This window comes from Dermacentor albipictus, chromosome 7 (genome assembly GCF_038994185.2).
Source record: "Dermacentor albipictus isolate Rhodes 1998 colony chromosome 7, USDA_Dalb.pri_finalv2, whole genome shotgun sequence".
Taxonomy (NCBI): Eukaryota; Metazoa; Arthropoda; class Arachnida; order Ixodida; family Ixodidae; genus Dermacentor; species Dermacentor albipictus.
The window spans coordinates 73,462,934-73,595,403 of record NC_091827.1 but is presented as its reverse complement, the minus strand read 5'-3'; the positions used below and the strand labels follow the sequence as shown (position 1 = coordinate 73,595,403).

The 132,470-nt window shown below is 44.2% G+C and overlaps 2 protein-coding genes and 2 long non-coding RNA genes across 7 annotated transcripts in view; 1 reads left to right on the top strand and 3 right to left on the bottom strand.

Moving 5' to 3' along the window:
* The first annotated feature begins 12,259 nt into the window (after positions 1-12,259).
* On the top strand, positions 12,260-20,270 carry LOC135916090 (uncharacterized). Its single transcript, XR_010568847.2, has 3 exons — positions 12,260-12,339; positions 14,424-14,497; positions 19,691-20,270. It is a non-coding gene; the product is annotated as an uncharacterized lncRNA (long non-coding RNA).
* On the bottom strand, positions 15,783-97,301 carry LOC135916089 (uncharacterized). Of its 2 annotated transcripts, XM_065449320.1 has the most exons (10): positions 97,157-97,301; positions 96,771-96,898; positions 92,951-93,080; positions 77,715-77,818; positions 64,277-64,484; positions 57,907-57,958; positions 48,443-48,543; positions 46,855-46,940; positions 32,738-32,960; positions 15,783-16,070 (listed from the first exon to the last, which is right to left on the bottom strand). In XM_065449320.1, exons 3-10 carry the CDS (start codon positions 93,041-93,043, stop codon positions 16,056-16,058), a joined length of 882 nt encoding a protein of 293 aa, XP_065305392.1. In that variant the 5' UTR covers positions 93,044-93,080; positions 96,771-96,898; positions 97,157-97,301; the 3' UTR covers positions 15,783-16,055. The 2 variants fall into 2 exon arrangements, with proteins under 2 accessions (XP_065305392.1, XP_065305393.1); XM_065449321.1 differs by lacking the exons at positions 64,277-64,484; positions 77,715-77,818.
* On the bottom strand, positions 83,767-90,731 carry LOC135916088 (uncharacterized). The gene is made up of 4 exons (XR_010568846.2): positions 90,483-90,731; positions 88,080-88,165; positions 87,249-87,468; positions 83,767-83,857 (listed from the first exon to the last, which is right to left on the bottom strand). It is a non-coding gene; the product is annotated as an uncharacterized lncRNA (long non-coding RNA).
* An 8,434-nt stretch (positions 97,302-105,735) lies between the features above and the next one.
* Positions 105,736-132,470, bottom strand: part of LOC135916087 (uncharacterized) — a 113,924-nt gene continuing 87,189 nt past the window's right edge. For 2 of the 3 annotated variants that reach the window (XM_065449316.2, XM_065449318.1), the window contains exons 8-9: positions 108,797-109,019; positions 105,736-105,795 (exon numbers count right to left, since the gene is read on the bottom strand). In XM_065449316.2, the coding sequence (XP_065305388.1) occupies positions 105,781-105,795; positions 108,797-109,019 (238 nt within the window). In that variant the 3' untranslated portion in view covers positions 105,736-105,780. Of the gene's footprint in view, positions 105,796-108,796; positions 109,020-119,762; positions 119,869-132,470 lie in introns of those variants that run through there. The other variant, XM_065449317.2, reaches the window with a different exon arrangement.

The following is a 132,470-nucleotide window of genomic DNA, read 5'->3' as shown; positions in this document are numbered from 1 at the left end:
GGTCTGCAATGTGTACTCACAATACTTTATGTTTCATTAAGGTATAACTGACGTAGCAAATATCGTACGTGCATCCACGCACTCCTTACAGACACAGGCCACTACTGCTAATTTTAAAGGTTGGAGACATCTTCTGGGGCCAAAGAGAACCATTTGGCCTCGTAAAGACAAGCGTATTTTTCGTTTAGTATGCACTGTACAAAAATTTCCGTCATAATACAGAGGATTTCCGTCATTACACGGAAGAATTGCAGGTAAAAAAACGGAAAGTATGTGTTGTTTCAAAAACACGCCAAGAGCCACCGTTAATATGTGGAAAGTGCTCTTCGTTTTAGGCTTTACGGCAATTTTGCTGTAACAACACAGCGGCTATACACCGTTTTGCACGAAACAGACAGAATTTCGTACTTTTCATAGCCGAACATACGTATTATTGCGAGGAAATATAAGCTGTCTGAATGAACGCTCGTACTCAAAAAGTTTCAACTAACAATATTTTATTGAACGCGCAAACTGTACGCAATATGAAGATACGTACAAAACGTGAGAGCTAGCCTTTTACCAAAAGCTGCAATAATAGATCGTGTAAATACATATATGCATCCTCTATTCCGGTCGCAGTTTGCCGCGCATAAGGGCCTTGTAACGCGAATCATATGCGCAAATACATGCATGTTTTTGCAATGTTCTCAAATTAAGCCTCTTGTAGTTAATATTACAATTCAGGACGACGCAACGAGCTATGGGAAGAAGAATGATGGGTGTAACGTTGAGGGATAAGAAAAGAGCAGATTGGGTGAGGGAAGAAAAGTGACTTATTGACATCTGAGTTGAAATCAAGAAAAAGAAATGGGCATGGGCAGGACTTGTCATGAGGAGGGAAGATAACCGACGGTCATAAAGGGTTACTGACTGGATTACAAGGGAACGGAAGCGTAGCAGGGAGCGGCAGAAAGTTAGGTGGGCGGATGAGATTAAGAAATTTGCAGGGACAACATGGCCCCAACTAGTACATCACAGGGGTAGTTGGTGATGTATGGTAGAGGCCTTTGCCCTGCAGGGGACGTAACCAGGCTTATCTGATGATGTGAGTTAATAATACAGCATATATGTTTATGTGAACTAAGTGCCATGGGCATACATGCCTATGTAAACAAACCTGCGGCACTCATCTGCTGGGGCACTGGGAATGACATCGACGCCAAAAAATGTACGCTCTATAAATCAGTACCGAAACGCACGGAGTGGTATAATGACCTTAACTGCATTGAGATGTAGCAACAAATGGTCTCGGAGGGAACTGGTGGCGTATAGATCCAAGGACAACAGTCGGATGAAATTTTAGAATGCCATAAGCAACTAACCCAAGTGTGGAAAGGCTTCGCTGAACTGCAATGTATTTGGTTTAAATCATTCCCATAATATTCCCAAAACTACTAGTCTCTGGGCATTCATCCAGACACATCGATCACGCATTATCTTTACTGCACATGTGTTAATTCTTGCGGTAAGTTGTTCTCGCAAACATCTGTCGCTGCATCTTGAAACTGCGGGAAACTGCAGGGCGTCACCGAGCTACGAAATGTTATTGCTGGCAGGCTCTTGTAGTCAATCCGCTTGGCTTTATATTGAAGCGGTGTTTGTCCTTTAGGCACGGTCTGAAATTCCCTATGCTTCTATTCCATGCTTCCGCAGCCGCAGCCTCCTCTAATTTTGGTTCTCAGAACAACACGAGCAGTATGGAACGACGACTAGCAGTCGCTTCTGAAGCGCAACAAGTCACGAGGCCTGTCTCGTGCTGCAGCCCACTTGCCGCTCACGCGCCGATCGATTGTACCGCATACCTTCACGCCCTGGCATGATGTTGCTGCTACAGACGGATGGCGGATGGCGTGTGCGTGCGCGCAGAACCATGCACCTTGGGCAAGCTTGTTGGGCCTAAGTGTTTATATGGTATCTCGAGGACACATTTGCACAAATAGTGTCGATGAAGACGATGCCGGGGGTGTTGATGGTGCCGCGGGCGGGGTTGCGGCCCCGCCTGACAAACCTTATTGGCAATTGATTCATCTGAGCAGCTCTATCGCAGCCAAAAATGTCACTCTGTGCTGATCAGTCTTGTCTCACGCAGAAATGTCAGAAACCTTTGCAGCACTTCCAAACACACTGCCTGCAGTCTCTGCGCGATGAGTGTACTGTTGTACGCCTTTGCGAGGAAAAGCACTTCTGAAGCTTTCCGAAAGCCTCATCCGTTAAGGTTAGAAGCACTTTACGTACCAAAATAAATGCTTCGTTTCTCAGATTTCATTGCACACAGTGCAAGATGCATAATATCTGATGTTACAAGCATCCGACATCGCCCCAAGAGGTCAGCAAAGCTAAACTTTACTCACCCAGGCTTGCTCACATGCTTCACTTTTTTTAGAACTCACGTGTACTTTGGTTTCGGAAACTCCAATTCAAAAGCCTAGCTCAATCTCACTCGCCGGAAATCAGAGCCAACCTGTATCATTTGAACGTAGGCTAATCAGCAGCGGAACCGGCTCGATGAGTGGCGACTCGCATATAGACTCAGTGGAAGCCTTTAGAACGCTGACTCATATTCACATTGCCATGGTGCCACGCACTGGGGATCTCCCACACCCAATAACTGAAAATCGCGATCTCACACTCGCTCGAACAATATTCCCAGGGTTAAAACTCACCCAGGTTCGTAATCGCAGCAAAGCGGGCAGGAACAGCGAAGGAAGCGCACCGTCTTCCGTCATGCGCGCGGGACCCAACGTTGCGATGGTACAGCAACAGGGGAGGGACGGGCGGCAGCAGTATGCTTCAGCTTCAACTGCGTATGCGGTGGCGGCGCGCTGTCGCGCGGACGTGTCTGGAGAGCGATAGGCGCTGGCGGCTGAGTCCAGTTGCGTCGGCGGCTCGTAGTTTTCTGCATGATGCGTGTTCGCTGCGGTCATTTTTTGTCGAAGCGATAGACAGCGTAAAGGTCACTTTGCTCGCTCCTGCTGCCACGTTTCCTCAGGCCAGCGTTCTCACAGTGAGTGTCCGCTGTCGTCGAGTGTGGCGTCTTCATGTTCGTTGTCCACACTGACACCGTGCTTGTTAATTTAGTCAGCCAGTGAATGTTTACAGGAGGTATTCAGAGACCTGGATTGGGAAGAATTGGGGATAAAAGTTAATGGAGAATACCTTAGTAACTTGCGATTCGCTGATGATATTGTCTTGCTTAGTAACTCAGGGGACCAATTGCAATGCATGCTCAATGACCTGGAGAGGCAAAGCAGGAGAGTGGGTCTAAAAATTAATCTGCAGAAAACTAAAGTAATGTTTAACAGTCTCGGAAGAGAACAACAATTTACAATTGGTAGCGAGGCACTGGAAGTGGTAAGGTAATGCATCTACTTAGGGCAGGTAGTGACGGCGGATCCGGATCATGAGACGGAAATAATCAGAAGAATAAGAATGGGCTGGGGTGCGTTTGGCAGGCATTCTCAGATCATGAACAGCAGGTTGCCATTATCCCTCAAGAGAAAAGTCTATAATAGCTGTGTCTTACCAGTACTCACCTACGGGGCAGAAACCTGGAGTCTTACGAAAAGGGTTCTACTCAAATTGAGGACGACGCATTCAGCTATGGAAAGAAGAATGATAGGTGTAACGTTAAGGGATAAGAAAAGAGCAGATTGGGTGAGGGAACAAACGCGAGTTTATGACTTCTTAGTTGAAATCAAGAAAAAGAAATGGGCATGGGCAGGACATGTAATGAGGAGGGAAGATAACCGGTGGTCATTAAGGGTTACGGACTGGATTGCAAGGGAAGGGAAGCGTAGCAGGGGGCGGCAGAAAGTTAGGTGGGCGGATGAGATTAAGAAGTTTGCAGGGACGGCCTGGCCACAATTAGTACATGAGCGGGGTTGTTGGAGAAATATGGGAGAGGCCTTTGCCCTGCAGTGGGCGTAACCAGGCCGATGATGGTGATGATGATGATGATGAATGTTTACAAGTTGACACGCATGATAAAAGTACTATCCTTGCTTCGCATGGCTGTCTGCTTATTTTCTGTCGGAATCGATGCTTCGCCTTTCGAGCAAAACTGAAATATTTTATGTGCCAACAAATTTTAAATCACCACAAAGGTAAGGAATCCTGGCATGATATGTTATGTTGGCTATTGATTTCATCGGCAGAAAATTTGTTTGTGTGTAGCACACACGGGATCACGACATGTGCTCAACGCAAGGTTTTCCCTAGTGAACAGATTCGAACTCACGGTCGAAGCTCTACCACGAATCGTAGGCGTGTCTGCTCATGATCGTATATCCAAAAAGTGCACATGTTTCTACACAACAGTACTTATCTGTGGTGTAGGATTTTGGAGCGAGCTCGCTGTGACAAGAAGACATGCGTCCGCGGCTCGAGGGGAGTCGTACTCTAAAATCAACCTATGTCCCGGTGCTGGGATAAACAGGCTGCAGATTTTCGCTATTTAAGTATAGTTTTTTTTCGCTTTTTTGCGATTAGATATGTACGACATATATAAGGTTGGGGCATTGGGGAGTTGGCTTAATTGATTAATTGGGATAATTTTCTGGAATATTTATTCTTTGATGCCTTCTGGAGGTCCTCTTGTACAGTCAGCAAAATTATATAGGTGTTTCGCTGAGTCATGGTTAGGTTACCTTGGAGGAGCCATAACGCTTGTACAATTTCGTACCCTTAAATTGCGCAATCAATAAAGAAAATGCACGTGTTATCATTGGTACATTGTTTAGGGAATCTGTACATACTTAAAGTTGTTAGAAGGCGAGTAAGGTTGCTTTGTTTCGTTTAGAGAGGGCTTCTCCCTGTGTGCTGAAATGCAGAAAAACAAACAAAGAGGATTTCATTTCGTGCGCCACATTGTTGTGCACCGTCTCCGCTGCATTTCATGAACGCATGGGAACTTCCTTTCAAGAAAGTACTCGATCACACTACTTATAGCCAACGCATGCACATTGTTCTCTCAATTAAAGCGGTGCCACAGAAGTGCGAAATGTGCATCTTATAAAAGCCCTACCCTCCTTGGGGCCAAGATTTGCTCATAGCTGGATCTGTCAAATGATGATGCAAATTGATTGAACTATGCCGTATCTCAATAACACTCTAGTAGACCGAAACGGATTGAGACTCTGTGCGAGATTTTATTTTATTGTAGCAGTATAGCCATGCCTCAAAAAGGCTGTCGCATGCACAAACTTGCCAGGTTTACGCAAATTTACAGATTTTCTACTTGCGAACGTGGCCTCATGCGCATTTGTTTCCAAGCAGCCGAGGCAGCAGTTTAGTTGGTCCATGCTTATTCCGATCTCATGCCTTCATGAAATATAACCTCGTAAATTCTAACATATTGCCCAATCAGCAGTTCGGTGTGTTTCACCTGTCATACACGTACTACCTTGATCCTGACGAATTGAATATGCATTTTTTTTTGCCTAAGCGCCCTGAAAGAACACAAAGAAATCACTGGTGGAGATAGTAGATGCGTTCATAGTGTCAAAGCATTTCTTCATCCCACTGTTTCACCTTTGTTGCAGCCTAACATATCGCTGCTGTCGCTTCGGGAAATGAAAATCACTCACTTATTCACTGACTCAACAATGTTAACGCCGAGAAACATCAGCGGCAGCGATGCTGCTGTTGAAGAACTTCAACTGTTTTTATGGCACATATTGCGCTCAAATTTTAACGCTGCACTGGTACGCCCCATGAAGTCTGCAAAGGAGAAATCGAAAATTTGGAATAGATAGCTGTGAAGTACAATAACAATTTGCACTGTGATTGTGCATACGGTGCACCAAATTAGCCTAAATTCTTTCTTGCCACTCGGGCTATAGGCGTGCTTGCTACAGCGGTTGTAGCGCAGTGCGGAAGTCGTCTGGTTTAACTACAAAACCGTAGGTGCCGCTGGGGTCCCATTCTCTCAGCTAACCAGCATAAGTATGCCATTACTCTGGTAATACTTTCTGTGTCTGGGCAACACATCCTTTTCACGATTGCCTAAATCTGGTAGGTAGGTCCAATTTTCTTTTATTTTTTTGTTACACAGTCAATGTAATGTAGAAAATCGCTGCCACTTGCTTCGTTCAATATGAGAGAGGCTTTCCTCATCACTGCCTTCCTGTTAACGTGCACCATCTGTAACACTAAGATGCTTAAATTTTATTAGCAGTACAAGGCAATCTTCAGAGCTCCGACGTTTGTCTCATTAAGGGACCGTGGGAATAGATGGAAAATATGGAGTGAATTTTAAATAGTAGATTTCCGTTTGTCACCCTGTGCAGCCAATGTGCCATTATAAAGGTTAGTGTGAAGGCAGCAGTGGCTTTGAAAGATCTGTATGTTTTCGCGACAAATGTGTGTGTGAAGAAACAGAGAATCATGAAATAAAATATCCGAATGACAAGTTTTGTACCAATCATTGACATCCTATTCTGTGCGAGTAATGAAGTCACCAGCGAAGAAGTATAAGTTCCCTCTATTGAATCTTTTGAGCTTCGAGTTTAGGCAGCATGTGGTAAATCAAAAGAATGCCAGTCGATGGTGAAAGTGCAACATGTTACTGTTATCGCTGTGTTTAGCAGCAAAAATATGGGGACTATGAAATTAACACCTACAATGCCATGAATTTCGTTCCAGATTTTGAATTCTCTACTTAAAATTAGCGCAAGGCGGTGTCTCTATAAACACGTAATATGTGAAGTTCTGGTTGGTCTCAGTATCGGAAACAAAACATATCCCACATTTGAACAAATAAAAAGTAAACCAGGGACATTTTGTAGACTGCAGATTTTATTGGCACGTAGTGTTCAAGTTTTATGTCGGCTGCTTCTATGACGGCTGGTCAATAAACACTAGCATTACGTAATAAATGTCTTGTAATCCCTGCAGTAACGTGCAATATAACATTATAAAGGTAATCAGCGTTTCACCACACCATGAAAGAGTTGAATGTGGTACGGGGCTTGAGGAATTTTGCCCGCAATGTAGCGGCTAAAATGTGTTAATACATAAGATGGTTTAAAATTATCACTTAGTTAGCGTCATTAAGCCGCGCAGATTGCTATAGAAATTGAAAGAGGCAAGCGTGTTTTTTTTCGCTTAACCTAGATTTGTCGATTCGGAGAATTGCCAATCTTTTCAGAATGAGATGAGGTGTCAATTACTCATCCTTTCACAACCTGAAAGGATGAGTTTCACAGTGAAAGGATGAGTTACACATCCTTTCACTGGATGAGTTAGCTAGGAACCTGTCGTTACTTTCCCGATGCTAGTTTATCTTGCGTTGATAGTCGTTCTATAAAACTAAATAAAAAAGTGCTGAGCACAGAAAGAAGCACCACGCTGAAAAACATTTATCACAGCCTCAGATCGGACGTAGGCATTCAACGTGCAAGAATAGAGTTTCATCGCCAGGAGTAACTTGCAGCTGCTAAAGCTTCGCACATTTAGTAATAAATATTTTGGTGGTACAACGCCTCCTTAGTCTCCTCTTTACGGCATGGCATTTTTTCATGGTTATCTTTTTAGGATACTCGCTACCTTTTTATTTTCAATGGAGGCCCAAGAAGAGATGAAGGTGCAATGGTTCAAATAGCAAAAAATGGCAACATAATGCTAAGAATACTTCAAATTGTACCTCTTCTTAGGGGGATGAATGACATTTTTCAACCTAATGAATACTGAACGCCTAATAAGAATAATAATTATATTTCTATAAGTGTGCGAAAAAACATGTCACTGGAACTCCTCACGCTGAGATTTTTCTGCAGAACACTTATGATTTCTAGATTCTCAATGTCGAAGTTTTGAAATGCCAACCTGACGGTCTCACCAGCTGGCATTGGCATTTCAAAGCACATAAGTTGGTCAGCAGTTGAGATTATTGAGAAAAATTCCCCAGCTGTTACCAGAAAATTCACCTTTACAGCGGGGTAATGGTAGTCGAAGAACTGAAATTTGAAAAGGGACGTCAACTTCAAACCGATGGCAATGCTGCCATGACAGTAAAGGAACAATAGTACATGCGTAAAATTCTGCAATGAGTGCTTTCCCACACATGTGAGTTGCCCCATACAAAATGGCTTGCCTGACGTTCATAGCACTTAAGAAAGACGCAGCTATCAACAATGATTGAAATGCGAAAAAAATATTGAGCAAATTATGATGACTGGCACTCCTCACGCAGTTTGTGCCCTAGCTCGATGTTTCCAGTTCTGCGTGACGTCTTGTGTCTTGTGCAGGACTGACAAAAGGTGCAGGGAAGTGTACATGCCAACTATATCGTGTGCACTTTTACCACCACCCACCCCTAAAAAATGAGGAAACAAGGACTAATTTGAGGGCGTCTACCAACCCGGAAAAGCGCGAAAACCAAGATTTCTCAGGGATTTGGAGCAGCCTGGAAAAACACACGGAAACCTCAGGGAGTTTGTGGCTCTTTCAGGGAAAAGAAGCTGTAATTTAGTTGAAAGGGTTGAAAGTCGCGGTAATGCTGGCTCGAGTAACAGACCGGAATCATAATGAATAGTGTTTGACGTCCTGTGGTCGGCTGTAGGAGTTGTCGGTGTACCGTCACCACGGCACAATTGTCATCTCTTCTCGGCGCTGACTACAGTCTCACACGATTGGTCAATATCGGGCACAGTATGGAACACACTGGACTAAATGGAAATCGAGCCGGTACACGGCGGCAGGTGATGCATGTAAGTACAGACGGCGCTGCATTACGAACACGAATTGTTGTGACGCCATCAATGTAAATTAGTTTCCTTCATGTTATTTCAATTATTCTTTCGTTCTCAGATAATCGTCATCACTGATTCGCTGTGACTGGGTTCTTCTGTGGTCGTTAGCATGCCGCCATCTTCGCACCTGCATTGTCATACCGTCCATGATCTATCATTGTTTTGCCTTTGTCGGCGTTGCATCGTCGATGCCGAGTTACGGTCATAATGTCTGTGTCATTCGATAGATGTCATATAGTCCTAGTGACTCCACTGTCATCGTCCTATTGCCATCATGTCTTTATCGAGGCACCGTCTTTGCCATTCAGTATTCGTTGTGAAATTTTCTTCGTGCTCTCTTCTTTGTGCCACCGTGGTCATAGAGTCGCCATCTTGCAAACTTCGTGATGCCCTTATGCGGCCGTCACGTACTCGTTCTCAAACCACTGTGATAATTTGAGCATCTGCATGCCATTGACGATATGTGATAGCCGTTATTGCCCACGCCACATCATGCTCATCATGCGCCCTAACCGTACCATCCCGAAACGCCAGAAACGGCATCACCTCTTCCTACCATCGTAGTGGTACAATCATCTCCCCTCCTTCGACGCAATTGCATGGTCGGCATGCAACCATCGAAATGCGATTTTTGTCTTTGCATTCTTGCATTACAGCACCTACATACCATCGTAGGTTTTCGAGCCTCCTTTATCCGAGCGTCGTCAAGCATTTCTCGTCATGTCTCTGTCGTAATGGCGCCGTCGTCATCATTCTATCACCACGATGTACGTCATTATAAGGTGACCACACAGCCGTCATGGTCACTCCATTGTCGTCATTTCTTCGTCGTGTGGCTCCTATGGGAAAATTGTTGCTAATCAGGAACACCTAGCTTAAGAAACACAAATGAAAGGTTCCTCTACCTAATCCCCGCAGCGAGTGTGATCCAACATTTTTGTTCAGCGCCTTTAAGTAAGCCATCTGCAGGCGAAGCCAGCAAGATTGTCCCAGAGCATGGACCATTAGATCTCCTGGAAGCTGCTTACTCCCCCGAATATAGTGGATTAAGCCCAGGGGACGAACTTGTCGCCAGCTGTAATAGTACGGTACTTTCAGAGGGACCCAATCTCTGCGTACTATCATCTGTTGTGCGTTTGTTCAGGTATCGTAAGCAGCACCCCCGTTTACGTAAGCGAATCTGCTAATAAAGAAGTGTGCTATGTACGATATAAGACCAATGGCATTCGGTGGCAAATCCTCTTCACACACCAAAGTAATGTTAGCTTGCTGACTACAAGGGCAATTTGACAAAATCAGTACACATCATATATATCCGTAAATTAAAAACCTGTATTCGTATGCGAGAACTGTTATTTTGTCCTGAAATATTCTTCGCTGTTATTTTCTGCATGTTTTATTATCCCAAATAACTTCTTGCCTAATTTACTGGTAGCGCTACAATACGCAATTCGCGGCGTTCACTGCACAGTTCAAGGAAGAAATATTTCAATTGAGCAACATTACGTATTCAAATACTACTGCCTACTGTCTAAAGATAAGCGAACTTACAGAAGGAATTCAAAAGACCGCCACCGACCACAGACCTAATGTTCATCTATATTGACATTTACCACAAAACACGGAATCAAATCTTCACTTACGTGACCTTCGCGTGTACCTACAGGAAGCAGGGTGTTCCGCACCATTTATTCCCCACTGCGGCCACAAAGATGAAACATTGTTGGATGCTAAGCTACCGTGTAAAGTCGCTGGCAAATTTGGCATCAAAACCGAATTATTTAGCACAACACTGACATTTTGCACCAAAAACACGGAAAGACATCTTCATTTACCTGACATTGTCGTGTACCTACAGGAAGCAGGATGTTTCGCACCATTTATTCCCCACTGCGGCCGCAAAGATCAAACATTGTTGGATGCTAAGCTACCGTGTCAAGTCGCCGGCATATTCGGGATCGAAACCTAATTATTTGCTGCCTGCGCAAAGGAAAATCGCCAGATTGTGTGGGGACATATTGGTCAGTAGTAGCTCGTAGATGCACCAAGTTACAACATCCGTCACGGAAGAGCGTTCTGCAATACATTATGCTAACCATGATGTGCTGTGGACTCCTGTCCGCTGTCGTGCCGTCTGCGAAACAATATGTTGACTGAGCAATGTGGACAATATGCCATATTTAGCAGTGAAACACGCGTAGCCGTCTACTGGCTTGCTTAGGACTGATAATTGAACGCTGTCCCATCGACGTCGGCGTTGGAACGTATACCTCATGCAGTGATACACAACATATATCCAGAATTAGGAAAAGCTTACCAAGAGGTGCGCCCTGGCTAGTGCCCAGTTTCACTGTTTTCACAATTGTCGTATTTCACTTATGTTTCGCTAGATACTATCCTGAAAGCACGATACTTCCTACAAGAGGGTATTCCGCTGCTGGCTCGATTTTTATTAGTTGTAGGTGTGTTAGAATGTGCAAAACTGTCGAATACTAAACTGAGCATTGCTCCATTCGATTCGGTCCTGGAAAAAAATGCTCAATATCTGTAGTTGCGTTAATATTTCCATTAGTTCTCAAGTAATTCACAATGCCAGCTACGCAAGATGAAAATTAATACTTAACCGACACCTAAAAATTGCCCCCATGTCGCGGCTGATGTAAACAATGGGGAACTGCGTTGTACGCGCTTTGTCGGTATAGAAACCGATCTTTGTTTAGCTAAACCAAAACAATACGCGTCCAAATGAAGCTCAGATACGACAATTGACATGAGGTATTGTTGGGTAATATTTACTGATGTTGAAAGTGTGTTGTCTGGAGAATAAATTTTCATACAGTTGACTGACCCAATATTTCATAACATTGTGGCAACATGCGCAGCAAGAGTGAAATAGCGCTGTCTTCCCGGAATACATAATCGCAAACGTGTTTCGCGCGCACTTCACGATGACGGTGTTAGATGGCGCACCATGCTCGGAGGGAAGTGCTAGAGAGGTAACCGTGCTGCGTACAGGCCTCATGCATAACAAGTCAGCAGCAATTCCAGTGTTACTCCCCTGTTTCAATGCTAAACGTGTTATAGTCAACATTGGTCATGAGGTGGGTTCTTCATGAAATAATTTATCCACACTAATTTCGCGTTCTGTCTACAACTGTAAACATTCAAATATCTTGAATTTGCTTAGCCATAGTTGCCCATTCTTTGTAGATTGACTTGTTTCCTTTTTTAAGGCGTAAGCCTTTAGTGCCTTAAGAGTGGCTTAGCACTGTCCGCGTTGGACACAATAAAGCCGTGATCAATCACAGCTGGTGGCAGCTGTCACAGCACTTGATGGATGACCCTAGGTGAGCAATGGGTAATTAATCAAAGTTGGCAGGTGGCCTCAGGTGAACAATGGGTGATCCTTCAAAGTTGACAGGGGGTTCTCAGTGAACAATGGGTGATCTACGAAAGTTTACAGGTGGCTCTAGATTCAAAATTCGTGAGCGAGGCAGTAGTTGTATAGCGGATAAAAGGAAAACCAAGAAATATGAAAAATAACCGAGTGAGTTGACTCTCTCCGAAGAGCGCAAAGGGTTCGCATCCCACCGACCATGCATGAAAAAAAAAAGCTGAAGTAGAAGGTATAAAATAAATAAAAATAATAAATAAAACAGAAAAATATAGCCGAGTCAGTTGGATGTCTCCGAAGAGCGCGTGCCCTGCATCCCATACTCGCGGCCACGGCGGATTCCGTTCGCAGAACAGTTCAGACAACAGCAACATAGGCAGTCATAGATAATTTTCGCCAATCGCAGTTTAGCTCAGCAAAGTGCCCATATATTTTTTTTAAGATATCAGCATCACCATTTGCTGTTCTAGCATGCAGTCGTTAAGGTGTTGCTATAGGCACACTATTCAATCCTAAAATCACTTGGCTTAGACGTTACGGTTTGCGTATATATTTTAAAGCGAATATGTATTGTCGAAAATTTGCCACTTTGACGTCGTATGTACGCCAGCCCAGACAATGAGCACTTCAACGACAGCCAAAATAGATTGTCTACAGGTTGGCCAATTACAGAGTACCCCGCCTCATCGTGATCAGGTGGACATGAGCGAAACCTCGAAGACATACTTTAGCACGAATACACACATTTTGTGCGCGATAGCTGTGCTTCAGCCTGACTTATCGTACGACTTAGGTAAAGGATTTTGTCTATCAAGTGCCTCGTGGTGCAGCTTCAGTATTTCACAAGCGCACCACGTATATTGAATAAACCGCGGAGTCAAGGTACTCAGCAACAACAACAACAACAAAAAGAAAAACTAAAACAAAACAGCATTGACAGCTATAAAATAATACTCAGAATGGTCCTAATTAAACGATGCTAATGAATTACGAATTCATTCTTATTTGAGTCATTATTTATTATTCGTTCTTTTTACGCATGGTCTTTGGGAGGCTTCAAAATCAGCAATCGGTTGAAAAAGATTTGGCTTTCCTCAGAGCGTATGAAGCAAGAACTGCATTAACGAGTAACCACACAAGTATTTTAGGGTTTTTGTTTTTTCAGATTCAGTTACCTGCTGCCAGTGCGTTCCTGAACACCCAGCAGCGCTGCTGTCCACATAATGATAATTCGTTTGAACTCTATTCTTTGTCGTCAGACGTCCTTCCTTGCTCGGTGTTCAATAGTCACCGCACTACCTTCGGAAACAAAAGGCCGAGTCATGTGACAGCTGTCAAACTGTATTGTGCTTAACATTTTCTTGAATTCACTTTCATTCTTTGAGCATGTTTAAAATTAGTAGAAACACTGTGTGCTTTATTTTATACTGTAGAGAATATATTAGGAAGATAATGTCATGTCGAGGCCAATTATTATGACAGGCTACCATGGTAGGCGGACACTAAAAGAAAGAAAATTTTATACACTCATTTTGATAAATAAACAGAATAGAATAAATAATTATCATACTAACATTTCAGAAACCTTTATTGCAAAACTTAAGGCGAGGAGTAAGGTCATGTCTCCTGAGCAGAAATCTAACAATTAGGAAAGCTTTCATAATATGTGACCAAAACATAGCTTTCCAATCATCCAGATGATAGAGTTATTAGGTTTCCAAAAGCGTACCTCTAACAGTTCCAGACGATCATAAAACTAGAAGGGCGAAACATCTTTTTTTAAATTTATTTTTTGGACAGACTTAGAAACTGGTTTTACAATTTGGGCTGTGCATAGATATTGCATGTACTCTTACAAATAAAATATACCCCCTAGGGATTGTAATTAAAACACGATTTGTATATTTAGTAATTAGGGAATTATTTATGAAACCTTTCGTGCTTCTGATGGCACCTAACAGTGCAGCCCACGCGTAAACAATTGCAGCTGTATGATAAGAGAGGTTCGATAAAGATTATTTTTTCGTCGAAAGGCCCCTGGTGCATTGGTTCACCAAACGCACTCTTCTATGCTGCCCAAAAATATTTCAGAAATAAGTTTTAAATGGATTTCTCTTCTGTGCACTCCGAATTGTATGACGATGGGGAAGCATGAGCTCAATTCAAAAAGTGTGCGTTCTTTCAATGAGAAGTTGAAGTACTTTTCACCAAAGTTTCCATGCCTTCTCTTCCCTTAGGGATAACTTCTAGTACACGTTCCCAGTCACCTGTACTTCCAAATTACAGAAACATGGTAGAAGCCTCAAAAACGGTGCGTGACCCTTCATATTTACCTTGGTAATGATGCAATGTGTTTTTTCCCGCTTATTTTGTGTAATGTTGTACGTTTATTTCATATGTTGACTACTAGGAAGCGTCCAAAAAATTTTGTAAGATGGCATCTTCTACGTTCTGTTGGCATAACGTCAACACTTGAGCTTTATTAGATCGAAATGTTCGGTTATTGTAAAATCTCCTATTAGCTTTGCTGCGAAGGCTATTCATGTGAATAAAAGTTTTCATGTATACATGGAGAAAATATACAGGTACAGCTCCAGAACCCGCATTTCAGTTACTCTAGGAGCAATTATTCCTTCGAGAACGGCGTCTACGTTGGCACTGCAAATTACTTACAGCGAGAAAATATTGCTGCAGTTAAAGCGCATAAGAAAAACGTGTGTGCAGAGTTTGGTAGTTTTTATACTTGTTCAGGTCAATCATCAATTAGGTGTCATTTTAACGCTTGCTTAGCGAATATGAAACACCTCTTGCACTCTCTACATCTTCTGCTTGATTGCTTTATCCAAGCGATTTTGGCAGATATGATGGGTTTACATTATGAGAAACCATTTTGTGCCAGATTTTCTTACATTTCAAGGCAGGTTAATCAAGTAGATACATCTATTTACTGAATGAAACCAATAATATGTACAATCCATTCCGGGACAATCTTCAGCTGAATAGCTAAGGCAGTAAAAGTATTCTGCCTGCGATTCCGAATATTCAGGGAACCGAAGCACTAGGATCAATATTTATAGGCTAGTTCTGAAGAAAGAATAATGCTGCTCTCACGGAATTTGCAAATATTTATCGGCAAATAGGAATTGTCCTTTCCTTTTTATATTTACACGTAGACGTGCTTACCTTTTGCGGCTCTGCGCTTTTCATCGTCTAAGGCATGTTATCACTCAGCGCGGGACATGCCCGCATGTATCGGAAGCTTATTGACAGTTATTGTTAGTTCTGTTGTCCCCGAAGTTTGTGTATGCTTATTGCATGTACGATGCGAATTGTGTAGCGCTTTCGGGAAGCCACGCGGACACCAGCGATTACTCGGGAACCTTCGATGAGTCGTGTATAAAACCGACGCGCTTGACTAGCAGATCGAATTTTCGACGATCGCCACTTGGGTTCGCCGCCATCACCATTCTTCGAGTGTAGGCTTTTTTCTTGAGGGCAAAAGTTCACCCAATAAAAAATTGGTATGGCCACTTACAGTTTGGTTGCTGTGTTCGACACAATCACTACCACGTGACAATATTTTTTCACAAGGAAAGTAAGTTGGAAGAAAAAAAAATGCTCACTTTATTTGACTCTTATTGGATTTGTGGTTGGATGCAATGAATCATCAGATGGAGTTTTCAAATGATTTAGGATTCGTCCTCGCGCTTTTCACAATCATGCTGCATACCATTATCACTCATTGAGGTAAACAAGTACTTCGGATGGTGGAGTGGGTGACGGGGCTTTATAAATAAGAACCTGAAGGAAACAAGCCTGAATAATATTTGAGCAGTATCCGTTTACTCCTGCGACGGCATCAGTTAGGTCTACTTGCCAGATTCCTGAAAGAGTACAAAAAGATGTAAAATATTAGATAAAATTTAGCGTCCAATTAACGTGTAATTATTAGAAATAAACAGAATGATATTAGGCATATTCACTTGTCAGAATAAAATCCTTTGCTGTGTAGCCTACGTACTTATGTACGTCGCAACTTTGTAAGGTTTGTGAATAATTATGAAATAAACAATAAACACCACAAAACAGGGTAATGGAGATAAACCTGTTGAAAATATACACTTCGCTTAACTTCCACAGAGCACACTGTAGTGCACTGTGGCACTGCGATGTGCCACAGAGCAAGCACGTAAGTAACCGATGTACATAAGTACAGAAGTAATCTATTAATTTTGAAGCTTGATCTTGTAACGTGTGTAAGGAAGCATAAAACAAAAAAAACAGTAAGTACCTCAAAGAAGGGTCCAGGAGTGAGGGAGAGACGCTGAAAATATACAATTAGCCCAACTGCCACATATCACATCGTACTTAGATTATTGGTTTCGAGTTACCAAATGTATGCATGGCTGGTTGGACTGGTTTCAGAATAATCTAGTCCATATCAATGCGTCCAAGACTCAACTAATCTGTTTCCACAACCCTGTCACGCAAGTCACCCTATTGTCCCCATTATATTTGCACACATCACATTGCACTCCCTGTTCGTGTGCCCCTGTGCAATACGCTTGTTCAATTAAATACTTTGGTGGCTTTTTTGACAGTGATTTATCCTGGAAGTGTCCTTTCGCATATATTTGTCAGAAACTTGGCGCAGTTTCTAGTGTTTTGTATAATATAAAATTTTACATGCCATTGTCTGTCCGAAAGCTTGTAGTACATGCCTTATGCTACATTGTAATCCGGTATGGGATATCTACATATGGTCATGGCGCTCAACATTTGGTAAACCGGGTCAACTCCATCCTTCGTGGCATTCTGAAGCATGTTGCTTATGATGTCTCCCCCAAATCTTATGTGTTAAAAACTTTGTCTTTACCTGATATCAATTCTTCGCTGATAGAAACTGTTATCCTAAAGCATTTTTAGATAAGCAAGTATTAAATTCCTTATGTACCTGTTCGTTTCCTGAGACCAAAGAATCCTTACGTTACATACCGCTGTAAGACGAGATATGGTCGAAGACTCCGTAACTATTAGGTCCCAGCAATGTTTAATTTACTTCCTCAAAGCATACAAGATGTGAAAAAGAAGTATGGTCTTTGAAAGGCTCTTAGACAGATTAATGCGTGATGGGAAGCCTATCAAGTGTGCGGGGGGGGGGGGTTTCTCACTGTTGTGTAATAACGTGTTACTGATGGCTCTGTCGCTGTCTGCCGGGCACTGACGTTCAAGCCCAGTGCGGCTTTGGCAGGCCCAATTCTTCCACTGTATGATTATCAAGTAATCAATAAATTATTATTATTATTATTATTATTATTATCTAGAAGCTGCGCACTCACGTTTCATAGGAAAAATAAATTATTTTATGTAATTATAGTTAGCTAGGTTGTACTAAAGGGCGAAAAATAATTTTTAAAGACGCAAAAGAAAAGAAGAACTGACGGGACGACCGCACCCTTGCAACTGCTCCGCGTGAAAACCCGAATGTGTTTTAGACAATTTCATACGCAAATTCGATACATATTGCTCGCTTTGTTTCGTTAACCCCTGATCAATCCGCGGGTTGATTAGTGGATTTGGCGCAGCACAGGGCCGCGGGAGCAAATCTTGGCCGCGCCAGCAGTAGTTCGTTTGGGGCCGAATACGAAATCGCCGAAGTACTCTGCGTACTGTGCAAGTTAAAAGGAAGCTTTAGCTCCGGTGCTCCTATTTATACACACGTAAATGGAGAATTTGTCTTTCTCGGCAACTACAGCAGCAAATTTGACGAGGTTTGTTGCATTTAAAGGAGAAACATAAAATCTAGTGACTGTTGGTTTCGCTTCTTGATGTAAATCCTCAATGTTTTATTAAAAATGGCAAAAATTGAAAATTTTTCTAAAACGAAACTCTCAAGTTTACAGCTCTGTACCTAAGTAACCAAAATCATAATACAATTATATGAATTGCATCTAATAGTACACATAAAGCGGACACAATTGATTTGTCACACATCAATATAAAAACATTTAGTAATATGGAAATACAGTTTTTTGCTCAACCCTTGTAACCAAAGTAACAAGTTCACGTAAGATGCAAGATGACATATATAATTTGTCCGCCTTGAATAGTGTAATGGATGCTGTTGACAGAACCGCGATATCTGTTCTTGATGCAGAGCTATGAAATTGTAAACTTCGTGCTTCTAATTTTTTTCAAAAGGTGGAATATTTGAAAATCTTTTTAAAGAAAATTCGAGCTCTAAATCGGAATGCCGCCTTCAACCATCACTAGAATGTGACATTCTCTCAAATAAAGCAAATTTCATTAATATCGGTCCGGGGGTCATCTTAGAAAAAACGTTTTCGCGTTTTATATGTATTCGAATAGTCCGCGTCGGAATTGGGCCCGAGCTAAAGCTTCCTCTTAAGGAAAACCAGGTGGTCGAAATCGAGATTCAAAATGACATTGTGAGTTTCATTGTGAACCCCCGAATATATATTGTTAGTTGGCCTGTGAACTACCGTGATAGAGAGTAGCACTTCATAAAGAGTGCTAATATTCTTAAAAGCTACATTTACATTACCTCCTTTGTGATAAGTATGATTGCAGGAGTATGAATGCTGCTTTTATTGCTAATTTTGAAAAAAAGTTCATTGCGGTATTTGTGGTTCCTACGTGCGTTAAAACTACTACATTCGATGATGATTTAAATCACCCTCGGAAAGAACAGGGTATATAGGCATGTGCCTGCTCTTTTTATGCTAATTATTATATTAAATATTCTGCATCGCAATCTTACACCTAGGATTCTAATCAGTCAATGCTATTCACACAAACCACCACAAGGAAGTATGCATAAATTAGTTTTCGTGGCACACGCCGCAAAGCACGAGATCGCGAGATCAAATCACGGCTGCGGCGGCCACATTTCCACGGAAGCGAAAAGCAAAAATGCCCATCTGCCGTGCATTGAGGGCCCATTAAAAATCCCGTGGCGCTTGCCTCCTAGTGAAATCGTGGTTCCAGCACGTAAGACCCCAGAGTTCTATTCAGTTGAGCTTTCATTACTTAAAACGCAATCGCTAACAATCTATTACTCAGTTACACAGCATACACTGTTTGTCACTATATTTTGACCTTAATGCGAGGGATTCCTGCAGGCTTACTACAGTATTGTTGTTTGATGAGTCAGAGTTTCTTAAATGATATCATTGACCAGTTGATCGCATGTTGCATTATTCTATTTGCATCTTGTATTTACGGAAACAAACCTGGAGGAGTGGAGCCTGCTTTGCGGGTACTGAAGTGGGTGAGATGCTTGAATGTTCAATTCTGTTAGGCCACTTGTTCTTGAAAGAGAATTTTCTCTAAAGCTTTCAATCCATTAAATGAGCACGTACTGCCACATGCGGTATGAGCACGCGTAGAGAAAGACGAAGCTCTCCCATACTGCAGAATAGAAGATGGCCATGTTTAATGGATTTTCAAGTTGCCTAAAAAATGCCCTGCCCTGTTTTTCCAGGTCCCACCCTTTCTGCATCTATACGCTGAATTAGGTCCTGGGTAATTCTTTGGGACACCGGTTAACACGCCGAACATCCAGCCTAGGACGATGTCCATGCGTCAAAATACCCGTTCACCGAGCCACCAACCGCCTAGTAATGCTGAACCCAGAATTCAACTGTCTACCAGCTGTCTACGTCTACGCAACCTACGTGGCGGTCCCGTGTCGCTTTCCTTCGTGCGTTGTTTTATTTTGTGCCTCCGTTGTAATCATGAATAACCACCCAGTTGAAAAACACAACAGGAAATTTTACCAGTCTGTTGTATTTTGGGACGTTGTTTCTGTAGTTCTGTTGTCTGTAGTTCTGTTGCCTGTAGTTCTGTTGCCTGTAGTTCTGTTGCCTGTAGTTCTGTTGCCTGTAGTTCTGTTGTCTGTAGTGTGACGTCCTGTAGTAGAAAGTTCTGTAGTTCTTGATGAATATTTAATTAAAAATTGACAGAGACGTCCGTAAGATTATGTAAATTTGTTAGCAAAAAAAAACATAAAAGTAAAAAAAAATTTAAAAAAAAACGTCCTTGCCTAGGATTCGAACATGCGACCTCTCGATTCCTAGCCCGGCATCTAATCACTGCGCCACCCCTGATTTTTTTTTTCTTTATTGCCTGATTTTCGGTACATAACTATTTACAAGAGGAAAAAACAATCACCGTAACAAAAAAAAAGTACAACATACATCTGGTGTTGTGCACATATCCAACCAGTATCGTACTGGCTGAGTATAATCAAAATTCACGCAAATTAACCAACGGCTCTACTCTTGGGAGCCACTCCGGTGGTTCCCCTGCCGCTTTATGGATGGCGACAAACCAGTGCATGTTTTCTCTGAAATACATACGTGCAGGCTGCGCATCTTTATCGACATGGTATCCTGCCATTCTCGCGCGCCAAATACAATGGAGGCCCAAGAGCATAATTAAATCAAAAGGCACCCCATTCTCATTGTCTATGCTTAAGTAGCGGATGCCATACGGGTCCAATGGAAATTCTTTCTTTAGTGTCCTCTGCAAAACATCCCAGAAGAACACGCCTTCCCAACAGTTTAAGAAAACATGATCTATTGTCTCTGGCTGCTTGCAGATTAAACAGTGCGTTCCCCACGGTAAATATACCCCTTTTCTCTCCAAAAACTTCTTAACTGGTAACGTTCCCGTGTGTAATTTGAAAAAGAAGGTTTTGGTTCCAGGCGGGACCTGCATTTTCTTTACTCGCTTTAAAACATCGCTGCTTGGGCCTCCACCGTACAAGGACCTGTACAATGGTACCGGGAAAAGAACGTCGCACAAAGCACAATACAGTTTCTTTTTGTTCACACCGGACAGGTAATCATTCGAGAAGCGCACTGAAAGAAATCGGACACTCGATACAACTTCTTTGTAGAACCCTCTAATCCCACCCGAAAACTCTTCGGTTGAAACCACATACTCTGGCAGCCGTCTACTCAGCCTCATTTGACATACCGTGCGCAAGAAAGGGTCGGTTGCGTCCCTAAAGAACAAAAACCGGTTTACCAACTGCCGTAGAAAGAGATGGCCCAATCCCAGCCCCCCGTCTTTTACCCGGCGGAACAAGTTGGTCCGGCTGCAGCGCTCCCATTCCGACGCCCAGACAAAGACTGCGAAAATCCTGTGTAGCTTCTGAACATTTGACCGTGAACAGTGCAATACTTGCATTACGTACCAAAGCTTGCTGATAAAGAAAAGGTTACAAACAGTGGCTCTGGCAAAAATAGAGAGGTTAGTGCCTTTCCATTTCTCAGCTCTCTCCCGTGTGTCTTTGACCTGCCCTTTCCAGTACTGCTCACTATCGCGATAGGCATCTAGCGGGACGCCCAAGTACTTGCCTGGGGTCGTCACCCAATGCACGTTGGCAAAATGATCTGGCTTCGTTGGCCACGATCCATGCCAGAGCCCGAGGCACTTCGACCAGTTAACTCCACTACCAGTGACGTAGCTAAATTTACGGACACATTTGACAGCCTCAATTATGCTCCGCTGATCCTCCGCAAAAACAGCGACATCATCTGCATAAGCCAACAGCTTCACTTCAACTGCTTGGAGCCTAAATCCTGTAATTCTATTGTTTTCAATCAATCTCATGCACAGGGTTTCAATATAGATACAAAACAACAGAGGGCTGAGGGGGCAGCCCTGACGCACAGAACGTCGCAGGTTGATGGGAGCCCCCAAACTCTTATTCACGATCAATCTGGTCGTGCAGTTACGGTACGCCAGGGCGACCCCCTCGCAGATTACAGTTCCGAGATTGGCATGGTCTAAGACGGCAAACAAGATTTCATGAGCCACGCAATCAAAGGCCTTCTCGAGGTCAATCTGTAAAATGGCAGTCCGACCATTACTATCATCACAGCACTCAAGGACACTGCGAGCTTTGTGAATATTGGTAACAATAGTCCGACCTTTAATCCCACATGTCTGGTGAGGCCCGACAATGTCCTGTATCACTGACTGCAATCTACGAGCCAATATCTTCATAAAGATTTTATACTCGATATTGGTGAGTGCTATGGGACGGTACGACGTAACTGATCTTAATTTCGCTGCATCATCAGTTTTAGGAATGAGTACGGTGTGGGACGACCCATAGGACGGAGGCAATGTTTTCAATTTGTAAGCCTCATTAAAGATTACATTCAAGACAGGGCTAATTTCGTGCTTGAATTCTTTATAAAACCCAGCGCTGAAGCCTTCTGGTCCAGGCGATTTTCCCAGGTTTAAGTTGTCTATGGCCTGTTCAACTTCGCTTTCTGTTATCGCTAGTTCCAATCTCTGTTTTCTTTCGTCGTCCAGTCTGGGTATAGCACGCAAAAACTCATTCCCAAATGTGGTAGCGTCTACATTGTGGTACGAGAATAGCGCCTGGTAATGCTCATGAAAAGCAGCTTTGATGTCGTCTAGGTCTGTTGATAAAGTCCCGCCCCATTCTATTCCGTAGATGTGATTCCTTTCAGCGCGTGCTTTTTCTAAGCCTAGCGCTCGTTTCGACGGCGCTTCGCCAGCAGCTGTGTCTTCAGCCCTTGCCCTCACCAGTGCTCCCCGATAGCGTTGCTCTTCAAGTTGCTCTAGCTGTTGTTTCACTCCTCTGATGTCTTCTATCCACTTGCCCGGTGCCTGAGATTCCTGCCTCAGCAGTTTATGAAGAAGTGCCTTTAACTCAATCTCTTTTTGTTTCTCCGCGTAACGAATACAGGTAGCCCTCTCTATTGCCTTTATTTTTAGGGTTTCCTTACTCAGCTCCCACTGTTGCCATACGTGAAGGTTTTTACTGGGGTCTATTTTCCTTATTTCTTCCCTTACTGCTCGGTTAAACGGTTCATCTTGAAGAAGCTTATTATTTAATTTCCACGTTTCCCATGAGAAAGCGTTACCTCGCGTTGGAATTCCTATGCAGCACTGAACTAAACAATGGTCAGAAAACGACACTGGAACTACTTGGTAACTGTTACATTCCGGAAGGATGTCAACAGACGCATAAATGCGGTCGAGCCGTGCGTGACTAGAGCCCTCAAACCGCGTGTACTTCACAGCACGCGCTCCTTCGAGGCACTCTGCCACATCCTCAAGGTCCCAGTTCTCTATGATTCGCGACAACACTTCTGTGCTTTTGTCTCTAAACCCACGAATGCTTGTTTTATCCCGCGCACTGAGGACACAGTTGAAACACTGCGCCACCCCTGACATGCTCTTCGAGTGTACGTTTTGGCCATTTGAATAGTACGACGTGCTGGTGCGCTGATGTTTACATTTGCATTTTGAGAGCCAAGATCCGCTATCACTCCACCGCATCAAGTGCCGCATCTCTAGAAGAGCAAGAGTGTTCGTACCATCGACAAGTACATCGTGCAGTGCTAGAACATCGATTTTGATGTACGATATCCATATTAAATAAGAAATTCGGAAATAGACAACGTTGACTTTTAGGGTTATTACTGCTAGTTTCGACAGTTGTCTCTCGTTCTTTACACTTTTGAGCGCGCATATAATTCGTGTGTTCAATGCAAAATAGCTACATAAACATTCGTGGATGAGAGTTCTTTCTGACAGCATACTGGCTTCTCACGGCAGCACTGTATCAGATTAATGAGACCCGAGCGAGACAGCTTTTCACGCAACTTTGTGGAACAACCGAAATCTTCTTTTCCGCTTCGCATAAGCTTGTGAAATATTCCTGGGAAATTAACTAATGTGTCACTGTAACAGCACATGTAAGTCCACAGGCCTGTGTGCCACATCTTACCAAAAAAAAAACGGATACGCAGCCATTCCCGCAGATGGTATGATTTTGATCAGCGGCCGATTTTGAGAAGGCCGGTAGGGCGTTGCTGGTGCCGCGTCGTCACGGCACAATTATAACTATTCGCCACGTCGACTTTAATACCGGTGTCGGTGCCATCGGTGTCAGCATTGCCGGCTTCAGAGAAGCGCGATTGAATACCGCGCAGGAGAAAGGTACAGTGTACACAACCGATGCAAAAACATACAATTTTAAAGGACCGCGACGGGAAGCGCTTCTGTTGTGACTACGGAACTCTTGGCCGTCGCGACCGAATGTTTCTGCTGCGACGTCAGAATTGGTGTCATAACGTCGGAGTCGCTGTCAGGATCTAAAGCTGTTGTTCCGACTTCATAACTCTTGTTGTCGCGACAGAATGCTTCTGTTGCGAAATCAGAATTTCTGTCGTAACGTCAGAAATGTCTCCCAATTAAGAAATGTCAACAACTTCTGTCGTACAACAGAATTTCTGTAGTTGCGACAGGAATTCCTTTTGTCTTTTTCAACCGGGCACTACAGAAGCTTGTCGCATCACACAATTTCAGTGCACTTCTGTTGTCATCATTGGGTATATGTTGCGGCGATAGGTTTCCGTTGTGGAACAGTTCTCTGTAGTACAACAGAAGTTTGTCCATTACTTCAGGAACACTTCTGTTATGACAACTGGGGGCCTGTTGCAATGATAGGTTTCTGTCGTACAACAACATTTTTCTCTAGTACAACAGAAGTTGGTCGCATTACATCAGGAACACTTCTGTTGTGACAATTGGGGGCCTGTTGCCACAATAGGTTTCTGTAGTATTTCAACAGCTCTCTGTAGCACTACAGAAGTTTTTCGGGTTACTTCAGGAGTATTTCTGTTGGGACAACAGGGTGCCTGTAGTGATGACAAATTTTTCTGTAGTACTACAAAAATCTGTTGTAGAGCTTCAGCTTTCTGTTGTAACAACAGACATACGACAGACTGTACTTCTGTAGTAGCAACAACAAATGTCTGTTGTACATCAGAAAAGTCTGTCGCTCCATCAGGAATCTGTAGTTACTACAGAAAAATCCTGTTGTACAACAGAAATTTCTGTAGTTGCGACAGGAATTCCTGTTGTCTTTTTCAACTGGGCAACTCGCCCACCAGCACGCGGTCATTGGCTACCAGAAAATCTGCCTTTTACCACAAGTGTCGAAGACGCTGCAAACTCACGCCTTGTACAGCTGATTCTTTGAATCCTCCATCTCCTGTGAGCTTTCACGGCAACGCTTATAAGGATACTCAATACTAGGGGCCCTATAACGTAAAACTATTCCAATATGTTTCTATTCCAATTTCCTGACGTCAAATTTGTGTAACCACCGACGCAAGCACCGGGCGGTCACCCATAGGGTTGCCTGAACAGACCAATCAAACGCTCTCCTCGTTCACAGCAGGTCCCTTTTGTTTGCTGGAAAAACGAATAAAACTGCCTACACTGAGCAGATTGTTGTATCTAATTGGCTGACAAGAGGCGAGGAGAACGCTCAAGTGGAGAGGGATTCATTAGGGCAGAGCCAGTGCACTGAAAACTGATAACCGGATGAAGAGGGTGGTGCCGGCGTCTGCGATTGGTCGGCTTTCCCTTACTTAGCTTGTGGTGGCTGGTCGAAAATCGCGGCGGCATGCAACGGAAGCTTAACATTGACGCTAAAATTGACCCTCCGCAAAGAAGAGTTGGCAGAATGAGGTAGGAAACGTGTCGAAAGTGCTTGAAAACATTACACGGTCACGCAAGAAGTTTTATTATGCGCAAATACACCCATCGTCTCCGGCAGGTGCGAGTAGCCAGCGTCTCAGCGATCGGCGGCAGCCATCTTTTATTCCGTTCGAAATGGGGCAGCCTGCGGCTATTCCGAAAAAAATTCAGTTTTGTTCGGCATATTAATGCTTCTCTATCGCGTGCACGTCACTTTGACGCGGTGAGTTCGCGCGGTTTTGTGACGTCGCGTGACAGGCAGGTGAAGTGGGGGGTGGTCGATAAAAGTTTTTGACCAATCGCGGAGGGCTGATAGCAGAATTGGAGTAGAAAAGTTTGGAAAAGTTTTACGTTATAGCGCCCTAGCTCGAGGAATACGAGGGCGTAGCCATATATAATCTGTGGGGCGCTGAAAAAAATCTATCCCACACGCATTTCTGTTTTCAAGACAGAGCCAGCACGTAGTTTGTAAATCGGGAGGCAAACTTTACCAGCTACGATATGTTCCTTCGCCAGTTACTCGATACATTTGGGAGTACAGAAAGGCGTGTGCGAGCACAGTTCCTCCCTAATAACGGATTCGAAGGCCGAACGAAACTGTCGTCATGATTGCCGATCACATGGCTCATCTTTTTCGTCGTGGAGACCCCTATATTACCGGGGCAATAAACTCAGCCGCTTCATGCGCAACGTAATGAAGCAGTTGTTACTGGTATTGCCTTGTACGGAACCCGCCGAATAGTGTCGATCAACTTATTAAGGAATCGGTAGCCTTAAAGCGCGTTACCTTTACGTTGCCGCCATTAGGATAGTCTAACCACCGGTAGGCCGACAAGCGCCGCAGCAGTGACGGTAACAGACGGGGGTTTCTTATGCCGGCTAATACGCGCAATTCTACAAGAATATATTAATGAGCTCATTGGTACGCCAAGCGAATGCACAGCTGCGTCAGTGGCTGAAGTTGTCTGGCAGAAATCAAAGCAGGCGTTTTCGTCTCCTGAGCCAAGTCCCACGAACTGGCAGCCTAATTACTCAAATGATGCCTTCCGATCGCCACCTGCAATGCAGAGGCCTCAGTATCCCCAGCAGTCAGAACCACCATCGCCATGGTACCGTGCAGAACAACTGACGCGACTACCCATTCGCAGGACCGATATCTGGAGCTCAGCCGTCTATAGGTCCTTGTGCTTCCACTCTGGAGAAGCGCGCCACATCCGCCGTCGTTGCGCTTATCGCTTCGAAGGGTACTAAGTATCTCAATTCGGGTGTTTTTTCATTCACTGCTTCTCATCGTGTTTTCGTTGGCGGCCAAGCGACATCGATGTGAAATATATAAGCGGGCGAGCTGATTCTCCCGGTTATCTTGTCCTACTACATAACGCGGTTCCACTGTTGTGGCCCATGGGAGTGCTCCCAGCCCACGCCTGTGAGACTGAAGGCCGCGGTGTCAGGTGGGGGGAGGGGAGGTTGCCACGCACAAATATCAGAAAATTCCCCATTAGCCTCGACCGAGCAACAGATACAGAAGGATGAGTTGACGACGGACGAAATGGTTAATGACCACGGCGTGGCAGTGCTGGTAGACACTGTCGCGAATTTTTCTAAAAGGAAGAAACTGGCGGACAGACTTCGAAAAGTGAAAATGGAGTGGACAGGGCCGCACATTAGAGGCGCCAGAAGCCAGATACTGACTCCGGCTGGAAAGTCTACTGCGAGGATAAACATTGGAGATTCGTCATTTGTCGCAAATTTGCTTATTCATATTGACTGATGCAAAGATATCTTCTTAGGTATGGCGTGAATTTCTTACACAAAAATGGCACCGTCATCAGCATATCAGAAGGTATATTAAAGGTTTCTGTATGCCAAAGTTCAGGGCTTAAACTAAAGTCCTTGCGAATCATAGACGTGAGGTTACAACCGTTATCTTCTCGTCTTGTTGCCGTCAGACGCGACACCCGGTGCAACGAAGAAGGCCTTCTCGAGCATTATTGCTTTCCCATGGTGTGCCATACCAAGAATTCTCGTCAAAGTAATGGAGGGGCAAACAGAACTGCTGGTCACAGACTTCAGCTAAGACGGGTATCATTGTAACAGGCGCAGCAGTTGCTTACCTCGACAAGACTCTGGATTTCCGCGAATGCTTTTCATTACACCAGAGAGAGCAAGACAATTCGGGATCGCTGCCTGTTCTTGACGTCAGCGCAATATTATCACCAGTGGAAAGGCAGTACCTTGTAGTCCTCCTGAACCATCTCCTAATTGCTTCTCGCCGACATCCAGGGTCAGTCCGTCGTCACTGACGAATCACCCGATTACCAGGGAGGAGACAGCGAGGCCAATCCCACAAAACCCATACCATGAAACACCAACACAACGCAAATGGATTCAAGAGATTCAGTCAAGAGTGCAAGTAAAACTTGATTGCTGTATCCTAAAGCTCGCACGGGCTCAGGACAGTTCAGTGACAGTTTTTACCGTAAAACCGTAAACATTCATCTGAAGTGATTTAGCTCAACCTCCACAGCGTTGAGCTGTTTTCACTAATGGTAAGGATGAGCGCAGAAAAATAGTTGAAAAGACTTGCACAAATTTGCTGAATATATATTCATGAATCCTGACGAATGCTCAACTTCAACTTCCCGTTATCCATATTGCTTAGTGGGCGAATAGCAAAGGTGAACGTTTTCGCATGAAAAACATCGCTAACGATATATATATTCTCAGCACATATATTCAAGTTCCATCTAGTTCGTTTTCCTTAGGTATGCATTGTCAAAAATAATGGCTGTAAACAAACGTACGAACAGCTGGAAAAGTATTCGCTTCTGCTCTTCAGTGAAATAATGTCGCCTTGGTTGACTGCTAGCGAAATGTAGTAATCACAACTCTGTTTTTATTTACATTGCCCAATACCGACATGCAAACGGCATGCTATAAATTTAAGACGCAACCTCATGATTGACGGTAGCAGTGTTACCATAGAGAAACGAATACAACAAGAGTGGACACTCCCATAGAGCCCAACGGCCCAATTGACTGTAGCGCACGAAGCCGTGAGCGTCAATACCTGAACCACACTTCGGGTTCGGTTTTGTGCATGCGCGTTTTGAACACTAGCCGGTACTTGTCGCCCTGGCTCCGTTGGTTTTGTTTATTTTGCTTCTACAGGTAAACAGTGGCTGGTTTTCGTGCAAAATCGTTTTATTGTGAAGTAAAATTGATTGCGAAGGATCTTGAGAAGCCCTCATCGAATATGTGCCACGTGCAATTTTATAAAGACGCAAGGCGCCTTGTTAAATGAGGACACTTTTATTTCATTCTTTATAAATGCTCGTTATGGGCATTTTGTGCATTCATCCAACGTTGTGGCACCAGGTGCGCAGCAGTAGTTTCCGTAGGAAGCACCTCCAGGCGACGTCAGCTGAAAAAGTTAAATTATGAGCAAGTATTATTTCGGTAACAAACATGCAAGAATAATGCGTATAGAGGAGCGTGCGAACGTGGTGAATGGCGGCATTACAAACAAAAACAGTTCGTATTTACACACATGGCGTACAAAATACCCGACTCATCTCAAACAATACCATGCATAGTCCAAACACATTCTAATTCCAAGCATTTCCCTCTTCCTGGGACTTATTTCCGGCACTTTAATAGCACGAATGCGCGGGCTACGGCGCGTTTACCGAATTGGCTACATCCGACGCGATAGTACCCTACGAAGACACAGAGGTGGCCAAAACACTATAGGCTCTTTTTCTTCTACTCGCACTCAAGACAAATGCGTTGGTGCCGCTCAGAAGACAGAAATTTTGAATTACTACAGTTCCTGGCGTTTGAGCTCCTTGGTTTATCTCTTGCGCGTTCTGCCGGCCGAAGGAACACACTCCCGTTTTATCACTCTAGACAGTCGCTCATCGCGTTTTTGACAAGCGTGAGTACCGAAAGAAGGCTAAAATTGTTGCGGGGACATAAATGTTGCCACAAACTTGTCGCAGTAAGATTCAGTACACGCCAAAGTAACTTTGTCACCGCAGCCGAACTGCTTTTCGCTGCGTCACGACAGGCGCGGGGAGCGGGCCTCATAAGCAACAAAAGAAGTACCGCAAACAATTTTCAACAATGTGGGGCGTCAGAGAAAGCGCCATGAACTTGTCTTGTCGGTGCATTAAAGTGCGAAACTGCGCACCACGGCCGAGCTGCTTTTCGCTAACGGCGTCACAGCGCCAGGCGCGCCCACTACGCTCGAAAGGTACTCCGAAATGTAATGAATTTAGTTACAATAATGTTGGCGGTCAGAGAAAGCGCCAAAACTTGTCGCAGCAAAATTCAGTACATGCGAAACTGGGTTACAACACCCTGCGCGACTACCGTGCCCAAAAACTACCGAAATGAGTAAAAATAATATTGCGGCTCATAGAAAGCGTCGCAAACATCTCCCAGTAAGATTCGTTCTTTCAAATTAACTGCGCCACCACGGCCACGCTATTTTCGATAACTGCGTCACAAGTCAAGCCTAGGTGCCGGACAATGCGCCTAATTGCTTGAAGTGCGTCGCAGAATGTCGAACAAAGTTTCTCACCTTGCCGTAGTCCAGTAGTGCCATGGTGCCATATCGAAGTTCCGAAGGAACGGAAGAATTCACCGGGAGGCCACCACAAACCAGGCTAAATTCCAAGATAGAAAAACAGGCAGACGGGTGTCCGAACAGGCCAACGCTCATATGCGCGGCCGATCTCTATCGCACCCGCCGTGGTTGGTCAGTGGCTATGGTGTAAGGCTGCTGAGCAAGAGGTCGCGGGATCGTATCCCGGCCACGGCGGCCGCATTTCGATGGGGGCGAAATGCGAAAACACCCCTGTACTTAGATTTATGTGCACGGTAAAGAACCCCAGGTGGTCGAAATTTCCGGAGCCCTCCACTACGGCGTGCCTCATAATCCGAAAGTGGTTTTGGCACGTAAAACACCATAATCTAATCGATCTCCATCGCTTCGGCGGTGTGTCTGACGAATGATGCAACCATCTGGCTCGTCACTCGCCGATTTGCCTGTCACTAGGCAATGGAATGAAGCCGCAAACTTTCATTTATTTATACGCAGATATCTTTACTTTTGCTGCGAAGAAATACAAAAAAAAACAATTTCTGTTAATCTCATTTCACTTTCTTTTTCGATGCTCGCGGCCGCAAACGGTCGGCGGTAATGCTATAGCGTGACGTATTTCCTCTGTCCGATTTTCGCCGAGTGTCCGCTCTTGTTATATTTCTTTTTCTATGGTGTTACTTTCTGAGCCACAACGGCCATGTAATATAATAAGAACGATAACAAGAGCAAAACCTCAATATTGTTGCACGTCCTTTCCGCATAAACGCGACAACAATGCAGATGAGTTTCATCCATTGAGTCGGAGTCCAACTGAGGCTGGCTGATATCGAAAAATATCAGCTATACGTATATTCGAAATATACGTATAGCCCTCATATAAAGGTATTTTTCCGGCGGATATGTTTATGTCTAAGCAAATATCAGTTCGTAAGTCTCTGGGCCAAGGTGGCCTTTACGCGTCAGATTGAGCGAGCACTAGTGAACACGGCTGGATGGAATTTTGCCGCGTTTCAGGTTGCGACATCGCGTCCAAGTATAATTCTAGTGAGTCTGAGTGCGAATGAGCACGGCCTAGCAGTATTTATGTGACTCTCAGTTCGACTGAGCTCCAAGCAAAAAATGTAATTTCTGGATTGTAGCAGCGGAAATTGCGGGACGCGTACACAGAAACCAAGGAACAGACGCGGGCGTAGGAAAGTGCACGTCTGTTCCCGTCATTTATGACTCTGTGTCCCATAATTTCTGCCGCTACAATCCCCGAAGAGTGAAGCAGCTAGTTCATTTACACACCCCTTACAAGCTTTCAGTGAGCCTGAGTGAGCTCGAAATGTCTTGCCTACTTTTGGCCAACCTCCTAAAACAAAAGCAGTAGGACATGCTTTTGAATGAGTAGTGGCGCTAGAGAACCGGATCTGTAAGCTGAGCTCGCAAGGTTTAGCAAATTGTTCATTTGAAATTGTAGAAAACGGGAGACGCGGATGGTAGACTTTTCTGCGTGACGGCGAGAAAAGGAGGATAATATTTTACAGGTGAGGGTGAGGGGGAGGAGTGTGAGATTTTTTTTTTTTTTTGAAGTTGAAGGTGCGAACAGTACCTACATCGTGAGGGTAATGAAGGAAAAAAAAACGATGGCATTCGCCCATTTTTGCGTATAACACGGCCCTGCCAAAAAGGTGCGCGAAGGATGCCATTTAGCTTTATGCAGTGTCAGTATGTGAGGACGATGATGATTCCGCATTACTGCGGTAAGATGCGGACGCTGAAGCTTTCTCTCACTGCGCTGCATAGACAAGAGGGTTTACTTGAGTCCGAATAGCTCAACAAACATCATATTGACACGCATCGTGAGAATTTGCTTCACAGCTCCATATATTTATAACGAGGTGAGGAAGTCTGGGATCCGAGTACTATATATCGACACAGGGTTTAGGTAGTATGCCATACTCCAATCGGCTCAGGTATCAACGACGAGATCATCCCCAATAGCCAATGCTCTTCAACGTCAGGTTAGCGTCCTAGCGTCAGAACAGATATGATTTTACTGGTTGACGGCCTAGATCAACAGCAGAAGCAGTTGCTCAAAATCAGTAGCAATGCGCATCCTTTACACCGACATTTTCTAGCACTGGTACAGTGAGACGATGCCCACTCTAGACTAAAGGCATTGCCATATGCATCACATACATTTCAAAAAATGATAAAATCAACATCTCACATTGAAACTGTTTAAAAGTAAAGCAACCGGGGTCCATTCTTTTTTCGATTCCTGCTCTTAGTACACCGCGAATAAATGTATATATACGTGAAATACATATATAGGCGGCACGGCAAATTGTAAACATTGGGGGAGCCCACGCCACAGCCTTCTTCATTCCTACTTACTAAGAACGTCCTTATGATGCTTGCAGGGGTAAATATAGGTGAGATGAGATCGTGATACTTGTCACGCTGTACGAGATCCGCTGTTTCCTGAAAACTTGGGTGCAGAAGCCAACCAGTAGGTGTGTTGCGAATATATACTGTGAACAGATCTCCCGGGAACAACCCTGTGGATGCGTAATAGTGGCTCTTTTTGCTGTTTTCATCATTGAATGCAATTGTGAGTCTGAAATGAAAATAACAATACATCGCTATTGTGCGCGGCCATTTACAGTCATAATTCAATTTCTCGAGCACTCTGGAACATTTTCATGTGGAGCTTAAAAAGTGTGGTCGGGATTATTTTTTATATAAATACCTAAGCTGCAGTCATAGGGAAGTGAGTGCAATGGCGAGTGCACGGTAGCTTGATTGGGAAACATTGAAGACAGGTGTGGAACAACCCATGAGAAATATTCCTTTTTTCCATGAAGCTGCAGTTCATGCGGTTCACGCTTCCCGATATTATAAACGACATCTGAAATATTAGGTACACGGTACGGTGCATCATTGACCAAAGGCATTAGTTATGTATACCACTAGCAATGCCTCCACGCGAGGAAGCTGAAGGTCGGCGTTCTCGGTCGGCACTGCAAACGATGAGGAACACAAAGTGGGGCGGCGCGTGCTCGTCCCGCACGCACGGTACGCGCTAGTCCATTATAAGGGCGTGCTATGCTCTTCACTAGTGTTGGAACTCTGCTACAACACCTCGGTTCATGACATTGGTGACTCCAGACTACGATATGACCGACGCCAGCAGCCTATCGCACCCAGACAACCTCCCGCCTGACGCTACCTCTCGCCCACTGGACGCAGCAGCTATGCAGCTTCGATTGGCCACGCAAGGAGCCGCAAGTTTCGTTCCCCCTGGACGAAGCCCGCTTTTATCCACTCCACATGCCATCGGATACTACTCGGTATCACCGCTTAGTTGCCAACTGGTATCCTATGGTTCTTGACGAGGTGGCGGAAGTCATCAATACTCATTTGGAGTATTCCGCACACTAGCAACTCAGAGTACTTTGGACCGCAACATGGCGTCAGAGGTGACGCCTCCCGAAGCTGCTCAGCTCCGAGAAGCTTAGAGATCGCCACCTTTTCCAGCTACTCAAAAGCATGCGACGGCTCCCGGGCGGAAGCAATCTCGATGAGAAAGGTGCGCTGTTGAAGGAGCTCTTCCTGAAGCACCTGGCGTAGTCTTCCTGCCTTGTCATGGCGACTAGCAAGGAGCTAGTCGCCCTGACAAGGCACTAGCTCCTGTTCCTTCATGAATCCCTTCACGACATCTGCCATCCCAGCATCAAAGCTACGCAGAGCTTTTGTACACAAGGCTACGTCTGGCCAAGCGTTAACACCGATGTTTGCCAGAGTGCCAAAGTGACCCATCACACGCAGATTCCCGAGCAGACTAATCAGTTGTTATGCTCCGGCGCACTCCACGCCGCTGCTTTCAGCGGCGCAAATGAGAATGACGTGGACGATTACCTGTGCTCGTACGACAGGGTAAGTGGGCACAGCAAATGGGATGATGCCAGAAAACTGAAAAACTGAACAACGCAGGTGTGGCCGGCTTCTAATACAAGGTCCTGGCGGGGAATTTTAGTCGTGGTTAGAGCTTATCTCTTTCGTGGACGTGTTTGGTCGCTCTGCTGTTCTCAAGATGCACGCAGAGCTGTGTTGGCGGGAACGAGCTCAGCAGTCGGGTGAATCACAAGTCTCATCAAACACATTCTAGACTTGTGCCAGATGAGTCGACACGGCCATGTTAGGGTCAGGGAGAATCAAGAATATTCGGAAGCAAATGGAGGGTGACGCTTTCAACATGCTCCTTGCGAAGAATCCATGGGCTGTGACAGAAATAATTACCCTCGGTCAAAGCTACGAGGAGCTGTGAAGGCCGCGGCTTTGACCCACCGACTTCATTCGCACGACCAACATGTGGTTAGACTGGCTGCCGTTTCCGACCAGTCAGCGCTGCTCGTTGAGATAGAGGCGCTTGTTAGTGTGGAAGTCGGCGCCAGCTCTTCTTAGTGCCATTCGCTCAGCCGCAGCATATTCAAAAGGCTGCTCAAGATTTTCGGTCCTCACTCCGCTACGCGACGGAGCAAGCAACTACCGGGGTCTTGCCTCTCCACAGCCAACAGATCCCTGCAGTGGCGCGTCTCAGTTACTTCGAAGTAGTCATCAGTCTCCGACCATCCGCTGCACCTGCAGCTCCGCACCTCAGTTACGCCGACGTGGTACACAGGCCCCTACCACAAATGTCCGTCTCATTGCCTCACGCGACGCCGCGTCCACCTAGTCCTGTGACCTGGAATGGACCTGCTTTGTCGCATGCCCGGCAATCGGCCACTGTTATTTGTCTGTGGCTACGCCAATCATATTGCCCGCTTTGATAGACGCGCTCAACCAACTGGGGCTGCATCACCTCCGACGTCCCGCGACACATGCGTGCCAAGGCCATTTACAGCTCTTACAACTCATCTTCGGCCCCGTCAGCTCTTCGACCGAAGAACGTTACCGGCCGTCGACCTTCTCCGCGTGGCAGGTCACTATCGGTGATTCAACCTTGTTGTGTTGCTCGAGAAGATGAAAACTAATAGTCGAAGTTAGCGAGGCAAGGACTGCGGTACTGTCCAACTACAAAAATCTTCACCGTCTCCTGTCAAATGTAATGGAAGATTGTGCTGGACATGTATGCTCATTTTCTCTCGTGGACACGTGAACCTCTGTTATTTATGCAGAACTCTTTCGCTCACTGCGGTATGATCTGACAACACTTTAGCTTTCCCAAAGCGAGCGCTCAGCATTATCACCTACTCACAGTGAGCACGGCCCGTGTGGTGGTTGAGGACGTCGTGTATACCATTGAGTTTCTTTTTATTTCTTCGTGCTCTCATGGCCTTATTATCTCATGGACGGGCAGTCGGAAAAGCACCATCATTAATTTCGCACGTGGTAAAGTTGAACTATCACCTGTGGTAACTATGGCCCAATCGCTTTAATGTGCTCGCGAAGGAAGATGTGAACATTTCCACATTCTTCCCACTCCCACATTCCCATTCCCATTCGCATTCCCAGCAAACACTCCCAGCTTACATGTGTCTTGAATGAAATTCGTTCTTCCTTTCGACGTCACGCAAGGTCTCTTGGGCAGGACGTCCACTGTTACGCATGCCAATGACACCGGCTTCAAACCACCATTGTGACAACGACCGCATCTTGTATCTGCTTCAGAGCGTCATGTCATCAAGAAGCAAGTCGATGGCATGCTTTGAAGCCAGGTGATTCCACCTTCGTATAGTCCGTGAACATCTGCTCTTGTCCTTTTTTGCGAAGAAGGGTGACTGAGTTCAGTTCTGTGTAGATTACCGATGCCTTAACAAGATCACTGGCAAGCATTTTTTTTCCCACCGTTCACAGACCTGGCCGCAGCCTTTCTTCAAGGCGCCGAATTTTTTTTCTTTATTAGAGTTTCGGTCATGCTTTTGGCAAGTGCCAGTTGAAGAAGTCGACGTGACGAATACAGCATTTCTTACCCCTCATGGCTTATGAGAATTTAACGCAATGCCTTTCAGACTTTGTAATGTGCCAGCAACATTTGGGCACATGATGGAAACGGTTTAGCATGGCTTGAATAGGCACACATGCATGTGCAATCTCGATGTTATTGTCTATGCTGCGAACTCCACCACGCACCTTAAGTGGTCCCAAAGCGTGTTGAAATGATTATCGAATGTTTCCAAGGGCCGCATCTTCCCCGATGCGACCAAGTTTCGCGCCGTCACTGGATTCCCTAAACCAACGTCAATAAAAGAACTACGTAGTTTCGTTTGACTCTGCTCCTACGTCAGGCGGTCCATCCGAAATTTTCCAGCCATCATATCTCCCTTGAAGCTGCTTTAATGCAATGGCACTGTCTGGTCATCGTCACCGGAGTGCGACGACGCCTTCGTGACTCTGCGCTTTGTATTACTTCACCCCCAATTTTCAGTCATTACGACTTGGCGGAAGTGCACATGAACACTAGCAGCGTCGGCCTTGGCGCTGTCTTTGCGCAATGTAAATTCGCATCCGGGAAAAACGCTTTTGCATACGCAAGTTGAACGAAGGCAAAAGCCGATATCAACTACAGTGTGACGGAGAAAGAATGTTTAACCATCATCAGGGCCCTTACAAGCTTCTGTCTTTATTCGTACGGGCACCCATTCGATGTAAACGCAGACCACCATGTACTCTGTTGGCTCTCTTCACTGAAAGATTCCTCAGGTAGCCTTGCTTGCTTGGCACTTCGGCTACATGACCTTTACAACTGCGTCATATACAGCAATGGACGCCATCATTCCGACGCCCACGCCTTGCCAGGCTCTCCCTTGGCCGACAAGATTTCCTGTACCTCAGCGTCTCAGTCTAGCATTTCGTCTATTGACATTGAAACCATCGCTTCCGACCAGCAAAAGGACCGCTCGATTGCCTTACTTATAGGCTTTCTCTCCGATTCGTGCACTCAACCAACAACTCGCACGCTGTTCAACAGTTCGCTCAACATTTAGGAATTTGCAATAACCTGCTTCACCGACGTAATTATATCTCAGAAGACCACCAGCGTTTATTCGACATACCTCGTAGCCTGCGTTCTAAATTTTGTGCATCATTCCGTGGTGATCCGTAGTATGGGCACTCGGGAGTTTTCAAAACACACTAACATCTTCGACAGCGGTCCTATCGGCGTGGAATGTACAGCTGCGTTCGAAAGTTTGTTATATCTTTCCAAGATTGAGAACCCCGCCAGTATTCTGGCTTCCAGTCGCCAAGTTTTCTACAGCCTCCGCCTTGCTCTGTGTGGCTTTGCATAGACCACTTGATCTAGGAACTGCTGGTAACCGATGTGTTATTGTCGTAATAGATCATTAAGCGCGATACGCCGAAACCCCAATCCTACTAGAAGTTACGGCGCGCAACGTTGCGTCGTTCATCCTCCGCAGTTTGATCTCCGCCATGGTCTAACCCAGGAACTGCACAGCGGCCGTGGGCGTGCCTTTTGTCCGATGTCATGGAGGCCTTTCGCGGTCAGTGCCGCGTTGTTATTCGGACAACTACCGCCTATCAAACTCAAAGAAACGACTTCACTGAACGATTGAAGCATACCCATCCGGCAAGCTTGCAATGTATGTCGACTATGACCACTCAAATTGGTACCTCATTCTAACCTTTCTAACTATGCATACAACACCGCCATACAGCACACCGCTGGTTTTTCGCTATTTTTTTTACTGTACGGACGCCATCCGTCGCAAGCTATCGATACCATTCTCCCGTACCGGACTGGTGCATCCGAGTGTGTAGCTGTTTCTACCACTTTGAGAAATGCAGATGATACAGGCCTTAACTTCATCTTACCTGGTATGTTAGAATAGCAGCCGCACCGAGCACCCATGCACCCGCTTCCCTTCCTGGCGTGCTTGTATGACTGTCACTTCCTGCCTATGCAGCCCCTTGAGAGTGCCCTGTCTTTGAGCGTTTTTTTTGTGCTTAATGAAAAGGTTACAAATGGGATTTATACCTATATACATACAGAGGGAGGTCCCATAGTCAACAGACTCTACAGGGGACCTCCCATTACAAATGAGTAGGATATCTAAATACAAAGCAGCTACATGTAAACACGCAAGACCCCATATTAAGTTAGTCACTAGCTAACGCTGTGAAATAATTATTGGTACAAAGCACTTATTAGTATAATAACCAAATTGTTATACTGAGTGCAAAAATTTACGAAGGTTTGAGTTGAATGTGTAAAAATCAGAGAGCATCTTAATTTGACACGGTCTTGAGTTCGAAAGTAGTGTGGCTGAAAAATTGGTAGTAAATTCACCATAGTTATTTCTAGGTTTTGGTAGCCAGTAGCTGGCGGCAGAAGCGAAACGGGTAGACGTGGAATATGGATACTGGCTGTTAGTAATTATAGGGAATGGGAGCTTTCCGTTAACATATTTATAAACAAGTATTCAATTGAGTACTTATTTAGTTTCTGTAACAATAAAATTCCGTTCGATCTGAGCAAAGGAGATGCTTCCGATGTGTAGCTGCTACATGTAATGATGCAATTTGCTTGATTTTTAGTATGCTGTAGCGTGGATAAATGCGTGGGATACGTGTTTCCCCATGATGACATGAAATAATTATAGCGCGTGTGAATATAGCCATAGTAGAGGGAGATGGGCGTCTTCACTATAAAGAAATTGGGAACTTTAATTTATATTCTAAATCCATAAACTGACTTCTTTGTTAAGGAGTAAACATGCTCATCAAATTTTAGGTGTTTAGCTAACATGACCCCAAGAAACAGTACACTATCAGTAGGATAAAATGCACTGGAAGCAAAGGTTAGCCATGAATACACTCAGATGTTCTTTTGTTTAGCTGAGAAGCTGACGAAGTTATATTTGGCTGTATTATTGTGTAGTCTGTTTAGTCGGCAACAGGTTACAATATTAGCTGCGTCGTGATTAAGCTTGCGCATGAATGAATCAAGACTTTTGTCTGAGGAGAAGATGGTTGTGTCGTCAGCGTAAAGCTGGTCTCTCTTGGAGAGTACTGCCGAAGTAGGAAAACCCTTGCTACGTCTTCCGTGAAGACGCAGCAAGGGTGAAAACATCTTCCGTGAATTACGTCAACGAACCAATCACGCCGCGTTCAAATCTGCACTACCGGAGACGAGATACTTTCCATACGCAGTGCCTCAAGACGTACAGCCCGCTCATAGTACCCGCTCATCGTGGCGAACTCTTAGATCCCCAGGACGGCTCCTTTTTGTTTCCGGGAATAATTGTAGTGAAGGCGACTCACGCTGACCCCTCATTTTCACCCACCTTGCACTGGAGATGATGAGTGGCCAGCGTTCGTTGTAGGCCGCTGTTTGACCACCGCGTTAGCCGCTCTCATTCCTCCGCCAATTAACCTCGTCACAATAGACAGGGTGTCCCAACTAATTTTAGCCAGAGTTTAAAAAGCTGCAAATGCCACGTACCTGGACAAAACAACGGTACAGTTGTTTCCTGTCGCTTGGAGATACTCAAATTATTTTTTTTTCATTCCGCATATTTGATTAATTAGTCTTAAATTAGGCTTACCGCAGTGAGCGACAGGCTGGATTCGTTTCACATTCCTCTATCTTCCGGTTTAGAAGCAGTCTGCGCAGGAATTAGAATAAACCACCGCGATGTTATTTTGTGCGCATATTATAGGCCACCGAGCACTTCCTCTACGTTTTGCGCTGTGCTTCACGAGCTGCTTAATACCATCGTAACAAGGTTTCCACACTCACCCATTTTCCTAATGGGGGATTTCAAGTAGCCCAACATAAACTGGTCCTCTCCTTTGCCAACTGTATCCGACTCAACCAGTGATAGCAAGGCATTTCTTGATTTATGTTTTGATTTCCATCTTACGCCGCAAGGGTCCGTCGTGTCACCGATGCTCTTCAATCTCGTCATGATCGGACTATCGGATAAACTGGACCGAATAGAAGGCATTAATCACACCGTTTATGCAGACGACATTACGATTTGGACCACGAAAGACGCAAGCGAGGGTGATATGGAGAACAGACTTCAAGGGGCGGTGGAGGCAATCGAAAACCATCTAGAGGGCACCGGACTTGAATGCTCACCGGAAAAATCGGAACTGCTGCTCTACCGCCCCAGGAGCTCCGGCAAACCGTCCAGAGACGTGGCGGAACTACACAAAAGGGGAATCAGATTAACCACGAGGAAAGGCACGGAGATACCCATGGTCCAAAAGATTAGAGTCCTGGGTCTCTGGATCGAAGCCAGGGGAACAAACACGGAAACTATAACACGCCTGGAAAAGAAAGTCATGGCGGCCATTCGGCTCATACAGAGAGTCTCCAACAACAGGAGGGGCATTAAGGAAAGAAACGTCGTACGGCTCGTTCAGGCCTTCGCGATCAGCCACGTCGCGTACGTGGCGGCATTCGTCCACTGGAACAAGGCCGAGAAAGACAGGATCGACGCGCTCATTGGAAAAGCGTACAGAACAACACTGGGTCTCCCCCAATACACAAGAAACGAAAGGTTACTACAACTCGGGGTGCATAACACGCTGGAGGAGATCGCAGAAGCACAGAGAATAGCGCAACTCGAAAGACTCACCGGAACCAAGGCGGGCAGAGAAATCATGGAAAAGATCGGCATAAACTACCACGGAATGAACGGCCCCAAGATGCAGATTCACCCAGACGTCCGAGCCGCAATTAACACGGAAAATATCCCCAAGAACATGCACCCCGTGCACAATGTCGAGAGAAGAAAATGCCGCACGAAAACGATTCTCAAAAATCACGGCGCGCGAGAGGGGGTGCTCTTCGTAGACGCCGCGCGGTACCCCCGAAACAGGGACGGCAATGGTGGTGTCGGCGCTGACAAAGGTAACTCCCTTTCGCAATGGCGGTCGTATGCACGAAAGGAAAGACCGTGACTGCGGGCTCCGTAAGGACTAGATCGTCGGAGGCAGCGGAAGAAGCGGCAATAGCATTGGCTATAATCAGCGGTCGGCAACAATACCGAACAATAATCAGCGACTCGAAGACGGCTATTAGGAATTTCACAAAGGGCTGGGTCTCCACCGAGGCGGCCAAAATCCTGAACCACAGAGCAGAAGACTTTAAGAACGGCACAATTACACCCAAATACCTCAAATGGATCCCGGCACATATGGGAGAATTTACCATGAATGCCCCTCCCAACCTCAACGAGAAGGCCCACTGAGTCGCGCGAACACTAACCCACCGCGGCACGGACAGTGACGGCCCAACACCCCGCAACCCCCGGGGAAGGACTGTGGCGGAGGTGATGGAGAAGACGGAGGAGGCGACGACGACGAAGAGGCGATAAAAGACGACAGTGACAGACTGGTCACGTACCACGACATACTGACACACTACACGAAACAAAGAGAAGCATACCCACAACCCCACAAACAACTCGACAGGTCTCAAGAAACAGATTGGAGAAGATTTCAAACCAGAACGTTCCGAAACCCAGTACACTTAAACAGAATAAATTCAACACAATATCCAGACGCAAGCTGCAAGCTCTGCAAACCCGAACACGCAGACATGGCACACATCTTGTGGAAGTGCACACAGATCGGTTCAGTATACGTAGAGGACAAGATAGAACCGGACCTTCTCGAGGAGCGATGGCTAAGCGCTCTGACTAGCTCAGAACTACACGACCAATTATGGGCTATTCAGCGGGCCCGGGCAGCGGTGGAAAGGCTATTCTTCACCGCACACAATGCCCGGGTGGCCTGAGCCCGGGCTGGCAACCTCGCAGGTCCTTTTTTCTATTAAAGTTTTTTCCGTCCGTCCGTCCATCTTACTCAGCTGATTACTCAACTAACTCGAACTACAGCAACCAGTGCTAACATCCTTGACTTAGTTTTGAATACCACTCCGGATCTTGTCAATTCTTTAAGTATTTTGCCAGGGCTTAGCGATCATTGTTTTGTTCATTTCCAACCTAAGGAAAACGTCAACCATCCCAATAGCAGACAAAAATACATTTGAGACTACAGTAAAGCCGACTAGGCATCAATGAACACACAACTTGAAGCTTTTGTAGAAGAATATATGCCAGACTTTTACACTCGGAGCGCTGAACAGAACTGGTCGCTTTTTAAAATAAGGTAATCAATTAGTACAAAAATACGTACTCTTCCGAGTTGTCCGGTGTAACCATCGAGCAGCGTGGTTTAATGCATATTTAAAACGTATCTTGAACAGGAAGAAGCGGCTGTTTCGCCAAAATATAAAACGGAACACAACGTATAGCTGGCGTGCGTATCAGCAGGTTGCTTCACTGTTTAAACACGCAGTCAAAGAAGCTAAATGCGTTTTCTTTTACATTACTTTTCTATCTCTGCTGACTGAAAATACTAAAATGTTTTGGAAAACTGCTAAGGGTTCCGAATGTAACACAATATCGTTAACTGATGTAGATGGTGCTGTTGCTCAACAAGAATGTTGTTCTGTACTCAATGAAGTGTTTTCTAAATCATTTGAATAACGCGTTGCCCTGTGCTGCTCTACCTGAAATTGTTAAGATGAATTTTCCTCAGATGGAACCCATGTTAATTGATTACGATGGTGTCGTGAACTTGATTGGTAAGTTCAAGATTCGTCATCGTCAGGAATTGACGATAATAATTCTATTTTTGAAAAATACTGAAGTGTACTCATCCATAATTTTGTGCAACATCTTTTCGCAATTTATTCTGTCGTGCTCATTACCAATGGACTTTAAACTGGGCACGGTGGTTCCATTATTTAAGTCTGGTAACATGCATTCACCTTTAAATTAAAGGACAATTTCGTTAACAATTGTGCCATGCGAAATTCTAGAGCCTGTATTCTAATCAACTTCCTAATAACAAATTCATTTTTTTTATCTTGCCAGCATGGGTTCCGTAAATTGTTTTCCTGTGATACTCAACTTGTTTCATTTACACATGACATCTGTGCCGCGTCGGATAACGGATTTCACGTTGACACCATCTTCTTAGACTTTTATAAAGCATTTGATGTCGTCTCTCAGAAATTACTTTGTCTAAAATAAAATACACTTAACATTGACCGTAATATTATCTCATGGATTGAAAACTTCTTTTGATTGAAATTTGTCTCAGCTAGCAATTTTGATTCTTCGCGTTGTCTTGCAGTTCCGGGGTGCCACAAGGTTCTGTTCTCGGACCCTTGCTTTTTCTCATTTCTATTAATGATTTGCCTAACCGTGTAGCGTCTTGTCCTAAACTATACGTTTTATGCACTGATCCACAAGAGTAACTGGAATGCCAAGGCGTTTCTCCGCAAAGTTCATGAAATAATATTGTTGTCATCACATAAACTACTGTCATCCTGACAATTTGTTCCATGAAGATTCACCTTGCAAACTACGTGGCTAGAATTTGTGCATTGCATTATCGGCTATTTGCAGACGATTGTGTCATTTACCGAGTAATATGATCAAATTCTGGCACTCTAAAACTACAATCTGATCTGGACAAAGTAACTAACTTGTGCGACACTTGGAAAATTCGACTTAACCGCCAAAAGTGCGAATTAATACAATATTGCTTCATCTAACCTATCGAACTATCATTTGAAAAACTCTGTACGTGAAGAAGTCAGTTCCTATAAATACTTAGGGGCCCACATAACATATAATTTTTCCTGGCAAGCACACATAAGCCACATCACTAACAATGTTAACCGTACGCTTGGTTACCTCCATCGCAATTTCTCAATGGCACCCGCTAACTTAAAGCTACTTTTATACAAAACACTAATACGTCCCAAGCTTAATACGCCTCTTCTGTATGGGACCCTGGCTTGGATTACTTAACAAATGCAATAGAATCTATGCAAAATCGCAGCGCGTGTTTCATTCTTACTAACTATTCTCGGACATCAAGCGTAACATCTATGAAGGCTACTTTAAACCTTCCTCTCCTCCCATCCCGTAAAAAGTTAGCACGCTGATCACTGCTGCACGAAATTTATGATTACAATGCGCAATTAAAGAGCGAACTTTTGTCCGAGCCTGCGTACATATGATCTCGTACTGACCATCGGCATGAATTTAGCGTTCCACACTATCGCACAAACCTATTTTATTATTCATTTATTCCTAAATCTACCAATGAATGGAATCACCTGCCGGTCTCAATCGCTAACATAACCGATACATCTGCTTTTAGAACTTCTATTGAAGAACACTTTTGTTAATCCGCACTTTCTAATTTTTTTATTATTATACCATGTTATCTGCACATGCTCTGTATTTCGTTCCACTCCCTTCTGTAACGCCTTCGGGCCTTGAAGGTACAATATATGAACTGAAATGTAATATTTATTCAGCTTCTCCGATAGTATATTTAGATGAAAAGCATCAAAGAAAAAAATTGTAGAGTGACATGGAAAACTCCCAATACAGCTTTCGGTTGTTTAAAACGTGCTACCTAAAAGTGTTTTCAAGCGTGAAACAAGGCGTGAAATTGATGCCAAATTGGCGCGCGACTGGCCGCTCCAGACGCTTGGCACGCACTCGAGGGCTGCTTTCACGAGAAAAATGCTTTAAGTAGCATTTATTGAGGAAGAGCAAGCTGCAACGGGAGTTTTTTACATCGATATGCAATTTTCTTATTCAGACTTTTCATTTAATGAAATAATTGAGAAGTTAATATATTATTAACACAAGTTTAATCTAATTTCCTTGAATGAAAAAAATATTTGAGTATCTCAAATCGACGGCAAACATAAACGTTGTTATGTCCCACTACGTGGTATTTGAATATATTTAAATTCTGGCTGAAGTTAACTTAGACACTGTGTACATACTGAGCAAACACTTTAAAAATTTTGTTAGGAGAACCATTGACCGATAGTACAATTCTCTTCTATGAAAGTGACTACTCGAAGAGGCGGACCTTACGTGCACAAAAATATTGAATGCAAAATCGTATAATAAAAAAAAATTAATAAAGAAATTCCTAACTAATATTCTTATGGTCCATGTTGCAATTTACAAATTATAGCTGGTGAGAAGGCGAGGCTTATGCACTTGAAAAGAATTCTGCGGATGACATCGTGTGCCGACGAAATAGGGGTGAAAGTGCACTGGTGCTCCTCTTTTTTCCTTACAAAACGTCGTTTTATGCACTGAACCACAAGAGTAACTGGAATGCCAAGGCGTTTCTCCGCAAAGTTCATGAAATAATATTGTTGTCATCACATAAACTCCTGTCATCCTGACAATTTGTTCCATGCAGATTCACCTTGCAAACTACGTGGCTAGAATTTGTGCATTGCATTATTTGCCATACGTAATCATTTGAAAGCCTAGTTAGCGAATTTTCATTCATGCGGTTATCATGCACTTCACGTATTTGTGCAAGCAATAGCCGTCCCTTCGTGAAGACCAGCTGAAGGAGTGTAATTGGGCTGTTCGGCACAAGTATATATATATATATATATATATATATATATATATATATATATATATATATATATATATATATATATATATATATATACATATATATCAACCACATAAAATAGTTGGTTGATAGGCACATGTATATTAACTGTACTGACACCACGCAATGTATTCTGATGAAGGCTGGACCCCGGCCGAAACGTCAATAAACCGCTTCATACGCGCTTCTAATTTGCTGTATATATATATATATGCACAGAAGCAGGGAGAACTGACTTGACCCCCACACTCGCAAGATAAGTGGCGCGCCCCTGGCTGCAGTAAATGCTGGCATGTGTTGTAGAGGAGTACGACCTACAGTGCCACAGGTCCCCTTCACGCTGCGGCTCGTAATGTCCTACAAGAAGTGTGGCCCCTCATAAATTACGAATAATTTAATAACCACGTGTGCGGCATGCTTTCGCATTCACATGTCATGGCAGTATAACATGCTGCCGAAACTTTTGTCACCTACAGCAGTTTGACATTGATTATAAACATTGGCACGATTTTATTAAAGTCAAGGGCAATGCCCCCAAAAAATGTGATCAATGCGTGGGATTTCTCTCAGTTCAAATATAATGCTTAGTTCCTCGTTCTTGCTCTTTGCCAATGTATGCAAAGGTTATGTGCCATATTTATTGAATAATAACCTACTTCACCTACTTTTGTTTATGACGTTTTATCTACATTACTTCTCGTGAGCGTGTGAGTGTAGATGAACTTTTCATGACTATCTGGATGATGTCACGATATCCTTCGTACTAGAAGGCCTTATTCAACTGGCAGCAGCTGCTAATTAAATCAACGTCAAATAATCTTTCGTGAGTTACAAAGAGAAGGCTTACCCTCTGAATTTGTTCGCTCCACTGCACGATTTACTGTCAGTTATGTCCTACCAACCGGACCAGAATAGCTGCCGTGGTCATTTATCTTAGGAAGCGGTTTCACAGCTCGCGCATACTGATACCCTGTAGACTGCTAACATGAAGTGTAAGTATTGTGCCAGGTCATACTTACTCTCCGCCGCCGGCCCCGTATATCACATGAAAAATGCCATATGATCCGACAGAAAGGTTGATAGATTCTAAAAAGTATTCGCTACCCTAAAAATTTATGCAAAAGATAATCAGGACCGTAGTCATATGAGGATGTTTTGGAAGCCGTATTCCTACGACACAATCGCAGGTGACCTTGCGGATGTAAATATCATTGACTGTCATTAGTCACCGAATATTGATTTATTTAGTTCCACTGGTACACTTAGAGACCTGTTTGCTCATTGACTAACGTGACTTCATCTATTTTGGTGTTTGTTCTATCTAGCTCAAGACTTTTTCTTTTCTTCTGCATTTATCATGTCTCTTGATATGCTTATCGCTTGTTCATTCTTTTGTGTTGACTGCATTTGATTGATCTGGCTCAGGACTTTTTCTTTTATTTTGCTTTGATCGAGTGTCTTGATTTGTTTATCGCTTATTGATGCTCCGGTGTTGTCTAGACGCTACCTTATCTATGGGTCTGTGGACTCGTCAAGCCACCAAGTGGCAGCTTTTTTCCCGTAGCCCCTCCATCTGTAGCACCTGATGAAAAATAAAGATTTTATTTAATTTGATTTGATTCGCGAAGGCACCTATTCCACGAAAAAAAATGGCCAGGCTTAGTTTGGTTAAGCCAAGAATGCGTTGCATATTGCGCGGCCGCGCAGTATGCGGCCGCGCGCGACCACGCCAGTTGGGGCCCAGCTTTTCCTCCGTGACGTCACGCGCCGGCGCAGCGCCCCTAGCGGGAGGAGCGGGAGTCAGGTGGTGGCTGCGGCAACGCGCGACCGCGCGAGTTGGGGCCCAGCTTTTCCTCCGGCTGTCGTGACGTCACGTCACGTGCTTAACTGGTGGCTGCCCGGTCACGCCCAAGGGCTGAACTGAGGGATTGCAATATGCAACGCATAAAAAGAACCTAAAGAAAAGCTTTCCAACTCAGTCACCGCTGTTTGTGGAATCAGCATCTATACTTGTGAGCTTCATTCCCCTTGGTGCAAGAAATTTTCATGTGGCTATCCTTGCCTGCTGATCCACGAGCTGTGTTTTTTTTCTCGCTAATTTGAGTTTCTTCTGCCTGTCACTGCCAGGAAAACAAGAGGCAACTAAGGTAAGTGTCCACAGTGGCTAAGAAAGCCCCAGCCCCGGCTCATGAAGGTGTGGCAGCTCTGAGATCCAGCTTCCATCAGCAAACCATCCCTTCAAAAAAAAATACCTTATAACATTCCCCCAAGAAATGGTACGGCTTATGAATAATGAAATTCGGCAGTAAATGCGCACAATTACATTTATTTTTCAATAATTATGTTTATATTGGTTGGAGAACGTGCGGACATATATTTACAAATAATGTCTGGCTCTCTATTTGCATATTATTAAATGAAGTCATGTGTTTCCTGTATAGCCACGTTGGCATATGGCGTTAATTAGAACATTAGGGAACGATTGCAGGCCCATGCAGTTGATGGTTTAAAATGTATCTCGAACTAACAGAGGTTTTGAAATATGGTGAGTACGTGAATAGTGTGGGCACAACACTGGGAATATGAAGCGAAGATTGTCATACTTACGAGGCCATCAGTTGGAAAATCTTTTCCCAGCTCATCGTATACATGGACGGATGTCATGACGTTGTTGTTAGGAACAATTTTGAAATACCAAGCTTTAATATCTAAAAAATAACGATTACTTATGAGATGTTGCAATATTTCATATGAAAAACATGATACGTCAATTGCCACAATTCCTAAGCGGAAAACAACCTTGAGGCTTAAAGCTAATTGGTTCTTGTTGAGACAGGAAGGACAACTTTTTTCTATCGTATAATTGACACTCTTCGCTGCAAGCTTATAAATCAGCTTTATTTTGCACATATTAGTGTGATTTTGGATAGATACTGTGCGGCAGGTGATGTATACATGTCTATCTATATGAATGTTGAGTACATGTGAAAGTGACAATCCCTAGAGCGTAAAAAAGAAAACGAAATTAAAGCATATATCTCTCGTCAATACTCGCTAACAAGGTAGCGATGACGGCCAGCTTGGCCACGACTGGGATATAAAGTACCGTAAGTTGCAAAAGTTGTTATGCGCTCAATTGTAAGAAGTTCCATGCAGCGCAAAGCAGCGCATACAAAGATGAGAAAAACAGACCCGCAGACAAGTAGGGCTTCTGTGGTCTGTTTTCTCTCCGCTTTGTTTGATTCTTTGTTTGCTGTCTGGAACTTTAATTAATGGCTATAAAAATAAAATCTATATACTATTGAACTTCGCCTGCGCCTCTCAGTGTCGGCGCAGATCCGACTGCCAGAGCATATATGCAGGCAGTATTAGAGTATAACAGCGTCTCTTCTTCCTACGAGCTCTAACATTTTCCTGCACGAGAAGAAGACCAGCACGATGTTTTACGGACGTTAACGGGTTGCACGCAAATTGCTCATTGCTGTATTCTGTGAGTGTTGCGGCCGGAACACGTGCACGTCTCCATTATTAAGCCAAATTTTCACACATCATTCGTACATGATGGAGGACTTGCGGAACCTTCCTATTGCAAAAGCCAGTGTTATCTCGTGCCGTCCAACGTGAAAACAGCGAGTTTTTCAACAATGCATTCTACTGAGAAGAGGAGGGCTCACAGGCAATCACTAGCACAGCGTTTGGGGCAGCCAGCGCAGAGGTGAATCACACTGGGCGATACGCTGGTTTAAGCGCTATGACACCGGGGTAAACTAGAATGCGTTGTGAAGGAACCCTTCAAGCTGCAGTTCGCTGGCGCGTACAAGAATCTACGTGGGCGTGATAGTTGCCATGCAGCTTCCAACAGTACATAAAGAGCAGGTGCTCACAAAAAATTGTAACGAAGAAGTGTAGCCTGCCTGCGCCGCAGCACCATCCCTACCTGCATGCGCTCGTGGTTGCTGTTTTTCGCCGAACGCTTGTAACGGCTACCCGTTCGCACCCGTTGCTAATAAGTCTCTTAGCAAGTGGTGGAGGTCAATGACAATTATTATTGACATTCTAGTATACTGTCCTAAATAACGTATATTTTGAGCTCGGAAATTTCCCAGCTGTCAATAAAGTTGCGTGACCTGCCCTATTTAGGCATACATATGTGACTCTAAATACGCCTTTTGTTTCTGACAGTTCTCTTGTTAGTGTGTACATACCTATGTCAACTAAAGTGCGCCAACACACATAACTATTACTTTTTTGAGTAGTTTGCTTTTCTTGCCTTTCTTTTTATCCATGCATCGTCAACGTGGGCCTATTGCTCAGCAGCAGCACATGTTTACTTAAATTTCGCTCACGTTCACCACACTTTGTCCTTGTCCGTGACCTGTTGTTGTGACGGTTTTATATTCCTATAGAAGCTATCAAGAGATTAATGACAGTATCTTTTTTCAATGTGCTGCAGCTGACACGAAATAAACAAACTCAACGGCCCTTAGAGCACGTTCAAATGGTCCAAGGTAAACCTACCGCTGCTTGATATAATTTAACTAAAAACAAAACAGGCAATTCCTGCGCTTCTATTTCTCTTAATATAATAGATTATATTAAAGCACTTCTAAAACACAAATGCGCTCAGTTTCGCCTTGTCCGGGCCCCACACAGAGATAATTTCCTTCCACGGAACGTTAGGTCAAGCCCTATAGCTGATTGTATTAACACGTGATCCGACCGTCTGTGCTCGGGCACAAGTCCGACGAGAAAAAACAAAATAAACTGTACAGTGCAGCCTCTGGTTAAGTGTTGCTGAATGAATCGTTTTTTTTTCACAACTGCTGCATCCTCATGATAAGGGATGAAGGCCGATGTCACGCGTTCTAAATTCAATTTCGGGGTTTCAAACGTCGAGCAACAATTGGACTTTTCCCCAAATTTTTCTCTACCCACCTTATTGCGGGTGGTCAAGGTATCTAGAAGCATAATACGCCGTATCCCTATGAATATAGTCCCTACGTCGCCGTTTTCGTTAGCCGACCTTTGTGATCCTGCATCGTACGGTTACGTGCCACAGAGGTGACTGGGTATATGTACGGGACTGTCAACTTTCAACGCACTTAGCAAAAGTTCGCAAAAAAAGCATGTCGCAATCCTTGTAAGCTGCTAAAAAGAGGTGGTATGCAGCATTCTGCTCTCTTGTGACAAATGTTACGTCAGCACTACTGGTTGATATGTTAATTACAGTTAGCAGGGGCATTGAGCAAATTTGCAGGCCTTCGCGGGGGGGGGGGGGGGGACTTGGCTTATCATTGTAAAATGTGCCCGCGTACTGCAGTGTACCGGGACACTTGCTTATTTCCAAGCTTTCAGGCTCAAAAAGATCTGGAATCGTTTGAAGCATTTTGTATAAAAATGACAGAGAAGGTTGAATTACGACCTCATCACTCAATTTACCAAGTAAAGAACAGATATATTTGCACCATAGCTGTCGAAGTCTGCGGATATAAAGAGCGCAGAATTGGTTAGAGCGGGGTTAGAAAAGCCTCTTTATCCCTGCACAGATGAGGACTTTCATTACTGAGGTTGGACAGCATGATCTGCTTTTCTGCCGTCAAAATGTGCTGCGGCAACGTTGTTTCAAATGTTTCTGCCAGCAACTGCCCTTTGTGTAAATTTTCCTCAGTAAAGATCATTTGAAATTCTGCGACCGTCCGCTGTGCATTCTTCCTGTCCCCTGTCCTGAAAATGAGCCATTATAACCATGTAGTGTCATGCTCGCTACTGCTGTAGCCAATGGACCACTCAGTGCCACTTCCGCAGCGGGTCCCTTACACGCTGCATGCCAGTATCCACCTCACACCGAAACTTCTGCACTCAAAATCTCTGAGGAAGCTATACACTACGTCCAGTCGCCTCCATTGCATTGCCGTCGGCCTGGTTCACCGACTCACCATGGCTCTTCTTCGCCGTCATTTAGCTATTGCTTCTTGCAGGAAAACTAGACTTCCTAGCTTCTGAAGGACAACCAGCGCAGTAAGCACTTTCGGAAAATCCTCTAATATTAATATTTTTATATTGATATTAGGGCAGACGTCTCAGTTATACGTGCCAATTTTCTTCGCCACGTAAAGAAGGTTCTTACGTCTCACAAAATTAAGATTGCTGGTCCCGGGATGGCATTATTTTGCGGTCCTGGCGCAGTACCCTCACCACCGTATTATCAACACCTTACTTTTATGGCAACTGCAGGATGAAGGCCTCTGACAACAATCTCCAAATACTGCTGTCCTGTGCCAGTTGATTTAAACTTGCAGCTATGAATTTTCCGAGTGAATTTTCTGTCATCTTCGACTGCACTTGCGATCATTTGGCAATCATTCTGTTACTGCCATGGTTCACCGCTTATCTGCCATAGGCATTACGTGGCCTGGCCCACTCCATTCCTTTCTCTTAATGCCAACTGGAACATCGAATATCCTCATTTGTTATATGGCACACAGAGCACTCTTCCTTTCTAATAGCGTTATACCTTACATTTCTCGTTCCAGTGCTGTTTACATTGTTCTTAATTTGCTATCCAGCATCTTTATTAACCTGACAGCTCCAGCCCCATACCTTAGTACCTTAGTACCGACTCAGAAATGATCAATATGCGTAACGACACCTTGTAATGACCACAGTTGATTGAAAATGACTAAACATACTAACTGGTGAGCAGTAATGACTAATAATGACTGAAATTACTTGTAATGAATAGTAATTACTATCGGATGACCAATATATCTAACGGCTACTTGCAACGACAACAATTGATTAGAAATGACTAAAGACTCCTAATAATGACCACTATTGACTAATAATGACTGAAATGATTTGTAATGACAACTAATGACTAGGATAAGAGCAACATGTCTAACGACGGCTTGTAATAACCACAACTTATTACAAATGAATAAAATTGCTCAGTAGTGAGCAATAATGACTAAAAGAAATAGAAAGAGAACCAGCAAGTAGAAAGAGGCGAATGGTAAGAGTTGAAATAGTAGGCTTTCACCGTTCACTTCTTTAAAGAGACCTTAAGAGACACTGTTTTCTTGTTGTTCCACTTGTGTGTTTATCAAATCATCGAATTTATAGTTACGACACAAAACATCAATTGGTCAATAGGACCACAAGACATTTTTGCGTCTTTTACGCAGCGAGTTATGTATGCGCATTCAGTGAAGTGCGGCAACCGACGTCAAAACTGAAGCTATTGTTGCAACCAAAGTGGGAGGTTGTGGTCATGAAGGATTACTGAAATACACATAAACAGTGTCAAAGTCAGGAGCGTGGTGAGAATGAGCACCACATATTGACAAAGCTGCCGAAAGCTGGCACATATTCGTTCCAACTGTCTTTTTTTTCCTATTTTGAAACGCCCAGATACCCTCTTGTTCCATTTAGCGCTAAATGAATCATTTTCCGACAGCACGGTCGTAGCGTGTATCTGTACGTGTCAGTGGTGTTTGCTACCATAACACTGCCAATAAAGTTTTTGGTGATGAGAATAGTTTGCTTTTATAGCGATAGCTCTAATTGCCCAGGTACATACCCAGAAAGTGGCTGGTTCTATACTTATGACTTTTGAGCTCAGCGAAGTCAAACTGAGACTTAAGCCTGCCAGTACCGGTGGCTACTGCGTACGCCACGTGGGCGATGCGTATTTTGAATGCGACCTGTGATGTGGACAAAATGCGCCGAATGCTGGTAGCTTCGAATGAGCTGTGCTTTCGATGCTTAGGTCGCATTGAAGTGAGACGCAGCATGAAAGTCAATTCGCTAACTTTTGCTGCCGTGCCGAGCAGCGTCCCTCTACGTCACCAAAGCAAGCAGAACCATGCTATCGCTCTACGAACTCGGTTTAACCGCGTTGAACCGCAGCAATCATTTTTATATCCTGTATCCGCAATGTATGGCTCGTGCGTGTTCAACGGGCTTCAGCAAAGTGTATGATATCTATTATCTGTGTGAATGGACAAGTGAAGTTACATATCTGAATTACTTTGTTGAAAGCCGCCTTTTAATGAAATAAGAAAAATTTTTATATCTGTGTTTTTACAACAGCGCCGTAATCGCACTGTGTAACAGCGCCAAACGCTTATGAAATCCAAGCCAAGATACCTGAAGACCTGTGCATGGCAATATTTCCTAGATAATTGTGATTAGGCACCTTTATTTATTTATTTATTTTTTATACCCTCAAGGTACGGTTGGACATTCTAGAGGGGAGGGACAAGGTAATACAGAGGCAAATCACGCAATGGTGGATTATTGAAAAAAAATACAAGTAGAAAGAAGCAAAAGCTTTCGAAGAAAGCGTCAAAGCTAAATAGCTGCCAGTCAATAAATTATAAAACGAACAAAGAAATATAAGGATGGAAGGCAAACACTAGGCAAAAACATCGTATACAAAATAAAAAGAATTGTAAATAGAAACTTACAAGCGTGGAAAAATTACATGGCGCAACAAATAAGGAAAAAAGGAAAGAAAGAAAGGAAGAAACAATGTATCATATAAATATACAAGTCATATATTAAAATTATGGCATAAGAGCCGTTATTATACAGAAGAAGCTAGCGCAACATTCATTTATAACATGAAACTTTGAAGTGTGGTTTTAAAGTTATTGGTGTCAGTTATGCTTGTAATTAATGAGGGCAAGTTATTCCTATCTTTGGTCGTTTGGGGAAGAAATGAATATGAAAAGCCGGCTGTGTGTTGTGTGGTAATGCGGAAAGTCCACCTTTTGGCGGTGGCGAATGCGAGATGAAAAGTATGCTGGTGGTTGAACAAAGATAGAACGTAAATATGCGTTGTGGTAGAAGATTTTATGGAAAAGACCTATGTGAGATAGCGTTCTACGGTTTGATAACAGCTGGAGGTGTAGGAGAGTTTTCATGGTAGTGACACTCACAGTTCTTTGGTAGTTGGTGAGAATGAAACTGGCTGAGCAATTCAGTATTGCCTCTAGAGACTGTATGGGGGTGTCATGACCAGGGTCTCTATACGGATGATGCGTCCTCTAGCTGTGGACGAACTGATATGAATGTACGTTGTGCACAATAAGAGTTTTAGCGATGATGATGCTAGAGAAAATTTCCGACGAAAGTATCCCAGTGTACGAGTGGCCTTAGAGGTTGTGTGGTCAATATCAGTTTTCCAGGATATATTGTTGGCAATGCGAACCGCCAATCTCGATATGACTTTACGCATTATAGTGGGATGATCTTTCGCGTATAGGTGGGGCAGATCACGTTGATACGAGAAAGCCTCATAGTCTCACACATTGTAATCTTTAATTCCATGCGCCACGTATGACACCACTCATTTATGTTATTGAGATGGTCCTGAATTACTAGAATATCTGAGGAATTAGTTATTTTACGATACAAGACGCAGTCATCCGCAAATAGACAAATGTTCGAGGAAACGTGAGTGGACAAGTCATTAATATAAATTAGGTATAATAAAGGACCGAGCACGGACCCTTGCGGAATACCGGAGTCAGCTGGAGCTAAAGGTGAGTTAGCGTCATTAGTGGCTACAAATTGAACACGTGATGTCAGAAACGTGCAAATACAATCAATTACGGAGGGTGTCTATGTTTAGAATGTTCGAGTTATGAAGAAGCAATGCGTGGTTCACTTTGTCAAGCGCTTTAGAAAAGCCTAGAAATGTACATTCTGTTAAAAAACCATATTCTAAATTGACATGTAGGCCATTAAGAACGAGGATAAGCTGAGTGTCACACAAGTTTTTACTGAATCCATGCTGCATAACTGTGAATAAGTTGCTATTTTCAAGAAAACTAACTAGATGCATGTATATTATATGCTCCATAACTTTACATGGTACAGATGTAAGTGAAATAGGTCTATAGTTCTGTGTATCATGGGTAGGTACAGTTTTGTGAATGGGGATTACTTTGCCAACTTTCCAATCATACGGTAACGGGCCAGAGTTATAAGATCGCGAGTAAATACATTCTAGTATGATTGAACACTATTTTCACCGTCTTTTGTAAGAATATAGTAATAATTTTGTCTACCCAACATGATGCTTTATGTATTAATTTCTGTAATATGGCTTTGATACCAGTTGAGTCGAAAACGATGGGATCCGTGAAGTGGTAGTTAGTTGAATTTATCTCAGGCATCGGATCAGGGATCTGAGGTGATGAGAATGATTGACTGAAGGTATTGTTAAGCACAGTAGAACACAATAGGTCAGGTACTGGGTCCCCATAGTTTCCAGCAATGATATTCCAGTTTTATGGCTATTTCCCAGCATAGTTTCCCACGAGACTAGTCTTCAATAAATGTGGAAGCGTACAATTAAGGAATAAAAATTTGGCTGACTTGAAGGCCTTAAGATGTGAAATTTCTGCGTGTTTATACGCTAGCCAATGTGTCTATATAGAGTAATGTTTCGCTGTATATCATATTCTATTATTCTTTTCCTTAAATTACAAGTTTCTTGGCAGAAATATGCGCTCATTTCTGTGTTTGTGTTTTTTACCAAACCTCACTTTCCAGAGACGGGCTCCCTGGTTTTACAGGTTTCTAATTCTTTATTGAATACTTTTTAGGCAGTATTGCTTAGTCAGCAACAGATTTATATCATGCAGTTTACATTCGGCGTTGTGCGTTCTGTTGTGTGGATTAGTTTGGAATGATTTTGCAGGCGTTGTCTAATCTCACTTTTTTTCTCGCTCTCCGTTATTGCAACAGTTCATTCTTCATAAAATATTTACTTGAAGTTATATATGTGTGCGCTTGAATGGTGTGTCTATGTATTCAATTTGCGTGTGTACATGAGAATGTATATGTAGGTGTACATATATGTATATATAGGGGCGTATACGCACCACTTCTACGGATGTTTGCGTGTGTACGTGCGAATATAACATGTCAGTGTGCAATATTGGTTTGTTATTCGTGTATGTATATGCAACAATTTTTGCTCGTTCTTCAAAGCTTGGTGGGAACAATTTCTTTCTTGTTTGTTTGTTTCTTGTGCAGCTTTTTTTTCTTCTTGTACGGGTGTACGACATACACTGCTGTTTGGCTACTGTTGCCTCTGGCAGTAAGGCCCCAGGCCTCGTCAAGCTGCTCTACAAGCAGCGTTTTGTCTGGGGTCCATCTTTCCTTGAGGAAAATAAAACTGATTGTGGTTCTAATAATAATAATATTAATATTTGGGGTTTTACGTGCCAACACCACTTTCTGATTATGAGGCACGCCGTAGTGGAGGACTCCGGAAATTTTGACCACCTGGGGTTCTTTAACGTGCACCTAAATCTAAGCACACAGGTGTTTTCGCATTTCGCCCCCATCGTAATGCGGCCGCCGTGGCCGGGATTCGATCCCGCAACCTCGTGCTCAGTAGCGGATTCTGGTTCTGAAATTTAGTTATTAGTGGCCGAGATTTGGCCGAATGAAAGCGACCAATTCTGTGCGCTTGGCATACGTCAGAAACCGTGATGTCAACCTTCAAGCTATTATTGATGAAGTTTAGTATCTTGTTTTCTGATTCTGAAGAAGTTTCCTCTGCGGTATCTGACAATCCATAAAAGATGAGATTGTTTCTTCCAAATGCGAAAACTGACGCATTTATAAGTTGCCTCTATGTGCAATAAACCAGAGAGGTGAAAGGAAGGTGAAGTGGCTGCAGCCCGAAAGTGTCGACGAATCGCAGAGGGCTAGCAGCGAGAAGGCGTCTAATCAGAAATAACTATTTTTCTGTGTTTAGTCCAATCCTGCAAATCAGTGTGTACACGTCATATCACATGGGGAGCTATCGCGATTTTTTTGAGGCCGCGTGAGAGAGAGCGAAGTTGTGGTGGTCTAAAAATTTTTTTGACCAATCGCGATCGGCTGATTCCAGAATTGGGATAGAAAAGTTTGCAACAGCTTTACGTTATAGAATGCCAAGTTGCTGTTTGTTTGCAGGCAAAAGGCATGACATGTGAGCGACCTACTTCTAAATTTAGGATTTTTTAAGATTTAAGATTTAAGATTTAAGATTTATAAAATGTACTCACCAGACATCTTGGCCATTACATATTTCTTGCCATAACCGCCGTTCAGAGATCCCTGTCACCGAACAGAAGCACATGTAAATAAAGCTACATTCAGCACACTTTAGATATGGTGTAGAGCAGCTTGTCTGAAGAGGATTTCCATATGAACACTTTCACTAAGAGTATATACCTGCCCAAATGTATTTTTGGACGATTTATCTGTTCCACATGTTATGACACTTGGCTATCATGGCTGCCATAGCTGTATGACGGCTGTCTTGGCTGTCACAAGTCATATTCACATGTCACATTTGCTATACATTGAGCTATCACTATGCTCGTAAACAACATTTTAAAGACTTACACAGCTAAAATAAAAAAAAATCGTGCAAACTAGGCAGCAGCTAGTCCACTGCTTCAAAGTTTGAATGTCGCCGTGCACACGCAAATGGCATTTCTACCGGAAGATGTACATCATAACGTAAGCGCTATTGCTTTACGAGCTATCCAGCAGTTTGCTCTGATTGTTGGCCGAGATGACTCTGCTACTTTATTATACTGTGTCGACGGTTTTTGTAACAATTTCTGCGTCAGCAAACGATGGCATGTCGGTGAAAGGAAAAGAAGCTGCTATGTAACTTGATTCGTTCGTTGATTCACTAGAAACAGTATTTGTCACTAGAATAGGGAGCAAGAGAAATGCTTTGTTTCCTACCCTAATGTGTTTAGGAACGATTCTCTCATCAGAGATATCTCTTTCTAGGTGCTTTTGTTCTTTTTGGATTTTAATTGGTCCTCTCACATCCTTCTTAGAGTTTCTACCTCGAGTCAGTCACGCGTGTAGTTTTTTGTTCTATCCCTGTCATTACTTTTCTATAGATATTTCTTCGTGGCTTAAGGTGCCTTTGTAGCTCTGACGTATATGTTTTATAACAGAGATAATACAAGGATTTTTACTAATATTTCGCGGTACGCAAAAATAAGTACTGGTAGCGAAAGCACGCATTTTCCAATGTTGGCAGATTTTTCGTATCATAGTTTTCAACGAGACGTTGAACCTATCTGGAAATCCGTTAGCAATGAACAGCCAGGGAGTTGTGAACAATGCTGAGCTAGACAATAGTAGATTCACACAAATCATAAAATCTGAACTAATGTTGGGACTAGGGATGCAGGGCGGAAAAAATTTCTGTATCGGGCTACACTAGACAGAATGTGACCCCTTCAGGCGCGGTGTGCACAACCTATAATGTACAAGAGCAAAATCACCAATTAAATATTTATATTTTCGACGACACGCTAACATTTCAAACACTTATGAATGTACGTGTGTGGCAAGATTGAATTGTATGTTGGAAGTGCGGGAAAAGGACCTCAATGCTGGATTCTTTGGCAGTTCACTCTCAGTGTCGGTGCGTCGTCAGTAGAGCAGGGTTCAGTTTCCCGGGTGTTTACAATGTTTTACGCAAGGCATGTTAGGCAAATATGTGGCACATAATATTGTTGATGATTGGATTGTCGAATTGCCTGCAGTGAATCTCCGCATAGAGTCCAGATTCTGGAAACGTGACACTACTCACTGAATTATTCCGTTCAACAACGGCACGTCTTACATGAATCTGAAGGGGATTTTGAGGGAAGCATTTCACGCCTCAGGGCTTCCACTTTCCTAACAGGGATGGAATCCAGAGAGCTTGTGGCCATGTCAAAGTTGTCTGTTGCCTTTGCTATACATTGAGCTATGTCAAACGATTCAATGGTTCTCCTACGGCCTCTCAATGGCTCTCATGCTTCCAAGGGCAAGCCGACTCATTCTTCCTCTTAATAAGGTTCGCTGACCTAGGTCGCATGTCCTAACTTATCTCCGCGTCATCCAGTGTGCTTGAGGCTAGAAAACTGATTTGTCATCGTTGATTCTATCCTTTTCTTTCCCTGGCATCGCGCCATATCCTGCCAGTAACTTCTGGTTTCAGGGCGCTATAGGTTGTACACATTCTCACCCTGAATTGATTAGATAGTGCCTAAACAATAATAGACGATGACTCTGAAAGTTAAAAGTGGTATCAGCTCTTTCTTATCTGTTTCGTAGTAAATGTTCACCTTTCCTTTTCTGAAACTGTCACCAACAGTAATACCAGCGACATGCATCACAGGCACTTTCAATAGGTGCCATGGTTCGCTTGCCCTCGATTTACTAGCCTGCTTGGAAAACGTGTCAAACTTACATTCAAGACCATAAACTTCATCGGGAGTATTATTCGTGTCAGGATGGTCTTCTTCGATATAAGGAACATGTGCAGAACGAGTCTCGACGAGGCGATACGCAAAGAAGAGGTAGCGGGCGACGAGGAGATGATCACGATCTGTCCCAATCCCATGCAAAGCATCCTGGTGATTGTGATGACGTAACGCCAAGTGCATGCCATGCCACGTCGTCATCATGGGCACCGATATCAGCAGCGGATAAGCAACCCCTGCCTATAAAAAGAGTGCCCAAAAGAACAAACACTGATTCCTTGTTCTACAACGGCCACTGTAATTTTCTGGAGTACGGCTTCTCGGTTCCCGCACGCTACTACACTGGCGACGAAGATGGGATCAGGGCGGCTTGCCACTTGCTTCTTCGATTGCTGCTGAAGACGACTACCATGGGGCCGGCGCTGGAATGGCGAAGATGGGAAAAATTGATCACTTTGACGAAGGAAGCGATAGCTTCGAGTCCTACTTGGAAAGATTTCAGCTTTACGTCTCGGCAAATGAGATAGCTGAAGGCAGGAAACTGGCCGTATTCTTGACGGTAGTGGGTGCTCGAGTGTATGAGGTACAGAAAAACCTGCTGATTCTACATTCCCCTTCAAGCAAAACGTATAACAAGGTAACGGCTCTGCTGAAAAGTCACTACAGACCCAGGAAGGCCGTGATAGCGGAAAGGTGCTGATTTACCCGAAGAATGCAACTTAAGCAAGAGACTGCAGCCAAATTTGTGGTTCAGCTGAAGCATCTGGCCAGTAGTTGCGAGTTTGGGAATTTTCTAGACGAAGCATTTAGACACAGGCTAGTTGCCGGACTACGATGCGGCGATACGCAACGTGAGCTGTTCACAGCTTAAGAGCTGACATTCGAAGAGGCGTGCGAAATTGCGTTAAACCGTGAACTAGCATCCACACAGACTCGCCAAATGGCACTAGAAGAGCACCGAGGCCGTTCACAAAGGCCTTTCAGACTACAAGTTGATGTTCTAAGGCAAGGCGGTCAAGCTAGGGACCGTTAGCGAGTGAACAAAGAGGGCCTACAGTGTTTCCATTGCGGTAAACGTCATACGGCGGAAAGTTGCCGGTACCGCAAGTATAAGTGCCATAACTGCAGCGAGCAAGGTCACTTGAGAACAATGTGCAGACAGCGCCCAAGCAGAACAAAGGCACTGAATGCAATGGATAGCCCGGGAGATGATTCGGACGAAGAGCCAAAAATATACAATATGACAAATAATAATTCAGCGTACTACGTCACTGTTCGGATGGAAGGACAAACCAGTAAGATGCAGATAGACACAGGGGCTTCCGCCGCCGTCATGCCTAAGTCGGTTTTTCAGCACAAATTTCCACAACTGACTATCAAGAAAGCGACTGTTCCTTTAAGGACATTTACGGGTGAGCTGGGGCCAGTTGTAGGATCAGTGAATGTGCGAGTCGAGCACGGCGATCAAACTGATATTTTACCTGTGCTGATAGTAGATGACGGGGGAAGAAGGCTGCCATGTCTGCTTGGTCGCAACTGGTTGACTAAGTTAAATTAAACTGGCAGGAACTTTAAGCTGTAGAGAAAGCAGTGCCATGGATGAGCGAAAGAAGAAATTTGAGGCAGTCTTTTCACCGCAGATAGGGTTCTTAGTGCGCTACAAAGCAGTTCATTTGAAGCAAAATAGCATGCCAGTATTTTGCAAGGCCCGTCCTGTGCCTTTTGCATTGAAGCACGCTCTGTCTGAAGACCTTGATACCTTAGAACGGACTGAGGTATTGAAAAATGTCCCCAGAAGCGAGTGGGCAACCCCGTCAGTGGTAGTACCGAAGGATGGCGGAGCAAAAGCGCGGCTCTGTGGCGTCTACAAGATCACCGTAAACACTGCGCTTCTGACTCAGCATTACCCTCTTCCGTTGCCAGAAGGCTTCTTCTAAACGTTAGCAGGTGCAAGGGTATTCTGTGTGCTTGACCTTGCTACTGCTTACCAGCAAGCTGAACTTAACGAAGCTGCGAAGGCGATTTTACCTGTCAACACACACCAAGGTCTTTACCAATACCAGCATCTCCGTTATGACATTACAAGTGCTCCTGCCATATTCCAGTCGCTCATGGACAGGATTCTCAAAGGCGTCCCTGAAGTAGGGTGTTACAGTGGTGTCATAATTGGGGGTACCAGTGCTGATGACTGTCGGCAAAAGCTGGAGGAGGTGTTAACACGATTACAAGATGACAATGTGACGATGCGCATGGAAAAATGCAAGCTCGTTTGCAGCGAATTTCGCTACCTGGGCCACAGAATTTTAGCAGAGGGAATCAAGCCATTGGAAACGAAAGTAAGGGCGATAAAGGGTGCACCCGAGCCCCATGAGTGGTACAGAACTGAAGTGTTTTCTTGGAATGGTACCAGTCTACGCTAAGTTCTAATGGACTTAACAACCGTAGCTGCGCCACTCTACAAGCTGTTGCAGAAGGGCAAGCGTTGGAATTAGAAAAATAAATGCGCTCTCGCGTTTCGTGAAACGAAGAACTTGGTCACGACTAGTTCGGTACTTGCTTACTATAATCCAAAGTAACCCTTGGTGCTAAGCTGTGATTGGTGGAAGTATGGGCTGGGCACGGTTCACTTTGATATACTTCCAAAAGGTATAGAAAAATCCATTGCTTTTGTGTCCAGGACCCTATCGCAACCTGAGCGTAGCTATGCCCAGATCAGGCGAAAGGCATTGGCGATAATCTTTGCCCTCAAGAACTTTTATCGCTATCGGTATGGGCGGACATTCACGTTTTTCGCGGACCATCAACCGCTGATAGGCATCTTAGGGCCATGGAAGCAGGCTCCATCTTTGGCAGTCACTCGCATGCAACGATGGGCTTTAATCTTGGCTTCTTATCGCTACGACTTGGAATATAGAAAGGGATCTGAAATGCAAGTGGCAGATGCACTGCCCAGACTGCCTGTTTTAAGTGAAACCGGTATAGGAGAGGTAGATGCCCTCGCTGTTTTTTAAAACTACGCCACTGACGGCTATGGATGTTGATAAAGCGACCAAGTATGACGGCACGCTAAGCAAGGTTTGCCGATATACACTGGAAGGATGGCCAGCACAAAGACGCTGAACTGGTACCGTACTATAACAGACGCACGGAGCTATCATTAGAATCGGGATGCGTCACGTGGTGAAGTGGTGTTATTGTGCCAACAACGTTGCAAGGCGCCGTCCTGGGACTGTTGCGCGCAGAACACCCCGGGGCATCACGCATGAAGAGGTGATTGAAGGGTAGGAGTTACCGCAATTTGAAGACCGAAAATGTAAAAATGGTCAAGAAGAAACAGTCCAACCAAGACGCAGTAATGATAACAGCACACCAATTGAGGATGGTGCTTCCAAACAAATATGAAGCGCTAGAACAGAGATATGAAGATATAACGCTAAAGAAGGAAACCGTAAGTGTGCTGGCATCAGAAGCAACAATTGCAGTGGGAGGTAAGGCACGAAGGCAACCAATATGTAAGCTTTCCCAAGTAAAAAGGACTTAATAAAGAATCAATTAAAAATGAAAGTGCCCAACTCAAAAGAACAGACACAATTCGCGGAACAGTCAAAACTGATCAACAAGAACGCACGGGATGCTCGAAATTATAAGGAGATAAAGACTGAGAAACCAGTAAAATTCGACGCAGCATGAGATGCGTGAGAAGGAAACCTGGCATAGGACAAACCAAGATGTGTGTACTCAAAGATAAGCAGGGTAACACACCAGCAATCTCGAAGACGTAGTAAAAGCAGTGGAGGAATTCTATACCGACCTGTAGAGTACCGAGAGCCGCCACGATACGGCCAGTTGAAGTAGTAAGGAATAGGTTGCAGAAGTTCTTTCTACTGCTAGCGATGAAGTTAGAGGGGCCTTTGAAAACATAAAATGGGGAAAAGGGGCTGGAGAAGATCGAATTACAGCGGATTTATTGAAAGATGTCGGCCCTTTGCGAATGAATTTTTTGCCAGTCTGTGCTGTTTGTCTCATTCTCCTTCGTAGGCCTGTGTTTACGCTTCCAAACAACCATGAACAGAATACATATCCTTTCCACAATGATTTACTTAAAATTGCAATCAGGGAATATCTCACTGGCACCAGGCATACTCATACTTACCCTGAGGGTATTACTTGCGCCATCTATTTGAATCCCTATAGACAAATAGTCGCCTGCGGCATAATTAGCGAACATATAGCAAAAGATATGGGCTCCACTGGCGGTATATCCGTCGCAGTTTCCCACTCCTTTGCCTACTGCACTTGCTGTGTAAAATACTTGCGAGTCTGGTGAATTCAAGGCAAGTATAACCTCTGAGGTCGTTCTCCTATAAAGAAAGAAGGGTACATATTGCACTGCTATTCTGAATTCAAATTTTGCTGAAAGACACATTGAATTATATGCACAATAACAAAGTAAGGAAACAGGTTTGGAACCTAATGTGTCAGTACGTAGCTGCTGGTTTAAATAGGAGCAGACAAACATAAATGAATCGGATGTGTATTTAATATTGCAAATAAATGGCATAGGCAAATTTATGTCCCACCGTACGTATGTAAAAGATAAAACTGGAACGAGATGAATGACGAGAAAGGGTTACAGGTACACCGACAACGAAGAAAAAATAATACACCCACCAATCTAGTCTAACGTATTTGACGCGAAGCGTTGTTTAGTAGTTGAAACGCACTAAATAATTGTGGTATTTTTTTAAGCAACGTGTACAGAGCAGGGGTGCTATGCTGGATGCGCCAAGTTTGGTGAAGCTCAGGATCTTTACGAGTTTTGGCGACGCCCTGAGATGAAAGAACTAATGGTGACAACACAACGGTCGCCCCTCGGGACGCCTCCAGTTGCATTGCTTGATCGAGATTCACGCTGGGCGGCTGGCATTTCTTGGACGTTGGCTTATGGGTGACGGACAAACTAGAGCTCACGTGGTCACACTGTCGGTGCACGGTCGGTTCCTTCTTTCGCTTATTTGTGGATTCACCGACTGGATCACATGAACGAGCAAGTTATAATGTAAATGAATTTAGTACAATAAATATTAGACACTTTAATATGGTTTATACGCGTTTTGCTGTTGCAAGATGTAGCCTGAATGTGTATTAATATCATCTGGTATTAAGAGGAAGCTTTAGCTCGGTTGCTCCGATCTAAATACATGTAAAAGGAGAATTCGTTTTTCTAGGCAACCACTGCACCCAATTTGACGAGATTTGGTGCATTTAAAAGAAACGCCTAAAATCTAGTAACCACTTGTTTTGAATTTTTTATTTAGGTCGTTAATTTCTTATTAAAAATTGAAAAATATCGAACATTTTCCAAAAACGAAACCATCAACTTTACAACTCACTAAACCAGCAACGAAATATGATAATACAATTTAGCGAACTTCATCTAATAGTGTATCTAAAGCGTACAAAAATGATGGGTTACGCATGAATCTCAAAAAAATTTGTAATATGCAAATACAGCTTTTGCAGAACCCCTGTAAAAAACGTAACCACTTCTAGTAAAATGTAAAATGACATATTGAATTTGCCCGATTTCAATGGTCTAATGGATGCCGTTTACAGCCCCGCGATATCTGATCTTGATGCAAAGCTGTGAATTTGTACACTTCATGCTTAAAGTTTTTTCACACTTCCGAATTTTCGAAAATTCTTGTAGCAAAATGCAGGACCTAAATCGAAATTCCGCTACTAACAGTCACTAGAAGTTAACTTTTTTCTCTGAAATGCAACAAATTTCATTAAAATCAGTCCAGGGGTTATCCTAGAAAAACGTTTTCGCGTTTTACATGTATTTGAATAGGCCACGTTGGAGTTGGGTCCGAGCTAAAGCTTGCTGATAGGTGTAATGATAGGTGTAACGTTAACGGATAAGAAAAGAGCAGATTGGGTGAGGGAACAAACGCGAGTTAATGATATCTTAGTTGAAATCAAGAAAAAGAAATGGACATAGGCAGGACACGTAATGAGGAGGGAAGATAATCGATGGTCATTAAGAGTTACGGAAATGATTCCAAGAGAAGGAAAGCATGATTTTGTCTTCTAGCGCGAAGTGAAACACGGACACAGAAAGGAGCAGACAGGACGAGCTTGGCAGTCCTGGGAACTTGGCAGTACGCTGTCTCAACCTTTTTGCATAATGTATTGTCTTCAGTTCGTCTTAACGACCCCTTCCTGATAAGACATTCGGAAGAAATTGTGGCCTTTCTAACAGAAAATAATCCAGGTAAATGCTCAGCGATCAGTGTTGATGTTACAGACCTTTTTTATTCGCTTCCGCAATCGGAACTACTGTGTAGTGTTAAAGAAGCACTGACGCTCAATAATGATGAGTTCCGTTTTACTCAGGACTGTGGGATGCCTGTGGAATCTTTTTTAGAACTGTTGTTGTTTTACATAAGGAATACTGTTGTAAAATGGGGTAGTTCTATATACGTACAAAAATCGGGAGTTTGTATTGGTTCTAAAGTTGCGCCTGTTTTGAGTGACATTTACCTAAGTCACGTTAATAGAAAACTACAAAACAATCTTAAGGAATTGGCCGTGCATGTGTTTAGATACGTAGACGACTATCTGGTGTTTTGTTCTCGCGATAACTATACCAAGAAAGCAACGGATATTTTAAAGGTTTTTAGGGAATGTGGTGGGGCCCTAGGTTTCACGCTAGAAATTATCCAGGGCAACAAATTACAATTTCTAGATCTGTGCTTAACGTTCCAGGATGAGCATGTCTGTTGGCATTATTCGCCTAGGGCCAAGAAGCCACTGCTAGAATTTTCTTCTTGCCATTCTAAACTTGTTAAACAAGGGATAGCTTATTCAACTCTTAGTTCTGCCATTACTAAATCATGTCCGCACAATATGCAACAAAGTTTTTCACAACAGATAAAAAGGCTTGGAAAGGCTAGCTATCCCGTGCATCTGTTATCACTAACCTGCGAAAAACTTGTAAAATGGGTTAAAAGCCCTGGTAAGAAACAAGAAAATCAGAAAAAAGATACAAAGTTTGCTGTAGTACCCTACGTACGTAGATTATCCCATGGTTTAAGGAATGTGGCCAATAGGTATGACGTCAGTACCGTTTTCTCGGCCCCACGAAAGTTGGCTAACATGTGCCCTTTGATAAATAGGAGACTTGAACAGGAAGGCAAAAAAAGAAAAGATGATTGCGGAGTTAAACATGTGTCCCCTTTAGTTCCTTGCAACACGGGCATAGTTTATCAGATTCCACTCGAATGTGGGAAAGCTTACATTGGACAGAGTGGTAGATGCATTAACATTAGACTAAAAGAACACAAACACTCACTAAACAACCCTAACGCATCACATTTAGCCGCTGTTAGATATGGCGCCGTTTCCTGAGGCTACTCCGAGTTCCCCAAGCAACTTCGAAACGCAGCACAGCTAATTGAGGAATGCAGAAGCAGGAAAGCACATTCCAGAGGAGCGGCCGAGCAAACAAGTTGAAGGCAACAAGTTCACGTGCCAACAAGTTCGTACGCCGCCGGGATTAGAAGGGGGCTCGGACAATGGAGCATGAGCAGCCCTCGCTTTCTCCTCGTTAGAAGAAGTGCATTGCCAGTCTGCGAGGCAAGACCGCAGAGAGCCGCCAGGTGTGACACCGCGACACGGGCGCCTACCATTGGCTGAAAGTGGCGTCATCGGAGCGGACTCTCCTATTGGTCGAACATGACGTGACTTCCAGTGCTCGAAGGGTATATAAGAAGCCTTCCAGAGAGACCTGAGCATTCTGGGACATGCCCTGATTCCCTGATTCACCTCTCTCGAACTTCTTGCCGCGGGCCGCAGCGTCCGAGTTGCTGCCGGCCCGTACTGTCTGTACGACTGTTACTCGTCTCTCACCTCCTTGTACATAATGTAGAATAAATCCTCCCAAGTTTGGGTTTTCATCCCGGAGTCCGTCCCTCAACCCCTACATCTGGTTGGCAGCGGTGACATCGCCTCCGAATGCATCAGCTGGTGGCAGCGCTACGGATAAACCTTCGTCAAGAGAGATCCTAAGGAACCGGGAAGAGCGAAGAAGAGAGAGCCTTCGTCGAAAGAGGTCCGAAGAAACTGGGAGTAGCGAAGAAGGAGCGAGCCTTCGACCCAGGAAGTCCAGAGGAACCGGGAACAGCGGACAAATGAACCGGATGGCAGGGTGCTGCAACCGTAAGTGAGCGCGTGGTTTTTTTCCTTATGATTCGCCAGACTCAAATGCTGTGTGTTCATTTTGATAGTTCTGGGAATCGGGAGTTTGTTGCATTGTGTGTTTGCAGAAATTAATTAAGGAAAACAGTTTTAACCAGCTGTCGGGGCAGCTGCCATGGATCTTAGAAGGTTGACGAGGTTAGACTTGTTGTTGGTGTGCGACGATTTGGGAGTTGAGGCGGACGAACGGATGGAAACGCCAGCTATCATAAAGGCGATTCAAGATAGTGGCAATGATGACAAAAGCATTGAGCTTGCTTGGGAGGTGATACAGGAGCCACGGGAGCGAGAGCGTCGTGTACGTTTGCGAGAGCGTCGTGAACTTAAGAGTGAGCAAAAGTATGAGAGAGAGAAGGCAGCACTGATCAAAGAGATACAGTATTGTGATCAGTTATTGGCAGAGAGACAACGGCTGTCTGAGAATTCTGTAGGTAGTACAGAGCGAAAGAATGAGGAAGCACCTAGCAGATTTTTGCCAAAAGCCGACGAAAAGAGTAGTGCCTGTGAGATTGGCTGCCGATTCATAAGTGAAGGGGAAAGGCTAGCTGCTAACGATGCCTTAGTGGCAACAGAGGCCGTTAAAGGCCGCAAGGAGAGCGACGAGGTGCTGTGCCAACAGATGACTGTAAGAGACAGCTAGGCCAGCTGCGAACAAATTGGCACAGTTACCGAGCGTGTGCGTCGCTGGTAATGTTAGCGTGGTTGCTATCGAAGAAAAGGGTACTGCTGACCCGACAGACGCGAGCACCCATGTAGAGCCAGATCTGCGTGCAGAAGTGAAGTGCGAGCTGGACGATGCAGTTGAGAATAGTTCTCGGGGTGGCGAGCTCCGTAGCTCACGAGAGAACAACTGCATTGTTCAGGGATCGGTGCGGCCCTCCGCCAGTCTAGGTAGCCTAGAGAGGGATGATTCAGTTGTTAATCATTCGGACTGTGCGCGTGAGACAGCGATCGATAGCGACGGGCTGTGTTCCGATGCACAGCGTGAGCTGGGCAATGTAGTAGAGGGCAGTTCGCAAGAGTGCGAGTTGTCTAACTCGAGTAAAGCCTGCTGCATTGTGCCAGAGTCGGTTGAGCTGTCCGCCAGTCGAGGCAGAGAGAATGTTGATTTAAGTTAGAATCATTCAGACTGTGCGGGTAAGAGACCGATCCGGGCCGACGAAATGTGTACCGGCCAGCACGAGGCACGAGGCGACATGAAAACGAGTGCAAGGAGAAAGCGCCGTAAAAAGAAGCGCGGTAAAGACCGAAAGACGGTAACTAATGTAATGCCGCCAAAGATGGCGGGAAACCCAAATGGGCAGGGCGCGAGGAAAAAGATGCGGTCGTCTCGGACGATGTTGACGCATCGAAGACGTTCAAGCCACCGGTCAAAGGGGGACCGCGAAGAATGTTCTGCACGGACGCGGACAAAGGGCACGAGGCAGTTAAACTCCTCGTCGTTCCGTAGTTCTTTTCACAGCTCAGCGTGCAGTTCGAAGAAACGCAAGGTGGCAGGACGAGACCAGGTGGGGAGTAGCGACGCGGTCAATCGAGTTCGTGTTGAAAGCGGGGCGCGAGGACGCAAATTGGCAGGAGACCGTAACGTCTTGGGGGAGCTGATAGTGAATCAGCCCTTTTGTTGTCTCTCGGCGGCCAGAATAGCTTTGAAACTTCGACCACCCCGGGTTCGACTCAAAGTATGAGTCAGACGTAAGCGTTTGGAAAGGGAGGCCAAGAGCCCTTCCGTAGATATGAAACGTGTTATTTTGTTTTATTTTTGAGCATCGGAAAGTTTTCGCGATTTGAGACTAGGATTTCTTTCAATATGTATGGTATGAGCTCTGTTTGTGTTTTCGTTTGAGAAGCTCCGTGATTTGAAAGATGAGGTTTACGTAAACATGTAGTCTCGCGAGTGTTAGTTAATGAGTAAATAGGCTTTTTTTGTGTGTGTGAGTAACCTGAACGTCAAGGTTATCGTTGAGAGGCCTATCGTAACGCGCGTGTGTTTTATTTAACCTTCTTTCTTTTTAAGTGTTGAATTTTCTAAGGTTAAGCGCGCAGATTTTCAGTGAGTGCATGATTTGCACGGAGAAGCGTTCTTAGTTCCATTAGCGCGTGTCCTGTGTGGACGGAAGGAAGCAGACTTTATGACTGGGTTGCTAGTGTGTGTGGAGGGCAGCCGTATTCTGACTTCTTTAGTGAGCGTGCGTGGAAAGAGTTAGGAGAAGACGCATCATTTTAAGGGTTTTGCGGAGTGTGTAAGTCCCGCGAGTTTAATTGTTCGTTTAAGTCACGTGTCCTAGAGGGACTAAAGGAAGAAACGTGAGTAAGCGTAATGAAGAGTTTGCCTACAACGCAAGTACGCGTTTAGTTTAGTGACCACAAGGCTAGTGCGCTTGTGATTACGTGCTTGTGAGGTTGACCAGATTGTTCAGTGGCACCAATACGTGCGATAAGTACGCCACTGCGATAGATTGGAAACATGCTGTTCGTGTAGTTAGGCCACTTAAGTTATGTTCGGCTGTTTTCATTTGTTGTTTGCATCGTCAACGACATTTTGTTTTGCAACAACAGTGGTACTCTGGTCTTGTCGGCAATCGAGGGGAAATGGATAGCTGTTTGGAAGGGTGGTTGGAACTGCTTTGTCAAAATTGGGGAAGTAAAAGATCAGGGTTCATTTTGACTCAGTAATAGCCTGGCGAGTCAGGGGTGAAGAGCCTGCGCTTACGCGTGGGGCAGCGCTGTGTTGTTTTGTTTGTTTGACGTCTGTTCTCCAGGGCCAAGGATCCCGAAGTTCGTCAAACGTGGCTCGACCCCAGTACCCTGCAGCTTCTATCAGCGTTCCTCATGGCCAGCGAATTGAGTTCACCGGCCATTCAGAACTACCGGGGCGAGGACGATCTGTTAGATATGGCGCCGTTTCCTGAGGCTACTTCGAGTTCCCCAAGCAACTTCGAAACGCAGCACAGCTAATTGAGGAATGCAGAAGCAGGAAAGCACATTCCAGAGGAGCGGCCGAGCAAACAAATTGAAGGCAACAAGTTGACGTGCCAACAAGTTCGTACGCCGCCGGGATTAGAAGGGGGCTCGGACAATGGAGCATGAGCAGCCCTCCCCTTCTCCTCGTTAGAAGAAGTGCATTGCCAGTCTGCGAGGCAAGACCGCAGAGAGCCGCCAGGTGTGACACCGCGACACGGGCGCCTACCATTGGCTGAAAGTGGCGTCATCGGAGCGGACTTTCCTATTGGTCGAACATGACGTGACTTCCAGTGCTCGAAGGGTTTATAAGAAGCCTTCCAGAGAGACCTGAGCATTCTGGGACATGCCCTGATTCCCTCATTCACCTCTCTCGAACTTCTTGCCGCGGGCCGCAGCATCCGAGTTGCTGCTGGCCCGTAATGACAGTACGTCTGTTAGTTGACGCTCACCTCCCTGTACATAATGTAGAATAAATACTCCCAAGTGTTGTTTTCATCCCGGAGTCCGTCCCTCAACCCCTACACCGCACATTGTTTCGATTGTGGATGCAAACCTTTCTTTAAAGACACAAAAATTCTTTCTAGACACAGATGCCAAACCCCGAGGGAAATTATCGAGGCTTTCCACATAAAAAGATTAGGAGACACTTGCGTCAGTCATGCTTCGTTGTCTCTGTTAGATTGCGAATATCAGTACCTTCGCACTAGGTGTACTAATCTGAAATAATTTTTGTTCTTTGACTTCCATACCCACTCACATGTTTAACTGATGCTTTTACATTGTCATGTTTCTGATGCTACGGTTTTTGCAATCACCTATATATATGTTCTTCGTTTCAACAAAAATTTAGTTGAGAGTTAGCGCTCGTCCTGTCTGCTCCTTTCTGTGTCCGTGTTTCACTTCGCGCTAGAAGACAAAATCATGTTACCGTACCAACTCGCCCAACTGTCTATCCTTTTGCAGAAGGAAAGCGTAGCAGAGGGCGGCAGGAAGTTAAGTGGGTGGATGAGATTAAGAAGTTTGCAGAGACAACATGGCCACAATTAGCTCATGACCTGGATAGTTGGAGAAGTATGGGAGAGGCCTTTGCCCTGCAGTGGGCATAACCAGGATGATGATGATGATGGTGATGATTAGGATGATGATAAAGCTTCCTCTTAAGTTTCGTGTTGTAACGCGAGGAAACGCTCCCCTCCTGTTTTGTCGGATTGGATTGGTGCGGCTCGGTACGAGCTTGTGCTCACATTTCGGAACACAGATTGGTGTGCACCTGGTTTTAACACTGGGCTTTCAACTGATCGCTTTTTGCTCGCGCTAAAGAAAGGCCACGGTCCGGAAGCTCCCTTTACTGCGACAGAGGTCACAGCACTGCTTCTGGTTCTCTTGCGACACTGATAGCCAAGCGCGTGCAAGAACTTGAGCGTGGCGCATGCGTGTGATGGTATCACACGCATACTCACTCGTCGGGGTCGTTATCGATGGCACAAACGTGCCGATCGGTAGCGTGGCTTCACGGCCATACAAGAGTTAGAGCGGGGAATGGCCGGCAGTGCCCAGGCGAGAAGAAATATAGGCGAAGGTAATATAGTGTAGAGTCAGGTCCCAATCGCGGTGATTGGCTGAAACCAATTTCGCCAGCATGTCTCTAAGGCTGCCGTGCTATTGTTCGGTCAGGCCACTGGTTTTCGCTAGGTAGGAAGTGGTAAACTGATGATGAATAGAAGAGCCGCCCATCATGCTCTGAATGGCCTTGGACAAAAAAAGGTATGACCTCGGTGTATGAGCATTTGTTGTTTGCTTCTATTTGTCAAAAGGACCTCTTGTAGCAGGAAACGTGGCGCATACTTACCGTTGCTTGTCGGGAGAGAGCGCGTAAAACAGTATCCAGTCGCGTAGTCAAGAGCGATAGCAAGCCACTAGTTTCCAGACTGAGATGCTCAAACGGACCCAGGAGGTTCACACCAATACGACCAAACGGCTCTGCCCAGCTTTTATGTGGCTCCAGGTACCGAGCGGGAAGCAGGAACGACTTCTTGCACCCTTAACATCGCTCAGAAGACCAGGCGAGAAGAAGCGGTGGCGTACCTTGCTGTAAGTTTGAGACACTCCTACATGTGGACTGGTGAGCGGGTCGTGATGTTCCTTAAGAACGGTCGCACAGAGGTGCATTGGGATAACAAAGTGGAGAACGGTACCTTCGAGCTGAACATTACAACGGTACAAAGTACCATCACGGAGATCAAAGAGATGTAAGGAAGCGTCGTCTGGCATGGATTCAAAACTATCCATGAGCACTTTGAGCAAGGCGTGACCCCATTGCCCGTCGGCGATAAGGAGGAGCTCTGATATGGAGAAAACATGAGCGGCGTTCCCGATGCAAAGTACTTCTTACCTCTCGATGAGGTAACGCGGCAAAGCATCCGAATCTTAGGGCAAGCATCCGGACTTGTAAATCACAGAGTATAAAAACCCTCGGAGCCTGAAAGCCCCACAACCAAGGTGCTCTGTAGAATCCTTAAGGAAGGAAAGCCAGCAGTCAGCATGGTCGTCGGTTACTGCGACAAAGTGCCGACCGTAAAGTTAAGGACAGAACTTGACGACCGTCGAGACAACAGCAAGGCAGTCTTGTTCTGTAAAAGAATAGCTACGCTCTGGTGGTGAGTAGTGGCGGTTCCACAAACGATAACGCGATCTTGACCATGCTGACGCAGGGCTGCGACAGAGCCGATATTATGACCATGGGTAGCCATACGCAATTATGTTGGGGCATTAAGGTCGAAGTGCGCGAAGATTGGTGAGAAGATCAGATGCGTGATGAGGCGAGAGAACGTGGCAGATTGTGGAGGTACACATGATAAGTATACGCCTTTCTTAAAGTCAGTGAGGCGTAGAGCTATATCAGACAAATCTTCGACAAAGAAGCGGAAGTAAGAACACTGGACAAAAAAGACTCCTGAAGTCTTTGGCTGACTTCGGAACCAGAAAGTCTCGGACGGCATGAATTTTGCCGGCCCAAAACCTTTTGCTTTGCAGCAGCGGAAACAGTATTTCGATGAGATGAGTAGAAGCCTGGCCTAACGAAAGACGTCGATTATAATAGACAGATGTTCAACATGAGTGTGAAAAGACAATGGTGTCGTCGTGATAGCACATTCATGTGGACCATTTGAAACCCTGTAGCAAGGTGTCCATCATACGCTCAATGTGGCCAGAGCAATACGTGATACGAAAGGCATTATTTTGAACTGGAAAAGAGCATCGGGTGTTATAAATGTGGTGTTTTTTTTCTGTACATATTGTTTGCGGTGATCTGCCAATATCCAGATGGAATATCAGTAGAGGATAGCTGCAGGCGCCGCAGATGCAGTAAAGGGAGTCGTCGCTTCGGGACAGTGGATGTACGCTTTATTATTCAATTTATTCAGGCGGCGTTAATCCACACAGAGGCGCCATGTCCCGTCTTTCTTCTTAAGCAATATATCTGGTGACGCCTACGGACTCGAACAAGGCTCACTAATATTTCATTGAGCGTCTTCTTCACCCCAGTTTGAATTACCTGGCGTTCGGACAGAGATATTAGACATAGTCTAAAGTAAATAGCAGCAGCAGCAAGCGTCTGGCCAAAAGGGCGATTGTCAAATTTGAAATCATGGCTGTAGGAAGACAAAACACGGAAGATTTTTTCGGTGTGTACAGGTAACAGATCAGCCGAGATCATTTTCTGCATCGTGGGCGCAGAAGAAGAAGCAGACTTTGGAAACCTGCTACGGTCAGATGAAGCTTCAGCTGAGAAAGCCGCCACGCATTGGTCATCTAACAGCTCAAGTTTGGCGAAGCATGGTAGCAAGTTCGATGCAATAACCAATGTGGAGCTTCGTTACGAGGACGGGAACCGCAAGGCTCCACTAAAAATGATTGCTTTGGTGAGACACACTTTTACGTAGAACATGACAACAGGGATTATTTATGCTGTATCTACAAGGCCAGCGCTGATAAACACCAAGATGCTAACAAACTCGTGCCAAGCCCAGATGCCCATTTCGCATTACTTTGAGCCATGTCAGATAGGCGCTTGTTGTATCCCAACAATATCATCTCCCGGCCCTGTTGGCACACCAGCTTAAACTTTGGAAAGCAGTGCAACCTGTTGTTGTTTTATCTTGTCTAAACCTTTCAAAAATCTATACAGTGTGATGTGCTGCCCAGCAATCAGAACGTGGGGAAGGCGGTGCCTATTTATAAACTAGTTAACACAGTATCTCCCGGCAACTGTAGACACGCTATGCTAACCAGAATTACCTGCGAGATGTTGGAACGTCTTTCCACTCCAACCTGGTATGACATCTTGAATCTACGAATTTGGTTAACAGAAACCACCATGCCTTCAGAAACATTTTGTTTGTCTGCAAAACGTACTAATGTTCAATTAGGACTTGGTTTTCTTCAGTGATATTTGGTCTTTCATAGACGGCATCTTTCTGCATTTTGAGAAAGCCTTTTACGTAGTATGGCACATGCTCTTCCTATTGAGGTTGATCAAACGCCGCGTTAACCCCAATTTATTAAACTAGACTCATTACTTTCTCGGAAATGATGTATGGTACGTTTCTGCTATCCATACAGACTCGCCAGTTTGCCCTGTACTATCAAACGTACAGGACCTGCTCACCCCAATTTCTGCATCACATTAATGATATTAACATTGTTTCTGCTACCATTGGTCTGTTCACCGATGATGGCGTCAATTATGGCGACGCATTTTAGCCAGTATATTGTTTCGTACTTCAGGCAGATTTTGAAATTGTGTAGTGCTGGCGCAATCATGTGTGAATGAAACAAAGTGTACGAAAAGTAAAATGATTCAAATTTCGAGTTATAACGCAGCCAGATAATTTTCTCACAAATGTAGCGATTTCATACTCTATCAAGTAACCTATTATGTACAGGGGCTCATATCATGCACCAACACTTTGAAGTATGCAATGTCCACGTAGAAGTGACAGAGCCAAGGTAATGTTCTTGCCTTCGCTAGGAGATACTCCCAGTATCTATTGCTTTCTGCCTAAATGTATATTTATCCTAATAAATGATCAACATCCAAAATATTATCATTGGATGAATAATTTCAATGCGATAACTGTAGAGCAAAATGAAAAACTCCCATTACCGCTTTCTGTTGCTCCATACTTGCTACAGAAAATGTTTTTCTAAGCGTAAAAGAAACCGCTGAATACACGCAAAACAGCCGCGTGACTGTACCTCAAGCTCATCTGTCTGTATTCTACGACTTCTTTCACGCTCGGAAGCATGCATTTACGTAGCGCATATTCAGCCAGAGAAACTGTATTGGTAGTTTTTCATGGATGCACTGCAATTTTCTTATTGATACTTTTCGTCAAACTTTTTTATTTGAGAAGTGGATTAATTAAGGATAATTATGTAATTTGGCGGAATGCAAAAAATACTGTGAGTATCTCCAAGTGACGGCAGTCAGCATTACCTTGGTTCTGTCTAGCTACGTCTACTTCGCATATTTTTAAATTGTGGTGCATGATACTTTGAACACCGTGTATACTTAGGTATTCGCATAACAAACAATTTTTCATGTTAGATAAACGTTGAGTATCTTTTCTATATTGCTAACCAAACACTTGTTTTCTTTTTCGTCGCAGTTTTACTTATCCTCTTCTTTGACTTTGACTTCAGATCAGAAGATGCCTCTTCAATCTGGGATGTACATAGAGCTAAGACTTAACATAAATATTCGAAAGCATTTAGAATCGCTATGCGGTTCCATCATGCCGAAGTATTTCCGCAGTGCAAATGTTTCTGCCACAAAAGTTGAACTAAACATAGAGAAGTGTCTGTAAAAGAGAAATTGCCCTCCTATGTCTTTCCCAAACGCAATATTTCAGGAACTTCTAACTAAAACATGTCCTTCGCCACTTATCGCATCTCCTCACGCGAGGAATATCATTTTAATGTGAACGTAGTGAAGTGCCGTATCACTAATTATTTGAATTCGTTACTGCCGATGACAGTTCCAAATTGAACCGCCTTCTCGCCTAATTCATCACCCATCTGACCACGAAACTACCCGAGACGGAATCTGTAGTACTGTATAAGGGAAATCATCCATTTCATCCTTTAACGTCAATATGCACAGTGAATGTATTGCCAAAAAATAAACGAATAAATTATTCGCTACCTGTTTAGCTAAGTTACCTACCGGAGCAGGCCTATGGGGGGTCAATATGACTCTTCACCGAAAGATAAACAAGAATGATGAAAGAGCTTATATTGCTCAATTCAACTTCGCATTCTTCGCGTTCATTATACACAAAAGGAAAGCTTAAAACTATGCTCACCCTTTTGGAATGTAAAAGAACACCCGAAATGTCAAGCCATTATAATAGGGCGGTGAAATCTTGCCTTTCATGAAAGTGCCGTATTTTTGGAACTTTATGCCATACTATGGAAAGCAAAGAGATTGTGCAGAATTAGGATGACGAAATCTGTTGCGAGTTGCAGATCGCATAATACCGGCCATAAATGTAGTTCGAAAGTGTTAGTTGCACTGCTATAACTTGTATGCATTCGAACACAGACACCTCTAACAGAAGCGTGGCTAACTTACTATTCTTATGCGTGTTCATCTTGCTGTGTTCAAATAAGAGCGAACAACACACGGCATTTGTCTCTAACGCCTTTACGTGCAAAGCAGTTCTGTAGCTGCACTTTTTTTTTTGCTAGCTTCTATGAATAGCGTACCATAGAGAAAGACATTTCATCAAGAGGGGACACTCCCATAGAGCCCAGCGGCCGAATTGACTGTAGCACACCAAGCGGATGTTATTGACTCCTTCCGGTTTCGGTTTTGGCGCACGCGTTTTGAACACCAGTTGGTACACGCGGCGCCGGCTCCGCTGCTCGGCGCGGCATTAATTTTTTTTTCGCTTCTGCTGAACCTCTCGTGGCCTTGGCGTGGAATCGTTTCATTATTAAGTAGAAATGATCGCGATTGACCTTTACAAGACTGCGCCGAATCTCTCAGGTGCAATTCCATTAAGAAAACGAGACACGTCTTCTGAAATGATGAAATGTTTATTTTGCTCTATATAAATGCTCGTTCCGGGCCTTTTCAGCATTCATACAAAGTTGTGGCACCAGGTAAGCAGCAGTCATTGCCGTACGATGCTCCACCGGATGCCATCAGCTGAAAGAAAGTAAATTACAAGAATGTATCATTTCGGTATATTGACCTAACAGGGGTATTGCGTGTAGAGGCGAAACGTGCGTAAGTGGTGAATGAGCGGCATTACAGATAAATTCACTTTTACGTACATTTCGCAGCAAAGACTCCTCCCAAACAATCATCAAATCTGAACATCCGATTTGCAGGCACCCCTCCTTTGCCGGGCATTATTTCCTGCACTTTATTTGCGCAAGTACACGGGTGACTGCGCGTTTCCAAAACAACTTGGCCTCAGTCGACACGATGGTACGCCAAGTACACAAAGGTGGCTACAACACAGGCTCAGCCAGACCATGTTACACGCTCGCAGAATGCCTTCTAATCGCACTCAAGTCAGACTCGTGGCATCAAAGCCTGTTTCCAGTCGCTCAGAATACATAAATGTCATGCTCTTGAGCTCATCCGTGTTATCTTTTACGCGTCCTGCCGGCGCATGCAACACTCCCGTGTTATCACTCTAGGCAATCGCTCGTCGCGTTTTCGAGAAGCGTGAGTACCGAAATAAGATATATGTTGTTGCAGGGCTATAAAATGCGTCACAAACTTGTCGCACCAAAATTCAGTACACGCAAAACTAACTCACTATGGCCGGCTTCCTTTTTCGCTAACAGCTTCACAACCCCAGGCGCGGCGAGCACGCGTCAAGATATCCCAAAAAGTTACCCAATAAATTACAATAGTTTTTCGGGTCAGAGAATGCGTCACGAACTTGTAAAACTAAAATTCAGTACATGCGAAACTAACTGCGGCACACAGCCGAGCTGCTTTTCGCTAACTGCGCCACTACGCCGAGCGCGGCCACTGTGCTTGGAAAGTACCCCCAAAAGTATTGAAATTAGTTACAATAGTGTCTTGGGCCAGAGAAAGCGCCAAAACTTGTCCCGGTAAGGTTCAGTACACGCGAAACTGCGTCACACGGCCAAGGTGCTTTTCGTCAGAAAGCCAGGTGCGGCGAGCGTGCCCAAAAGCTACCGAAATAGGTTATAATTATGCTTGGGCTCATGGAAAACCTCGCAAACATCTACAAGTACGAGTAATTAACTCATATTAACTAGGCTTGGACTGCGGAGCTGTTTTTCGATAACTGCGTCACTATATAGGTTCAGTTTGGTGCCGTAAGCCTAAATGTGCTTGAAGTTCGTCGCAGACTGTCAATCAAAATTCCTCACCTTGCTGTAGTCCAGTAGTGCAGCGCTGCCGTGTCGAAATGCAGACGGAACACAAGAGAACGCCCGGAGCCCAAAAAACGGACTACATACAAAAGAGACGGGTCGCCGAGCACGCGAGCTTCACATGCGCAGCCGGCCTCGCTCACTCCTGCGGCTTGTCTAGACGGCGCATGACGTATGCACGCGCGTCTGGCGTGCCGCTAGCTTGTTGCTAGGCAACGCAACAAAAAGTTGCAAAATATAAGTTCATTCACACACAAAACTTTTTCACTTTTAGTGGGAGGGAATAAAAAAAAATAAAACGTTGTGTGGAAGTTTATTTCACATTCTTTTTTTCTGATGCTCGCGTCAACTAACGGATGGTGTTGAAACTAGGCGTGACATGTTTCCTGTTGCCAGTTTTTGAACAGTGTCCCCTCCTGTTGAATTTCTTTCTCTATGAGCGTACGACGATGCTTGCCGTACAATAAGCGAGCCCCGGGTGTGAAGATGGCACAGATAAAGGCACCACGATAACGCAATACCGACAATGCTGGCGTGCTAGCGACAATGGTGGTGACTGCAGTATACATGATGGTGACTGAGATGGTAGCTTAATAACAATGCAGGGCAATGAGTACGGCATGACGATGAAACTTTTGTGCCACAACGGAAGTACTCGCTTTATTTACCTTTTTATTATAGCAGAACACCCGCGTCATATCATCAGTGTTGTTAAAAACGCCAAATCAGCAGCGCGGTGGTTGCTTTCGCCTAGAGGTGTGGAGCGCGATTGACGCGACGAGCAACATAGAGCGTTTAAATATATCACTACGAGGACGGTAAGCTCTACAAGCTTCGTGACGGAGAGCGACAGGAAGGCTCCAAGCTTCTACGGAAGGCTAAATTACTTTTGCGAACCATTTTTAAAGCCTCTTCGAAACGCCAGCGTCCAAGATGATGAGGGGGCCGACGCTATTCATACTTGCTGCCGCAAATCGGAAGATGGGTGTCAGGTGCGCGGATTTTCCAACAGGGTCGGGTGCACTGGACACAAAGGCGTTGACGTTTACACACCCATGCGCACACACACCAACACCAGCGTCTACCACGCCAAGGAAGCAAAGCAGATGCGCAGGCGCATAGAAAGCTGTCTTGCTCGCCGAAGGGAGACAGCAGTGGTGCGCATACGCATAATGATACAGAATCATGAAGGAATGCGCGCACATAGGCTAACGACTTTAGCCGTTGCACCCGATTAAGCCGTTTCGCTGCGGTGGATCCATTGGTTAGAGCATCACATGCTAAATGAGAAAATGTGGAATCGTTCGTACCTGCGGAAAGCTGTTTCTTCATCCACTTTCACTGACATTTATTTGTGATTTCTTTAATTCAATTGGCATGTACAAGTAATTTCCACTATGTTTACCTTGCTCTCCTTGTTGGTTGGCTTCATATAATATGTTTGTGCTTATGTATTAACTCAGTAACTGCTAATGAGAAAACCGCGCGAATAGCATTAATGCGTAGACATGATAATGCTTTTTATTATGGAAAGTATGAGCATTGCAAGTGCTCTATATGTAGGTAATTTGCAGTTCGTGTATCTTACGCTAAAGTGTGGCGAGTATACAAAGTAGTACTTAGTGCATTACTTTACGTAATTTTACTGCTAAGCATTGCATTTGTGGTGAAAGAAAGGCCGTGTTGTTGGCTTCTTTTACCTGACCCTGGATTGAGGAATAGGCCTTGCTGTGAATGTTTTCTATCTGCTGTTCCAAAAGCTAACTACCTTCTGCTCCTCTTTGCCACGATTGCTCAAGTTGTGGCCAAGTGCAAAATTATGTGACAATGCGTATTTTTGTTTTTACTACAATGTTATATTTGTTCCGCCATGTCTGGTTTTTCATTTTGTTCAGTAGTAATGAACATGTCATGCATTTCGGGTACTTTTGTTCAGGTATATGGAAGTTTCTGTTCTTAGGTATGGTTGTCCATAAAACGATCTTTGTTTTTTATTGTAATTTGCGTATTGTGCACTCCGTTAATTTTGTCATTGCAAGTGAATTTTCGGTTTATTTAGTTGCTATGACTGTCATGCACGTCGTCCAGTTTTGTGCAATATCTCAGTGCGTGTATCAGAAGCTCTTCTACGGTTTGCTCTTTAGGGCATTATATAAAAAAATATTTTATATGTGTGCACATGAAACGTCCTTCGCATTTTGTTGTGTTTTATTGCATGTTTTTGTTTTGTCACACTGTGAACTTTTGCGTAGTTAAAATTCACGTACGTGTCATGCATCTTTCACTTTTGTTCATTTTCTGAGCGTGTGCCACAACAAATGTACGAAAATCTTTGTTGTAGGAATCGATGTCTATAAAACAAGCTGAAGATCAGTTGTGTTGCAAGTGGAAGTTATATATGTTCTCGCACATGTTGGTCTAATCAACGTATGGACAAGACTACCTGCTTGCAAACTCATAAAGAACACATGGTGCACACCGCGCCAGTTCGCAAACAATGCCAATGCGCGGTGCCGTGCGCCACGCATTGGCATTCGAGAAGGGTGGAAAGGGAGCGAAGCGGGTCGGCACAATGGAAATAAAAATAAATGACAGTGCTATGGAGCGCAGGGGCCACGCGTCGGCTACTCCTGTTGCCATGGGAACGTAAACCATCGTGCGCGGCGCCATTGTGCTAAAGTATCGCCCGCCTGCTAGGGCCGTAACTGAAGCGGACCTCGGCGCTGGCGTCGAAAGAGCGCGTGCAAAATAACAGCCAATTGCAGCCATGCGGAGATTCACCCCTGGGGTGTAGCGTTCGGCACACGCAGCCTGACAGGAAGCGCTCAGATGGCGGGAGAAATGAGATGTTCTATATATCCAACGCCAAAACTGCCAGCTCAGAGGGCATCGTACGTGCGCTAGCTGTGCTAGCCGACAGCATGCACGCAGGCAATTCCACTTTGTGTGCTCATTCGCCAAACGCAAAGCGCTAGCTCGCCGCGCACTTATGCACATGCGTTGGTGCAATAGTCGATCGCCGCGCTGCTCCGGGCCATGTTCAACGCACCAAACTGAACAGAGTGGCAAGTTTTAGGCATCGTTGGAGTCGCCGGCGGGACGTGTCAAACTTCGCCGGTTGCTCCATGGCTTGAAATGACGGAATGTATTTAAGCCTTTAGAATTTGTTGCAAGAGCTGCTTTCGTCGCCTCTTTGTCGCCATCTCAGGGCCTGACTCTTTTACCGGAAAAGCGTTTTCGCACAAAAAATCAAGTGAAAATTTGTTGTAAGGAACGCGGGTTATCAAGCTGTGTTTCAGTAGGTCCTGCAAAAACGGATCCATGCTCCATCAGAACCACCCGAACAATGCTAGCTGCCATCAAAAGCCCTCTAAAATAGCGGGGTGATTTCTACATAGATAGCCGTCCCGATATGTTGTAAGAATATGATTTTAACGTGATAGTCCTGCACGATTACACACAACCTAGTAAATGCTGCATTTTGTAAGCCAGAAATTGTTGTTGACCTGGAATGTTGCGCTAGCACGTTTAATTGGATTGGATTAAATTGAATTATGTATTGGTGGCAAAATAAATCCTACAGGTTGACGTCCCTTACAAAAAATGTTGTTGGAAATCCACTGATTTTCTATCGATATATTATTGTACCATCAACAGAAAAATTGTGGAAATTCCATTGGCATTTCATGGAGGATTTGTTGAGAGATCATGGAAAAGTGGCCACCGTGAATCCATTGTATTTCCATGGGAGTATTATGGTGTGGTATTTCCATGGGGTCTCCATGGTATTTTTATTGTGTTGTTTTTTCATGGGATCTTCTTTGGATTTTCATTGTACTGTTCTTCCACTGGGTTGCCATTGTATTGCGCAGTATCTTCATGAAGTTGTCATTGCATTTAGTCCTCAATGCAATGACTTCATGTAAGATGCTTACTGAGGCTGAATATGAGGTGCAGCCAGCAGTAACAAACAAGAAGGCATATAAAAAGGCATGGTCTTACTTCATTTTATTTATCACGAAAGCAAGGATAGGCTCTTCTTGATGTATGGAACACTGGCTCCCGGAAACTGAGCAGGTGTATCCTGGAAACATATGAGTAAATGAAACAATGTGCAGCTCTGGCAAATAAATTAGCAGGCAATAGTGATTATTTAAGCAACAAAACTAAGAAATAAATATCTGCTAGAAGCTTTCATGTTTAATCCATGTACTACTGATGTTCTGTATAAGGAGCTATAATAACAGTATAAGGAGTCATGGTAAATCTGGCAAGAGCTTTGTAGGAGCTGCTAGACAAAAAGTATAGAAGTGAGCTTCTATGCAGTTTAAACTAGCTTTATGCTTGAATTATCTGCCTGAAAAATCCTGCAATATTTTTGTTTTATCGTTGATTAAATGTTATTACAAATAGCATTATGCTTTAAATTATTTGATGGTCACTATGGCAATGAAAAGCTTGAACATAGCATATGAAAACATTGCAACTGGAATTCACTACTTTCTGTCACACTTTAATTGGTTTAAGAGAAAACATTCAGCATTCTTAAAGTAGGTGCAGCCTGCTGGTTACACATCACAGCAGTGGTGGTCAGACATGCGGCAAATGAACTAAATTAGCTCCATGCTCAACGTGACTGTCACACGAATGTGTGGGGCTCTTCCTCTCTGCATTCACTAAGTTCCTGCTGGAGTGAACCTTTCATGCAACATATATATTTGACACTTTATAATAACAATAAGCGCTAAGTTAACCCAAGAAGTCCTGAAAAATAGTGCAGGCTTTGTTTCTTAGTAAAGAAACAAAGCTACAAGATAGCTAGCACATAGCAAATCGCCGAGCATATATTAAAATGTGCCATCACAAATAGCTGGTGCAGAAGTCAACCTAGGAATATATGTGTGCTATCTGGCCAGCTATGATCTTGAAGCAGCACACTTACATCTGACACGTACACTTAGAAAGGGCGTACACAGGCGCCGGACTGCAACTACTGCTTTATTGCTCAAAGACCCATCTTCTGTAGTGTCTCTTGTGAAGCGTACATGCCCTGATGGCAGTGTGGTATGGCGAGAGCCAGAATAAAATGCATAAAAAACACAAATAAAGATGAAATTTTTGGATTTCCACTCTATGAATAACCAAAGTCCAAGATAACAGCGTGCTTCTTCAGAGAATGATACCGAGGGGCAACTGATACACCTATCTGTCTATTTGTCAATTTCTATTGCTTCAAGAATTTCCCGTTTGTTTTTTTGTGTTCTCTGCGCACAACTTCCGTATCTTTCAATGTGGTTTGCAGCCACAATCCTTGCAATGAAACGCTAAATGATCTGAATCTTTAGCCATGTAGTGATAATTGTGCTCAGTTAGCCTCATATTCAAGGACCTGCCCGTCTGCCCAATGTATACCTTGTTACAGGACAGAGGGATCTTATAAACCACTCTCTCTGAATACTTCATATAGGGCTTTCAGTGATTGATTGCACAGGCACTTGTTCCTTTTTTTGCGCCATTCACCTTTTTGCATACGCTCGACAATCACAGAGGCGCGCAAAACACCACATCAATGCAAGCCCTGCGACCTATCTTTAGCAGATTTGGGAAATTGTGTGTATACATAAGGCATGACCAGCTTGTAATGCCTTGTGTCTGTGCGTGGATCTGCTCACTATTTCTGTCTTCTTTAGTAAGCATTCTGCAACTGATATCAAGAGCTTCGATGAATACCCAGAGCTCTTGAGGCAGGTTACCTGGTTTGTTAAGCTTGTTTCACATTTGTGATGACATGTTTTTTGCAGTGTGTTAAGAAAGCAAGAGCGGACAGTCACCCTTTTCACAAGCTTTGAATGGGCCGAGTGGTAGGGAAAGACAGCTTTGTTGCTCTTTGGCTCATAAGACCAACAGATTTGATCGGAGGATACATATGCACCAAGGTCTAAAAACCTAATAAAACCGCTGATAGGTAGCTTATGTGTTAGTAACAATGACCTGAGGCATTTATAAAACACTGCATTGGTGTGTATGTTGGTCTTATGAACCAAGGAGCAACAAATCTGTCCTTCCCTACCAATCGGCACATTCAAAGCTTGTGAAGAGGGCAATTGCCACCAACACCCCCAATCCCCAACCCCTTGAGCGATGGGAGACCTTGTTATCCAGCCCCGCCCTACCAATTCAGCTCGCACTGACGGACAGGGGCCAGGAGCTGCTGGAAACATATGGGTCCCGTAACTAGGGAACCACCCCGTCTGGTGCCTGCGTGCACCACCGATTTATTTCGGGCCCAGCAAATGTTGCTTCATCATCATCATCATCCACTCTTGCTTTCTTAACGCATTGCAAAAATCATGCCATCACAAATGTGAAACCAGCTTCACAAACAAGGTAACCTGCCTCAGGAGCTCTAGGTATCCATCGAAGCTCTTGATATGTTTCAGGTTACTAAACACAAAAAAGTGAGCGGATCCACTCGCAGTCACAAGGACTGTCAAGGCAACGCAGTCATACCTTATGTACACACAATTTCCCACAATCTGCAAAAGATAGGTCAAAGGGCCGGCGTTTATGTAGTGTTTTCCGCACCTGTGCGGTTGTCGAGCCTGTGCAAAAAGGTGAATGGCACAAAAAAAAGAACAAGTCCCTGTGTAATCAACCATCGAAAGCCCTACGTCAATTGTGCAGATGGAGTGTTTTATAGTCCTGTAACAAGGCATACACTTGGCAGACATGCAGGTGCTTGAATATACAAGGCTAAATGAACACATTTATCACTGCACAGCTAAAGATACATGTCATTTAGCCTTTCATTGCAAGGATTGGGGCTGCAAACCCGTCCTGAAAGATACGGAAGTTTTGCGCGGGAAACACAACAAACATAGCTACAGAAACTGACAAATGGAAAGATAGGTCTATCAGTTGCCGCTTGGTATCATTCTCTGACAAGGCGTGCCGCTATTTAGACTTTGATTATTCAGAGTGGGAATCCGAAAATGTCACCTATATTTGTGTTTTACTCTCGCTCTTGTCACACCTCACTGCCATCAGAGCATGTGTGCTTCTCAAGTGGCACTACAAAAGACGGGTCGTTCTTAAACAATAATGCAGAATGTGCAGTCCAGCGCCTGCGTATGTCCTTTCTATGTGATGCGTATGTGTCAGATGCAAGTGTGTTGCTTCAATATGATGGCTCACCAACTAGCCCATCAGTATCTTTTAAGCAGCTGTGATCAATCCATAGCCCAGCCAATCATTTCTTTTATCGGGCCTCTAAAATTTGTGCATAACTTCGTGGCCATAATGCAAATAATGAAAGAAGGGAACTATTTGTTTTTTTACATGAAATATTAGGAACACTTACTATACTTCATCCAGTTGCTAACAGTACAGTTTGTATAAATAGCCTTTCTTCAACTTATATGCATGTTCTGATTTCATTATTTAAGACTAAATGACTACTAAAATAGCGTACACACCTATCGGTCTCCTCGCATACGGTGTCGAGGGCCTCCTCCCGAACCGTCTGGCCACGTAGGCAGCTCTTGCCCACAAACAGTGGCTTGCCGTGGAGCCCACCATCAGTAAAGACGTGGTGCAAAAGTGCCCTGACGAATTTTCCACGGCCACTGATAATGTCACAGGCCTGGCTCAGCTGATCGAGGATGTTCTTATCAGCGTCCCGCCACCAATGTCAACCTGTACACATAAAATTAAGCGACACTTTAAAAGCTCACTTTTGATCACACAGAGCATAAAGGTGAACAATTTATCATCAAATGGACAAGCCATAAATGCCAGCAGAAGAAAAACAAGTGTCTTGCAGCATCGTTGCATGGTTTGCATTGCAGAGGCATTTCTTTGACAATTACTTGCAGTTACTGACACTGCAGCACATGTGCACGTGTGCGAACAAATATAAGTTGTTTAGAGGTGGACTTAGTAGTTGCCGGCTGGTTGCCCACAGATACACAAGCTGTCGTCAGTGAGTGTGATCTCGTACACGATCATTGTTAATGATTTCTAAATAGCATACAGCACCAGTAACTTTCCTGCAACGGCTTGCTACCTGCCACCATGCTGGCCAGATATAAATTTTAGTCATAGTCACACATTGCAAGATCAACTGCAAATCTTTAAATGATCCATACAGATCCCTTTCGCTATCTGAAGTGATTCCAGGGGCCAGAAGTTGGGAAACACTGATTTAATCTTGCTTTGTTCACGGAATCACTTCAAATGCACTATATTGCCAAAAAAGAAAGTAAAAGAAAGAAGGGAGAACAACTGGCAGCACACAATAAGCGTACCTCTGTGCAAGCAATTACTGGTTCTTCTGGCTTGTTCTCGATGTTGTTGAGGATTTTTCGTAGCCTCTTCACTCTCTTGCCAGCTTCTGCATAATGAGAAAGCAATACAACCACTGAATAAAAGTAATATGTACTTTAACCATTTCAGCGATAAAGCACCAAATGCTACTTCTTTATGCAGCGAAATATCTCACACTTAATAATGAATTTTGCGACACTTTGGTTCTTTTTGTGCATCAGTCACTGATGCGTGATTTGGCGAGCCTGGCATTTAACATGAGTCGGGTGCATGACACTTCGTGATAGTCGAGTGAAGCGAGAAGCCTTCCGTTAAAGTGTTGCAGGTTTTCACACATGCTGCACAGATAGTTTTGAATTTAAGAATAGGCATGTTTATCCACAAGATTAATACAAAAAATTAATGGGTATTTCTTTCAAGCAGCAAAAGGGAAAAATCAGTACGATCAATACATTTTAGTTTTTTTAAAGATGCTTCAGTATTCAATATTCCTCATAAATTCTAGTACGGATTGAATACTATCAGACACAAACACTGCTGCAGTGTGCTTTTTGTCTCGAGTCATGGAGTTCCTTACATAAACCGACTAGAGGGCCTCGACACCTATACTTCCATAAATATTACAGGGCACGTACACAGGAGCTTTTGATGTGGAAGGGCATGTTCAACTGGTTCTTGTTATGTTAGCACTGTTTATTCAGTGTGGCAAAGTAGATTCGCACATGCAGGGAAGGGCCTTAAAGATCCTTTTTTATATTCACAGAAAGCATTAACCAGATGGTGTAAGATTGTTGCCTGCTGTTGATGTGTCATGCAAGTTTGCAATAGCATCAGACACAATGTGCCCTGCACTCTTCTCTAGATGCTGTGGATGCCACTATTTAAAGTATTTTATAAATGCAGTATTACATAACAGCTACACAGTGAAAAGCCATCAATAATAAAAAATGTATATAAGTGCTTGATGCTTATGTAACCAAGTGTTTCTTGCTACCAGCTACTGTGTTAGCAATGTATTTTATTTGTGTGACTGAATGAATTAGTCGAATATTTTTATTGTTCTCTGCATATGTTTTAGGAATACTGAAATAGCAAGAACCAAATTCTTTTACCAACAGTTTTTCACAGGGCGTTTAAGAGGAAATTTCAAAAGAAAGTGTCTGATATTACGACATCTTTATGACAAGGCACTTTTCTCTGTGAACATAAAAGTAGGAATTTGGGTCAGTCCTCCGAAGGAAAAAGTATCCCAGATTTGGTCTAAAGGTTGCAACTTTTCTCACGTATTCAGAGGCTTCCATGCTTTCATAACCTTTCTTTTTTTTTTTTTTTGCCAGAAAAGAAAGAAGATTGACTATATTTATAGTAACTCCGGATTAACAAGTCTTTTTCTGTGATACACTACAGCTTTGAGTAAAATCTTGTTCTTTAACATATCCAGAGTACACAAATAATTTCGTAGAAATACTTTTGCAACATGAAAAAGATACCCAGGGCTGGGAGAGAAACTGGTGGCGTCAATCAAATGCGCTTTAGGCATTCTTTTTCTACGTTACAACACGGTGGCATTCGATTCGCGAACGATCAACCAGCCTGTTTTATAGGACGATCCGCGTTTATTACACATCCCACGATATCGGCCACGACATTTCTGCATGATTATTTGATGACAATACAAGGAAAAGACGGTCCGCCAATTTGATGTTCACATAAACGGCTGTGGCATGGGTCCTGCTGCAACGGTAATACTTGAAACAGGGTCATGCAAGTTAAACATTCAAATTTTGTGATTTTGCTATCCAAAGCCACGATCTCATTACAAGGCACGTCGCAGCGTACGACTGAATTAAATTTGAATCTTTAACAAGCACCCATATCCAAGCACGAGCGTTTTTTGCATTTCGCTCCATCTAAATCCGGCTGCCGCAGCCGGAGTTGCACCTGCGGCCTCAAGGTCAGTGGCGCAATAAGCTACCGCAACGGGTGGGGACGAGCATGACAACACAGGAACAGGCGCCCTTGTTTTAAGTGGTTCCGTGCATTTCAGTTCGCGATAAACTTGGCTACCGTGTAGTACAGACGAATAGGCCAGGCTGCTAAATACACAGCTTAAACAGACGACATGACCCCACCTTGGCGCTCGATGGACCGAATGAGCATGCAACACGCTACACATGCACCCGGGACCGGCCCGGCACGAAATGTTTTGAAACACCGATGCCGTGCACCACGCGTGAATCAGACATACAGCTCGGAGTGGTTGACTGACACAGCACCAGCGCCACAGGCACAAGTCAGCCCGACGTACATCCAGCAACAAAAAAAGCGCCCCGCGACTTCTACGACACCAGTCAGAACGTTGCCGACACAAGAAACGTACTTACCGTCGGGTCAGCCGGCGCTCCATTCTTCATGCACGCTTCCACGCAGCCCAGTCGGTGGCATACCTCCGCGTCAGCCAGTGGACGGACGGGTACATTCAGCTTTTCGTCTCCGACGCTCTTGGCAAAAATGTCTCTTGTCGCGCAACAGCAGATCACAACACACACGCATGCTTACAGCTCACGACGCACACAACGCGCACACAGAGACCACGAAAGAAAGCAAAATGGCGACGGAAACAACTGCCAACACAACTGGCAAACAACCAAACACGCGAAAAAAAAATTTCAATGTTGCTTGTTAACTTTCGTATATTTGGCTAAGTTTGGTAAAAAAACTTTCAAAACTAATTTGTTCGGGAAGAACTCCTATAATTTCTTTGCAAAGCTGTCAGTTATACACAAAGTGTAATAAAATAAATTATGTTGCTGCGGAAATAGCAATTGTCTGCTTGAAACAATGATTTAGTATTAATGGCAATGTTGAAGCATGACCTCCGAGATTCCCTCCGTGACGACACATTGTTCTGATCTCGAAGGCTACAAATCCATCAAGTTGTCACGAAGCGATTAGTTGCAAATTGTGGCGATTCACCACTGGTTTGGCTCATTCCCTAAGTGCTCGTTGTTTCAGCCGCGCGAATGCAGTGGCAAAGCTGTGCTGCTTAACCAATGCGCTGAAGCTTACGTTACGCGGCAACGATGGCGCGAGAAGTGAACGGCATCAATCGACAAATGTTTTCTTCTGACGACGGGCAGGTCGCGCTTGCTGATGCGAACATGAGTCTGTATGAGTCGCGTCTCGGTCGCTATATATAGATGTAAAACTTGAATAAATCAAGCAGACTAGGAGACTATATTTGTCTCCGCCCTGTTTCAAAAGTTTTTGGAGCTGATAATTATCATCATCATCATCATTTTAGTTGGTCGCGTGACCTCTGCCAATCGGCGTGTGGGCGCGCTTACACTGAATTTTGTTGCATATTTTGCCGTAATGTAATAGTGTAAATTTACGCGAGGTCGCCTTTCCGCAGGCTCTGTATTGTTGTGGTAGCTTGTGATGCGACGTGATATAAATTTTGGTAAGGTCCAGTAGGATCCGTACATCGACGTACCGATAGTTCAACAAAACAAAAGTTCAAAAACCGGTTACCTCTCAGTATTCTGGATGCTTCTGCATGCATTGAGGAAGACATGAAGCTACGCCGACGACAAAGGCGCTTTGTCCAGCCAGTTTCAATTTCAAGGAGCCTGCCAAGGGGAACTAATTGTTCGCGAAGCTCCCACATAAAATCCACTATTCAAAATTTGATCATTGGGATAGGTAGTGTCGAGCACGGGCACCAAAGTACTCATTTTCTGTAGCCACCTATTGCTGATAATTAGAAAGTTAATTAGCGTAACTTTGCTAATTACGCACGTAAGTGCGGCAATTGTTCTGTATCTAGAGGCCGCCAATCTGTACACTCGTATGGTAAACATAACATTACCGCGATTTATATTTTGCAATTTTAAAAATTTGGTGCAGCAAAAAAAAAGTACCCTGTACGCTGCCCAGTGGTATGAACCTCTTCTCTCCTTGGTAGTACAATGTTCAAGCTTTACACTGCATCACCTACACTCAATCTTTTTCAGGTCTCCCATTGCAGTTATAGCGCACATTGCAATATCCGCAGTGATTAAAATAAGTTGAACCTATCCGGAGATTGTGCAGATTGCAGATACAGCATTATTTTGCATTAATAATGCATTAGTACATTATCTTGCAGTGGCCTTTATTCTGCACTTGAACGTACAACTGCCTGTGCAACAAATTTTTTAATAATTGGTTGAAGCTCTGGCCAGCTTAATTACGCCATTTCATGTTGTAGCCTAAACTAAGGAACTAAGAAACTAATTAACTAAGGAACCTAAACTAATGGTTATTGTTTCGCGTAAATTGTATGTCGCCTGTTTAACTCGGTCCAGTTGTTGGCATTACACAATGGAATTTGAACATTATTTTATCAATAAAAAAATTACTGTGTAGTTGTCAATAAAAATTTTATTGAACAACCATGGTGCTGGCACAATGAATGTTGTAATTTTGTGGAGTTTCTATGGAATCAATGATAGTACAAGAGATCAACAATGGAAATTCAAGAACCATTTTTGTAAGGGGTGATGCAGCTCAGCAGCCGCTTCATCGCGCCCGAGGGACGCCTTTTTTGACGTTAAGCGAAACGATGGCTGGCTGGTATCGGGAATGACGTTTAATAACTTATATACTAGTTTCGTCATGCACGTGCGCTTAGCTTGACAAGTCACGCGCTTGCCTCTGCAAGTCATCCGCTCCTTATCAGTCTGTTCGCACGAAGTGGGAATTATGAACACGTAAATTTGCATTAGTCAATGCAAGGGCCGTAAAGGCGCCATGAGCTTGTTGATAGAAAGCGACCCGTTTTGAAGAATGTAATAAAACAAATTCTTACCGGTAAGACGCAATGATATCCGTTTTTGCGAGTAATGCCAAGGTAGTACTCGAGCATTTCGGTTGACATACCCTTATGCGGATCGTACGCCATAGTCGGGATCTTTTGGGCTTGAGCCTTGACGATAAGGCTGGATAGGGAAGAAACATTACGCGGAAGGTGGAATATTTGCTAAAATACATGAAAGTTGGAGCCATGGACGAAATTGTGGCGAATTCACAATGGGCCACATTGTGCTGACGCACATTTTAATAACAACTGTAATTACTAAAGCACTATGCCATCTGCTGCAAAATGTATCGCTCCGGCGTCGATCATCATTGTTTCTTTTGCTCACTGTGGCATTCCTGAAAGTTAGGACCACTGTGAAACCATTAGGAACTAGATTGTTTGCGCATAGTACTTCCTCCTTCTCTGCATTAAAGGGAAGCTGAAGAGTCTGTCGTATTCAATAAGACGCTCATATACGGATGCGGGAACCTTTTAAACCATGTAGGCCAAATTTGGGTTTTTTTTTTCAAATAGGAGCGACGTAATCGTCGGTTTAAATTGCGCTGTAGCTCCGCCCCCGTCGAATGCCGCGCGCTGCTGCTGACGCTGACGATGCGAGCGGAGACCGGAAACCGCGGTGTTGTGACGTCAACTTTAGTGTTTTGCTCCTTCGCAGCCTGCGCGACCGTGCCTGACCGTGCTTGTTTCTGCGTGCGTGCCGTCGTAATCTGCTTCGATCGACCCTGCATTTCTTTGTTGGTGCGTCTGTGTGTATGTAGAGTGGTGGTCAACGTGCGCAGCATCAACTGATGTGGTGGGCCGATCATGCCGTCTTTCTGTGCAGCCTACGGTTGCACGAACATCAGCGGCCGCGACGATGTTCTCTTCCATTGCTTCCCACAAGACAAGACGCTTTTAAGGAAGTGGGAGGCTGCTGTAAAGCGCAAGAATTTCAATCCCTCAAGAACAACACTGCTGTGCTCCAACCACTTCCGTGACGACGATTATCACCAGAATTTCCACTAGCAGGCTTTCTAAACGCAGCACGAAAAGATCGGAGCAACGAAAACAAAGACGGCACGAGTGCGGACTGACTGATCATAACTGGTGTTGGAAGGCCTTATGAATACAGGAACTCGCCCAAACCTGGATTTTGATTTACTGTGAGCTCCTTCATGTTAGCACGCTGAACGGAAGGTGCATGTTTATTTCCCGCCCTCGACGCAGGTTTCGTCGCGAAGCGCCGCGAATTTTCTATTTGCACGTGTGTTGTAAAACAGCCTGCACGCAGCTACCATAACGCAGTGCAAATGTAGAGTTTGCATGTGCTGGAAAGCCGGCGCACGCCAGGACGCTACGCTCCCCCCGTCTCTCGCGCACAGCGAGAAACCAACCGTCTCACGTAGCCGACGGAATTCGCCGCCTTTACGACTTCGGTTACGAGTAGTGTGCGGATGGCGCACAGATGGTCACTACACGTACTGCATGAACCGGGAAGCTTTTCACGCGTTTGAACCGTCTTTGTAGGTTGCCGACAGCTTTGGACAGCGCACAAATGCCGACGATCGCATCCCCGCTTACGTTTCACGAGGAGGCATGCAGGAACACAACACTGTAGTTGTTTGACCGGAAACGAGCTCACTAGATCGGCGAAAGATCGGCGGGATCACTAGATCGCTTTGCAAAAAACATACTCACCAAAGAGCATTTCCAACACGAGGAGATCCCAAGACTTCGCTTTCGTTCTCGTCGAAAGCACTGCTCGCACCAGCATCGTTTGCTTCTTCGAGAGGCCGGCTCTTTGCAATCGGCTCGTACATGTAGGGAGCATGCCGGACTCTTCAGAAAAACGCAGTCTCTCTAAATTTTCTATTACCTCTTAATTTTCCATTACGGCACCAAACTACCTGGCACCGCGCTTCATGTGGAGCGGCAGCGGCCGGTCGCTAAAGTTGACGTCACGGGTCGCCCGACCAATCACAGACGGAAACGAGACGCGCGAGCTGGGCGTGTCCGCTGCTGCACTTTTCGTCGAAATAAAATATATTTGCGCTTTCTTTCGCTCAATTTCGATATGATATTCGAATTCGGAGGGTTAAAAACCATTATGTACACATGTTCACTCATTTTTTCTGGAAAACCTTTCAGCTTCCCTTTAACTGTCCTCATATAGTTTGTATACTCTGTGTAAAACCTACCATTGGGAGTGTCATTTATACGATCCGGAAAGAGCTTATTCTTCTACTTTTCTTTGACTAGTACTGGTGTAAACTTAGTGTGTTGCCGTTTATATTGTTCAAGCCACGTTCGGGGCTATTTGTTCCGCTCCGTTCCATATATTCTTACGCGAATAAAATCAATCGCATTTCAAAAGCAATGCATCAGATTCAATCCCACTTTAATTGTCTACGACTAGCAGAGGGGCTCTTTTTTTAGGACGAGCGACTCACGTGTGAGCTGTAAGTGGCAAACGTATTTGTTATAAATATAGAAAAAAAACGCAAGAAGCACTCAATTTTAGGATTACGCTCCTTGAACGTTAACGACACATTAGAAAAGAAACACCTCAGCAAGGGTGCCTCGCCACCCCTGGCTCCCACAAAGAACAGAATAAAGTTTTATCGCTCTATGTTGGTGACGAAATGGCTGCCGTCTGTGTTGTAGGACACGAACACTGACTTGGCACCGCATTAGAGCAGTTGATAAAGTACAGACATGGTCATGATCAAACGAAAATTAACAAAACTGCCGTGGCTTTCAAACGTTATTTGGCACTGCAGCCACCTATGATGCAGAATAAAAAATAAGTTTACGTGCTGGTTTCGTCCCACTCGCTTCGAAAACGAGATTATCGATGTTGACTAGCTGAGCTCCTCCTAAGAAAAGTCACGTTGAAGAGATCAGTTTGTGCGAAACACTTCAAAGGAAATTACCTTTCCCACACGTGCGTACAGACTCTGAACTATTTTTTTATGGGATGACGGATTTACGAATACAGTAATTCATGCGATGCCTTTGTGACTTTCTGTGCATTCTACGTGAAATGATGTGTTGTACTTTCTTCATTTGGTACGATGTGCAATATTTACCTAAACGAGAGTCGATACTAGCTCTGGGATTACAAATATAGGTACGACATCTAACGCTATAGCGAAGCACACCTGGGAATATATTAACTGATTTCAGTAAACGTATTAGAGATTCCAAGTCCTACGTGGAAGAATACAGCTCTAAAATCTCTATTACGTAAGTTTAGCTGAAGCGGTACAAATCTTTTATCGCTTAAGTGATCCTTATGGCTCGAAGAGAGCCCTTGAATGCAAGTCGCTATAGATCCCCACGATCTTCTGTAGCTTTCTGTGCATTAAACGCATGAAAACTAATTACTTTGTATCACAGTGACCTTTCTACTCAGCAAGCATTATGGAGAACATTAGCACCTGGGACTGTGAATTGCGAAGCAATGCGCTGATGTAGACACAAATATAAACTACCGTTCGTTATGCGATATAGGCTCCGACTTTACTTGTAGCTCCCGTAACTTAATCAGCACGGAATTTATTTTCAAGCAGCCGAACACAGAGCTTTGAATTAATCATAGAAAAATGCTCCACAAAACATACTTCAACTACAAAAAATTATTCACTAAGCAAATATACAATATCTACACTACATTAAAAAAACAGTGGCAATTTTTTTTCAGTTCCCTCGAATCGCAGCGTAACTTGAAAGCTGATTGGGCAACCTCTATTACCGCAAACATTTTAATGAACAGCTCAATTTTTTCAATAATGTTTAAGCCCTTGAATGTTGAGGCCCTTAGACTTACTTTTTTAAAAACCGTAGATGACAGTACGTTTCTTCTATTAGGGTAATTCAGAAAACCTCTTCTGATGGGGCTTGTGGATGTCGTTACTTGGCTGTGGTTCACGACAAATGAGTGCCTTGAAGGCCAACCTTGAAATTGTAAACACAGTAAATTTAGTTGAAATGCGATGTAAATTATTTCAGACATTTCAAATATTACATTCGATAAATTATGCTTCGATAGGCATAGTATATTAACAAAAACTGTGACAGTGTTTAGCGTTCCCACAAATCACACTCTGATTTCAAACGTTCTTGAAAAACATAAATTAGAACGAAAACCTGAATGAACGGCTCAATTTTGTCAATAAAATATGAGTCATTAATTGCTCAGGCACTAAGACTTACTTTGGCAACAACAGTAGATGCCTCTACGTTTATACGATATCAGGCTAATTCGGTAAGCCCCTTTTGATTCGGCTTGCGGATTTCTTTTACAGAAGGTGCTGTCCCAGGCAACCTAGCCTGCTGAGAGTATGTGCTCACAAAACACCTCGAGTAATGAGAGAGTGCAAAGATAGACGAGCGCCAGGTTTATGATGCAAGGAAATGACGGCATTCATCTATCAAGCATTGTTAAGGAATAATCCATAGGCGTCTCACATTTTAGCGTTGATTTATCAATGGCTAGTGCGTCAAGACAACGCTTCTTCTAAAGCACACACCAGGAACGAAAGCGGCCATGAAAGGCATTAACTCCAATTCACGACGCTGAACTGATCTTCCGAAATGGTACAGAAATATGAAGATATATTGTGTGTATTAGAATCGGGTATGCGCTTGCAGAGCCAGAACTTACATATTCGGAATGCGAAATGTAGACACTAGGGCAAACTTTCCATTTAGGGAGAAATCATTGTCGGAAGTAGAAACGTCAACACAATTAACAAAAGAACAGACAGGCGAAGTGCTTCGACAGACTTGGAAAGCGCGTTCCGTACAAACATATTTTGGTCTCCACCAATTTTTTCTTCGAGGTCATTTTTTCATTATTGAATATTGTCATGCAAGAAATGTTGCTATCCCTCACTGCTCTATCCCTTCTTTTAAGCTGAACTTTATTTGCCTCTTATCCGGACATACCGGGTGCTGCTGCTGTGGTGTTGCTCACGCGCGCCACTGGATTTCTCGCAACACCACCAGATGTCGCTCGCGAGCGCGCATCCCTGCCGGCTCTGGCACGCAGTATTTCACAGCTTGTGTGTATGGCACGTGCTGTCCTTGCTTTCCTATGCGACATAAATGCAGGTGCTGATCTGTGGAGGTCGCAATGCTGGCTTGCGATAGTGGGAACGTTACTATCTTCTAAAGCCTTAAGTGAGCGCTTCGAGCTGGCATCTCAGTAGCATGCTGGCCGCGTATGCAGAACTAACTCGTAAACACGTGCCAAAATAATGGCTCTAGAGCATGCAATCACCGTCGAAGACACCCAGTGCCGAGAGAAGTGTCGCGTGAAACAGGAGCGTGTTCACTGCATAGCGATGCGCGTTACAAGACCGCTGCTGCCACAATCCGATGTGCCACGTGACGCAATGATAATGTTCCACCTTCTCAGAGATTATGAACAATGACGCATAACAACGTCTGAAGCAACCACGCCTGCTTGTTCTACGGATAACGCATACAAACAGTTGTCTTGCACGCAAGGTAACGTTTAACTTCAACTAGCCACTCTCGTATTGGAATAAACGTTGAAGAAAACGAAAAACCGATACCGAAAGTGCTTAGGATCCGGACATGGCGAAGATGAAGAATAGGAGTCAAGCATTACGTGGTGCTTCTGCTTGTATAGCGGTCGCGATAAGGACTAAGTGTGTTAGATTTTCTTTCGCGTTGAGGCAGGTTCGGCCTTTGCGGCTGTTAACAAACACAAAAAATGAATAATTATTAGTCTTAACTGCACAATGGACAGTTCATACATTTGCTCAAGAATTTCTATTTCATAATTTACTTTTTCATTTAGGAGTGTTGCCATATCGATCTGGCACACAAGGCCATATCGACATGGGACGTCGAAATCGTCCACGGCCAAATGCCGTAGCGACGAGCCTGTTCCACTTACACCACTGTCGCTTGCCCGTCATCCTACTGAAAGCACGTCACAAACTGAACAATACCACTAATTCATGACGTCACAGGTGTAGTGTCCAAGAGAACGGAAACAGCGTGTATTCGTAAGCCACCTTTTAGCGTGACCCTCATGTGTAGTTTGTCAGAGGCGCTCATACAGCTGCGGCCAGCGCGCGCTTCATGAACGTGCCTAAAATATGGCCTGTCTTGGAAATTTCTCTTTTCCATGTGTTCCTGCTTTCCCATGAATTAATTCGTTTTATTTGTCATAAAACGCTGGAAGTTCGCTCGCGTCCAGAGCAAAAACAAAAAGGAATCACTCCGTAGCGCCTTTATCTGTGCAGCATCTTACAATTATAAGTGAATTGAAGATGACTAATGGATCTGCCTGCGAAACATGCGGGAAAACTGGAAATGAAGGTTCACTTTTTATTCACGAAATGTTTCTTGTCAGATAATCCAACGGAAGATGACAATTTTTAAACCGAGAAGAAATATTCGCTGAAATTTCCAGATCATAAATGAAAAGATAACACAGGCACAATAATTTCCCGATTTGCAACACATTTTGTAGCCATTTTCCAAGTAGTGAAAGAAGCCTTGCGACAGTCCATTACCGCAGATAAAATTTTTTCAGTGTGTCTTTATTTAGATGTCTCCTAGGTCTGTCCAGGGTACAAATTGTCAAAAAGCAGTTACTCATATTTGCGACAATATTAAAGCAACAGTACATGAAAACTGAGCTAATAATTATGTTTCCTCACGATTTTTTGTACCTCTTCTTAAGACTCAATAATGTAAACTTATCGCGCTTATTTATTCACATGAAATACTATGGGATTGTACGTGCCTAAGCCACGATTTCATTTTGACGCACGTTATAGCGGGGGTCTTGGGAATAATTTGGACTACCAGGAGTTGTTTAACGTACATGTAAATATGAGCCCACAGGTGCTTTCGCATGTCGCCCCGATTGAAATGCGGCCGCTTTGGCCGGGATTCAAGCCGCGGCCCAATTTATTCAAATGCAACCCAATTTATTCATATTAGTCGTTGCCATATACGTGTACAATGCAAACTATGAAAGAAAACGTAAGGCCCAACGCACACAAGCTGAAGCCCATCATAGCATTTTTTTTTATCTGCCAGCACAGACGCTACATACGTCATGAGGGATGAATCGAGCGCAGGTGCTCTTATGTCACTGAGGTTTCTACAGAAACTCAGTATCGCTAGAGCACAGTTGTAAGCGTGGTAGGCGAGTACCTGCTGTACTTATTCGCCAAAACGAGTACCTACTGTATCTGAGTATTATTCACCAAAAATGCTAAATAAGTGATTACCAAAAGAGGTTTGAAGGATGCAAAAAAATTACCTGCTGAAGGGCTTCTGTGCTTTATACATGAGAAAGTGTCCACTGCAACGAAAACACTACAAATTGTAGCGCACAACTTAAGCCAGTCACACGACTCGACTTCCAAGCCACTAAATCTCAGCCTACAGCTAAAAATACAGTCCTCAGGCAGATGTCAACTACAAGCACAATATGGGGCTTGTATTACCTATTTTCATACTGCATTGCTTCTAAAACAATTGATGATGTTTAACTTCCGATAAGTCTTGTAAATTTGTTTAGATGGCGGGGAACAACGTCATTTACCCCAGAACAGAACTATAAATATACCATATTTTATATACCGCATAGTTCCTTTTCGAATAAAACTACGAATCATTAGCATGGAATATTCCATTTGTATTTGAACCTTTGAATACTCTAAAAGGCCTACTAAAAATATGCATTCAATGCTTCACTCTACAGAGGTCACTGGAGAAGTCTAATAGGTGCCTAGTATATATATAAAAAAAACAGTGTTCGGTAGTTATTTGAAGAGCTCCTAGTTGAACCGCAAACAGCTCAGTTGGTGATTCGTGACAACTGCCGATTTTCTTCGTGATGTTGCTGTCCCCAGGATTCACCAACCGCACAGCTATAGAATGAGTGAGGGATAGAAAGTTGAAGGTAAACAAAATTTACATTCTCTGTCGACAATTTTTTATTTGAAAAAGACGCAAACACATGAATGAGAGGATGAAAGCTGCAATGTCGTAAATTCTTTCTGGAAATTTTAAATAATTAAGCCTTTTTTCGTAATTACCAAACCGACATTTTTCATTCGTTGACGTGCTACTCAAACAAGGCAGGCTTCACTGTTGCTAGCCCAACATCACGTTGTATATTCAGAAGCATACATCATTTTTAAATAAATAAATATTATAGGTTATTTTTACTTCATGCATGAATTTATTTTTATCTATGTGCTGGCTTAAAGACACGTAATTGGGCTATGTGTTTCTTCAGCTACTCAATGGCAGCCTTTATCTGCTGGTTCCTTTTATCTTTTTTGTAATATAAGGAAAAAAATTATTGAAGAAATGACAATAATACATCTCTTTTCTGTCTTCTAGCATGTTCCTGCTGATGTACACGAAATGAAACCTTCCTGACAAGTTGAGTCCTTTCAGGAGTGAATGGGGACCTGAGTTTCAGGTCCTGTTTCGGGGAAAAAGATTTTGTCCGTTCATGTGGGTGCTTAGTTGCGAATATGTTAGGTTTTCATAGTTTTCTCATGATGACGTTAGAGATACTGGTCGCAGGTATTGTAGTGTAGACGCTTTTCCTGGTTCCGGAATTCAGGTCATTTTAGCCTCCCTCCAGCTCTGTGTGACCGTGCCGCACTCCCAGACTTTCTCATTAATGAAATAGGGGAGTGTTGTTATAAACGTTTATCAGACACGTTTCTCAGCATTGCGTTTCTTATTTGATCTGGTCCGAGAGCTGTATTGCGCTTTGCTGCCTACACTTCCGCGATAAGCTCCGTCTTCGTTATTGGGGCATCTAACTTTGGTTTTTTTCGTCCGCTCCATTCGAGGTTGCACGGAGGCATCTATTACTTTCCGTGATATAGTGTAATTAGTGCTTGCAAAAACTGAAAGGCGTGGTTGGTAGCCATCTTGGTGGTATCTTGTTCTAGTATGCTGCGTGGTATAGCCTATATTTGAGACGAAGTTTGTGTGTGTCTAAGCGAGTCAAGAAAAACGAACCCGGCGCTCTGCCTAGAGCTTTGGCGCACACTCATTGGCTTGCGACCACATGACTGCGATTCTCCTAAGGATGTTAAGGTTGCAGCTTTTATTTTACCATGTTTTTGCGTTTGCCTACTTTCCCATATATGTAGAAGGTGGCTATCAACAGCTGGCGTATCTGCCATTGGCATCAGAAACAGAAACATTCACAGAAACAGAAACAGAAACAGAAACATTCACAACGTGCGCAGATTCCGGCAACATGTCTACAGAGATGGTTCTGTGAAACTCAACAGTTCTGCTGCTGCATTCTTCATCGCCACAAAATCTGAAGGAATCGAATTAAAGACTTCATGTGTGACCACATCGACGGGTGCAGAACTCGCGGCTCTCCGTGCTGCATTTGATTTCATTAAGCAGGAACCACCGCAACAATGGACTGTCTTCAGGGACTCCAAGGCAGCCCTTCACTGCATACAAGGCCCTATGCGCCACGAACCTAATGAACAACTGGCCTCAGAAATTCTATACGTACATCATCACAGCGATGACAAGGGACACAAAATAATCTTTCACTGGCTTTCAGGACATTGTAACATCAGTGGGAACGACCACGCCGACGAAGCCGCCCGATCTCCGCATGAAAGTGGTCAACGAGTTTTCATTCCACTTTCGCGAACAGATGATGCGGCTGGGCTGCGATTGATGTTCCGTGTACGTACTTTGCCGCTGTGGGACTCGAACGTTTTCACCATGTTCCGTTTGCGTGCGTTTGCGCATATGCTTTCCTTATTGGAATGGCCGACAGCCAGACGTGCTACGCATGCAACAGCGAAGACACGCTCACACACATTATTTATGTCTGCCTGAGATATAGTGCCCGGAGACAAGTGATGTGCAAAGTAGTGGACCAGTTGCACAATCGTACACTATCAGAACCGAAAGCTTTAGGTCAGTGCTCTGAAACAAAATCCGCGTTGAAGGCTTTGCTCCCGTTAATAAGGTCCCTGCGGTCTGCGGGGATTAAGGATAGACCTTATTAACGCCGCCCTTACCTCTCTATAGTGTACGCGCTTGGTTAGTGCTCGTATCGCTTTCTCTATATCCCCCCATCCACTCTCTTTTTCTTATTATCTTCCTTAACTTTAACCTCCGTGCAGGGTAGCTAACGGGAACTACCTCTGGTTAACCTCCCTTCCTTTCTCTGTATTCTCTCTCTTTGATGAAGTTCGCTCATTCACTGGCGTTGCTCAGGGAGCTATTGGGTATGGAATATTTCCTGTAATTAACCCAATCCGCAATCGTTGCAAATCCTCTTATATGTTTAAACTTCGGGGAGGCTATGGATATGCAATCATAAAGTCATCTCTACGCAGGTTTTCGGCTATATTCCTCCAGGTCGCTTTCCGTATGTTGTATCTTAAAGCGAGCTCAGGGTAAGTGTCGTTGCTCACACTTTCACCAAGTCTCGTGGGAGAGAGCGGTACTGTTATTAGCTGGAGCTTATGCTTTTTCGTAGCTTGTTCAAGAGCCCTTCCTTGGAGAGAGTCGTTTTTGTACCCCAACTCGTACGCGGTGCCTTAATATCTTTCAGCAGCACAAGTTGGTCCTGCACGTTCGCGCGAAGTTTAACCTCTGTAATCAAGATATAAAAAGCTACGTCCTTTTCTTTTGGCGGGCTGCGTACATTTACTATAATGGCTTTCAACTGGCTCCACTTTCGCGGCAGCACTGTAACAATTTGCTGCTGAATGCTGCAGTCCGTGGTGGAGTCTGTGCTTCCTCGCTACACCCTTCGCCACCATCGGCGCCGCTCTCGGACACTCTGGGTTAAGTATGGCGTAGTAGTCAATACGTTTAACAGGTCGGGTGTCAATCTCCTGTAAGCACATGATGCCGGGTTGAATTGGCCCTACTCAATTATTGTTGTCGTGGGGCGGAACGTTTGTGAAAGGTACGGCCCTTCCATTGCCAGATTTCGAGGTGTTCGGGGAATGTCCTAGCGTTACTCCCCATGCATCGCGGTCTGTCGTATCCAGAGGCTGCTGACGACGGCTCGCGTGTTGTCTAGCCGGGCTACGCGCAAGCGTAGCCCGGCTGGAGCTTGCCCTCTTACTGGTCGCACTCTTAACTTTGTCACTGGATCCGTCTATGTAGCATATCGTATTTTCAAATTCTGAAAAGAGTTGTTGGAAGTTTTGCATAATCTGCACTTTATGCACCAATTGTTCGAGTGCTGGCTCTGCCGAGGGTGACGCGATGGAAGCTGGTGTAGGCCCCGCCATGAACTGTTCGGGTTTCTTCGGGGTGACACCTGGCACAAGAATTCCAAGCCCGGCTTTAAGGGAGGCCAACTCTCGTTCGATTTCCTCTAGGCTTTCGGGGAAAAGTAAACTTTCCTTTCTGTAATAATTTTTCGATATTCTGGATTGGAAGTTATGGGAACAGAGGGACAAATGATCCTTGCCCACCTTACCTTGTTCGTCAGTGCCGGGTGTTTAGTAGGGGGTTGTTGGCCTTGGGCTCTGGTCTTTGGCGTTTGGATTAAGGAGAGTAGGGAGGGCTGGTCGTTTGGTGGGGTTTTGAGTCGTGTTCCTTAGCGGGACCTCGACCTTGACGCTGACACGTTTATTCATGTTGTTGGCGATAGGTAGCAGCAAGAGTTTCTCTCCACGCCGAAGCAGCGTGGTAGCATACTCTCGCTCAGTGTGGAGTCCTTCTTGCTAATGCGCAGATTTTCGGGACTATATTTCTTGCTAGGAAGGGGTTTGAGGAGCCTTTTGCAGGTTCTATCCCTCGTAAACTGTCGTTCTCCCCATGTGACACATGCGGATTGCATTCATTCCCTACTATGGGATCTATTTGCCCACAAGGATGACACATGTCCGTGTGCGTTTGCGGGCATACGTCGGAACGGTGTGCCGTTTGGTGACAGACCTTGCACACTTGCGCGGTCGCCTTGTATGGATAGCAGGGTATTTCACCCCTTCTGTAAGAGACAAAGCACGGAGTCCGTCTATCTAAAAAAGATACCTGCTGTTTTGGCCCTTCGGAACATCCGAAGTTCCAGAATTCACGTCTCTTGTGTTCGTTTGCGGAGATTTGCCCTGAGTTCCTCTGTTGCGGCATTCGGTTCTAAGCCGTGTATTATCCCCTTGGTCATGCCTTTGCTAGTCACTGCGTATGCGCTCACCCTACTGTTGATGCACAGCCTTGTGATTCGGCGAACCGAAACTGGGGCCGACTGGTGCGACGTTGATGCTCTGAATTTGCAGGAACCCGGCTCAATTCGTAGTGGCAATTGCGTACCTGAGACTTGCTGGTCGCATGCTGTAATCAGAATGTCCGCCACATGTGGACTGGTCATATTTTTCTTCGGCAGCCTCAGGTGAAGTGTCACTACGATTTTAGAGCAGTCTTTGAGCAGGCAAGGGGAGGGGGAGCAGGTAGCGTCCTGTGCTTGGGTGTGATCTCGTGTTGGCTTTCCCTCCCGGATTTCCCCCGGTGGTCCGTCGGTGCTCTTTGGTGACCCGGGTGGTCTAGGTCTTGAAGTTTCTCCTCATTCGACAGGTTTTTCTTGTGACAAAGAATGAGGACCATTTGACATCGTCATCCGTGTTTTTGTTGTTCACCGGGACATCGGTCTGAGCAGCACTGTCCTTGTGCGTCGGTGAGCCGCGAGTTTTCCTCTTCCAGCGATACAAATGCGTCTAATTCATAATTGCATGCGAAAGCCGAAGAAACAAACAATAAAAGAAAACAAGCAGCACCAGTTATGGAGTAGAATCTGTTTATTCCTGCAGTGGCGCCAATTAGGTTTAGTAGGAAGATTCCTGCAAAAACGGTGAAAAAGACGCATATTACAGAATAAAGCGTCACCATAAGATGGTGATATTAGAAATAAAAACTGTCTAGTCCAAATAATTTGTTGAACTATATTTTGTGGGTTTGTAGGTTACAAAATTATGAAATAAACTATATACTAAATACTATATATATATATATATATATATATATATATATATATATATATATATATATATATATATATATATATACTATACTATAAACTAAATATACATTAGCCTTCACGACGACAACAGTGTAGCGTGACTGGTAATATGGGATGACCAAGCAGATCCAACAACTGCGTAGTGACGTTTAAAGGTAAATGAGTTTGTTTAAGCACTTACATTTGACGAGTGTGCGAAGAAAATTTCATAGAATCAATGCAGATAAAAGAACTTTGCTACGGCGCCTCGTTAAAAAACAAATTGTTTTGGTCAATTTGATATGTGACTTCTACACGTATCTCTTACGTAATACGTAAATACGTTTTACGTAAATACGTAATATAGCAACTTCAACAACAATAGTCAATCTTAACACACTCGAAAGAAGCATTGCAGAACTTTGCACAAAAAGTACTTAATAGAGAAATTACATTTTGGCCCTGCACATAGCATGCCTACACCACATGGCACCTAATGTTGGACATGCGATAGAATTTCAGAGGCTTCCAGGTTATTGTGGAAGTATAGGTAATGAAAAGCCGGATGAGGCAGCCCACAAAGAACATGATCGCATGAAATTTATAAAAGTTTTTTCCTTAAAATTGAATCTGCAGCTTTAGTGAAGCAATGTTTTTTTCATTGGAGGAGTATATGATGGTCTTAATTTTCAGATAATCACAAGCATTGACCGAAAACTCCAATCAAGGCTACCACAATGTATACAATGCCATCTGGAGACCGTCTACCACCGAATTGACTTATCGCTGCGTACGCGAACAATCTTCTTTTCTGCATTGGCCAGACCACAAATCCACGTTCTGAGAACTGTGGCGTGGTAGAATCTCTAGAGCACATTCTGCCTGAGTTCCCGGCCTACAGAGACGAGCGATATCAATATACGATGAACATCAAAAAGACAGACCATAGCCCCTTGACATTGACCGAGAAGCTGAGTCCCTGGCCTTACCCATCAAAACACCACAATGCCCTGGACTTCTTCTTATGTATTGAATCAATCGGTTTGGTGTCCAAACTAAGACTTACATGTGTCATCTCATTAGGACTGTGGTTTTATTTCATTTTGTATTTACCTACTACATGCGTCGCATCGGACACTTACTATGCTACTGTTAACATAACACTACCTGCAATATGTTTTCTTTTATATTGCTTTTTTTCTTCTGCCACCTTCTTTTAGGGAGTTTCTTCTCCTTCGTGCGATCCTTTGCAGTGTTTGGAACAGAACACTGTGACTAATGTTGCTGGCACGGACAATCTGTCTCGTGCAGCACATTGCAAATGGAGTGAAGTGTGGCGTGACTGCCTCGCTAATCGGGAGATCGCGAGATGCAGCCCGTAGATGCGTGTGCGCGATTCACAGCAGCCAACACAGACTGGCCTCCGCTCATGCAATGCTTTGTTTAATTATAGACGGGTGCTCTACTCTGGTGCCATATCGTATGCATTGTCGCCGCACAGCCCGTCTTTTGTGGCACTGTGTTTTTCTTCTCACGCTTTCTTTCCAACAAGAACGACAGCGGCCCTTCGTCGCAAAGAAATCGTGCCACCAGTGTCAGCGGCGAAAACACCCAAGGAAGAGTCACATCGAGCCTTCCATGTAGAAACAACGGGAGGACACTTCGCAGGGAATAACTTGTAGTACGTGCTGCCAAACATGGAGATCCTGTGGAGTCGATCTAACAGTTTGCTCTGTGCTCAGGCTGACGCCCATACCTGTGACTTTTATTATTTGAGGTGGTTAGAAGATATGCAGAATCCAGATACTCCAAATGTGTGTGAAGTCGGCTATGAAGGCTTTGTTGTCGAAATATGAATGACATTCAAGTTTATGCCACATTCACGTAAAACACGCCACCACACAAAACTGCGCGAAGAACGTCATTAAGCCTTCATGATGGCCGCGATATGACTACAATGCTTGACCAGTACCACGTGACTGCAGTAATTTAGACATGAACGCTGAAGCTTTCACTCAGTGTGCTAATGTTCACGCGGATGGGAATCCCCCAGCAAACCAAATTATGACGCGCAATGTGAGAATTTACCACTAGATGCATCAACTATAAGGCTGATGAGAAAGTATGTATTTGAAGTTACATCCTTTGGCAGAAATTTTCAGAAAACCTAATGTGCAGGTTGTTTGGCACATATGACGCTTTTCAATGTACTAGACAACAAGGACGAGATCAGGTCAGTTAGCCCTTGTCATTCGAGTTCGCCTTCCCACCCAGGAGAATGTGCGGAATCCTAGTTAAAGTGGTTTCTAGGCTTGCACACGGCCTGGCTCAAAGGTAGCGGTAGCGCGAAATTGTTGCATAACCTTGCAGGTCTCTTTTACCATGACAATTTCCTGTAGCTGAACAATAGGGCGATACTCTCTCTTGGGGCAGTACACTAACAGAATTTCGCCGTGGAGCTCTAAAATAATGACAAGGCCAACGTTTTGATCGTATGAATGAATGTATGATGTTTAATGGCGAAAGAGCTATGCATGGCCAAAGAGCTCCATGCTAGTGAAGGGGGCACGCGTCTACGCGGATATAATTAAATCTACCTGCCTCGTTTTCTTGGTTTCTGCTGTGCGTGTATTCCCGCCATACATATATGAGGATGGGGGTGGTGAAAGCGGTTATTAACTCCTGAACCTTATGATTAAAGTCTACCGATACTTTGGCTCGATATCGTGTATGGTGGCCGGGAGCTTGAGGTCCTTAGCGATTCTTTGAGATCTGTAGGTGGTACAATGAATTTGTAACCCTGCTGAAGATACATCAGTACTTCTTTTTTCATTCATACTTACAATATTCGCCCTTAGGATGCTTGCTGGGGTGAAAATAGGCGAGATGAGATTATGATAGACTTCATGTACCACGAGGACTGGCGTTGCCTCAAAACTCGTATATATAAGCCAACCCGCAGGCGTGTTACGAATGTACACCGAGAATATTTCACCAGTGATCAACTTCGCTGAGACATAATCGTGGCTCTTGCGGTTGTTTCCATCATTAAATGCAATGGTGAGACTGAAATGAAACATAAAAGATACATCGGAATCATGCCGCCTTTGAGAGTCAAAAAAGCGTACGAACCTTAAGTATACAAAATTCGGGTAATCAGGTACGCAGTTTACTGAAAGAAAAACAGAATTCCAAAAAAGCAGCTCCAACCCATTCACTTTCAACGCACAGCGCGATTTCCCTGGCCGGCTGGTCGAATAGCAATCAACAGTCATGCTGTAACTGATACACGTACAAGAGGCTCGGCCCTGCTACGAGATAGTGGGTGCAGAATTTCACGAAACAAAAAACACCCTGCCCCACCACCTTGTCCGTCCGCCTTCCATCCCACACCTGGCCTAAATTTTTTGTCGACCGAGGTATTATGTGGCTACGCCGGGTGTCCTAAAAAGCAAAAACATACTTTTGTCGCTGCATTTGTCGCAGCCTGAAAAGCTAATTTCCAAAAAACTTAGGCAGAGACACCTAAGACTGCTTACGTGAGGGAATTCGAAATGATTATATTTCCTGCGGTGAAATATTCTCTACTTATGTTTTCGACATCCATTAAAGTTCTTTCTGCTGATTCGGGGTATGTGTTTGCGTATACGTTGGCCACACACTGTGAACATCCGGGTAATTTTGCTGCAGAAGGATGAATTTTTTACTCCCACTTTATTTACTCATCACATGGTGCCGCCGACATATTTAGTCAGCCCGAGAGCTCCGACATGACATGTACGATGACACCTGCACTAGGCACACATTTAGTTAGCCAGAACCGCACAGCCGCCGTGGCGATGGGAAAGCGTGATTGTATCGCACGCCGGAGCTCCGGGATCAATTTCTATTCATGCAAAAATGTACGGAATATTGTTTTCAAATTCACTAGTTTGCCATCTTTTCATCAACCTCTCCGAGAAATTCGACCTCAATCCGAGCATTTCCCACGTGTTTTTACACTTTGCGCTGTCTCGGTCGTGTCTCGGTCGTGATTTTCGCGCAATGAGGCATGTAATGCTATAGCATTCATTTTAATGAACGCTTGTTAAATGACGGTACTGGGTTCATTTTTAAGTATATGCAGAAACACGCTTGGCATCTCAGATGGCCTAAGCGTAAAAATTCATTTGAGAATTTGCACGAAGGCAGCCGGTTGCATTGTGCTCCGTGGCAGAGGCATCAATTTGTTTGTCTTTATTTTTTCCATGGTTGGCGCGCACATGCAGAGAACCTTTTCTTGGGCCTTGGTGAGTGACAGGAGAAGAGGTATAAGTTAACGTGAATCTGGTCAGTGTTCCAAGACCTGCTTCCTTTAGGGGTTTGAGTTCACTGTTCCATTCTTTTCGCAAGCTGACCGTGTTGGTACAAGTCCGATGTAATTTATTTCTTCATGAACATCACACGCCATACAGCCCGCTCTTGCCTCCTTGCTAAGAATTGATAAATCGTAAAGAAACCGAATATACACTGATGTACACAACTAATTTATACTTCGCGGAAATGATCTTGTTGGTTCAGTGGTTATGATGGACTGCTGCTTTGTGTGAGGTAGTTGGATGGAGCCGGGCTATTACATGCGTTTCTCTCCTAATCAAACTAAAGGAACGTGTGTGTTTACGTTGTAATGAACATCAAAAAACCCTTGATAAAACATTTCTAGGTGAGGTAATCTCGAGTAAACAATGTCAAGAAAACGTTTGCATGAAATTTTAAGCGAAGGAACGACGCATGCCCGACGACGTCGTCACTATCAACCGAAACATCTTAGAGTGATTCAGTGATCACTAAGCACTAGTAGGCTTTGATCACTAGTGTACCGAAATATTTTTTCTGCAAGGCTCTCGGTAGCCTCCAATTGAACACGGCGTTATGGAGATCAATTATCAATCACACTTCGGGGTATTGTGAAATTTATAAAGCGTCTACAGCTCACCACTAATAGGATTACCGTCACTAGTATTCACTAGTTTATAACATAATCTTTTAGGTCCTCCCTGTTTTGAACACCCAACTGTCTTTGATATGAAATAAATGTAATAAAACTAGCGAATAAACTATTCCTACTGGGAAATGGTAGTATTCAGTCATTAGTGATAATGAATCCTTTATTTAACTTGTTCAGTGGAAGTATTCATCAGCGGAATTCATAATTGACAACAATCAAGCAGTCATTAATGGAGTATGGATTTCATTACCGCTGCTGACTGATTACCACAGGTCATGGGTGATCATCAAGGGAAAGCTCAGTTTCATGTGACATAGCATCGGTATAGCAAATGAAAACTCCTACATGTGATGAATCATATATAGTTGCTAGGGGACAGTAAGGTTGAGTAATAAACGGTCACAAATTGCTTTGCTTATCAAGAAAATGGCATCCTTCGTTCTTATACGTTATCACCTGTATCCCTGAAAAAACTGATTTTATTTCTATTTGTTACATTACCATTGCAAACTGACAACGCCAATTTTTGGAGTTATGCCTACTGATACGCTTGGTTGGAGGTTCTTGTGCTTTGCAGAGCATAGTATCTGAGATCTGAAATGCAAACTCATTTAAACAGTGATTTAACTATAAAAACTAGAAGCTTGAAGTATTGAGTCACTAGCGACTACTATCACTTTGTCCAGTATCAAAGTGGTAGCCTTCAATCGTGCACGCCGTCAATGCTATCAGTCATGCAGTCATTAAATAACTACGTTAGGTTACCATTGCCAATTTTTCATGTCTTGTCATAGGTTATTTGAAATGTCGAAATCTTAATCCTCAATAAATTGTCATAACACGTTTTAGGTGGCTGTCTGTCAACTTGAAAACAAACTAATTAGCAAATAAGAAGCTAGCCTCTTTAAAACGCTGACCGCATATCCCTAAGAAGTTCGCATGGTTTTTTTTACTATAAAAATTTCAAGCGCTTCCGTAGGTTATATAGCTAACTTTTACCCATTTTATTTTGCATACACATCAGCAATATAGTAGCCCCATTTTTAGAAAGTGGCGTCTAGCTTTTCGAGGAATGCCAGACCACTCCGGAAATCCAGCAGCCCGATTAACCCATCGTTCTGCGTATACTGCGATAACCTGCCACTTATTCCTTCATAGCGGGCGTCCAAACTTCCATGTATATGGATTTAAAGATATGCAAATAGAGTGTAGCTGGACAGTTTGACGTGCATATTCTGAGCTCTGGATGGCAGAGCTGCATTCTTCTTCTTTGATGCGATTGGGTTCCTGTATCGAGGGGCATCGCCAGATTATGTGTGCGATATTACTAACAGTCCACAGGCGGGGCAAGTAGGGCTAAATGTCTCTGGAGTGATTGTGTGGTAAAGGACCAGGTTTGGATAGCACTTAGTCTGAAGCATGTGTAAAGTGGACGCCAGAGGTATAGCCAGTTTGCTGTGAGGGGGAGACTAAGTCCTCCTACCCAGGTGATAGTGCGTAGTAATTTCCCTGAAAGTAGTGAGAGTGTCCCGAAACTCGAGAACCCCGGAGTCTGAGCTCGATCCTGGTCCCACGCGGTGAATTAGTGGGCGCGCTTGGGAGTGGGCGATGTCATTGAAATTGGGAAAGGAGTCAAGCTGGGGGTCGCGGTGAGTTGGAAACCACGTGATGGTGTGCGGAGAGATGATCTTCTTCTTGAGAATCTTGTGAGCCTCCTCAGCGATGGATCCTGAAGCGACAGCCCTGACTGCCGAGCTCGAATTAGTGAAGATTTGTGATCTGCTGTTGTCTAGGAGTGCTATAGCAACTGCGACCTGCTCCGCTCTGGTTGGTGTTGAGCACTTCAGGGAAGCCGCACTCACTATCTGTCCGTTGTGATCAACGAGGGCAATGGCGAAGCTTGACGACTGTGCATATTGGGCTGCGTCTACAAAACATTCCGAGTAGGGATCGTCCTTAGTATGCTTGAGGACGGCGAGGGCTGTTGCCCTGAGGATGAACATTACGGGGAAACCGTGCAACTCGTACGTTCTTCCTTTGATCTTCTGAAATTTCATATTACTGCTCTTCCGTGATTATAGGGTTGATCCCAAGAACCGCCAGGATCTTCTTTCCGGCCGGGGTACAGGATAAACGGGATAGTTGGGCTGACTCCTGGGTCTCGATTATCTCGTGCAATGTGTTGTGCACTCCTAGTTGCATAAGGAGGTCCGTTCTCGCCTAGTAGTTTTTATATTTTTTCTAATGGTCGTGTTTATTCGTTTCTTCTCGCAGATATACCAGTTGTGCATGGCTGCCACATAAACTATATGACTGAGGAGGTTGCCTTCCTTTCAGCCTCCGCGCCTATTCGAGACTCTATTGATGAGTCTGATCACATTCTCAGTCTTGTCTGTGAGCTTGTTGAGCTTCGTATTGTTACTGCCATTGGATTCGATGAACAAGCCAAGGACCCGAATGGTATCTACTCTGGGGATGGTACAGCCGCTTTTAGTGGGGAGTTTGATGTTTATTTCAAACAACGGTTTCCAGCCTCTAGGTTTGGGACCTCTCCTGACTGGCCTGTAGAGGAGGAGCTCATACTTGCTCGGGGAGAATCTAAGCCCCGTATTTTCCAGGAACATCTCTGTTTGATCTACAGCCTCCTGTAAGTCTAATTCAACGGCTTCTTCTCTTCTTCCAGGGCACCAGATTGTGATGTCATCAGCATAGAGCATATGAATGATCCCTTCTATGTTGGAGAGCCTTTGCGATAGTTTCTTCATGGTGATGTTAAAAAGCAGTGGTGAGACTACCGCTCCTCGTGGGGTGCCTCTGGGGCCCAAACTGAAATTCTCGGACTTGAGGTCACTGATCTTGAGCGTGGCCTTGCGATTCCGTAGGAACAAGCTTATGTATCTGTGGAAGGCGTCTCCCATATTGAGCTCCGAGATGGAGTTCAGAATGTGACCATGGGGTACACTGTCAAATGCATTCTCCAGGTCTAAGCCTAGGATACCTTTTATATCTCACGTAGTGTTGTCAATGATATGACACATGATGAGGTCCATCACGTGTTGCGTTGACAGGGCCGGACGAAAGCCGATCATGTTCTACGGACACAATCCGTGTTTCTTCATTTGCTTAGAAATTCGATTGTGTATGACATGTTCCGCTACTTTCCCCATGCAGGACGTGAAGAGAAATGGGTCTGAGGTCTGAGAGACTCGGAGGCCTTCCAGGCTTTGGAATGAGGATGACCGAGACCATTTTCCAGGACTCCGGGACAACCCCTCGTTCTCATATTCTATTAATCTCCTCTGTCAACATTCTATAGAGCAGTCGTCCAGGTTTCTGAGGCTGCGGTTGGGGATGCCATCAGGACCAGAGGCCGACCTGCCATTTAGATTCTGGAGAGCTTCCCTTACTTCGCATGCCTTGAAGGGTTTATCTAGCTCAGGGCAAGACGCGCCTTTGTAGGGGCGATAGTCTTCGTCACTCGAGTACGATCTGCAATGTCTGTCATAGTGATGCCTGGTGTAGAACCTTCGCTATCACTTGTCTTTGGTTTGACTTGATATTGGTATCATCGAGCAGATGCTTGAGTAGGTTCCCTTTAGCTTCAACTCTCATCTGACCATCAACGGAATTGCAGACTTCATCCTATTGTTGTCCGCTCAAGGTTTGGCAGTGATCTTCTATAGTTTTGTTGAGCTCCGCGATCTTTTTTCAGAGCCTTTGGTTGAGTTCCTGCCCTTTCCATCTGTTCTACAGTGACTTTTTAGCTTCTAAAAGATGAGCGAGGCGGCTATCCATCTAGTCCTACCTCCTGTTCAGTCTGGGTTTTCTTTGTCGCCGCGCTGATATCCTCCTTTAACTGTTTAGCCCACTGCTGTTTGAGCTCGCACTTCCCTAACCTTGCGAGAGTAATCCCAATCAGTAATATTGAATTCTTTGACGTCTCCCCTTCTCACGTTGACGGAGGAGGTCAGGATGTCGTGATGACTGTCAAGGTCCACTTGGAGGTTGGAACAAGATGCCTATTCCACATTCCGTATGAAAAGAGGTCAGGTGTGGTATGCGGAGAGCAGGAGTTGCCGATCCTGATCGGAAAACCCGTATCTAATATAAGCGTGAGGTTATTATTGACTGTTGTTTGCCATAGGTCAACGCCCTTACGGTTAGTTTGTTGGTACCCCCATGCTTCATGCGGAGCACTGAAATCTCCGGCCACCAGGAGTGGTAATGTCTTGGTCTTGCTTGTGGCCCTGTTGATAATTGCCGCGAATCTTTGCCTGAGGTGTTTGGGTGTACTGTTGATGTTAAGCGTAAATATACTTGTCTTGAGCTGTCCGCTGCGGATGATTTCAACGAGCGAGTGTTCTACCGTATTGGAGTCAAGATTCAGATCGTGGGCCAGGAGCGCACATTTGTTGGTGAATAATGTACTGTTTCTCGTCTTCCCATCACCATATTGGGTATGCAATTTATAGCCTGGGAGGGTTACCCTTTCCGTGAGCGTTTCTTGACCCTAGCGAGGTGCACCGTCCTGGTAGCCGCCATCCTCGCCGCCGGGGTTTCGGGATGGGCTCCTGGATTTGTGCGAGCTGCTAAGGGCCGGCTTGAGAGAGGTTTGCGACCCAGTTGGTTTGGATTTTTCGCCTTTGTGCTGTTCTCTTCTCAGTTTTCTAACTACAAACGGAATTTGGAACCTTTGCTTGCATGTTCTGTCAGCCGCGGGATGAAGGCCACCGCAGAGGGTACACTTCGGTATACATTCGTGCTTATCGTCCGGGTTGGTGCACAGAACAAAGGTAATGTTGTTAGTCATCCCTTGGAGGTAGGCAGATTATTTTTTGTGTTCCTCATATTTGCATACTGTGTCCTAAATAATTTAACAATCATCTTCTAAATAATTATATTTACATGAACTGTGTCAATGAGAAAATTGTAGAGCAATAAGAAAACCTCCTGATACAGCTTTCCGTTGCCATATACGCGCTATATAAGAGTGTTTTCCGAGCGTGAAAGAAAGCCCGAGACTGGCCGGTAGAGCAACCTTGCCTGTATCCCCTGCCTGCTTTCACACCCGGAAAATTTTTTTTTTGTAGGACGCATATAGAAACAGCTGTATCGGGACTTCTTCATGTTGGTTTACATTTTTCTAATTGATACTTTTCATCTAATACCATTTGAGAAGTTGATTAAACAATCACGAAAAATTTAATTCGGCGCAATGCTAACAATAATCTGATTATCTCCAAGCGAGGGCATACAATATTCCGTTGGTTTTGTTCAGCTACGTCGCACTTGCGTATTTTTCAATCTTGGTGCGTAGTACTTGGGAAACCCTGTATATAAGCAAGATGAATTTTTCGGTTCACCTATGACACCAAAGGTGTCTTGTATAAGAAACAATAAAAGAAAAAAATAATTGTGCTATATATGATTGGGGGCAACGATCACAATTTCGGCAGCAGCAATAAACTTATTTCACCTCATATCGCCGCTGACATTTTCGTGAGTTTTGCATGGCAGCGGTGGCGTAAGCGCATCTTCTAATCAAGTGTATGTGGAATTTTTGCAGGTGGGTTGATCTGTTCATATTACCTTAAACACAGGAAGTGCTATTATTTTTTTATTATCGCTGATGTTGCTGCCAAGAGTGCGTCGGACCATGAAAGTTGTGCTGTGGGTGTGTTGCCATTTTGTAACACCCGATAACTGAACTTGTACCACTTAATCATACCTTGTATCACAGTTACACTAGCCATGTGTAAAGATTTCAGTAAACTCATCCACGAAACAAAACGCAAAATAAACACGAGATCCAAGAATCACGTGAAAGTTTTGACCGAGACCTGAGGAACGATATCAGAAAAATCAAGTCTAGATTTTCCCTCATAAATACATGTTATAAATATATGAAGACCTCCTTAAATTATGTACGAAAAAACATGTAAAACTCAAGGCAGCGGTGAAAGTGTAACAAGATGAACGTGGTATTCTTCGCGCTGGTGTAAGGGAACGCGAGAGCAGACTTCATGCGACTCAATGTTGAGGTGCAGGGCATTCCGCACTCACCGAATGAAAGTGTCCTAGAAAGAACTAAGAAGCATGCAATAGCCATTGGAGCACCTCTTATGGACAGTGAAATTGAGACGTGTCATCGTGTTCGATCTCAGGGTGGAAATCAATTATCGAATATAGTCATACACATTACACGCCGTGAAAAATGGTACAGTTTTCTACAGAGAGCAAGGAAACAAGGCGTTACTTCAATCGATCTCACGTTTGCTTCTCGTGTTCCAGTATATGTGAACGAGCACTTGTGCCCAACACTCAAAAGTCTGCTCGGAATGGCGAACGCCAAAGAGAGAGAATGTTGCTGGAAGCAAATCTGGTCGTCCAATGGGAACATTTTTGTCCGGAAGTCAAACACGTCGGAAGTCGTATCCATTGCGCACATTGAATACTTGTCTAGAATAGTTTAATTCTTCTTTCTCTGGTTCTAATTGAAGGTACAGAACAGCATGGACTTTTCGCCGACCGACATTAACGATATAATGTTAGCTAACAAACCACGTTTTTCACTGTTTCATCTTAACACCAGCTCCCTCTGAAACAAAGATTAGATTGAAAGAATGCTGGAAAGATTTGAACATTCATGCACCTTTCAGTTTCCTGGACACCAGTCCTTTTTTGCTGCCGTAATTAAATGTAGGTATTCTTGTAAAGAAAATAATTAATGCGAAATCTCATTTAATTCACTGCCATCACTGCTGATTATGAGGTCCTTGGCTAGCGCAGGGGGAGTACAGTGTCTTCTGCTTGGTATAGACACCTTCAGGAAGGGCACAGCACTAACTTTCATTGATTGATAGTTTTCTTGGATATGGCAATGCTCATAACCTGGACATAATTTCAGGACGAGATATAAATGTGAACTTGTTGGTTTTTTGCGAGTATTTGTAATGGGCTTCACACAATCATGTAAGCAAATGGCATCATATATTCTATAACAACGCCAACGAGAGTCACACCTATATGTGAATGTTTGTTGGATATATTTAAAACAAACATGTATAGTGTCCTAATATTGGAGATATCACTATCAATGACATCGCTAATCATTTCGGTATGTTCATGTTAGTCCGAAAGAACTGCGTCATATCGAATACAGCAAAGGAGCAACGTTTCACTGAAGTAATCACGCAAGGACAACTTGAGCCATTCCGTAGCTCCGTCAATCAGCAGACTTGGGAAAGTACTAATGAACCTAATCATAATGATATGGTGTACAACAATTTTATAGATACCCTAAAACATATATCATCAATGCTTTCCCTTGAGAAAGGTAAGGAAATTGTGCATGGCACAAAAACCCTGGGTGAATTATGATATATTACAAATGATAATGCACAAGAATGAACTGTATGAACATTTTGTGAAAACATAGTATATTGAGGTACATTAAGAATTTAAAGCATACTGCAATGAATTTACATCTAAACTGAAGACGGCGAAAAAGAAATACTATATTAGCATATTTGGGGTGACAGTTTAAAAAAGTCAGACCAGATCTGGAAAAAGCTTGGACAGCTCCTGAATCCTAACATTGCTTATAGCTCTTTGCATGCTTTGCATAGTATTGAGCTTGCAGGCCAAGATCTTTCAGGTATTGAAATGACAAACGTGGTTAATCACTTCTTTATTTATAAAAAAAACAGTGGCAATAGTAGTTCTATTCCTACTAGTTCTGATACAAGTCCATTAAATTCCAGCCCGGTGAATTCGCTATTTTTGCAACCTCCAGATTTCGTAGACGTTTTATCCTGTATCAGCTCTCTAAAAAATAGTAAATCCACAGATACTACTGGAATTCACATTACATCCATAAACGACCTACTCGATTTATATTCCCAGTAATAACGTATATTTACAATCTCATTGTATGCTGTGCTGTGTTCCCTAAGGCCATGCAAGAAGATCGAATTTTGCCAGTGTTTGAAGGTGGCAGTAAGATATTTATTAACAACTATCGTCCAATCTCAGTTTTGCCTGTAATATCTGAAGGTTTGAAAAAAATTCTGTATATTAGAGTTGTCAAGTCATACCATTCAATAAGTCATTCGATTTCTTTTCTAAGCCTAAACAATATGGAATACGTGGAATAGGAAACGATCCACTGAAATCGTACCTTCCGAAAGAACTCAATATGTATATGTAAGCAATAACAGGTCATCCTTACAGTCAATACTTGCTGGAGTACCTCAAGCAAGCATTCAGGGGCCACTCGTTTTCGCAGTTTATATAAATGACATTGTGTTCTGCTACGAGGACGCCCGATTTATTTATTTAGACGATGACACATCTGGTCTTATTATTGGTATATCGACGGGTGATATTGAAGGCAAAACCAACTGTGCGCTTGCAAAAATAAAAAAAATGGGCAGATGCTGATATTCTTAAACTAAAGTTTAGCAAAACAAAAGTTATCCTATATGCACGTAAGGTCAAAACTATCCCAACATTACATAATCAAAGCATGGGTAATGATAAAATCAAAGTTGTTGATAATATTCAAATACTGGGTGTTTTCTTCTCAACAGACTTAAGTTTGCATAAACACGTAGAATGCCTCTGTTCTAAAGTTTCCCTGCAGTTGGTATAATTACTCGACTAAGAAATATACTTCCTGTAAAGATTAAAGTTTTACTCTACGTTTCACTGGTGCTTACCTTGCTTCAGTATTGTCATTTTGTATGGGATACAACATGTATTACTAATAGTTTAAGCACATCTACTACAAAAGAATGCTATAAGATGTATGGCAAATTCACCTTATAATATGCAGAGTATAGAGTTGTCCGTACGATATAATATTTTTCCTGTACATCAATTATACGATAATCATTATACAATTCATACATATTCGACCTTGCAAACCTACGAGCAAATAAAAGGATAGTCTACATGAGAAACAAAGAGTTATGGTTTTTACCAACCCCCACAAGCTAACTACTATAAAGAATCTTTATCGTATACCTTCCTGCATTTGTGAAATATGTTGCCCCAAGAATCGTTTGACCTGTTCTTTTACTCAAATAATGAGATCACACTTTTCTTGTCGACAATGTCTAAATGATCAGTGAAGCTGTATGAGCCTCGGAGGAAATCAAGAAGCGCAGGAAGCTTGGTACAGGGGAAGAGGAGAATGAGGTTAGAATAAAGGGAAACAAGATGTACGCCAGTGCCACAGCAATGCTTTACGTCTACTGTATCCTTTAATTATGAGTGGTACATTACTTTGGTAAGCCGACAACTGACTCCAACATGTAGGTGACATTTTCCTTGAGGAGACCTCCGCAGAGAATATAAGCTTTTTGGGATACCATGCTCCAGATGAATCAGCGGTGAAACTTCCCTGCGAAGTCAATTCGGCATAACTAGTGAACGTGGTTTTAGAGAAGGCTTCCGTGGGCTCTGTTGAACTATGTCGGAAGGGTGCTGTGAAAGCAAACTTGCGTCTGGCGATCTTCAACGAATTAGTTCTTCAACCGATGCGTCGAAAGGAATCCAGATCATGGTCTTCGATGGAAGAGGTGAGCCTCGTATTGAAAGCTGGTGACATCGCTTATAAGCTCTCTAAATGATGAGAAACCGATGACTGAATTTATAGAGCCCGATGCGTTCGACAGCACGTCTTCAAGTCCATTAAGTTGGATTGAATTGTATGAATATGGCGCTAGGATGAACAACTGGCACTCTAATTAGGAGAATATTACTAACGTGCATAGTTACTTGGGAGGTGTTCCATGGAAGTGGTACAATGTGCACATTATTGAAAAAGATGGCAACTCTTGAAACCAGTGGAAGGAAAAATCCTTGACGAAATTCCGAAGCAATCCAGGGGGAGACGGAACGCTGCCCTTAATTTTAAATTCAAGCAGGGCTCCCTCGTCGAGTATTTCTTTCTAAAACGTCGCCTTTTAACGCTGGCTGAGCCTACGCCTCCTTCTTCTGCTGTAGTAGCACTAATAATGCACGGACTGCACGCGGAAGTCCTGAAGCAAGCGGAAGTACGATAACCTAAACCTATGGTCGGGCTCCTGGAGTGCTGTCAGGATGTACCATCGACTTCGGTAGAAAATATAACCACTAAGTTAAGCAGTTGCTTCAGACAGAGCGATGCTGATTGGTCAAGCTGTTCTCAGCGAGAACCGATCCACCTTACAGGCAGCACAGAGAAATCAGGTTGGCGCCCTCCCTGAGGTCGGGTAAATAACGTCGACAACGACGCTGTTCGCCCACGTTCGGACGCTGAAGAGTTTCCGATGAAAACAACTAATAAACAAGGGTGATCAGTCCGACCCGACGACCACAAATTAGAGCCAATAGATTTAGAAGAGGTATTTTCACGTGCCTTGGCCCCTTCGGCGATTTCCATTTCCTCCTTTACTTGTGAACAACCAAAATTGAAATAGGCTTCGAGTACTCCTTGATTACACATAACTGATTTCATCTCTAAAGAATGAAATATTTTTTTGTATTATGCAAAAACGTTTCATTAAGATTGATTATACTCCGCAGAATTCTTATTTTCCTGATTTATGGCATGCATGTGACCCATTGTTGATTAGTTCTGGATGTTGATTGATTTGAAGTGGTGTCGTGAATCTATCACTGATTGCCTTTTTGTTGAATAATAAATGTGAGATAAATCGATGTAATATTTGTATTCTTTACCCTGCTTTTTCATTTATTTAATTCTTTTCCTCACAGGCTTACGAAGATTCATAGGGTGAAGGGGGCATGAAGTACAATGGTTAACAAAATACAAGTGGCAAAAAGATATCATACAAGGGTTCGAATATGGGCACAAAACGAAGACAATTATGCTATACAGGAACTATACAGGTGGTAAACAAGAGAAATGAACATTGCATAAAAACAGCAACAAGTTACATAACATCACAGTATTAACAGCAAGAAGCATCCCATAAAGCAGGCAGTTGCATTGCTTCGTGATATTATACATTATGAGCGATTTAGATTGAGCTAGCGCGCAATAATGGCACATAAGTACGTACCAAAATGCAGCAAAAGAGTGAGGATAGCTGGGAAAAAAGCAGCATTTCATCAGTTACGCTTTGGCGCATTGCGTAACGCTAAAACCATATCGCGCATGACATGATTAGTAATGTGATCCTGGTTACAACATTCTCGTGCGCTTGAAGTCTTCATTTATTGCAAATTGATGCTTGCACATTTTTGAAACATTTTCATGCTATCTTATAACAAATTCTATGTCATTCCCCCGCCTGCGTCACTCAACCTGCGCATTTCTTCCAAATGCCTTCTAAACTGACAGGACCTTACACGAGAACTTCTATTTCTTCGCCACTACGTTGAAGCGAAAGTTATCTGGTTACTCTGGGTGCTGTGCAGCTCTTCAAAACGTTTTTCTGCGCTTTTCACTATTTCGTCGATAGTGGTGATTACATTGCCACGCATACTTTTCACTCCTTACGTCTTGTTCCATCCAATGCCCACTTTTCTTCATGTCAATTCAATGCTTCATTTCTTTACCGTCGCCAATAGGTTGTAGATGTAACAATTCTGCACGTCATGGATTCTCCCAAGCTAGTCATTTTGGCAGCTCGGGTAATTAAACTTGATTTTTATGGTTGAGATGTTAATGTCTGCGTTTTGTTAATTAAACTAGTTTCTGCGGGAGACCTTGACTGTTTGTTGTTGTTCGTGACTTCCAACCTAAGGGGTGGCCCCGGAAATAAAAAAAAAGCTAATTAGGATGTCGTAAGTTGTCGGTAGCTAATGTAGGCTTGTCTTATGTAGAGAGCGACAATAGACGGCCCAAAACAAAGAATACAGGACAACTTTGCCCGTCCAATCTTGTTCGGCCGCCTCCACGTGTTCTTTCACTGTAGAGAAGATGACGCTTAACCACTCTGCCCAAATGCCAGTTCTCATAACTTGGTTTGTTTATAAGGCCACATCTTTGTGTGCGAGCACTATCCTGGCCGTATTTGCGTGTACTCTGAAGACTTCAAGGTAGGGGTCCTCTTAACTAATTTGTGCTTGCACTTTTTTCAAATCAAAATCAATTTTTCGCCGTAATAATTGTGATCACGGGCCTTGGCACATACCTTATATTGCCACATCATGCACAAATTTGAGGTCATGGCGGAATACGAAATTGTTAAATATTTTTTGTTTCACTTGTTACATCTTTTCCAGCTGATTTTTCGTGCTCCTGTTGTTCAGCTATGTGCCCGCCACAACGTCGTGCATAGAACAATTTGTGCAGCTCACAAGAGCAGCAGTGTGAGACACGTCTAGTTTATGTGCAACAAAAGAGCCTTCTGTTTCTTTGCTGCGGAGTCGCAGTCGCCAACTTGTTACCCAGGCGTATTCTCAGAACACCATCCGACAGTGGTCAGCGCAACGCTTAACATTCGTGTCGACTTGAATGCTATCCTTCGTGGCAGTTAAATTTTATTGTCCCGCATGTTCGTTTGCTGCGCGTTGCAATAAAAAGGGGCACCACGTTTACACAAAAAAAGCACATGCTACCGAGCAGATATTCATTCTGTTTTTCATGTGTGTGTATTGCGTGCGTTCAATTATTAGCCGTAAAGGGGTCTCCATACTCCGCCCAGAAACCAGTCTGCTAAGCAACGTGAAACCATGATAAATATTTTAGCGGTGGTAATGGACTATCGCTGCGGTAGCACGTAATTTTCCATCAAGCTGCTTGCGCAGAGCATGCAGTCATGCATAGTTTACTTTCAAGCTATGCATTTGGGCCTGCAGCTTGCCGGAGTATTTCAATATAATAACTAGAGGCAATGGATACACGTCATGATTAATATAGTAGCCAATAAGAGCAATAAAAGTCTATCTTGGTAGAAATGAATGACTTTCTACTGATTTCGTGCGTCCCCGTGCCTTCCATAGCGAAACGTTGCGATGACGCTACAGCAACTAGGCGCTTTCAAGCTCTGCTTTCTTTCATATAGAGTAGTTTCATTCTCATAATACAGATCTCTACGGCGTTTCATACGCCTAATAGCAGTGAGCTACAGTCTGGTTGGAGAATTTATCGCATTTCTGGTGCTTAGATTGGAAGGCTATGTAAGGTGTTCTCGCGATTCTTTTGGAAGGATGTTTCCCTATATATATATATATATATATATATATATATATATATATATATATATATATATATATATATATATATATATATATATATATATATATATATATATATATGGGTCATTCCATCTCAAGTGTACTCGGTGTATTATCGACCATCTGCGATTCTGCTGAAAAAAATCATACTGTATTACCTCAAAGTGCGAAGAAGTAATTATTCAAGCGATTTTTCTTGAAAAAAAAATTTCTAAGGCCCTGAGGACGCTTTGAAGATTGCGCACACAAGTGAAACTGTGCCAGGTAGAAAAATTTCTACAAAGTTATTGCTTTGACCTGTTACTGCGAATATTTTTTTTAAATAGTCGCCAGACGGTGCTCTTTCGTGACTATTGTCGTTTATTACGTTTTGTTTTAATTTACATATATTTTAGCCGTAAGAAAAAGTCGACAATTGCCCCTTTTTAGATATTTTTTATAAAAGAAAGTAACGTTTCCACGAGGAATATATTGACAATAGGGGCTTGGTATGTGTGTATACTAGATGATAAAATATTCGTATAAGAAATAAAGCCTAAGCTTTTGCTTAATGTCATGGTAAATATGAAAAAAATTACGTTCTGACTCAATTTGTGGCTTCATTTTCGCAATGTAGCGGTCCAAGTAAAAATATGGCATAGTCGGCATCGGATAGTATGCTTTACTGTCTATCTATGTACAAAGATTCAAAAGATTAAATTTCGTTTTAAGCGAGAAAAAATTTTTCAACTGCACAATCACAAGGTTACGCGGAGCATCTCATTGCTTCGCCTTCACTGCATAGCACGTCGGCCGGTGTTTCAGTCTCGCTCATTTTACGCGCTTCTTCTTTTTATTTTTGAAGACGAGGTCTTTTTTGGCGACTTCAGGTTGATTTGCGGTTCGTGGGGACTGAGTTTCTGGCCATTGTCATCTTGTAAGATTATATAATTGCAGGCCTTCTAGTGCACGTAGGACAAAAAATAGGCGTCTGAGTTAAGCTTGGAACGCAAAAGATGCAGAAAGTTAGTGTGCTAATATATACGGAGAAGTTATAACGCGTAATTCTTAAAAAATACGGTGAAATAAGTTCGATCAACATGCCACCAGTCACTAAAAACGCGCCAGAACAGGAACCAGAACTGTGGCTTTATTCAACGAACAGGCGATTTGTGGCGTTCTGCTAAACCTAAAACAACGAAAAAGGCCACTGGCCGGCTTGATACCCAGGATGTCTGCGAAGCGGCCTTAAATGTCTGGTTGGAACACGTATTCGTATCGTAAACGCGTCCCGCGATGCCACCCACCGAGGCTGGGAATGCGACGTCAAGACGACGGGAGGAGCGTGCATTACGAGCAGACGATAGGTGTGTTTCGTCTGTTACTGCTCCGCTTTATCCCAGGCAAAGCTACAGCTGTCACAGAAGCAAACCGGCTTTCATGTTTACAGTTTCTTTCCGATGATCGAGGTGTGAAGAAAATGTATCAAGTCGACAGACTGGACGACAGTTTTGGTGCGTCTTCAGCTTCTGGGAATTCAGGTACATGGATTTGCGTAATAATTCATGGCACGTTTAAACTACACGATGTCTCTAGTTCATGTATTTCCTCTCCAGGACAAGGGGTGATTTTAGTGCCATTGTGTTGCCGGATGCACATAAAAATTCTAGCCTTACATTCGTAGGAGGACGAAAAAACGGGGCCGTAAACTTGAATTACGTTTCTTGCTCTTTTTGCGTGGCACAGGTGGCTTATAAAGCCACAGTTCTGGTTCCTGTTCTGGCGCGTTTTTAGTGGCTGGTGGCATGTTGATCGAACTTATTTCACCGTATTTTTTAAAAATTACGCGTTATAACTTCTCCGTATATATTACCACACAAACTTTCTGCATCTTTTGCGTTCCAAGCTTAACTCAGACGCCTATTTGTTGTCCTACGTGCACTAGAAGGCCTGCAATTATATAATCTTACAAGATGACAATGGCCAGAAACTCAGTCCCCACGAACCGCAAATCAACCTGAAGTCGCCAAAAAAGACCTCGTCTTCAAAAAGAAAAAGAAGAAGCGCGTAAAATGAGCGAGACTGAAACACCGGCCGACGTGCTATGCAGTGAAGGCGAAGCAAAGAGATGCTCCGCGCAACCTTGTGATTGTGCAGTTCAAAAATTTTTTTGTCGCCTAAAACAAAATTTAATCTTTTGAATCTTTGCACATAGATAGACAGCAAAGCATACTATACGATGCCGACTATGCCATATTTTTACTTGGACCGCTACATTGCGAAAATGAAGCCACAAATTGAGTCAGAACGTAATTTTTTTCATATTTACCATGACATTAGGCAAAAGCTTAGGCTTTATTTCTTATACGAATATTTTTATCATCTAGTATACACACATACCAAGCCCCTATTGTCAATATATTCCTCGTGGAAACGTTACTTTCTTTAATAAAAAATATTTAAAAAAGGGAAATTGTCGACTTTTTCTTACGGCTAAAAATTATGTAAATTAAAACAAAACGTAATAAACGACAATAGTCACGAAAGAGCACCGTCTGGCGACTATTTAAAAAAATATTCGCACTAACATGTCAAAGCAATAACTTTGTAGAAATTTTTCTACCTGGCACAGTTTCACTTGTGTGCGCAATCTTCAAAGCGTCCTCAGGGCATTAGAAATTTTTTTTCAAGAAAAATTGCTTGAATAATTACTTCGCACTTTGAGGTAAAACAGTATGATTTTTTTCAGGAGAATCGCAGATGGTCGATAAAACACCGAGTACACTTGAGATGGAATGACCCATATATATATATATATATATATATATATATATATATATATATATATTGTAACGATGTTAGTAAAACAAGGATATTTATTAAAGGCGAACTTGTGCCCACAAGTAAAAGTCACTGAGGTCGTGCAGAAATCCGCGGCACTCGCGTTCTCCAGCTGGGCTCGAACCGTCTTCCTCTTCTCCTCGCGTGACACCTCGTGCGCGTGGCGCGTGCGAGCCGCGTCCAACTGGCTGCCCGTGCCACGAAGATCGCTGCCTGTTGTTGCTGAACAACGCCACTGTACGGCGTGCACAGCGCCCAATGCAAAGGGCGCGCAACTTGAATGTCACCAAGTTTGTCGTGGCATTATCCCCCTCCTTACCGCATCGGCCCGTTGTGTGAGAGGAAGTAGGGGTTCCTGTGGACGCTCACTTTTTTGTTGTTGTTGCTGTTGTTCATGACCTCTCCTGGTAGGGTTTCATGCGGACAACATGTACAACTTCCGTGGGGTTGCGCCGTCTTGGGCTCTCGTGTCCAGCGGATTTCACTTCGTAAGTGACGTCGCTTATACGACGAAGTATTTCGTAAGGGCCGAAGTATCTGCACAGAAGCTTTTCAGACAGTCCACGGTGTCGCACTGGGGTCCATACCCACACCTTGTCACCGGGCTGGTAATGAGCTTCACGACGGCGCTGGTTGTACCGGCTGGAGTCGATGCGTTGTTGGCGGCGTATTCGGTACCTTGCCAGCTGTCGTGCCTCCTCGGCTCGTTGCAAGAAATCATCCAGGTCAGATGAGTTATGGGTTTCTTCATCTAACGGCAACATAGCATCCAAAGTTGTGGATACTGCTCGGCCGAATACAAGTTCAAACGGGGTGACTCGTGTTGTTTCCTGAACGGCCGTATTATATGCGAAGGTGATGTATGGCAAAATTTCGTCCCACAGCCTATGTTCAACGTCGACATACATCGAAAGCATGTCGGTCAGTGTTCTGTTAAGGCGTTCAGTTAAACCGTTTGTCTGAGGGTGGTACGCCGTAGTTTTCCTATGATCAGTATGTGTCATTCGCAACAAACATTTCATTAGGTCCGCAGTAAAGGCCGTTCCACGATCGGTGATAACAACTGTGGGAGCGCCATGTCTGAGCACGATATTGTGGACAAAGAATTTCGCGACTTCTCCAGCCGTTGCATTGTACAGGGAATCAGTTTCTGCGTAACGGGTCAGATAGTCCGTGGCCACAACTATCCACTTTTTGCCTAAAGATGATGTTGGGAAGGGTCCAAGGAGGTCCATACCGACTTGTTGGAATGGGGCTTTTGGTGGCTCTATTGGCTGGAGGAGGCCGGCCGGTTTTACGGATGGAGTCTTGCGCCTTTGACACTCGCGACAAGTCTTGACGTAGTGCTGCACTGATGCTAATAACTTGGGCCAGTAGTATTTCAGACGAATCCTGGCGACTGTACGGCTCACGCCCATGTGTCCAGACGTCGGCTCATCGTGACAGGCATGCAAAATTTCTTCTCGCATAGATGTGGGTACGACAAGTAAAAACTTTGTCTCGCTGTTCTCGAAGTTTCTCTTGTAGAGTACACTTCCTCGCAGACAGAACGAGGATAGCCCCCTAGAGAAAATACGCGGCAGTTGAACGTCGAGTCCCTCCAGGCGCTGTATAAGTGGAATCAATTCCGGGTCATCTCGTTGCTGTTGAGCAATTTGTGACGCGTCAACAATGCCAAGGAACGGGAAATCCTGTTCTTCTGGCACAGTTGTCTCGACGGGTGCGCGTGACAAGCAGTCGGCATCGCTGTGTTTCCTCCCGGATCGGTATACGACCGTAATGTCCTACTCTTGAAGCTTGAGGCTCCATCTTGCTAGTCGTCCGGATGGATCCTTGAGATTCGCCAGCCAGCAAAGCGAATGGTGATCGCTGACTGCTCGGAATGGTCTACCATAGAGGTAGGGCCGAAATTTACATATTGCCCAAATGACTGCAAGGCACTCTTTCTCGGTTGCGGAGTAGTTGGCCTCTGCTTTCGAGAGCTTACGGCTGGCATAAGCAATTACTTTCTCCTGGCCGTTAATCCACTGCACTAGTATGGCACCGAGGCCGACGTTACTCGCATCGGTATGAACTTCAGTGTCGGCTGTCTCATCAAAATGGGCAAGGATTGGAGAAGCTTGCAGGCGTTTCCTTAACTCGTCAAAGGCGTCTTGTTGTTCGCTTGTCCACATGAAAGGTTGATCTTCTCTTGTCAGTATTGTAAGGGGCTCAGCAATGTTTGAAAAGTTTTCCACAAATCTTCTGTAGTATGCGCATAAACCCAAGAAACGTCGCACTGACTTTTTGTCTGTGGGTGTCGGGAACCTCGCAACAGCTGCTGTCTTTTCGGGATCTGGCCGAATGCCTTCAGAACTGATGACGTGCCCGAGAAACCGAAGTTCATCGAAGCCGAATTGACATTTTTCCGGCTTAATTGTCAAGTCTGCTGCGCGAATAGCTTCTAACACTAGTCGCAGGCGCTCTAGATGTTGGTCAAATGTGGTGGAAAATACGACCACACATCCAAATACACTAAGCATGACTGCCATTTCAATCCTGCAAGCACAGAGTCCATCATTCGCTGGAAAGTTGCCGGTGCAGAACAGAGGCCGAATGGAAGTGCTTTAAATTCGTAGAGGCCATCAGGGGTTACGAATGCTGTCTTTTCACGGTCCCGTTCATCCACCTCTATTTGCCAATATCCACTCTTGAGATCCAGGGAGGAGAAAAACTTTGCACATCGGAGCCGATCTAACGTATCGTCGATACGCGGAAGGGGGTACACATCCCGCTTGGTTACGCTGTTCAATTTACGGTAGTCGACGCAGAATCGAAGCGTGTTATCTTTTTTCTTAACCAGCACTACCGGAGACGCCCATGGACTGCTGGAAGGCTGAATAACGTCATCTGAAAGCATCTCCTCTACTTGCTTCTTGATGATCTCCCTTTCTTTTGGTGACACTCGATACGGGTGCTGGCATACCGGTCTTGTGGCGTCCTCTGTTATGATTCTGTGCTTCGTAACAGACGTGCGCCGTACCTTCGAGGACGTGGAGAAGCAGTCAGAAAAATCCTTTATCAGGGCATATATCTGTTTCTTTTGGGCTTCAGGGAGTCTCGGGTTCACGGTAATTGATCTGTCGACACTGCAGGTTCCTGGTAGGGCAGTTGACGTAGTTAGGCTGCATAATTCGGTCGCTTCACAGAACTCGTGGAAATAGGCAATAGCTGTTCCTTGTGCGATGTGTTGGAATTCATTACCGAAATTTGTAAGTGCGACATTTGCACGGCCATCGCTTAACTGAACAAGGCCCCGAGCCACACAAATGCCTTTGTTAAAAAGGAGCTCTATGTTTCCATCTGCTATGCCTTCGCGGTCAGAAAATCTTTCATTCTCCACAAGAACCATTATACTGCAGCGTGGCGGCACAGTTACGTCATCGTCAACGACGCGCAGTGCAGCGAGACGTCGCTCCTCCGATTCTTCCACAGGTATAGCTTGTTTTGTCGAGAAAGATACACTGGACCTACGTAGGTTAATTATGGCGCCGTTAGCTTGTAGAAAATCCATTCCCAATATAAGTTCCCGTGAACATTCTGGCAGTACAATAAAGTCAGAAACGTATGTGAAGCCTTTGATCGTAAGTCTTGCGGTGCATCGGCCAAGGGGCGTAATAAGATGGCCGCCTGCCGTGCGTATCGGCGGGCCAGTCCACTTCGTCACAACTTTTTTAAGGCGCTTCGCCATCTTGAAGCTTACTACTGAATAATCAGCGCCGGTGTCGACTAAGGCATTCAGCTCGCATCCGTCTATTATCAACCGCAAATCTGACGTAATCGTTTCGTTCCTGCACCTGTAGACTGGAATTATCTCGTCACCGCACTGGAATCGCGTTGGAGGATCTTCGAAACTCTGGTTATCAGCGGCCTCACCTCCACAGGTCGCTTGCTTCAGTTTTCCTGGTGCGGGCTTGGTGAACGACGCCTAGGCAATCTTGGAGACGCGCGTGGGCTACACGATCGGTAGCGCATGGGCGACGGTGCCCGTGGTTGATGTTGGCGAGGAGTAACGGGGCTTTGGCGCGTCGACAAGTATTCTTCGATCTCCGCTGGCCGTTCACCGTTTCGGGGGCATGGTGCGCTTAAGGGAAAACCCCTTAACCCAACTTGACGGTACGGGCAGAACCTATACAGGTGACCCGCTTCTCCGCAGTGGAAACAGAGAGGCCTGCGCTCGTGGTCACGCCAGACGTCACTTTTGCGGGGCCTTTGTTCCTCGAAACGAGGTGCACTGCGTGCTAAAGGCTGATAGGCAGCCGGTGGTTCCAGTAGACGAGGTGCACTGCGTACTGTCGACGGGTAGGGAACGGTCGTCGCAACTGCTCCACTACTGTGTACCGCGGGTTGCCTGAGTACGTCGGCGTACGTTGGGGTGCGCCGCGTCGGCTGTGGCTCGCGCTCTGGATCCCGTATGACGTTCCTGAGTTCGTCCCGGACAACGTCGACGATAGATAGCGCAGCTGGAGCCTGAGGTATCTGCAACTTGTTGAGCTCTTCCCTGATCACTGACCGGACAAGCTCCCGCAGGGCTTCCAGGTCGTTTGGCAGGCCTCCAGGGAAGACATGGACAGGTGCGCAGCTTGCCTCACGGTTGTATTGCCGAGCCCGCTGTTCCAGTGTCTTTTCGATGGTCGTTGCTTCACATCGGAACTCGGCGACCGTGCGCGGTGGGTTGCGGACGAGAACTGCGAAGAGTTCCTGCTTTACTCCACGCATGAGATGGCGCAGCTTCTTATCTTCATTCATGGTGGGATCAGCACGCTTGAACAGGCGGGACATGTCCTCGATGTACATCGCCACGTTCTCGTTTGTGAGCTGGTTCCTGGCTTGAAGTGCGATTTCCGCCTTTTCTTTACGATCCGTGCTCGCGTACGTTGCTAGCAGTTGTCGTCGAAATTCCTCCCAAGAGGTCAAAGAGGGTTCGTGGTTTTCATACCACGTTTTTGCGAAGTCTTCCAACGCGAAATATACGTTACGGAGCTTCTGTCTTTCATTCCATTCATTAAAGCTCGCCACTCTCTCGAACAGTTCCAACCAATCTTCCACGTCTTCGAACGAGTCACCATGGAATGTTGGCGGCTTGCGAGGTTGGCTTACGACTAGCTGTGCCGGTGTTACCTGGGTAGTCATGGTGGCGGCGTCCGTTGTGGGAGTTTCTCTTGGCAAGAAGAGAAGAGGGCCGAATTCGGGCGAGTCACCTCGAAGACGGCGGCTGGTCCGCTGGTGTACAGGTGTCAGTTCCACGGGATGGACTCGCGGGTTGTCGGGGCTACGCTGACTTTCGTTCGTGGGGCTTCGACTCATACCCCGCACCTCCACCAGAAATGTAACGATGTTAGTAAAACAAGGATATTTATTAAAGGCGAACTTGTGCCCACAAGTAAAAGTCACTGAGGTCGTGCAGAAATCCGCGGCACTCGCGTTCTCCAGCTGGGCTCGAACCGTCTTCCTCTTCTCCTCGCGTGACACCTCGT

What these genes read in the sequence shown, in the direction of transcription:
- LOC135916089 (XM_065449320.1), bottom strand. Translation starts at nt 93,043, where the DNA reads ATGGCGTACGATCCGCATAAGGGTATGTCAACCGAAATGCTCGAGTAC. An exon ending in GCGCAAGTAATACCCTCAGG is followed by an intron (nt 57,959 to 64,276) that starts GTAAGTATGAGT and finishes GTTCGGTGACAG; the next exon opens with GGATCTCTGAACGGCGGTTA. An exon ending in ATTTTCCAACTGATGGCCTC is followed by an intron (nt 46,941 to 48,442) that starts GTAAGTATGACA and finishes ATAAATTTTTAG; the next exon opens with GGTAGCGAATACTTTTTAGA.